This window comes from Bos grunniens, chromosome 19, assembly GCF_055505025.1.
Source record: "Bos grunniens cultivar Pamir isolate PY7600 chromosome 19, Bosgru_T2T1.0, whole genome shotgun sequence".
Classification (NCBI taxonomy): Eukaryota; Metazoa; Chordata; class Mammalia; order Artiodactyla; family Bovidae; genus Bos; species Bos grunniens.
Genome location: NC_141183.1, coordinates 40,020,186 through 40,122,023, shown reverse-complemented (window position 1 = coordinate 40,122,023; position 101,838 = coordinate 40,020,186). Strand labels below are relative to the sequence as shown.

General features: G+C 41.3%; 1 protein-coding gene and 1 long non-coding RNA gene across 9 annotated transcripts; one reads left to right on the top strand and one right to left on the bottom strand.

The window, feature by feature from the left end:
- Positions 1-724: 724 nt before the first annotated feature.
- METTL16 (methyltransferase 16, RNA N6-adenosine) lies at positions 725-69,970 on the bottom strand. Of its 8 annotated transcripts, none has more exons than XR_015148086.1 (11): positions 69,837-69,970; positions 63,944-64,071; positions 48,986-49,185; positions 42,379-42,519; positions 39,860-39,975; positions 36,559-36,701; positions 18,369-18,438; positions 17,556-17,645; positions 8,621-8,794; positions 7,029-8,504; positions 725-4,165 (listed from the first exon to the last, which is right to left on the bottom strand). XR_015148086.1 is itself a non-coding variant. In XM_086359738.1 (11 exons), exons 5-11 carry the CDS (start codon positions 42,437-42,439, stop codon positions 7,881-7,883), a joined length of 1,278 nt encoding a protein of 425 aa, XP_086215864.1. In that variant the 5' UTR covers positions 42,440-42,519; positions 48,986-49,185; positions 56,093-56,214; positions 63,944-64,071; positions 69,837-69,970; the 3' UTR covers positions 6,861-7,880. The 8 variants fall into 8 exon arrangements, 7 of the variants coding, with proteins under 7 accessions (XP_086215864.1, XP_086215863.1, XP_086215865.1 ...); XM_086359738.1 differs by lacking the exon at positions 725-4,165 and adding an exon at positions 56,093-56,214 and having other exon boundaries at positions 6,861-8,504; XM_086359737.1 differs by lacking the exon at positions 725-4,165 and having other exon boundaries at positions 6,861-8,504.
- An 8,430-nt stretch (positions 69,971-78,400) lies between these two features.
- On the top strand, positions 78,401-94,359 carry LOC147352326 (uncharacterized). Its single transcript, XR_015148076.1, has 3 exons — positions 78,401-78,785; positions 91,529-91,618; positions 93,076-94,359. It is a non-coding gene; the product is annotated as an uncharacterized LOC147352326 (long non-coding RNA).
- Positions 94,360-101,838: the final 7,479 nt, after the last annotated feature.

Below are 101,838 nucleotides of genomic sequence, written 5' to 3'. Positions count from 1 at the left end.
CAAAATGTCAAAGGAGCCAAAATAAAATATAGGCAAACGTTTTTTGGCTCCAAGGATGGTGAAAGAGATTATCTACCCATAAAGGCAAAGAGAATTGAAAGGAACAGTTTGACACAGTTGATTATATATATAAACTTTTCTAAAAGCTCCTTGACTGTAAAAACAAAACCACCATAAACAAAAGGAAAAGGTAAATGACAAAATGGAGGAAGATGCTGGCAAGCTGTGCCACTGGGATGTCAGCAACAAAATGAACACTTGGGTAGAGAAGAGAACACAGGACGTGACTTAAAATTCGTAAAACAAAAACTATAGGAACATAAATATATACACAAAGATGTTTGGCCTTGCAAATACCATAATAAAACTAAAACAATGAAAATATTCTTGCCGATCACTTGATAAAGGATTTTTAAAATCCACACACCAAATGTGTGGCAAAGACAAGAAATGGTAAAGGAGAACAGTGTTTTCAGTGAGCAAATTGGTAATATACGGAAAAGCCATTAAAAGCACATTATCTCTTCTGCTTCAGTAATTCTTACACAAATTTATCCTAAAGCAGGAAGAAAACACACAAACATTTCTGTACAAAGATATTCACTAAAGCATTATGTACAAAAGTGAAAACCAGAAAATCTCGATTTCCAATAAGGAACAACTGGTTTCATGAAGTGCCGCTCACAAAAACGCATGTGAAGAAAACAGGATATAAACCAAAATATTACTGGTGCTTGTCTTCGGGCAGTGCAACCTCTGGTAACTTTTATTTTCACAAGTTTTATGACACACAGGTTAATTTTATAACCAGAAAAAATTTATCACAACATATTGCTGAATGAAAACATTTATAGAACAGTAACACAGACCATTGATTCCACATTTGCTGCTTAAATATATATATATGTATATAAAAATACTAACAAAATGTAAAACAACTCCATTTGAGTAGTGGAATTGTAAACTTTTATTCCTTCTTTTATAAATATCTTCTAATGAAAACATCACTTTTGTAAAATGAAATTATGTTAAAGGGGGAAAGTTCTGGCGTGCTTGACCAGGAAGAGCCTCACCCGAGTCTTGATCTCAACTAACTTGACCTGGGGCGCTGGGTCTACTTCCCATCCTAGTTTTCCTTCCTGTTTCTTTACTCCTCTCCCCAACCCTCCCCAACCCACTTTTCCTGCTGCTTAATTCTGAAATCCCCCAGAAACGGTTCAGGCTACCCTTACAGTCCAGGTGAGAGACGCAGAAGGGCGCTAAGGTGGTGGCACCAGGGATGGAGGAAGAGGCTGGGCTGGAATTGGGAGGATCTTTCTCAGGTGGAAGATTTTTAGACCCTAGCGGTGAAGGAGAGGGAGGAGCAGAGATTTCTATTCTGGACAGCCGGCTGGATGTGGTGGAGAGTACAGGAGACGCAGGTGCAAATCAGTTGAGTTAGCACAGCCATGGTCCTGGGGGTCATGTCCGACAGGAGGTGAGGCATGTGGAAGGTTAAAGTTCAGGAAAGGCCTAGATTTGTGTGTGAAGAATGCAGGAGTGACCAGTATAAAGTCATGGAGTGGATAAGGTTGGCCACGAGTAAGAGAAAAGCACAAACCAGGCCCATGGCTACTAGAATCTTCGGGATTCTCCCTGTTAAGAGGTGAGAACTCTTTAAAGAGGTGGGGAGGCAGCAACCAGACTTCAGTGGCTGAAATAAACGAGTTAGGAGAGTGGGAGGCAGCAAATATTTAGGTAAGTTCTACCACCTGGTGGTAGAAGAGGCCACAAACTGATGGTCGACCAGGTTTCTGTAAAATACTGAATTCGTTGTGAAGATTTACCATCAAGTAAACTTGTCATAAACCTGGATTTCCAGCTTTCCTCAAGAAATAAGAAGATCCGGCATCACGGGGCAGCGACTTCTGCACAGCAGTAACCAGCAGGCATGGAACACAAGTTACTTGATAGCAGCAGTGCTCCACCAGTGCGAGTGGGAGCTCCAGCCCTTCTTGTCTGGCCCCTGGGGTAGAAGATGAGGAAATACTTCCCTTTGTGAATGAAAGTGTCCATTAATAAAACAGAGGCCAGCATTTGCTCCAGAAGCCCCACATCTGCCCCCCTGAAGGCAAATCCTGGGACAAAGAGACTTCAATTAGGGATCCTGACCAGACTGGGAATGCCCACTTCCCAGCAAGAGACATGGAGCCACTGGCATCACACACGTAGCGGGGCAGGTTACCCACTGTCCCAGGCTCAGCGGTGCTCGCAGGGCAGCTTCCCCTGGGGGCAGGCTGGCTGTTGGAGCCGGCCAAGGCTCCCCCAGCTGGGAATTTCCTGGCTCCGTTTCCTCCACTCTCAGCCACACTCCTTGAACTCCCACCAGATGGCAGGCAGCCTTTCCTCTTCTCGATTCACACAGTCCGTTCCCTTACCTGGGGAAGACGACTTGCTATTTTATGGCTGTTACCCTTCTGCAGCAAGATCTAAAGTCTATCAGTTTTGCTTTCCGTAAGTGAAATATTTGACGTTGCCTAAAAAAAAATCCTTCTTCCCCTTATTATACAATTATGCATTGTCAAAGAGTCATTACCTAATTATCAGTTATTTTACATTGATTCCAATCCAGTGTGTGCTTGCACTAGACTGTGGTTTCACTATCGACTTAATTATCTGTACTACTGCCAAATCCAAAATTCTATAAAGATTTGGTAGTGTAAGTTAAGAACTAATTATAAGCAATTTCATTTTATTAAAGCTTGCTCCTTGATCAAAGGCTGGAAAATAATATGACCTTCAAATGCTCAATGGCAGAGTTGGTTAAGACTTAATTTTCTCTTCCCCGTGTCGTATCGTCGAAGCTTCCTTCCCTAGAGATGGGTCCATGGAGCCCAGGAGTCCGTTTCCATCCTAGTGTAGCACTTGTGACGAATCGAGATTGATATGAAATCCCTGTCTCCTATCTCTGGACCTGAGGTCAAGTCCCTGTAAACAACCTTAGGGCAAGTCATTTAAGGCATTTCTGAGCTGCCACTTCTTTACGAAAGCACACAGGGACTCCACGCCTCTTTGCGGGGTTAAGCCAGACAACTGACATAGAGGACTGATAGTCAGTATTGGTTCCGTTTATCCTCCCACTACACAGAAGTCTGGATTTCTGCTCTCAGTCAGAGTGGCAGCCTATACTTGCACTGACACATTTGAGGTCTTGGCTTTTTCACCTGAGTCTCTTGAAAGAAGATATTCTGAGCAGAAAGTGAAAACTCAAGAGAGACTAAGAAGCAATGAGCCTACCCCTCGTTTATGGACTCTTCCAAGGGGCTTTAGTATTCCTCTCACTTGACTGCTATTTTATGACTCTTGGAATTGAGGATCCAGCACCTTTTGTATGACGAAGTCAAGCCTCAGTGAGAATGACTGACCCTGTAAGTGGAACTGGAATGTACTCGGGTCTGATGAATTGTGAAGTCTGTGACCTTCACTGTTTTCCACGCCCCTGCACCTTCTGGCCCACTCCGCCTGATCTCAGTTCCCTGGCTTCTAGTCAGCACCTGAGACCCCTTGCTTCCCTGAAGAGAGCCTGGAGTCCCCAGTGGTTCTGCCAGGCTGAGAGAGGGGAGGAGAAAAGGCTGCACCTCAGAGAGCATTCAGAGGTGCAAGGCCTTCAGTCACAACATGGTCCCCTGGAGTAAAAGCAAACCCTCCAAAAGGCAGCATTAGCCGTTCCAAAAGGGAGCATTAGCCGTTCCAACCAGCAATTAAAAAAAATAAACTGCTGTTTTAGTCATTTGGGTGAGTCATACAGAGGATCTGAATGTCTTTGCAGAGCAGAGCAGGAACCCTCTGGTATGTGTGTGAGGTCCCACTGCTCGCAGGGTGAGCCCCCCAGGCTTCCTTAATACGGTGCTGGCACAAGCACCAAGAGGTTTGCACCCGGAAGCATGAGAAGGTTCAAGACCATCAACACCCTGCTCCAGGAGGCAGAGGCCAATCCATCCTCACTAGTAAGCGTCCTCTGGGTTTTTATTGGGCTTAATGCCCATTCAGCAAACTGATTCTCCTGAGTGCCAACTTTTCCAAGAGATGTGGCTGTGAAAGTGTTGCACCTTTGAGACTTCCCTTCTGCAGATGACTCCTTAGGAATGCTGAAAGCAGCTTCTTTCTTTAGGCTCTATTATTCTTCCTGCGACACAAATAGTAGTTTTGGAAAACTTACTATGTAAAATCATGAAATGTCCCCTTCTAGCACCCCATTAACTAGAGACCAATAAAAAGTTGATCCAAAGGACTAACACAGCCTGGGTCTATTTTAGAGTAGTAAGACAGGTGGAAAGAAAAAAAATCTTTAAATCATCTGGGACCATAAAGAAACATAAAAAGGTTGAAAACTTATGCCCAGACCACAGGGTGGTGAGTTTTCCCTTCTTTCTTTCATCTCTCTAAGTTTTTTAACGTGAAAACGTACTTGCTTACATAAAAATATTTATCTGAGTAGTGACTGGCTATTTCAAGAAAATACCAAGGACACAATTTTATCCACGCCCACCGTGAAGCTGATTAAAAAAAAGCCACATACGCCCTCGTGTGGCCGCAGCAGAAAACACCTGGATTTAAGTAAGAAGGAGGGGCTTCTTTTAGGAGGCCTAGAATTTTCTAAAGGCCTTTGCATCTTTTCCACCCCTTGCAATTTTACTACACGTCAGAGCTTAGAAGCAGGTGTAATCATATGGTAAGCTTTGACAGGTTTCATGTTTTTAAAAATACATACTAAAATTTTAAGTATATATCATCCACACACTCCCTTAAGACTAGCTGAAACTCCACCACAGAGATACAGACCCTGTGAGAACAAGCAGTATGCTCTGGTGTGTGAATAGCTGGGCAAGGATGTGGGGTGAAGGAACCCACTGCTGGAAGCAAAGCAGATTCCAAAGAACAAAAGCAGCTTATTCCCCTCCTTGGAAAACAAGTCCTGCTTCTGTTCCCACTTTCGTTATCAAGAGATCAGACGCCCAGGCCAGGGACCAGAACAGAATTTAAGATACCACCACAAAGACTGAATTTCATACTAATCCATCAACATGAACTTGACCTCCAGACACTTAGGCAGTTATCACTCAACATTATGACACACAGGTCAGTAATCTATTTCTTAAAAAAAAAAAAAAAAATTTCATCTTCCCCTTTTATCAGAGGTATAGGCTACCCCATATCACACAATTATCAAGTATATGTGTAAGTGAAAGGATTTTTAAATGTCTTTTAAAAATGTTTCAATGTTCTCTCATTAGATGGAAATAAACTATTCTTCTCAGAGAAGGAACTGAAGACACACCAATGCAAAAACTGTACTCACAGTTCCAGCAGTGGAAGGCTCTCTAGCCATATGCTTCTTAAACTCTAAGAGCATCAGCTTAAACTATAAAGCATCTTCCACTGCACCAAGCCTCAAACCTGGGGCACCAAACACACACAGACGTAAGACAGCTCTTTTGTGCTTCCAGGCCCACAGAGGATTCCCTGGGAATCTCTAAGTACTAGACTTAACAAAGGCTAATACTGTGGCTGAAATACATTGTGAACAAGTGAGGAGGACCAATAATACACTCCTGTGACAGCGCGGAGGAAAAAAGCATAGTGAATATGCAGAATGAACACAACCAAAGTTGAACCCACACACTCACACCCCCCATCTATAGAGACAGATTAGTGACTAGAAGGAAACACTGAAATACCAACAGGGGCTATGCTCCCGGAGGCTGAGGCGAGGGGTGACTGAAGCTGTTTCCTCCTTTGATCTTTCCAAATCCTTAATGAGCATGTCCTACTCCTTTACAGTGAAACAAACATGCCAACAGTGACGGCTTTATTGAGTGAAGAGTCGTTACCTAACTCACGTATCCTAAAATTTGATCAAGACAGAAACTAGGTTTGGGTCCAGCATATGACTCCAATGTTATGAGAGGTGAGGAGAGGATGGTGGGGGTGGATGGAGGAGATGACTGGATCACCGGAAATCCGAGGCCCTGTGCTGAATCTTGGACTCTGTGGGACCCTGGGCATTAAGTTTCCTTTTCCTGTCAAAGGCTAACCAGCATAGCGGTTCCTAATCCCCAGTGAGTTAGTAGCTCCTCTCTCTAACTTGGGGACCCTTCTCTCCAGAAAAAAACCCAAACATGTCCACAGAGCCTTTGGAAATAACCCAGGAAGCTCTGGGTTCTCCAGAGGTCCATGGACCAGCTTAGAACACTGGTTGGTTCGTATGTTCTTTTCGGCAGCTCTGTCTCCACTGCCACGGAGAGGTATGATATGGTCCTATTTCCATTTCCAGTATCTTTGCTGAAGGACTCGTCTAGCTGCTGCCAAAGTATGCCAAGGTCATCAGTTTTATGCCCCAACCAACAGCCACCTTTCAAAAGTGTGGCTTAACTACAGTCTTCTTTGCAGGCAATGGCACTGTACTCAAAATTTTCAGGATAAATAGAACCCTCAGCTGCTGGTATAAAATCAAGCAGTAAAAGCCAAGCACAGCAGAGGGTAACCGAGACACCAAGAGGACAAAAAAGAGACGCCGTTCCCAGAGGTATTCCTGCTGAGCCCTGACAGCACAATTAGGAAACATGTTTTAAGAACAGTTACCCTGGCCTCAGAATTCTCCAATGGCAACAGGTAAACACAGAAGGGATTACAAACGAACTCCTGTGCCAAAACCATCTTTGATTAGCAATAACTTATCTGCCAATAGATGAGGCTTTCTTAAGCAACTTACTATATGTAAATATATCTTGCTCCATTTCTCATTTCCATCACCCATCACTTATCCATTCAAAGCCAAGAGAGTATCTTCCCCAACCCCAGGATTCAAACAGGACTGACAGTTTTCAATTCTGAATACTCTTATATTAGCTCCACTTCAAACGTCGAAACAAATTTAAAAAAAAATCCACACCAGTCAAACTGCTACAAAACAGTTCTTTAAACAGGTTGGAGGCACGGGTATGGCTTCATTCTGCTGCATCGCAGTTGTATCTGGCAGTTTTGCTTACCTAATTCTGTTTCTGAAACAAGCAACATCCAAAACAGACAAGAGTCAGGAATGTGCCGATTGTCTTCAACGTTTCCAGGCGCTCCCTGATCAGGCCTTCTTCCTGGCATTACTGAGCTTTCTCTCCCTGACTCTCAAAAGGCTAGTTCCTTTCTCAGGACTGACACAGGGGTCATCAATCGTATGTACCCAAAGTTTTTAGTCTTGCAAGTGACTGTAGAAGAGGGTATAGAGCTATCCGCCCTGGTATACCACCTCCATGGGGTGGAGGGGCAGGCGGGCAGGGTTGAGAAAGTCACCCCTTCTCAGAAGCAACCAAGGCTGACACAGAAGGCAGGATGCACTGTTGAGTTCTGACCAGGATCAGACTGCAAAAATAATCCTTTTGGCCTCAGGAAACCAGTCTGAGGCCAAGGCGATCAGCTTAGTGAAGTAGTCAAAGTCACTCAGTCATGTCCGACTCTTGCGACTCCATGGACTTCAGCCCACAAGGTTCCTCTGTCCATGGGATTCTCCAGGCAAGAATACTGGAGTGGGTTGCCATTTCCTTCTCCAAAGGTGATCAGCTTAAGTCAGGTTTAAATCCCTTATGAGTTTACCGATGGCATTTTGTTGATGCTGATCACCACAATTCTTTCTCTGAACTACCATACTACAATGCCCTGTAATTCTTTTTTTTTTTTTTTAAAGGAGGCAGGTGTTTAAAAATTGACTCATTTGTTGGTTTTTTAAGACAATTCCACATAATGTTACTAGTGGGCTAATGATGGAATTCAGCTTGCCACCCATCCCAGGCCACTCTTCAAAGCAAGCTGCTTTATAGAACTTTCCCAACTGTGCGAGAATTTTGGAGTTAACTAGCAACAAGCCTGAAAATTTGGTTACGTATATAAGTACAAAGCTGGTTCATCAAATCCCTGTTCTGGCCCTCAACCCAGTGCATTTCAACTAAGGCGTCATCTACCTCCTTCTTAACGTTTATCAGACACTTGAATAAGTAACGTCCAGCCACTCCTTGGAGATGGTTCCCTTTTTCAGACGCTGGGCTGCTGAAGGGCTCAGGAGCCTCGTGGTCCTGGGCTCCATTACTAGAGCCTTTACAACCTTCCAGAACCTCCATGTCCCCCTTTTCCTCACTCCTTTCATCCTCCGTGGGTTCTGGGTTTTCCTCCTGGGAAAGCGAGTCCTGGCTGGGGCCATGGCCTCCCACAGTGGCAGACTCGCCTTCCGGTGGAGCAGGGCCCCCCAGGGCACTCTCCTGGGGGCCCTGGGCAACATCCTGGCTACTGCCGGACTCCCTCGGGGGAGGTTTTTTCTCTTCCAGGGCTTCGATCACGTCCTTGGGCGCTAGGGGCACCTCTCTCAGTTGTCTCACTCGGTCTCTTTTCTTCCTCCTCAAGTGAATCCAGGAGTTTTCTATGGCCGTTAGGAAAAGGCTGATTTCCTCCTTTCCACAGGGAACTCGTTTATGCTGGACCTGTTTGGAGGAAAAACAATTTTATAGGTCACTTTTCTCCTCTGAAAACTCCTTTTAAAAAAAGAGAAAAAAGATTATTTGTAAGTACTTCTTCAATGTGCTTATCAACCAGGTACCTTTAGATCAGTGAGGATTTTTTCAATCCATGTTGTCACAACCACGATGCCTTCCACTGTCTCAGGGCCCAGAGATGATGCTTTGAGGGCTAGTTCTTTCATCACAGGCCCCAGGACTACGAACGTAATGGGCTTCCTTGGCTTCTCTAGTTTTCTTCGCTTACTGGGTGGTGACTGAAAGAACAAGAGGGCATGGGAGAATAGGCGAAGGTCATCCAAATAATCAAATCTCATGCGTTATAATAAATTCAGCTGGGGGAATCTCCATGACTGCAGAGCCCTAAAAAAGAACAAAGGCCTTGGCATGTTTATTTTTAATACTTAAAACAACTATGCCAAATGGGTTTACCATCTCCCCATTTTATAGACAGGAAAAACTAAGATACAGAGCAGCAATGGAATCTGCTTGAGGTCACATGGTTAGTATTTGTAAAATTAGGATTTGAATCCCAAACCCAGGTACTTTCTGCCTGTGTTCTATCAGTATATAACTCCTTCATCTACCTGCTATGCCCAAAACAGGCCTGTGCAACTATTTCTTTCAAGGCAACTCAAGGACCCCAAGGGGACTCACTGTGTTCCTTTCTATTAAAAAAATAAAAAATGCATGGCTTAAAATCACCACCACGGAGCCCAAGTTGATATGTGCTGAGACTTGTTGAAAGAGAGCAGCTGGTGAGTGGCAGTTTGTGAGATCACATGCTGGGAACGACCAGGGCACCAGGATTAAATGGGCGGAAGAGGACGCTGAATCCAGGCATGTCAAGGCCAAGCCAGTGCCCACCTATGCACTGCCTCTTGGCTGGGGAGAGGGGACAGTGGCACCCACAGGAACAGTGGATTTGAAAGCTGATTCCAGTAACTCAAGACTGTCCTCTTTCTTTAAATTTCAAGCTTGGAAAGTGAATTACACTCTTACCACTAGAGGGACTCAAGTTCCATTTTAAAAACCAACTGACACTGCTGTATTTAAAGCTTATTTCTTTCAAGTAAAAGGTTGCCTTTTTTTTTTTTTTTTCAGTTAGACTCTTAGCTAAGATCAGATAAATTATGGATACTTTAAGAGACTGACTTGTAGACAAATTTTATCAAAATTTGAAAAAGAATTTAAGCTAATTCTAAAGTTAGGATCAAAATGAGAAGGATTATAAGAAAGGCTCAAAAAGAGACAATACCCAGTCAGCTCTGAAGATCTTTTCCTAAAAAGAAGCATTTGATAATTGTGTGGCTGTGAACTCCGACTGTGCCTGGAAACAGCAACAGAGCATATAAGTACACACACAGTGAGGTCCAGTTACTGGGTGAGGCCTTGTAGGAACTAGCTAGCAACTCCCTACCCCCACATACACAAGAAAATAGCCAGTTTATTCTATGCTAGAACACTTTTAGATGGTATTTCCTAGAAACAATCAACATTTTCTCTTTATACCAGATATTAACTAATAAAAAAGGGAAGTTAAAGAACAGAAAACAAGCTTAGAAGAAAAGGACCAAAAACAAAGGGTGTGTGTATGAGTAAGAAGCCTGCTCTTGAGAAGCGAGCGGCAGACCAAGCCCTGAAGTCTGAACCCGCTCAATTAATGTTTCAGGCAAGATGAGACAGATTCATATGGGCACCAAGACAGCAGCATTGTTATTACTCAATCGCCAACATAAGAAACACAATTTCTCCAGGTACTGAGGGCCTAAACTTTGCACTGAGGAGCTTGATATATGATTATTAAGCTGGGGGTGAAAAAAGATGGTGGTATGCAAGAGGAGGATGGGAGACAAGAATCAAATTATTTTTTCCACTTCCTGACATCCAAAGCTGTTACCATGGAAAGGTCACCGTCGCAGGGCCATCCCCGACAGCACACCAAAGGTCATCTACAAGTATGGCTGGAAGGATAGCACCTCATCCCTCTTTGGACAGAGGTGGGAATCATTTGTGCTCACAAATTCCAACCAGCAACGTGAAGATATTGCTGCGTCTGTCATTTCCTGCAATATTCTCCTCCAAAAGTAAGAATGGGCTTTTCTAGAACTTAAAGGAGAGAAATGCACCCTCATCAAACTTAACAAGAGCTCTCTCAAGGACCCACTTTCAGAAACAGCAAAACAGACAGCTTGCTGCCTTGTTACACCAGAACAAAAATGAAAACTTCTCCGTCTCATATATGGCTCCTTTACCTTGCATCCTGGCTCCAATGTACCATATATAACGGTCAATCAACAAATCTGGTATTTCTGAAGACCTTTAGTGAGTTCTTTTCACTCTCTCACACACACATTCTCAGGAGTTAGTTTTACTCTTGGCCATGTCACACAGCTTAGCGATCTTAGTCCCCGATCCAGGAACTGAACCTGCACCTTCGGCAGTGAAAGCGCAGATTCCTAACTGCTGGACCACCAGAGGATTCCCTAGTTTTATTACAGAAACTGGGTAAGCACTCAAGAGACAGATAATTTATACTTTAGAAACTCTAAAAGCTTTTAAATGATTAAAGATTAACTTAAGTCTGGCTTATAGCAATCATTCCTCATCCTTTCTTGCTCATACTGAAAATTCTCAGTAGGCAGGACCAGAGTAAAATACAGGAGCAGGTCCTAATAAATTAATAGTTAAATTCAACCCCACAGGTTCAACAGCAGGTTATTTTATACCCTGTCACAACACTAGTAAATAGAAGCTGTTTTTCCCCAACTGAGATTATCTTAATTTGCTAAATCTCAAACCACAAATATTTTCAATGAAGAGTGCTATACTCAAACTGTCACAGTTTAGAAGACAAAGTAACAATTTAACATTTTAAAGCATAATTTTAAAAAATCAATAATGGTTAATTTAGTTTAATGTAAAAAACTAGAAGGTGAATTTACAACTGATTTTGGGTTCGAAGATGAACTACTATATCACCCAGCTGAAATTACAATGTGAAAGTTTGGTGGGGAGTTGTAAATTCTGCAGAGAACACAGGCTTTGTATCTTTTACACTGTAAGGATTCAATGAATAATCATCAATATGGGAGGAGCTCCAAGTGTTACCACACTGAAACCATGAATTGGACAAAAACAGTTCTTACATTTTAAAAATATGCTTTACCTAACAGAGCTGTCTTTTTTCCTCTTTTAAAGTATTTATTTGGCTGCACACGTCTTAGTTGTCACATGCGATTCTTAGTTACACATGTGGGATCCAGTTCCCTGACCAGGGCTCAAACCCAGGCCCTGTGCACTGGGAGAGTGGAGTCTTAAGAGCTGTCTTTAAACTGCTTAAATCTTCACTCTTCCTTTAATTTCTAGACCTCAGTGGTGCAACCAGTCAGAAGACTTTCCAATCAGGTGTAACCTGATACAAATCTGTATAGCATTCGCATTCTGCTGAAGCTCTGCTGCTAACTACGGCTAAAGTAGAACACAGATCTACCTCATATCTGCAGGACAAGAAGAGGGTCATTCACTAAGATCTGCTGGCATGAAGCCACAGCCTCCTTAATAAAACAGAGCAGCTTCCAGGATGGTCTTGAGGGGAAAGGCGTGCTCCTGCCCACCACATGCGGGTCTTCCCTGCTCTGCTCTGAATGGCTACCGCTCCAGATCCTCCAGGAACAAGCCGAGTGTCTGTGAGCTGTTATTCAGCACAGGCTACTATTTATGGAAAAATAAAGCCAAGGGGCCAACACTGACACCTGGCTGGAATACACACAAGAAGTGCGCTGGGATGGACAGTCAGATCATCTTGCCTTTTTCATACATGTATCAGCTCTGATGCCATGAAGTGGACTAAGTATTTTGCTCTCTAAAAGTGTGGCTTCTTTATTAACAGCCAGTGGCATTTCTATTGTTATCTAATCTGACTGGTTGCTGTTTTTAAAATGTCCTGTAATCATTCCTAGATATATGGAAAAACAATACAAAGTAAAAAAAAAAGGGGGAAAAAGTTTATGTAGAATGCTACTACCTATCTAAGAAAGTAGGTGGCTATAACTGTGTATTTTCTTATATTAAAACAACCAACCCCACTAAAAACAATGGGAGGATAAATTAGAAAATCGTTTAAATAGTAACCCAAGGAGAACAGGAATTGATTGGGGTGAAAGAGACAAGAGAATGAAGCTAGACTTCTAATAGTATCCTTTTTGAGATTTGATTTTGAAACCACGTATGAGTATCTTTTACAATTACCAAACAAAACTAAATAGCACATACAAAAAAGGCAATCCCTAAAAACACAAAGTAAAATGAAACACCTTTTGTAAATAAATATGAAAATAGTTATAGATGAAATAATACACTCTAAGATTTGCTTTAGAATCATCAGGGCGGCTCAACATCACTGGGACATCAGACAGAGGTGGTGAGAGGGAACGGTGGGGAATGATAACACAATACATTTTACTGAGCACCTACTATATGTATCAGGCACTGTGTTATATACATTTAATTCTCAAAACCTGAAGTGGTGGGTACTATCAGTAACCCCCAGCTTACAGATGAAGAAACAAAAACTTAGAGAAGGAACCTGCTCAACCTAGACAGTTTCTATACACTCGGCAATAGTTTTAGGGTAATCCACCATGCCACTGTTAAACAAAATAACAGAACAAACTATGTCAGAAGTAAGTTCATGCAGAATACAAATGACTGAAAGAGATAAATCCAGGGGCGTCCCTGGTGGTCCAGCAGCTAAGGCTCTGTGCTGCCAATGCAGGGGGCCACGGTTCGATCACTGGTCGGGGAACTAGATCCCACACGCAGCAACTAAGAGCCTGAAAGCTGCAACTAAAGATCCTGCATACCGCAATTAAGACCAGCACAGACAAATAAATATATATAAAGATAGGTCCAGAGAGATTTCTATAGGCTGCATGGTTAAGAAGGAATTGGTTAAGAAGGCTTTATGCAGAAGTTAGAATTGAGCTGGGCTGCAGTGAAGGGAAGTCCACAGAAAGGATCAGACAGAGAAAGGGCTGTGACCAAAGGCTGTAATGACAGTCAGCAATGACCCTGGCATCATAAGAAGACTGTGTAACTTCTAATGCCGTAGAAGGCAGCACAATCAGGAAAACAGGGAGTGATTAGGATGGAAGGGAAGTCAAAAACAGATTTGGGAGGAACAAGGAGCCACTGAGGAGCCATCCTTTCTTTGAAAGGCGAGCTCAGGATGAACCCAGGTGACCGTTACATGAAAGGTGGCTGCTGAGTAGGTAATACCTGGTTAGAATGGAACCAAGGGCAGTCCTTGGGCAGCACAGTGACTTAGAGCTTAGGCTGTGAAATCAGACTAAGCAAGGCTTCAACCTGATTTTTTAGAGTCTCCAATTTCGTCATCTAAAAAGTGGGGATAATACCACCCACTTGATTATTGTCAGGTTTGAATAAAATAACATAATGTGTGTGAAGCATTCACATCGCAACAAAGACTATCTCTGGTGCTTGAAATCTACTATACCGATTAACATTATGCTTGCAATGCTGTTCCTTAGTAGAAGTTCTACATCATATTCCTTTTAACACTCAACAAATACTCTATGCACCAACTATGAGTCAGACATTGACAATTCCTCCTCCATGAAGTCCTCCCAGACTGAACTATTTTCTTTTCTGAATGGCCTAATTCTCCACCATTCTGGTTCCTACCATTCATTTCAGTACTCACTCATATGAACTTTCGTATCCATACTTCTCTTTCGTAAAGCTAATCATTGTAAGCGATAGGAAATGCTATCTTATTTCTTTGGTATTATCACAATGAATGTCACAGTAAGAAAAGTAACAAGAGAAGGAACCTTAACTTTGGTTTTGCTAAATAGCTCAGATCCCTAACCATCACATCTGTTTTAGAGCATAATTTATAGTCTGGTATAGTACTGGTTTTCAAACCATGTCCTTCCTCCCCCTGCCCTTTGCCACACTGAGCAGCTTATGGGATCTTAGTTCCCCAACAGGGGACTGAACCGGCACCCTTAGCAGTGAAAACACAGAGTCCTAAACATTGGACTGCCAGAGAATCCCCTCTAACCATGTCTTAACAGGAGAATCCTCTCAATAAATAAAATCAACACATAATACTGACAAAAGCAGACCAGAGATCTGCTGATGAGATCTCTAAAATGAGAGAGAGCCCTGAAGTACCACCCTGATACCTGTCTCCAAGTGTCATCCCCTGAGTACCTACACGGAATCCCTCCTCTATCTGGAATTAGTTTGAGTACATGTGGACTAGGAAGTGGAACACTGTCAGAAGAACCCCATTCTGACACTAACAAGGCTACCTAATTAATTTGACCCCTTCCCTCCATCTGTTCTCCAGAAAGCCCTCTAGTTATGACTCCCTGGACAAGAAAGACCCAGGCTCAGAGGAAATGTGTTGAACAGAGGGGGCTCATTTTTTAAAACCAGAGTTCCTGGGCAATGCTCAGACCAAGAGTACATACCATTTATTAGAGTCACATTATTTCCCCTTTTTCTTTTAACAAGTGTCAAACACCTGAAAGCAAAGCAAAGCTAAAATAATGCCTTGAGCAATGCGAGAAGTTCGGACAAAGAGGCATTCTAAGCGGCTTGTTAAAATTCTGTAAGGAACAGTCCTTATGATATGCTTCCTTATATTTGTCATCAGTCGGAAATGAAGAGACACAATTTTATCAACACTAGGACTCGTCTTTTGGCTGTTAAAATAAATCCAGACAAGAGGAATGGGCTTAGTGTGGGCACTTGAATCAGCAGCAAATTAGAATTTTTCAGCATTCAGCACCAACAGAAGCAAGCCAGTAGGCCTGAGATAAGTGAAAACAGAAGTTGCCATAGTAACTTGCACATTTACCCTAAAAAGGCGGGAATGGGGGTGGGGCGGGGAAGTAGGTCAATGTTTCTGCTTAACCAGCTCCAGTCCTTGGCTTCCTCTCCTCACCTAAAGCAGCATGCTCCTCCCTCCCCGCCATAGCCCGCAGGAGCAAGAAGAGAGAATGAGGTGACCACTTCAAAAAGCAGGGAGTAGGGAGAGGTCCAAGTAGCGAGAAGGAGAACCAAGAGGGCAGCCCACTGAAGCCCTCCCGAGTGCCCTGGGACCCCTGGGAAAGCAGCTGCTGATCGAGGGCACCAGTGCTAAGAAACTGTTGCTGGGTTACCACAAATCAGAAATTGCCGTTTTCCCTGTAGCAGTTTAAGTGCACCTAATGGAACACTTGGGGATGCATTATTAACAGCTTTGGGTTGGGGGCAGTGGTGTGGAGGGATGAGTACTCTGGCGTGGCAGAAGCCTGGGGCCCTTAAGCAAGAGGCAGTCTTTCATGGCTAAAGCTATGAACAGGCCTCAAGGATGACCTAAAAGACAGGGAGGGAGGGAGGAAGGCTTAGCTGATTCCCTTTCAAAGTAAGCTGGTTTTACTACCACAGAAACACAGTGCTCTTTGATACTCTGATCTGAAATAGCTGTTAATCCAAGAGGGCAAGGGTGTCGCTGGTCCCTGAGATGGCCTGGAGGGTGCCAGAGCTCATTATCAGCTCTTCTGCCTGTGGTGCCAACAAGTGCGGAAAGCAGGTTCAACAGAAAGCACTCGGAAACAGGTGCAGCTCCATTTTCCTGCAGCTGTTAGCGTCTGCATAGGGATAAGCTGAGGCATTACTAACAATTTTAACCATTTGTTGGGAAAACCCTGGTATTCTTATTTAGAGGATGACAGAAAGGATAATCCCTCAGGGAGGTCAAAAAAAGCACAACCATCTTTGGTAATCAGTGAGTATTTCAAACACTAACCTCTGGACACCCTACTGCATGGCACAGAGGCAAGTCTGGGCTTCCATCACACAGGCCATTCAGACTTGAATGGGACAACTTATTTCAATCCAGCAGCACACCTAGCTGCAGAGTACAGGAAAGGAAGGCTCAGTTTCAAATCTGAGCTCATGTATTCAGAAACACCTGCAAACGGTCCCCTCATACTTCCGCACATCTCTACTCCTCTGCCCTACAGGAGAAGGAAAGAGGCTCACAGTTACAGCAACACTTAAGAGAGACTCTGGAGACAAAGCGTGGCCAAGACCTTGGGAGAGGAGCACCCAGGACAAGCCTATGGTGTAGACAGGGGACTGGAGACGGTGAACAAGCCCAGGTATGAGGCCTCCATAAATACTGTGGGCAGGGGCAGCTCAAGCTGAGCAACGAGTGCATGAACGGTAAGGCAGACCGCTCCAGGCAACCAGAAGTCAATCCTTCTTGCAGGGGAAAAGTGAGAACAAACAGACGCTATTCTGTTACCACCTCTTACGTAGCCTAGAAAAATTATTCCGGCTAACCAGTTCAAAAACATTTTTCTTTTGCATATAGCAGCAACCACAGAGGACAATGAGAATTTTGTGGATCATAAAATTACAGAAGAATGTTCACGGTCAAGCACATGCAAAGGAGACAAAATAGGATAATGAACTATATCACCCAGCTTCAAAACTCATCAATATTCCAGTGCTCATCTGAAAGTCAAGACAGGACCCTTTACTCGAATGATCTCTTGAGTTTTACACATCAAAAGCCCGCAATCCCAAATGGCAATTTCTACATCCACAGGAACCCTAGGAGACAGCTACTCTAGGAAAACAGCAGTGATAAAAGAAAACAGACTTCAATTTCAATTCTTCAGGAATGTCCAACAGAAAAATCATACCCACAAGGTGTTTGTATTTGAATTTTTTAATTGCTAAAAGATGCATTTCCAACTCATTTACATTTGCTGATTCAGAATCACTGAGTTGCACAGATTCAGAGAGAAAGGTTTTATGGTCACCACAGACAGCCTTCCAGGACTGTGCCTGGTTCACAACCTCTCCATTGTGATGTAAGCATTTGGGGCAAACTTCAGGGAAACAAGACAGTACAGATTTAGTTGATTTGTGACCTAGTAAAACCCACCATGTACTGGGTTTCAGCAAAGCTAAAGGAAGGTCTCAACTTACTGGTACTGTTACGTCATCATAAAAACTCCAAGCCAAAGCCCATCTCATTGTCCGACCCTGGCAGAACTCAGTATAGGTGACTTTAGGAACCTGAAACCAAAAAACAGCATCGAATCATTCTGTTAGTTCTACTAATATGTTTCTGGCTGCTGCCTCATTTTAAATTATAGGTTGGTCTTTCTTTTTATCAGTTAACAAACACTACCATCCAAAAACAGCTATGCCCAGCTGCCTAATAACCAGTGACTCAATCGTTGTTGTTCAGTCGCCCAGTCGCGTCCGACTCTTTGCGACCCCATGGACTGCAGCACACCAGGCCCCTCTGTCCCTCACCATCTCCTGGAGTTTGCCCAAGTTCATGTTCACTGCATCAGTGATGCCGTCCAGCCATCTCAACAAAGTTGTAGGCTTTCTTCCTCCCATGAAACATGAGAGACGATTTATAGTTCCAGCTTCGAGGTTAGATATATGAAACACTCAAAACGCAGCCCTTCAGAGAACTACTGGTAAAACGATTCAAACGTTCTTTTGTTTTCTTTTTTTAGGAAAGAGAGCCTGCAAAGCCTGGCTAGACATAGCTATGTAGTCTCCATTTTAGGCCTTAAAAAAAAAAAAAAAAAAAAGGCCTTATTTTAATGATTTGCAAAAAGCCCCTATTAGCCCCAAAATTACATCATTAAAAAAACTAAACAAGCAATGGGCAAGCAAAAATAAACAAAAAACACATTCAGGGTTTTTTGGTATACACGAAAATTCTATACTTCAAGTACCATCAAAAGTGGTCACACTGGAATAGTAATGACAAAGCCTTACCCCTTGTATGCGAAGTTCTTCCTTCAGAGGAGCCAGGCTGCATTTCTTTCCCAGCATACAGCTATACCATCTGGGGGGAAAAAAAAAAGCAGCCAAGTCAAACACTGTTTATGTGGTTACATTTTTAAACCAAGCATTATTCAAGCCAACAAGATGAGAAGAATAGCAAACAAATACTGAGTCAAGTTACAAGTGACAAAAACAAGAATTGTATATACTTTGGCCACCTCATGCAAAGAGTTGACTCATTGGAAAAGACTGATGCTGGGAGGGATTGGGGGCAAGAGAAGGGGATGACAGAGGATGAGATGGCTGGATGGCATCACTGACTCGATGGACGTGAGTCTGAGTGAACTCCGGGAGTTGGTGATGGACAGGGAGGCCTGGCGTGCTGTGATTCATGGGGTCGCAAAGAGTTGGACACGACTGAGCGACTGATCTGATCTGATATAATGTATTTAGACGGAGAATAAATCTAGAGAAGGAAAACATGCCCATAGCAACTTAAACAAAAGTCACTTAGTTTCTCCAATTATTTCAGTGCTTTATGTATGTAGAAGGAGAGAGGGGTATCACTTATAATGCCCAGAATGAAGGCCATTCAGCTCTGGGACAGAAATTAGTTAATAAATAACAAAAACAAGGATACACACCCCCTTACAACATATTAAGACAAACTGTAAAATCTAGCATGACCTGTACTTTGAGATATGCACTCACCTGCAAATAACTTAAGAATACATACTGCACTAAAGTTTCAACAGAACATGAAATCAGTTTTCTCTATAGCAAATACAAACCCAAGAGAGGGAGTATGAAGATGAAGCGAACTGGTTAAACATAAAAGGACAGATTTTATCTCTTCTGATTATTCTAAAAAGTTTGCAAAGTATAAAATTTATACGGAATTTCTGCTTCAGGCTATGACAGATTAATTAGTAAGAAAATTGCCAAAAGGAAACTGGACAAAATATATGAAACAATTTTTCAAAACTGGACAACTGCAGTGAAGACCTATCATCTCAGAGAGAAAAACAAGGTGAGCCCCACAACTGCCAGAGCTTACTGCCTGGAGGGAAGTTCCAAGCTGCAATGCAGGGAAAGGAAACTAAAATAGAACCCCAAAATCCTGCTGAATTGTTGAGGCAGACTGGAGCTCAGAGAGGCTGAGGCAGTAAGAATTTGAAGAGCAAAAAAGAAGAGAAGAAGGAGCTGCACAGGGAGAGAATTCTGGACGTCTGCAGAGGAGTTCCCTGGAATATTTTGCAGAATAACGATCTGTGTGTGGGAGTGGAGGCTGGGGAAAGAATTCTCAGAAAACAGTAAGCTGCAACAACTGGATTCCAGACAGCGAGGACTTCAGTTTTGTGGTTAGACAGCTAGTTTGTGGTTCTACTATCTACAGCAGAAAGCCCTTGTTAAAAAAAGCGGCAAGTAGCAGAATCCTGAAAAGGATGCTGCTTTTAAGGGGGCGAGAGGCTGTTCTGTATCTGCACTAATAAAGCTTACAAAAACAAGACCTGAAAAAGGACCCAACTGGTCACAAGTAATCTAAGTAAGCAATAAAACAAAGTCCAAAACTCATTAAAGGACTACAAAGAAACAGAGCACCCCCACACATCAGATACACAATGTCCAGCATTTAGTCAAAAACTACCAGATATTAAAGAAGCAGGAAAATGACTCATAATCAGGATTTAAAAATCAATCATTAGAAACAGACGAAGAAATAAGATGATGATGGAATTAGTAGATGAGGACATCAAAACAGCTATTTAGAAATATGTCCCATAACAAAACATAGACATGATGAGGCAAAGAGGGAAGGTATAAAAACTAACCAAATGGAACTATAAGACATGAAAATTACAATATCTCAAATAAAAAATTCACTGGATTGGATTAACAGCATATTAGATTCTGCAAAAGAAAAGATGTATGAACCTGAAGACACAGCAAAAAAAAAAAAAAAAAAATCTGAAATAAAACACAGAGAGGGAGAAAAAGAAAAGTTGAAAAAAATAACACAGCACCAGTGACCAATGGGACAGTATCAAACTGTACACATAATTTGAGTTTCAGAAAAGAGACAAAAGGGGGACAAAAAGTATTTGAAAAAAAAGATCAAAATTTTTCCCAAACGGATAAAAACTATAAACATATATAAGTTCAATGAACTTCCCACATTAGAAACATAAAATAAAACCATATTATATATTTAAAATACATAACCAACAAGGACCCACCGTATAGCACAAAGACCTTTGCTCAATACTCTGTAACAACCTAAATGGGAAAAGAATTTAAAAAGAATTGATATCTATAATGGAATCTCTTTGCTGCACACATGAAACTAACACAACACTGTTAATCAACTATAAAATATAAAATAAAAATTAAACCAAACCAAACCATACTAAGGCACTTCATAATCAAAGTACCAAAAATCAGAGACAAAAAGGAAATCTTAAAATCAGGGGGTGGGTAGAGACTTTTTGTTCAAAAGAAGAAAGATAAACATAAACATTTAATATCAACCTCTCATCAGAAATAATGCAAACCAGAAGACAACAGAACAACAACTTTAAAGGACAGAAAGGAGAACTCCCTGGTGGTCCAGTGGTTAGGACTCCATGCTCTCACTGCCAAGGGCCCAAGGTTCAATCCTTGGTTGGGGAACTAAGATCCCATAAGCCATGTAAGAAGCAGTAAGTCACCACTTTGTCTAAACAAGAGCTGAACAAACTCTTCTTAAATCCATAACAGAAGTACTCATAGGGCCTCTAAAATTGGAGACAGGCAGACAAATACAAAGAAGCAACAACTTACTAAAGCAGAAACCCACCAGCAAACATCTCCACGGGAACCACCAGTGCTGAGGTAGAGAAACCTGCACTGAAACTGACAACTTGCCAGAGACTCAGCATTGACGAGTCTGAGAAATAAAAACTCCAGGGGTGCCCACTCATCAGCGACGCCATGCTTTTATATATATTATCTGGGAACTTGATCAGGTTCTTACAGTGAGTAAAAGGAAAAATTCCCTTACGCTTCTGGCTGGGGGAGAGGAAAAGGAACCATTTTGAATTAGACTAGGGCATCCTGTTCTTAAAAAAGTCTGCCCCCAGGAGAAACCAATTAGCCAGAGCCTGACCTCTTGGGGTTTTATCAGAGCCTGACTGACCCAGAGGAGGGATATCATCCAACTCCAGCATACTCTAGGCATCCTTTCCCACCAAAGCAGGGGAAAAAACTGAGAAGCATGTGTGTAGATCACAACCCAGAGGGATGGGATCACTGAAGGGCTAAAACCTACTCAGGGGACTATAGAATGCTTCCCCTCCTCCACACCTTACCATGGCATTACTAAAGACCTGTAAGAGCAGTTCCTTTGACCAAGTACATCATGTCTTCCTATTTTAATTATAAGACACACTAAAAGGCAAAAAGAAAAAAAAAAACCCAACAGTCTGACAGGCAGAGAAACCATCAGAACCAGACATGACAAGGATATTGGGTGTTATCAAACTAGGAATATAATAACAATGATTAAGATGCTAAGGGCCCTAATGGCTAAAGTAGACAGCATGCAAGAACAGATGCGTAATGTAAGCAGAGAGAAGGAGATTCTAAGAACCAAAGAAAAATGAAAAAGATCAAAAACGCTATAATGGAAAGGAACAACGCCTTTGATGGGCTGATTAGTAGATTAGAGACAGCTGAGGAAAGACTTTAGTCTGGGGATACCTCAATAGAAACTGCCAAAAGTGAAAAACAGAGAGAGAAAAAAAACCAACCACCAGAATATAATATTCAGGAACTGTGGGACAACTACAAAAGATGTAAAATCTGTGTAATGGAAATCTAGAAGGAAAAGAAAGAAAAAAGAACAGAAGAAATATCTGAAACAATAATGACTGAGAATTTCCCCAAATTAATTCAGTTAGATACTGAACCACAGATCCAGAAAGCTAACAGAACACTGAGCAGAAAAAAATATTCAGAAACTGCACCTAGGTGTATGACTTTTAATAAAATCAAAGATTAAAAAAAATCCTCAAAGAAGTCAGAAAAAGATACACCCTACCTATAAATAAGAATTACATCCAACTTGTGTTAAGAAACTATGCAAGCAAGAAGAGAGAGAAGTGAAATACTTGTTTCAGACACAGCTGACTTCAGAGCAAGACAAGTTATCAAGAATAAAGAGGGGCATTATTCTAAGCTAAAATGGGGACAGTTCTCCAAGAAGACATAACAATCCTTAATGTGTTTGTACTTAACAGAGCATCAAGCTACATGAGGCAAAAACTGATAGAGCTGCAAGAAGAAACAGATGAACCTTCTTTTAGAGATGGAAATTTCAATAACCCTCTATCAGAACGCACAGATCTGGCTGGCAAAAATAAGACAAGACATAGCTGAACTCAACAACACCATCAATCAATTGGATATAACTGACATACATAAACTATTCATCTTCTCAAGATCACACAGAATATTCACCAAGATAGACTGCTCTGAGCCATAAAATACATTTTAACAAAGTTTAAAGGAATAAAAATCATACAACATCTGCTCTTAGTCCACAAGGGAATTAAACTTGAACTCAGTAACAGAAAGAGAGCTAGAAAATCCCCAAGTACTTGGAGATTAAATAATACATTTATATATAACACATGGGTCAAAGAAGCTATCTCAAGAGAAATTAAACAGCATTTTGAACTAAATGAAAACAAAAATACAATTTGTTAAAGTTTGTGTAGTGAAAGCAGTGCTTACAGGGAAATTTATAGCACTGAATGAATACATTAGAAAAGAAAAATCTAAAATCAATCATCTAAGCTTCTACCTCAGGAAGCTAAAAGAGTAAATTAAATCTAAAGCAAACAGAAGAAATAATAAAAATTGAAATCAGGAAATCGATAGAGAAAAATCAATTATGTCAAAAGTTGGTCCTTTAAAAAGATCAATAAATTCAATAAGCCTCTAGCCAGGCTAAGGAGAAAGGAAAAAATAAAAAGAGAGGACACAGATTCCTAATATCAGAAATAAAAAGGTGCAAAGATAATCTTTTCAACAAGTGGTGCTGGAATTGGACATCATATGCAAAAAAACCCCCAAAACCCAAAACTATACACAAACCTTGTATCATTTACAAAAATTAACTCAAAATGGATCACAGACCTAAATGTAAAACATAAAACCTAGAAGATAATATAAGAGAAAATCTAGATGACCTTGGATTTGGCAGTAACAATGATTTAGATACCACACCAAAGGGAGGATCCGTGAAAGAAATAATTGACAATCTGGATGTCATTAAACTTTGTGAAAGATATGTCAAGAGTGTGAAAAGACAAGTCACAGACTGGGAGAAAATACAGAACACCTATCTGTTATCTGAAATATACAAAGAACACTTATAAATCAACAATATGAAAACAACCAATCTGATTTTAAAATGAGCCAAAGACCCTAACAAGATACCAATCAAAGAAGAAATACAGATGATAAACAGGCATTTGAAAAGACGCTCCATATCATATGTCATCAAGGAAGCAGAAACTAATGAGATACCCCTGCACACCTATCAGAATGGCAAAAATCCAGAACACGGACAACACCAAATGCTGGTGAGTGTGCAGGGCAACAGAAACTCTCATTCTGTCAGTTCAAAGACAAAAAAGGTCAAGCCACTTTGGGAGTCTTCCAAATATACTCTTACCATGTGATCCAGCAATCGTGCTCCTTGGCATTTATTCAAAGAAGCTGAAAACTTATGTCCACACAAAGATATGCACACTGATGTCTATAGCAGCTTTGTTCATAACTGTCAAAACTTGGAAGCAATCAAGATGCCCTTCAGCAGGTGAATGGATAAATAAACTGTGGTATGTTCAGACAATGTAATATTATTCAGCACTAAAAAGAAATGAGCTGTTAAGCCATGAAAAGACATGGAGAATTCAAAAGCAGAGACATTACTTTGCCAACAAAGGTCCGTCTAGTCAAGGCTATGGTTTTTCCTGTGGTCATGTATGGATGTGAGAGTTGGACTGTGAAGAAGGCTGAGCGCCGAAGAATTGATGCTTTTGACCTGTGGTGTTGGAGAAGACTCTTGAGAGTCCCTTGGACTACAAGGAGATCCAACCAGTCCATTCTGAAGGAGATCAGCCCTGGGATTTCTTTGGAAGGAATGATGCTAAAGCTGAAACTCCAGTACTTTGGCCACCTCATGCAAAGAGTTGACTCATTGGAAAAGACTCTGATGCTGGGAGGGATTGGGGGCAGGAGGAGAAGGGGACGACAGAAGATGAGATGGCTGGATGGCATCACTGACTCGATGGACATGAGTCTGAGAGAACTCCAGGAGTTGGTGATGGAGAGGGAGGCCTGGCGTGCTGTGATTCATGGGGTCGCAAAGAGTCCGACACGACTGAGCAAATGATCTGATCTGATCTGAAGTTAAAGAAGACAACCAGAAAATGCTACATAGTGTACGATTCCAACTATATGGCATTCTGGAAAAGGCAAAACTATAGAGATGGTAAAAGATCAGTAGTTGGGAAGGATGGGTGAACAGGTAGAGCACAGAGGATTTTTTAAGGCAGTAGAAATATTATGTATATTATAATGATGAATATACATGTGTCCAAACTCACAGAATATACAACACCCAGGATAAATCCGAATGTAAACAATGGACTCTGGGTGGTAACGAAGTGTCGGAGTAGGCTCATCAATTTTAACAAATGTCCCACTCTGGTGAGGGATACTGATTGTGGGGGAGGTATATGGGAACTCTCTGTAATTTCCCCTCAATTTTGTTGTTCCTTAAACTACTCTAAGAAATAATCTATGTACACCCGAAATTAACACATTGTAAATCAACTTGAATCCATAAAAAAAAAAATATATATATATATATATATATATAAAGTCTAACACAAAAGAGAGGGACAGGAATGACCAACAAGCACATGCAAAGATGCCTAGCATCACTGGTCATCAGGAAAATGCAACTTAAAACTAGAACAAGGTATCACTATAAAACCAATAGAATGCATACATTTTAAAGAAATGGCAACATCAAACGGAGTCCTGCTGGAACTCTCATACATGGCTGGTGAGAATGGGAAACAACACAGCCACTTGAGAACAGCCTGGCAACCTGACTCAGGAATCTAATCCCAGGTATTTACTCAAGATAGAGGAAAACTTAAGTCCATGCAGACTTGTTTGCAAATGTTTATAGTGGTGTTATCCATACTAGCCAAAACCTGAAAAGGGTCCAAATGTCCATCAATTGGTGAGTGGATTAACCAATTCTGGTAGATTCACACAATGGCATACTAAGCAATACAAAGGGAGACACTACGGATACAATACATGTTACATGAAAGCCTGTTTTGCATTGGGTCATTTACAGTAATGAGGAAACAGCCTCAGAAAAACAGTTTATTGTACTAACAAATCCTACAAGCAGAAATCGCCATGCAGGGTCACATGAGGAAGACACCAGGGTGGTCAGGAAGCAGACGACAGAGTGAGGGGAGTGCTTACGCCACGGTCGCTAGTGGGGTTTCCTCAGGACGGGCAAGGCAAGGCATGGGGTACAGTTTAGGATCAACTAGTGTGAATAACCGCCAAGGGCTCTGGGCTGTGAAGGGGTCCCCAGGCACCTAGCATCCGGCCCTGGGATGATCAGGCAAAGGAAGATGGCTTCCTGGGCTGAGGGGGCAGATAGAGTAGGGATCTATCTGCCTTGCAGATCCAAGGCTCACTCAGGCTGGGTCCTTTTCTGTATCTAAGAATTGGTGAGCCCAGGGAGGGGCAATCTCCCCTAGCGAGGGCAGTCAAAACCTAATAATACATAGAAAATTTTAAATATTTACAATACAAAGCAAGACACAAAAATCCAATTATTTAAAAGTCTAGAACAGGCAAAACTACTGTGGTAGAAAAACCAATGATCACTAGAGGTTGGGTAGGGTAGGAAGAGACTGCAAAGGCCACTAGGGAACTTTTTTATGGTGATGGAAATGTTTTATATCTTAACTGTGGTGGTGGTGATATATACATTTGTCAAGATGCATCAAATCATACACTTGAATTGGAGAAAGTAACCATATGCAAGTTATACCTCAATAAAGCTTATTTAAATATACAAACTTAAATATGATCTAGCTTGTATCTTTAGACATTAAGACTAGTAAACAATGCAGTAATGCTCTGCATATTTCTTGCTTTATAACACAGCTTAGTTACATTGCTGCTGCTGCTAAGTCGCTTCAGTCGTGTCCGACTCTGTGCGACCCCACAGACGGCAGCCCACCAGGCTCCCCCGTCCCTGGGATTCTCCAGGCAAGAACACCGGAGTGGGTTGCCATTTCCTTCTCCAATGCATGAAAGTGAAAAGTGAAAGTGAAGTCGCTCAGTCGTGTCCGACCCTCAGCGACCCCATGGACTGCAGCCCACCAGGCTCCTCCGTCCATGGGATTTTCCAGGCAAGAGTACTGGAGTGGGGTGCCACTGGCTTCTCCATTAGTTACACTAGCAATACATAATCTGTATCCTCCTTTTTTCACCAAGCATCATAATTACTCCTGTGTCATTTGAAGTTCATCCAACTGCACATTATTTTTAGAGAAATTTCAGACTAAGGGGATACACATTCAACATTTACTTGTTTATATGCAAAGCAGCTACTGCTGCTGCTAAGTCGCTTCAGTCGTGTCCGACTCTGTGCAACCCCATAGACAGCAGCCCACCAGGCTCTCCCGTCCCTGGGATTCTCCAGGCAAGAACACTGGAGTGGGTTGCCATTTCCTTCTCCAATACATGAAAGTGAGAAGTGAAAGTGAAGTCGCTTAGTCGTGTCCGACTCTTCACGACCCCATGGACTGCAGCCTACCAGGCTCCTCTGTCCATGGGATTTTCCAGGCAAGAGTACTGGAGTGGGTTGCCACTGCCTTCTCTGAAAGTAGCTACTATGAAAGTGAATTTTATAGTCACTAAAACTCAAGTGGATTTAAGAGCCTCTAAAATCACATGCCAGGTTAAAACTATAAATTGTCTTTTTTTTTTTTTATAAGTTGAAAATGGTTGAAGATTGGCAATTTCATATGGTTCACATTACATTAAGTAATATGAATGAAAATCTTAATTATAGAAGCATGACAAATACTATTATACTGCTTTATACATTTATACATTATACATTTATACATTAACCAGTACTTTATTTGTTTTTATTGTTTATGGGTTCAAGAACAGATAACAATCCTTATTTTTTTATCATCAATCCTTTTCCAGATTTGAAAACACAAATAAATAGTTGTTCTACCTAAACTACTTTAAACAAACCTGGGTAAATTTACTTAGAGCCTAATCTATTTCATTTGGCAGCTTTACAAGGTTTGGAAGAAAAAAAATATGGTCCCTTTAAGAAGACAGTATATAAATGGAGAAATCATTAAGCAGGAATTAAAAGCCTTTGGTAAGTTAGGAGTAAGATGGAGAAATTAAAAGCAATTCGTGCTCACACAGTAACAGTTGATTCACACCTTTCCTTTAAAATTAGCATTCCTGAACAGATTAAAAAATTTTTTTCATTGAATATAGTTGATTTACAATGTCTTAATTTCTGCTGTACAGCAAAGTGACTCAGTTATATACATATATACATTCTTTTTTATACCATTTTCATTGTGGTTTATCCCAGGATATTGAATATAGTTTCCTGTGCTATGTAGTGGTATTTTGTCATTTATCCGCTTTGTAACTGTTGGTATCTACTATCCCGAAACTCCGACTCCATCCCTCCTCCACCCGCCTCCCCCGTGACAACCACCATCCTGTTCTCTGTCTGTCGTCTGTTTCTGTTTGTAAACACGCTCACCTGTGCCGTATTTTAGATTTCACATGCAAGTGACAGCATACGGGATTTGTTTTTCTGACTGACTTACTTCACTTAGTTGAAGTACTCTCTAGTTGCATCCATGTCCTTGAGACATGAGATGAGAATCACCAGAAGCCAAGAAAAGTTCAACAACAGAGACAAAAGAAAGATGTTACAAACCTCCTCAGCTGATGAAAGGAAGCAAATATTTAGACAATTAAGGCTCAAAGAACTTCCCTGGGGGCTAAGATGGTAAAGAATCTGCCTGCCAATGCAGGAGACATAGGAGATGCAGGTTCGATCCCTGGGTTGGGAAGATCCCTGGAGAAGGGAATGGGAACCCATTCTAGTATTCTTCCCTGGAGAATTCGATAGACAGAGGAACCCAGCAGGCTATAATCTTGGGGGTCGCAAAGAGTCAGACATGGCTGAGCAACTAACACACTTGAAAAGGCTTGTAATATGTCATTGGTACTTAATATAGGCTTGGCAGAGTTTATATTTCTTTTAACCCTTACTGTAACATAAATGGGGTTCTCAAGGCAAGAATACTGAAGTGGTTTGCCATTCCCTTCTCCAGTGGACCATGCTTTGTCAGAACTCTCTACTATGAATACACTATGAATACAAGAATACACAGAACTATACAAAAAAGATCATAATGACCCACCCAGGTAACCACAATGGTGTGATCACTCACCTAGAACCAGACATCCTGGAATGTGAAGTCAAGTGGGCCTTAGAGAGCATCACTACGAACAAAGCTACTGGAGCTGATGGAATTCCAGTTGAGCTATTTCAAATCCTAAAAGATGATGCTGTGAAAGTGCTGCACGCAATATGCCAACAAATTTGGAAAACTCAGCAGTGGCCACAGGACTGGAAAAGGTCAGTTTTCATCCTAATCCCAAAGGAAGGCAATGCTAAAGAATGCTCAAACTACCGCAAAACTGTACTCATCTTATGCACTACCAAAGTAATGCTCAAAATTCTCCAAGCCAGGCTTCAACAAAATGTGAACTGAGAATTTCCAGATGTTCAAGCTGGATTTAGAAAAGGCAAAGGAACCAGAGATCAAATTGCCAATATCCGTTGAATCATAGAAAAAGCAAGAGAGTTCCAGAAAAAAAAACCTACTTCTGCTTTATTGACTACACCAAAGCTTTTGACTGTGTGGATCACAACAAACTATGGAAAATTCTGAAAGAGATGGGAATACCAGAGCACCTGACCTGCCTCTGAGAAATCCATATGCAGGTCAAGAAGCAACAGTTAGAACTAGATATGGAACAATGGACTGGTTCCAAATCAGGAAAGGAGTACATCAAGGCTGTATATTGCCACCCTGCTTATTTAACTTACATGCAGAGTACATCATGAGAAATGCTGGGCTGGAAGAAGCACAAGCTGGAATCAAGACTGCTGGGAGAAACAGCAATAACCTCAGATATACAGATGACACCACCCTTATAGCAGAAAGTGAAGAGGAACTAAAAAGCCTCTTGATGAAAGTGAAAGTGGAGAGTGAAAAAGTTGGCTTAAAGCTCAACATTCAGAAAATGAAGATCATGGCATCTGGTCCCATCACTTCATGGCAAATAGATGGGGAAACAGTGGAAACAGTGTCAGACTTTATTTTGGGGGCCTCCAAAATCACTGCAGATGGTGATTGCAGCCATGAAATTAAAAGACGCTTACTCCTTGGAAGGAAAGTTATGACCAACCTAGACAGCATATTAAAAAGCAGAGACATTACTTTGCCAACAAAGGTCCATCTAGTCAAGGCTATGGTTTTTCCAGTGGTCATGTATGGATGTAAGAGTTGGACTATAAGGAAAGCTGAGCACCGAAGAACTGATGCTTTTGAACTGTGGTGTGGGAGAAGACTCTTGAGAGTCCCTTGGACGGCAAGGAGAGCCAACCAGTCCATTCTAAAGGAGATCAGTCCTGGGTGTTCTTTGGAAGGACTGATGCTAAAGCTGAAACTCCAATACTTTGGCCACCTCATGCAAAGAGCTGACTCATTGGAAAAGACCCTGATGCTGGGAGGGATTGGGGGCAGGAGGAGAAGGGGACAACAGAGGATGAGATGGCTGGATGGCATTACCGACTTGATGGACATGAGTTTGAGTAAACTCTGGGAGTCGGTGATGGACAGGAAGGCCTGGAGTGCTGTGATTCATGGGGTCGCAGAGTCGGACACAACTGAGCAAATGAACTGAACAGATACGGAGATGACACCACCCTTATGGCAGAAAGCGAAGAACTGAAGAGCCTCTTGATGAAAGTGAAAGAGGAGAGTAAAAAAGTTGGCTTAAAACTCAACACTCAAAAAACAAAGATCATGGCATGTGGTCCTATCAGTAAATGGCAAATACATGGGGAAACAACAGAAACAGTGACAGATTTTATTTTCTTGGCTCCAAAGTCAATGCAGATGGTGACTGCAGCCATGAAATTAAAAGATCCTTGCTCCTTGGAAGAAAAGCTATGACAAACCTAGACAGCATATTAAAAAGCAGAGACATTACTTTGCCAACAAAGGTCCATCTAGTCAAAGCTATGGTTTTTTCAGTAGCCATGTATGGATGTGAGAGTTGGACTATAAAGAAAGCTGAGCGCCGAAGAACTGATGTTTTTGAACTGTGGTGTTGGAGAAGACTTCTTGAGAGTCCCTTGGACTGGAAGGAGATCAAACCAGTCAATCTTGAAGGCAATCAATTCTGAATATTCATTGGAAGGACTGATGCTAAAGCTGAAACTCCAATACTCTGGCCACCTGATGCAAAGAACTGACCCATTAGAAAACACCTTGATGCTGGGAAAGATTAAAGGCAGGAGGAAAAGAGGACAAGAGAGAATGAGATGGTTGGATGGCATCACTGACTCAATGAACATGAGTTTGAGCAAACTCCGGGAGTTGGCAATAGACAGGGAAGCCTGGCATGATGCAGTCAATGGAGTTACAAAGAGTCAGACACGACTGAGTGAACTGAACTGAACTGAACTGTAACCTAAATACTGTATCATGAATCTTTTTGTTTTTCCTTTCAGGCTGCATGGTGTGGCATGAAGAACATCCCCAACCAGGGATCAAACCTGCACCCCCTGCAGTGAGTGGAAGCATGATGTCTTAACCACTGGCCTGCCAGGAAGTCCCTTAGCTTCACTTAAAAAACAAAAAATTATTTATTTGGCTGTGTCAAGTCTTAGTTGCAACACACAGGATCTTTAGTTGTGGCATGCAAACTCTTCCTAAGCTTCACTTTTAAAAAAAATGTCTGCCCATTAGATCCTAACTACTCTCAACAGGCATCTTGTGACAACTAATCAAAATTTAAGTAGAAAAAAAAAAAAGGACGATCTAGCTACCCAAGAGACTTTGAACCCATTACACTATTTTAATGATGAAAGTAGCACTCCACTCATTACAGCATTTAGTAATTATTTTGGGACAGCAGGTTTCAAGAAAAATTATTTTGAAATTATTTCAAACGTACAGGAACTGCAAGATTAGCACAAATAATTCTAGCATACTGTTCATCCCGATTCACTGCACTTTCCCCCACTTGCTTGCTCTGTGTTTTTTCTAAACCATTTGAGGGTTAGCTACAGACATTATCATGCCCCTAACCTTAAATATTTTGGCATGTACATTTTAAAAACAAGGGCATTCTCTCTTATAACCACAGAACAATGATCAAATTGCAAAAACTTAACACTCATACAGTACTATTATCTGGAATATGGTCCACACTCAAATTTCACCAATTATCCCAATAACATCCTTCATGTCAATTTTCTCCCCTGATGTAAGATCCAATCTAGGATCATGCATTTCATTTACGTGTCAAGTCTCTTTAGTCTCTTTCAATCTGGAACAGTTCTGCAGTCTTTTTTTTTTTTTTAACTTTCATGACCTTAATATTTTTGAAAAATTGTCTTACAAAATCTGTCAAGTTTGGTATGTCTGAAATTTCCTTAGTCAGATTCAGGTTAAACATTTGGGGCCGGAAGAACACAGAGATGCTGTGTGTCCTTCGAGGCAACTTGTATCACGAGGTGTTCATCTGGTCAAGGTGGTACCCCGCAATCTCTCCACTATAAAGTTACTATATATTTCTTTGTAATTGAGAAATGCTTTGTGATTAGGGAAGTACTTTGAAACTATGAAAAATACCTTCTCTACAAATTCTCCATTGTTGACTCCTCCACGAATCAATTACTATAATGACTGCAAAATGGTGATTTCTCTAACTTGATTATTCTTTCTACATTAGTTGGCATTCTAATGTAATAAAGAGCTTCCCCTTTATCCCTTATGTACTTCATTTGTTTACCTTATTCAATGTGTTACAATCCATTATCATCATTATTCACCCTAACCTTGCACTATACTGTCCCATATGTTGCTTGAGCTGTCTCCATGTTCTTTTAACATTTAATACCATAAAAGGTATTATCCCAACTTACAGATAAGGAAAATGAAGTGGCTTACCCTTTTATAAAGGCAAGTGTGTAGAAAGTTTGCAGTAGAACCAAACAGTCTATCAGTTGGAAAATTAACTAAAAGCTCAGTTATGAAATTTACAGTTGTTCCTTGCAACTACCACTTATAGCACCTTGTAACCACACTGCTGCTGCTGCTAAGTTGCTTCAGTCGTGTCCAACTCTGTGCGACCCCAGAGATGGAAGCCCACCAGGCTCCCCCGTCCCTGGGATTCTCCAGGCAAGAACACTGGAGTGGGTTGCCATCTCCTTCTCCAATGCATGAAAGTGAAGTCGCTCAGTCGTGTCCAACTCTTAGCGACCCCATGGACTACAGACTACCAGGCTCCTCCATCCATGGGATTTTCCAGGCAAGAGTGCTGGAGTGGGGTGCCATTGCCTTCTCCATGTAACTACACTAGCATCCAGTTTTTAAAACCAGAAAAGGAGGCTGGCTCCACGTTAGAATAAAGTAACAAAGTACTTTTAATGTTTTTGTTTAATATAGCAGACCACAGCAGTTAAATCTGCTGGATCGCTAAAAAGGACAAGAGTTAAAATTACCCTATTTACTATTCATTATTATTATTTACTACTATTATTATAATTACATCAAATATATACTTATTTAATTATATGACTACCCTATAAGGCATGATGTAGCTATCATTATTTCACTTTATCAATGAGAAAACAACTTTTAAAAATCAAAGAACCACATTTCAAAAGGCCCAGATTGTTAAATTTATTACCCAGCACCTGGTGATGATCACCAGATATGTGGATTTTACCCACATCCACGAAGTCCCCACCATCTGGCAGGGGGCAGCAGATGGAAAGGAAAAAGCAAAAATGGGGAGTTAAACCAGCATTAAGTTGGAACTTCGTAACTCTGGTTCCTGGAAAAATCAGAGAATCACTGTCATAAAGGGTGTCAGCTACAGTCAGTAGTAAGAGTGGAACCCAGGCCACGAGGTGTTTGATAAAGAAGTCTGCTGATTTATTTAGGTTAGGTGAGTGAGTCTCTAAAAAGGAAAATGCTATTAAGTAAGCTCAAGTCGCAGGCACAAAGAATGAAAGGTAAAGATGACAAGCACTTGTAAATCTTCATCAATGATAAAAAGGCTGTCTAATAATGACAATATGTCAATTATATCTCAACAGTAAAGAAAAGGCTGTGCACTTAGAAGTCTAACTGCAGGCTGGGCTATAGCGGCTGCGTGGGGTGGTGGAAAGAGGATGAGAGCAGAATTAGAAGATCTAGGGCCCAGATTTCTAACCTGTACAACTAAGAGGCTGGATAACCTTCTCTCCCAAGGGCCTCCCAACTGCAAAATTCCTTCAGATACAAAATTGCAGTTGCTGCCGAGCGTGGCTCAAGTGAGGCACCTGGAGAGCCACCACTGGAGGCCAGTCCAACAAGTACAACTTATTTCACTCCGCAATGTTACACATTTGGCTTAATTTCTGCACTTCTTTCGGAACAAGAAGAGGGTTAAGAAGATGGTGGAGTTTAAATACTTATTTTTAACCTCTCATTTTTTCATAGCTTCAAAATATGCAGTTTCCACAGCATTTTAAAATTTGAGAGTTTCATAGTGGTATAAACTTTATGTCAACAATAAAAATATGCAAGAGGGCATGAACTGATACATTTCTTCCTTTTATCTTCCCTCTCAACCTGCCTGAGTCCTAACAGAGCAGACAAGACTGCTGAACCCTTTCTTTAAGTGGATTGTAACTGGTAACTTTTCCCACATATGACACCAACCTTGAAATGGTCGACTCTTTAGAAACATAATTTGTTGTTTTCAGTCCATCAGTCATGTCTGACTCTTTGCAACCCCATGGACTGCAGCATGCCAGGCTTCCCTGTCCTTCACCATCTCCCGAAGCTTGCTCAAACTCATGTCCACTGAGTTGGTGATGCTATCTAATCATCTGGCACCAGCAATTTACTCTTCGCAGCAAACATTCACCTTTCATTCAGTCTGAGGGCAGCCACAGAGCCAGGTACAGGCAGACTTGGAATATATTGACCAATTTCTCTCCCTTAGAATGGTATTCCTTTACAACATACTTTTTGTAGTTCAAATGGAACTTCGGGAATAATAGAAATTTACCGATTAAAAGGCTCCTGAAAATGACCTTCCCCATCTTCCTGGGTGGCTCCAGTTCCCTCAAAAGCTGATGGACACTTAAGTGGCCACATGGCCCTGTTTGCCTACTGTCATGAGTCTCAGTGCTGTTACTTTCTTCACGTTTAATTTACTTACTCACACTCTTCTTAATACTCAGTATAATTTAAGTCTCTTTCTTCCTCACACTCTAAAGTATCGTTAAAGAAATCGATTAAGGTAAAAATATATTAACCTTTGGCTTTAATATTGTGTCAGTTTTCTGAGAGGCAGATCATCCAATAATCCAGTTGTCTTCCATGTTTAAATAAAATCACATTTAACAAATCAGGGTATGTGTTGATTTTGGAATTGGCCTTCTACTAAAATAAACAACTTTGAATGCCTGTAAGTCCAAAAGAAAAAAAAAAGGTTTCCCTAGGAATTCTAGTTCTGAGTATTCACTCAGAATTCAAAGTCAGGTCTTAAGAAATACTTGCACATTCATGTTCCTAGCAACATTATCCACGACAGCCAAAACATGGAAGTAACCCAAGTGTGCATCAACAGATAAATGGATAAACAAAATGCAGTATATACATACAAAGGAATATTAATATTATCCAGCCCTAAAAAGGAAGGAAATTCTGAAACCTGCTATAAGATGGATGCATATCGATGACATACTGCTAAGTAAAAGATGCCAGTCATAAATCATATATGATTCCACTTATATGAGGTACCTAGAACAGTCAAATTCAAAGAGACAGAAAGAAAAGAAGTGGTTGCCAGGGGAACCACTATGGGAAGAGAGAGAATAGGGAGTAGTTGTTAACAGGTACAGAACTTTCTTCGTTTTTTAGTTTTACAAAAAGAAAAGAGTTCTGGAGGTTAGCAGCACAACAATATGAATGTACTTAATGCTACTGAACTGTACACTTAAAAAATGGTTACGAAGGCAAATTTTACATTATGTGTATTTTACCACAATTTCAAAAAATTCTTTGTGTCACAAAGCTAAATCCCAGGGCTGAAAGTCCTTTCAGTTTGAACCAGCACATTATCCATCATTTCAACAACACTTGGCAGGGCGAGAAGTCAAGCAAGACAAATAGCTCTCTCTGAGTACCTTACATTGCTTAATGACAGGTGTATTGTCCAAAATCATTAGCTTTTAAAAAGGAGCAGCCTTAACTCTCCTCTGGAACTGGTTAGGGATCTCAGTTTCCCTTGATTAAGTTCCTGACAGCTCAATGTCCTCACATCTGTCACTGTTTGGGAGACTGATTCCAAGAACATAAATTGCTTTGAGGACTGGGCAACAAATTTATTCCGGTTCACAGGACAGAGCTGAACCCATCTGTTTTCTAATCAAAAGCCATATTTGAATCAGTTTTGCTCCACCACGGGACCACACTAATGGGAGCAGTACAATCATATGGTATTTTCCTCCTTTCCATCCATGTAGTACACATGATTATGGGAAACACAAATCAATTAGAGGCATGACAGCACCCTCAGAAACAGGGTCTCTGCAGACTGTAGGACCTTCAACCAATTCCATTTTTATCTGTTAATTCTTCGGACCACGGTGATTGATTTCCTCTAAGTGATTTCATTTCCTCTAAGTGACATGGTTTCTTTCTGAATTACACACGGGAAAATATTCTTACCAACTTACCTTAATCTTTTTTTAAGCTGTAAACTGTCATGGATGATCCTTTTAACAAACTCTAATTCACCTCCTTCTGCCATGATCTCTGTGATTCCTCCTGTATTTACAGAACTGGGTGGGGGTCTTCGAGGATTTCGAGAATTTACTCCCTGAACAACAACAACAAAAACTCTGATGAAAAATTTTTATACCTTAAGACCAGGTCTCTGTAACCTAGTTCTAAGTAAGAATGCTTCGACATAATTTCAATTTCCAAGTACCATGCTAGACTTAGGATTTAAAAATCATATAACCACGGCATTTGAAACAACTACATTCGTGTAAATATTCCTTCCCTAAAGGGTTTGATTAAACATACTAACATTTTTTATGTACCAATTCTGTCACTTTTTCTTTACATTTTCTGTCTTGGTATTATATACTGAAAATATTCCGCCCAAAGACTATAATAACATTGAATTTTGTTTTCTTCTAGTATGGTTTCACTTTTAAATTTTAAATATTTAATCCACTCCTACCTCACATCATATTTTTTAAAAAATCCAAGTAGAAAGCAGCTTTAAATATAAATAGCTAAAACAATAAAACTTAGAAGAAAACATAGGAGTAAATATGATTCTTAGCTATGACACCAAAAGCATAAGCAACAACAAAAACCAGATAAAGTGGTAAAAGTAAAAAAAAAAAAGCAAAAACTTCCAAGCTGCAAAGGACATTGCCAAGAAAGTACAAAGACAACCCACAGAATGGGAGAGAATATTTGCAAATAACATACCTAATAAGGGGCTTCCCTGATAGCTCACTTGGTAAAGAATCCGCCTGCAATGCAGGAGACCCTGGTTCAATTCCTGGGTCAGGAAGATCTGCTGAAGAAGGTATAGGCTACCAACTCCAGTATTCTTGGGCTTCCCTTGTGGCTCAGGTGGTAAAGAATCTGCCTGCAATGTGGGAGACCTGGATTCGATCCCTGGGTTGGGATGATTCCCTGGAGAAGGGAAAGGCTATACCCACTCCAAGAGACTTGCATACAGAATAAAGAATTCTTAAAACAGTCAGAAGAAAAACAGCCCAGTTCAACCGGGCAAAGGATCTGAACAGGCCTTTATCCAAAGAAGATACATAAATGATCAAAAAGTACATGAAAAGATGTTCAACATCATTAGCCATTAGGGATATGCACACTCAAACCACAATGAGCTACCACTCCATTCCTCCTAGGACAGCTGTAACCAAGAAGATAATAAGTGTTGACAAAGATGTGGACAAACTGGAAGTCCCACACACTAGTTATAATAAAAAATGGTGCAGCCACTGTGGAAAACATTCTGGCAGTTCTTCAAACAATTAAACACACAGTTACCAGATGACCTAGTAATTCCGCTCCTAGGTATATACCTAAGAGAAGTGAAAACATGTTCCTGCAAACACTTGTACAAGAATACTTGCAGCAGCTTTGTTCATAATAGCCAAAAAGTGCCTAAAACCCAAATGTCCGTTGATGAACAAATGGATTGATAAAAGGGGTATTTCCATACAATGGAGTATTTACTCGGCAATAGAAAGAAACTAATACACAGTACGATATGGGTGAACCCTGAAAACATACTATGTTCAGCGAAAGAAGTTAGCCACAAAAGACCACAGATTTTATAATTCCATTTTAGTGAAATGTTCAAAATAGCCAACTCCAGAAACAGAAAGTAGACTAGGACTAAGGGGGCTGCAAGGAAACCAAAAGTAACTGTTAATGGATGTGGAGCTTTTTTTGGGGGGGGGATGATGAAAATGTTCCAAAATTAATTGCATAATGGTTGCACAATTCTGTGAATATACTGCTGCTGCTGCTAAGTCACTTCAGTCATGTCTGACTCTGTGCGACCTCAGAGACGGCAGCCCACCAGGCTCCCCCATCCCTGGGATTCTCCAGGCAAGAACACTGAGTGGGTTGCCATTTCCTTCTCCAATGCATGAAAGTGAAAGTGAAGTCGCTCAGTCGTGTCCGACTCTTAGCAACCCCATGGACTGCAGCCTACCAGGCTCCTCCGTCCATAGGATTTTCCAGGCAAGAGTACTGGAGTGGGGTGCCACTGCCTTCTCCAGTGAATATACTAAAAATAATAAAATTCTACCCTTTAAATAGGTGAACTGATGGCATGAAAATTACATTTCAGTAAAGCTGATGTAAAAAGAGATTTAATTCTGGTGCCAGTAATAGTCTATTTCTTCATCTGGAAGCTCGTTCTACAAGAACATTCACTTTGGAAAATCCAGCTTACACTTATGGCCTGTGTATTTTTACATGTATATAGAATATCTCAATATTTTTCTTAAAAATGTACTCTAGTGACTATTTTAGTTCTTAAATCTATCTGCATCAAGAGCCAAAATTTAATTTCCTAAATCCTGCTTTACTTCATGCTCCAATCTAGAATGTCTTATTGCTAATAAATTTCTGTCCAGCTTACCCCCAACTCAAATTTGATCCATGTGGAATTTATTTTGTTATGAGGTATGTAAATGGTATTTTAGAGCATCTGAGTGATTCTAAAAATAATTTATTCTCTCAAAGTTTTAAGCATACACACCACCCCTTGTTTCCTCTAATATTTCTATTAGCTTTTCTTTAGATGAGGAAAAATTAGGTTAAATCAATAATATTTTATTGATTTTCAACAGCTTAGTTATTTTCAGCCAATGTATGAGCTGTTTTAAGCCAATATATGAGCTGTTTTTAGCCATTTTCATGAGCAAATATATTTTATTTCATAAAATCAATATACTCATTTCAAGTTGGAACACTAAATCAGCCATTTGTTTACTATCAAATGATAGCTGGCTGTAAAAGCAGTGATCTTTCCTTAGGTCAAAAAGCCCAATGCAGGAGTAGACTGTAACCTAAGTTGGTCCAATCAGAAGAAATCCAAATGTTCAACGGTTTGAGAAAGAAAAGAGCTCCCTTCTCACCCTCTCCTCCTCCCCATATATTACTCTGCCACAAGTAAACCAACTTGAGAACAGAACCAACCAAGGGTCAGATCAGAGCCAAAGGGAACTTGAAAAGTCTCAGCCTTGATACTATGATGAACTCCTTGATCAACCTGTTCCTGAAGTTCATGCTATTGCTGGACTTCTCAGATACATAAGCCAATAAACCTTTCTGGAAAGTCAATCTGAATTAGATTTTCCGGTGCTTGATACCAGAAGCATCCTAACTGATACAGCTTCCAAAAGAAATGTTGCTCTTATCTTTGCAAACAAGGAAAACTTAGATAAATATTCAACTACTTTAAAGGAGAAGGTATTTTACCTTGGCTTCCAACTGATTGGCAAAAAAGGGAGGGTTGCACATGCAAAAGTCATAGATTATCTCAGATTCTTCTTTAAGAGCATCCATCAGGAGTGTCTTCTGTGGTACTTTAACCACTAGGGGAAAAAAAAGAGAGACTTAACTACTATTAATACTGTGACAGTTTTCAAATATATCCACAAATTCTTCGACACTAGTCCCTTCAAGAGGTGGTGTTTGATTTCCCGCTCCTTGAATGCAACTTCACTCAATGACTTGCTTTTATTGAGAAGAATATGATAAAAGTAAAAGGGTATCACTTCTGAGGCTAGGTCATAAGAAGCAATATGGCTTCCTCTTTGCCCTATCACTTAAACAACTTGCTCTATGAGAAGCCAGCTGACATGCTCCAAGGATGCTTAAGTAGCCCTGAGGAGAGATTCACATGGCAGTGAAATAAAGCTTCCTGCCTACAGCCATGAAAGTGAGCCATCTTGGAAGCAAATCTCTATCCCCAGGCTTTCAGACTACAACCTCATGAAAGACTCTGAACCAGAACCACCTGGCTGGGCCACACCCAAATTCCTGACCCACATGAATAATGAGATAATAAATGTTTACTGCCTAAACTGCCAGATTTGGGGGTAATTTGTAGTACAGGAATGGATAACTAAAAAACTCATTAATAATATATTAGGGGACTTCCTTGGTGGTCTAGTGGCTAAAACTCCACGCTCCCAATGACCATGGGCTCAGGTTCGATCTCTGGTCAGGGAACTAGATACCACATGCTGCAATGAACTGCAACTAAGAGTTCACATGCCACAACAGAAGACCCACATGCCACAAAGATGGAAGATCGGAAAAAAAAAAAAAAAAATTGAAGATCCTGTGGGCTGTAGCTAAGACCCAGTGCAGTCAAATAAATAAACATTTACTATATATATTAATATCTCCCCTTATGTTTAACACTAGTAAGAAAAGCCAGTTTCTTAGACAGCCAGTGTAAATTTGCTGCATGACTCAGGGAGCTCAAACTGGGGCTCTGTGACAAACTAGAGGGGTGGGATGGAATAGGAGGGAGGTCCAAGAGAGAGGGGACATGTGTTTACCTATGGCGGACTCATGCTGATCCAACACAATACTGTAAGGCAATTATCCTTCAAGTAAAAATAAATAACTTAAAGAAAAGCCTATTTCTTCCAAAGAGAGACATAAAGTCTCTTTAATGCCAAAAATAAAAAAAGAACTGCCTTTTATGTAGACAATAAGCACAGAAATAAAAGTAAAAGCTCTACTTGGATACACTGTTTAAGTTAGGTCACCCCATCAGTCTCTTACGGTACTTATATAACTTAAAGGGGCTTCCCCAATGGCTCAGTGGTTAAGAATCTGCCTGCAAAAAAAAAAAAAAAAAGAATCTGCCTGCAATACAGCAAACACAGGAGACAAGGGTTCGACCCCTGGGTTGGGAAGATCTCCTGAGTGAGGAAATGGCAACCCACTCCAATATTTTGGTCAGGATAATCCTATGGAGCCTGGCGGGCTATAGTTGGTGGGGTCGCAGAGTTGGAAATGACTGAGCGACTTAGCACAAAGGAGATTTAACTATTTGTAGCACAGTTCCATATACTGAAATAAAAAAGATAGTACAGTTTAATCAACAGTGGGATTTTCTTCCTTTTAAAATCTTGGTGACTAGGTTACTTCATATACAGTTGGTTCTCATTAGCAGTAAAGTCACCACAAACACTGAATTAGTGAATACTGAACCACTGACTCCTAAGAGAAATACAGGGTTAGGTAGCTTCAAGCCTCTGATTACATTTTCATCACCCAATCAATATATATCCTATTTTATGTATCTCTGTTTAAAGACACCTTATTTAATATACATTACTGACTCATCAACATTGAACTCATGGCCAACAGTACTATAATATGTCTGAAGAAAACTTATCTGACACATGTATTTTCTGTAAGGCACATCACAGCCTTCTTGTACTTAGGAACACTAGTACTCAAGTACTATGTTTAGGGGCCATTAAAAACAGCAAAATCACCAAGAAAAAGCACAGAATTGCAACAACAAAAAAAGTGGTACTAAATAGACCATGAAAAGAACACTTGTTTACAGTGTGAGAATTGAAAGGAGACAGCAGGGAAAAGAAAAAGAAAAGACAGCAGGGAACACACACACTGGGTGATTCAAATTTTTTCCCATTTTGCACATGTCTGTGAATGACCACAAAAGAGCCACAAGTATTGATTTGGGGGCTAAAAATAGCCACATGTAAGCCAACTTTAGCAAGTAGGCAAATTCACAAACACAGAATCCACAAAGTATGAGGATCGGCTGCGTTCACTCTGTTTCTGAGTTGATTCTGATAACAAAGCAGCAAACCCAATTACAACTGTACCAAATTTTTAAAAATTAACCAAAGGTTGTATGTTAAAGCAAAAGATAATGAGATGTGTTAAATTAGAAAAACAGGTTAACAAACAAAACTTGAAAGGAATATTGATTTTGCAGAGCTAACCTTTAATAAGATCAGACAAGTTATTCTGCTCCACATTCTTCTTCGCGTAGTTGAAGCACATATCATCTACTTCTGTTGCAAGGAAATACCAGCCATTTAAGGTTGTTCCAAGTAAAGGATAGATGCAGGATGCCCCAGTACCTAGTGAAATAAGAATTCAAAACATATTGCACACACCTGAGCAGAAGGTGAGAACAATCAGCAAAAACACCATTCTTCTTTTCTTAGAATTCTTATAGCCTTAACAGCTTAAAACAACAAGCTGGTACTGATTATACACACATTGCAGCTACTGGTTTCATGTATGTTAGTCTTACGTCATAATTAGTTTCACATTTCCTGGAGGAGAGAAACCTTCCTGCACTCATTGTATGCTATATGTAAAATGAAGTATGGCTGGTGATCAAGAATACAAGACTGACTAACTGAAAACTGCCAAAACAATTTACTTTATAAAAAGTCTTCATTTTAAATCTCTCATGAAACTTAATTTTCTTGAAAGAAATCCATGTAATTTGTTAAAACAGCACAGGAATATCTTACATAGATCAACGTACACATCCCATTCTACAGAAACAGGAAAAAATACAGAGAGTATAAGATTTTTATAATATTCAATCACCCAATTTCCCACATATCTATCTGTAAGTTGTTACTTGAAGGAAACCAGAAGTAAAAAGGATTTATTTCTCAGATGTGGAAGCATGGAAAAACATTTGATCCAGGTTCAAAACATCAGTCATAAACTGGTCCCACCACAGTTTCAAGGGAGACCTTCAAAGGCAAATGCTCCTGGCAAATCTCTCTCTGACAATTAGGGTTTGGTCCTAAACTTGCATGTAGAACCTCTAACCATAGATTGGACAAGCATATACTAACCACAAATAATTGCCACTCACTGATCTTGGCCAATGAGATCCTAAAGAGTATATTCAAGAGAAGAAAAGCCGGTGTTTTTCTCAGAGGCTCACAGTAGTCAGCCCACTTTCCAGGACCACATTTTGGTGCCAGTCTACCCTTAGGGAACAACTAGAAGCCAGAGAAATGCCTAACCCAGAGGAAAGCGAGGATCCCCTTACTGCTTCCTTATTAAGTACTCAGAACAGGCTAGTAAAAGACACGACAATGACTGATGGCTAGAACATTTAAGATCTTTTGACAAGTCACAGTGATGCTACATTTATTGTCATGTTTACTAACAACATCCTGGCCCTGATGCTACTGGGCAAACATCTCTGGGGGATGTGAGAAGTTGTAAGGGAAGGACTGGTAAAAGGTACTCAAGCCCCTCTCAGAATCCACAATTATGTAGACCCTGCTAGTCATTCTGGAAAGATAGTCACTCAAATAAGGAAATTAAGGAAATTTAAGTAGCACTTCCAGCTCTGTAGGAAAAAAAAACAACTCAGAGCAGATTCCAGGCCCTTGAGTCTCTACACAAAGGCTCCCTTTCTTCGTACTTCAACTTCATTTAAAAGCGAAAAGAAAAACGACATCTCCCTTCAGCTGTCCAAAGATAAGGTGCCATCAGGGTAATAAACAAAGGTGAAAGACCTGCCCTCTGCCAAAAAAATCAAGTTTCTCAATTCTTAAGACCAGAAGACTTGCATTCTACATTCTAATCCCCTCAGAAAGCTGAATGACATTTTTAAATAGGTCATGTATGGATGTGAGAGTTGGACTGTGAAGAAGGCTGAGCGCCGAAGAATTGATGCCTTTGAACTGTGGTGTTGGAGAAGACTCTTGAGAGTCCCTTGGACTGCAAGGAGATCCAACCAGTCCATTCTGAAGGAGATCAGCCCTGGGATTTCTTTGGAGGGAATGATGCTAAAGCTGAAACTCCAGTACTTTGGCCACCTTGTGCGAAGAGTTGACTCATTGGAAAAGACTCTGATGCTGGGAGGGACTGGGGACAGGAGGAGAAGGGGACAACAGAGGATGAGATGGCTGGATGGCATCACTGACTCGATGGACGTGAGTCTCAGTGAACTCCAGGAGTTGGTGAAGGACAGGGAGGCCTGGCATGCTGCAATTCATGGGGTTGGAAGAGTCGGACATGACTGAGCAACTGAACTGAACTGAATAATCCTACAATGATAAATAAAAATGGAAAGTGTATAACCATAGAATTAGAGCAAACTAATGGAGTCTGGGGGAAGAATTTATATAAAACCCTAATTAGAATGAATGTGATTTCAGTGAGAGTGCCCCTTGTGAAGAGCTAAAATCCATTAACCTCCTATATCCCCAAGTGCTATTTTAGAGGGTTTGGGGCATAATTAAAATAAATTAGTACTAAATAGGCTCTCAAGCTTTTTAAGCTTTTTATAACCCATCAGCCAATCTCCTGCGAGGAACATAAAAGAAACTTTTTTTAAACCCCATTATTTTTACCTAGTGCTTAGTTCATATCATGTGTTCAGAATTTTGAATGTCAAAAGAACGATGTATTTATCCATCAACATTCAACAAATCATTTACTGGGCACCTGCTGCTAAGTCGCTTCAGTCACGTCCGACTCTGTGCGACCCCACAGACGGCAGCCCACCAGGCTGCCCCGTCCCTGGGATTCTCCAGGCAAGAACACTGGAGTGGGTTGCCATTTCCTTTTCCAACGCATGAAAGTGAAAAGTGAAAATGAAGTCACTGTGTTGTGCCCGACTGTTAGCAACCCCATGGACTGAAGCCTACCAGCCTCCTCTGTTCATGGGATTTTCCAGGCAAGAATACTGGAGTGGGGTCCCATAGTGTGCCAAAAACTTTGCTAAGACTTTGAATGTTAAAGTATTAATAACAGATTTGGTACTTTGCAATTGGGTGGCAGAGAAAAACATTAATCAATCAGACAAGTGAATGTGGTTTTTAAAAAATTCCATGAAGGAAAATACACAGTTTTCTTAAGTTCATATTCAAGGAACGTTATCATATCTTATGCTGGAAAGTCAGAGGCTTTCTTACAAAATAAGGCTTGAGTTAACAGTTCAGTTCAGTCGCTCAGTCGTGTCTGACTCTTTGCGACCCCATGAACTGCAGCATGCCAGGTCTCTCTGTCCATCACCAACTCCTGGAGTTTACTCAAACTCATGTCCATTGAGTCAGTGATGCCATCCAACCATCTCATCCTCTGTCGTCCCCTTCTCCTGTCTTCAATCCTTCCCAGCATCAGAGTTTTTTCTAATGAGTCAGTTCTTCACATCAGGTGGCCAAAGTATTGGAGTTTCAGCTTCAGCATCAGTCCTTCCAGTGAATATTCAGGACTGATTTCCTTCAGGACTGACTGGCTGGATTGCCTTGCAGCCCAGGGGACTCTTGAGAGTCTTCTCCAACACCACAGTTCAAAAGCATCAATTCTTCAGCGCTCAGCTTTCTTTATAGTCCAACTCTCACATCCATACATTACTACTGCAAAAAACATAGCTTTGAATAGACAGATCTTTTTTGGCAAAGTAATGTCTCTCTGCTTTTTAACATGCTGCTAGGTTGGTCATAACTTTCCTTCCAAGGAGTAAGCGTCTTTTAATTTCATGGCTGCAGTCACCACCTGCAGTGATTCTGGAGCCCACTGTTTCCCCAACTATTTGCCATGAAGTGATGGGACCAGATGCCATGACCTTAGTTTTCTGAAATGTTGAGTTTTAAGCCAACTTTTTCACTCTCCTCTTTCACTTTCATCAAGAGGTTCTTTAGTTCTTCTTCCCTTTCTGCCTCAAGGGTGGTGTCATCTGCGTATCTGAGGTTATTGATATTTCTCCCGGCAATGTTGATTCCAGCTTGTGCTTCTTCCAGCCCAGCATTTCTCATGATGTACTCTGCATATAAGTTAAATAAGCAGGGTGACAATATACAACCTTGATGAACTCCTTTCCCGATTTGGGACCCGTCTGTTGTTCCATGTCTAGTTCTAACTGTTGCTTCTTAACATGCATACAGATTTCTCAGAGGCAGGTCAGGTGGTCTGGAATTCCCATCTCTTTCAGAATTTTCCACAGTTTGTTGTGATCCACACAGTCGAAGGCTTTGGCATAGTCAATAAAGCAGAAGTAGATTTTTTTCTGGAACTCTCTTGCTTTTTCTATGATCCAACGGATTTTGGCAATTTGATCTCCGGTTCCTCTGCCTTTTCTAAATCCAGCTTGAACATCTGGAAGTTCATGGTTCACGTACTGCTAAAGCATGGCTTGGAGAATTTTGAGCGTTACTTTGCTAGCGTGTGAGATAAGTGCAATTGTGCAATAGTTTGAACATTCTTTGGCATTGCCTTTCTTTGGGATTAGAATGAAAACTGACCTTTTCCAGTCCAGTGGCCACTGATGAGTTTTCCAAATTTGCTGGCATATTGAGTGCAGCACTTTCACAGCATCATCTTTTAGGATTTGAAATGGCTCAACTGGAATTCTATCACCTCCACTAGCTTTGTTCGTAGTGATGCTTCCTAAGGCCCACTTGACTTTGCATCCCAGGATGTCTGGCTCTAGGTGAATGATCACACCATTGTAATTATCTGGGTCGTGAAGATCTTTTTTGTACAGTTCTTCTGTGTATTCCTGCCACCTCTTCTTAATATCTTCTGCTTCTGTTAGGTCCATACCATTTCTGTCCTTTATTGTGTCCATCTTTGCATGAAATGTTCCCTTGGTAGCACTAATTTTCTCGAAGAGATCTCTAGTCTTTCCCATTCTATTGTTTTCCTCTATTTCTTTGCATTGATCACTGAGGTAGGCTTTCTTATCTCTCCTTGCTATTCTTTGGAACTCTGCATTCAAATGGGTATATCTTTCCTTGTCTCCTTTGCCTTTCTCTTCTCTTCTTTTTACAGCTATTTGTAAGGCCTCCTCAGACAACCATTTTGCCTTTCTGCATTTCTTTTTCTTGGGGATGGTCTTGACAAGTACAAGTATGGGGAAGAGTTCGCAAGTACAGTACAAATGAGAAATAAAGAGGTGAAGGTGCAAAAGTCCAGGCAGGGGGAACAACATGTACATAGAATCATAATGTCTGATTAGAAGAACTAAAGACAACTGTAGAAATCCCAAGAAAAAGAAAAAGAATATAAGGCAAGGGTTAGAGAGACCTAGAGGGCAAGAATCAGACAATGAAAATTGTAATAGACCTACTAAAGGTTTTGAGTGTTTATCAGAGAAGCAAGAGAAAGTCATTAAAATGGTAAACATAATAATTAGACACAGGTTTATGCACACTTTCTGGAATGGAGAGGCAACAGAGCAGATGACAACAGAGTAGTTGAGAAGCTATTTTGTAGACAGGGAGACATGATGGTGACTCGGGCTGGGATGGTGGCAACTGAGATGGAGAAAAGTAGATGATTTAAGGAATATTTAAAAAAGGAAAACTATTTTAGGGTAAAAGGTGACAGACACTGTCAGTGAGAATGGAGAGAAGCAAAAATCAAGGATGACAGGGTGGACTGTGAGGGAGCTGCTGAAACAAGGAACAAAGGAAGAGGACCTGGATTAGGAAGGGAGAGTCTGAGTTTGGTCTTGGACATTGCAAAATCTGAGATGTCTTTGATATATCCAAGTTTCCTGTATATTTTGGACCAGAGTTCAAGAAAAGTAATCTGAATTGGAGGAATAAACAATCTGTAGGTTATCTGCATGGAGGTAGAAAATAAAGTCGTAGACATGGACAAAATTGCCTAGAGGTAGAGTGCCAAATAGGAAAAGCGTTAAGACTGAGCTTCAGAAATTCTCAATATTTAATAGCCAGATACAAGAAAGGAAGCCTGAAAAGGGGAGAAGAGTGACTAAAAATGAAAAGGTAAAACCAGAGTCTGGTGTCATGGAAGCTAACGGAGGAGAGTGCATTTAAAAGAGAAAGGAGAGGTAGGTAAATGCTGCTGGAAAGGTCATGTACTATGAGCCTTGAAAATGTCAAACATTTACTATCACCTAGAAACTGTCTCCTATTAAGTATATTTAGAAATAGAGTACAGAGTTTTTAATTCTTCATTCTTTCTATAAAGAATTAATAAAGTCCAACAGATTAACAAATTTTAAACTCTATCAAAATGAAAACACTGGCTATGACTGACATACATTTATAATTGCAAAACACACCCTAGCTTCATTTCCTTCTGTTTCTCTACTTATTTCCCCAAATGAATCAAACAGGACAGTCTTCTCCACTGTAGAAGTTTACAATTAAGTGAACATCTTATAGCCTTTTTCCTTCCTTTTAATTTTGGATTAAATACTCTCTACGAATCTAAGAGATTTCTAAAAGTATTCAGGCCCACACGATCTTTTATTAAATGGCCATCACCACAACATCCCAATATGGGGACTTCTGTGCTAACACCAAATAATTCAGAGTAAAAATAGTGCCCAACAGATGCAGATGTAAACACAGTGATCTGAAAAGCTAAGAAAACAGGACTCTCTTACCCCCTTGTGCCATTTGGGGTTGACAATCCCTTCTCAGAGAGACTGACAGCAGAAAAGCCCAGGTGTACCCACAAAGAACAATGATATCTGTAGCCAGTTTCTTTTACACAATAAATACCCAGGAGTTTTCAAAGAACTTGCAAAGACTTCGCAAAATTTATGAAACTTAACACTTAGCCAAGGAAGAATTTTAAGCCATGTACCTATGTCAATTCCTCTTCGGAGGGTACTTTTGTCAGAGTTCTGATGACCGATAAGATCTTCTACCCAGTGAATATAGTTGAGTCTCAAGGGAACTGTAGGAATCAGTCTCTCCAGCGGAATATCGATAGAAAGTCCAAAATCTTCCCTTAGCAGAGTACAAGTCAGAGCTCTGACTGCTTCAGGGTCTTTAAAATTAAGACTGAAAGGTGGAGAAAAAGAAGTAAAACTGATTAGTAAGATGCGCTATGTTGCAAAAGCTCTATGGCAACCAGGCAGTACCAAACACCCATTTGAATTTCCTAGGAGATCACGCAGAAATAGTTATGCAGGAGCATTCAGGGCAGTGGCAAACACACATGGGCGTGAAACAGTCACAGTATATGAGAGGCAGCATAAATTTCCTTCAAAAATACTGCATCCTCATACATGAAGCATACAGGACCAGAGTACCTCAGTTCTAGTTCCTGCCAAGTTGTCTCCTTACTTAAGTTATGTAACTTTGGACAAGTTATTTAGCCTCTATGAGGCCATTTTCTCCACTGTAAAATGGGGATAATAATACCTACACGTAGAGCTGCTGTGATAATCTGTGAAAAGTACTAGCATAATGCCTACATGCTGGCTATTTTTACTATCACCAATTAACATGATTTGATAGTAGCATTCTTGGAAAATCATACTTAAAAGTGGAAAGAAACCAGTATAAGATGTTTAATAATGAAAACAGGTTAACATATTTAAATACAATAAATATTACAAATATTAAATTTTAAATGTGACTAATTTTAGCAGGCTTCCTGAGTAGTAATTTACATACTATAAATTTACCTATAAAGACACAATCGTTTCTTGTGTATTCACGGAGTCATGCAACCATCACCACAATCCAATCCCATCACCCTCAAGAAAACCCTGTACCCATTTGCAAGTCATTCCTCATTTCTGCCCTCAGCTCTGGGCAACCACTAATGTAACTGTCTCCAGAGATTTGCCTTTTGTGAACATTTCACACAAATGAATCAGAAACATGTGGTCTTTACACCTGGATTCTTTCACTTTGCACAATATTTGTGAGGTTTATCCATGGTGTAGCATGTATCAGTACTTCATTTCTTTTTATGGCCAAATACTCCTCCATTGTATGGACGACCACATTGCAGTTTACGTACTGGATGAATAACTACATTGGCATTTTGTTTACCCACTTACCACTTGATGGCCATTTGGACTGTTTCTATTTTTTGGCTGTCATGAACAATGCCGCTAATAAACATCCACATACAAGCCTTCACACAGATGGGTTATTATTTCTCTTGAGTAGATATGGAGGAATATGTCATATGACATATTTACATTTAACTTAAGAACTGGTGTCAATGTAACTATTTTGAGAGGCAGGAAAAGTGTTAGATGAAGAAGTAACTTTGCAGCAACAAAATGCTGGAACAAAATCAGGAGGATAAATAACTTCAAAAGTGATTGACTTTACATTAGGTGGGGATTTATGATCTTTTAAAGACAAGTTTCCATAAAACAGTGGGAGTGGAAGTTTGCTGCATAAATATATGCTAGCAGTAAAAAGTCTCATTAAAATATGTTAAGCCTATTTAACAGGATATTAATGAGGTCTACTCCTAGGCATCAGAGGTAGATATATATTAATTTTGTCAATTGTGGAGGCTGATAAAAGAGAGTTAATCCACGGGCAAGCAACCATGAACACAGTTTTGCTTCACTCAATAGCACAGCAATTGCCTCAATCAATTTTCACATTAAAAAATAAAAAAGAAGGCTAACACTGCCTTTGTATTCCTTCCTTAATGAAAAGCAGTACAAAAGCAGGTTCAACAAGACAAATTATGTAGCAAAAAAATAAATAAATCTATAAAAACTTAATTTTTAATTCTAACAAGAATATCTTATTTTACTCCTTTGAAATCAGTCAAGTGTTTAAAAAAGATGGGCCAACTCCACTTCAGCCTTTGACTGTGTGGATCACAATAAACTGTGGAAAATTCTGAAAGAGATGGGAATACCAGACCACCTGACATGCCTCTTAAGAAACCTGTATGCAGGTCAGGAAGCAATAGTTAGAACTTGACATGGAACAACAGACTGGTTCCAAATCAGGAAAGGAGTACGTCAAGGCTGTATATTGTCACCCTGTTTATTTAACTTATATGCAGAGTACATCATGAGAGATGCTGGGCTTAAAGAAGCACAAGCTGGAATCAAGATTGCCGGGAGAAATATCAATAACCTCAGATATGCAGATGACACCACCCTTGAGGCAGAAAGGGAAGAACTAAAGAGCCTCTTGATGAAAATGAAAGAGAGTGAAAAAGTTGGCTTAAAGCTCAACATTCAGAAAACTAAGGTCATGGCATCCGGCCCTGTCACTTCATGGCAAATAGATGGGGAAACAGTGGCTGACTTTATTTTTTTGGGCTCCAACTCACTGCAGATGGTGATTCCAGCCATGAAATTAAAAGACGCTTACTCCTTGGAAGGAAAGTTATGACCAACCTAGACAGCATATTAAAAAGCAGAGACGTTACTTTGCCAACAAAGGTCCGTCTAGTCAAGGCTATGGTTTTTCCAGGAGTCATATATGGATGTGAGAGTTGGACTATAAAGAAAGCTGAGCGCAGAAGAATTGATGCTTTTGAACTGTAGTGTTGGAGAAGACTCTTGAGAGTCCCTTGGACTGCAAGGAGATCCAACCAGTCCATCCTAAAGGAGATCAGTCCTGGGTGTTCATTGGAAGGACTGATGTTGAAGCTTTGGCCACCTGATGCGAAGAGCTGACTCATCTGAAAAGACCCTGATGCTGGGAAAGATTGAAGGCAGGAGGAGAAGGGGACAATAGAGGATGAGATGGTTGGATGGCATCACCAACTCAATGGACATGAGTTTGGGTAAACTCCAGGAGTTGGTGATGGACAGGGAGCCTTGGTGTGCTGCAGTTCAAGGAGTCGCAAAGAGTCGGACACAACTGAGCAACTGAACTGAACTGAACTCCACTTCCTTCAATGACGTAGTGACAACAGTCAATTTTTACACATGGAAAGAAGTTCACATCAGAGCACCATACTAAAAACATTCAAATAAGTTCACGTTCTTTATTCTACAACAGCAGCCCGATCTATCACTAATCTAGCCCAATCATTGCTAGACACACGAAAGGAATATAAACCCATTCTGATGTCTATGTCCAAGCCTGACAACCTGAAATGCAAAATTTCAGAATTTTTCTATCGAAGCAAGAATAATCTAGATACCTTATAAAATAAACGATGAAAAGTATTCTCTAAGAGCAGTACCTACTGACAGAACCACTAACGTTTCTCAATGTTATTATGCACTGGCATTTTGAATAAAATTGTGAAAATCAGGAACTGCGAACTCAAATATTTACCAGCTACTACTCAAAATGCCAATCCTTGACAAGGTATGTCCTTGTGCCAGAATGTAAATCAACACAGCGAGGAGAGTCACGTACAAAGACATGTCTGCTGAGCCACACACGAGGCACAGGCCCTCGCCTCGGTGGTCAGCAACAAACAGTTTGTGGTCGAGCAGCCAGGCCAGTGGCTACACTAGTGGCACTAAACCAATGGCACAAACCACCATCTCAAAGGGGACGGTCAACAGGCCGTTCTAGCTAATCAGTATCAAGTGGGTTTGCCAGCCCACCTTTGCCAAATCTCTAACATTTTCAAATGAAACCCGGAACCTGTATCTTTCTATGAAATTTTTGATTCTTAACATCTACATGGACAATAAATAACTGCAAGTCTCATACAATTCACAGGCTGAAAGGTGGCAATCTCTAGTGTAGAAAGTGGAATAACAGAGTTGGGTACTTGGCTACTCTGCACTTTTAAAGCAGTATAATAGTGTTTCACTCTTTTTAAATATTACTTTGCTCAACTGAGTTATATAGACCAGGTCAGAATTTTTTTTTTTTAATTTTTAATTTTTTTAGGTCAGAATTGAGAGGTTGTGATTGCTTCATTCCTTTATTTATTCAACAGATATTATATGTCAGCTATGTACTGGCCATTATGCAAAATACTGGAGATGTTGCAGTACACAAATACAATCTCTCCCTTCATGAAGCTGACAGTCTAGTAGATATTAATTCCCAGAATCATTCAAATATACCTAAAATTGTCACTGTGATGAATACTATAAAAGTATAGGTACACTGTGCTATGAAACATACATATTAAGTGGAACTGCCTTGGGAAGGTCAAAGAAGGCTTCCCTGAGGCCTAAAAGTAGAATGAAAATTTAACAAAGCAAAGAACTGAGAGAAGGGAACGTGGATGGCATTTTAGGGTCCTAAGTAAAGAGAAGAGCAAGTACAAAGATCCTGAGGCAGGACAGAACTTACGGGGCATCCCTGGTACCGAGAGACAGCCACTGTGTCTAACATGCAGAAAGCAACGTAAGCACGCATGGTTTAAAATGAGGCTGGAGAGGAAGAGAGAAGCTGGATTACAGAGGACCTTATAATTATGGTAACCATATAATTTTATCAATTAATTCAGGACTCTTCTGAAAGTGAAAGACCTATTAATCACATCAGGATAATTATAATCTATGTTAAGGAGTTAGGTCTAGTATGGAATAAAGATGGACCAAGTGGAAGCAAAGATACCAATTAGAGAGCTATTGCCGTAAAAGGCTGGACAATGGCAGCAGTGGTAAAAACAGGGAAAAGTGACAGCAATTTAGACACATTTACGAAAGAAAATTTACAAGATTTGCGGATGGACCGACACGCAAAGTGAGGGAGGGTGTGTTTACAGGTGTCTCCTGGGTTCTGGCTTGCTCAACAGGACAGACAGTACCTTTTGCTGAATCTGGTAACTCTGGCAGAGAACCATTTTTGAGGAAACATATCATATTTGAGAGCTGTGTTTGAGACACCCGAGTGCAGATATTGAGTAAACATGACCTCTAGGTATAGAACTCAGAAAACTGGTCTGCACAAACAAATGAGACCCCAGCACAGGTGACAGTGTCTAAGGAGAAAACACCAAGTGAGAGGAAAAGAGCTTCCCATTAAGTCTAGAAGAGTCCTTTAATGGCTGTATGCACAATTGTTACAGAGGAAGCTACATCAGCAAACAGAGGGCCGAAGAAGGAAAACCAGGAGAGTGTAACGCGATGCCAATGACACCAAGGGAAGAAGGTGTCCACGAAGGGTAAGAGTGTCAGCAGAGAAAACTGCTTCTCAGAAGTCAACTGAAAACTGAAACTGGATTTAGTAATGTGACACCTTTTCAAGAGCTGCTTTTGGAGTGGTGGAATTTAGAATCTACCATGAAATGTGCAAAAGATTAAGTATGGTATGAAAAAAATAGACTGGAAAAATAGATAATTCTTCAAGAAGGTGAGTTATGCAAGGGAGAGAGGGGGCAGAGTGACAGATCTGATGAAGAGGTTTCTTTATTAATTTTTTAATGGAAGACTTAAACATGTTTAAAAGTCAATGGAAAGTCACACAGGCCACATACTCTGATTTGATTTATAAGAAACATCCAAAATAGGCAAAGTTTTAGAGACAGAAAGCAGACTAGTGGTTTCTAGGGGTTGAGGAGACAGAGTAGTGGGGAATGACTGACTGCTCAATGTGTTACCGGGTTTCTTTTGGGGGTGATGAAAATGTTCTGGAATTAGAGAGTGGTGATGTTTGCACAGCCTGTGAACCTAGTAAGAACTGAATTGTACACTTTAAAATGAAGACTTTATGATTTGTGAATTATATCTCAATTTTTTTAAAACTCAAAAGGAGTTAGTTGATAAGACTTTAAGTAAAGGAATTTACTGGACTATGTAAGGTTCTTGAGATGAGGGAGGGTAGGGAAGCCAAAGTTCACATGGCAAATGTAATTGAATTAGAATATAATAACAGTTATAAAAATAATAACAGGTTGTCAAACAGAAACAAAAGCCAAATGTATGGCCTTTTTGTTGAGTTTCCACCAACTCATACCTACCCACAACTAAATTTAAGAATTTTTTTAACTTATCACACCTATGGTCAAATAAGCAATGAGACAGTAATATCATATAAAAACAAAGATTCTGGAGCAGTTGTAAATGACCTTCACTGTTAACCCTTTATTAGCCAAAGAACCAAACTCCTACTTACAAAATAGTAAGAGACTACCTTGATCAATCAAGTTGATCTTTTAAATGCGTATTCCTATTTTAGCTGACAAGCAAATGACAGGGAAGAAAAACTTAGTCATCCAAACTCTCATTTGCTCTTTTCAAGTACAGTTAAGAGTACTCCAGTTTTTCTAGCTAAGGCCAGTGACTTACCCTAAATTTGGTAAAATGTGGGGAAAAAAAAAAAAAAAAAGTCCAAGAATAAGGGAAACAGTTAAATGTAATCAAGTTTTACAGAAAACTTAGGAACAACCTGAAAGTAGTCAACAGAAATGCATCCACACAAGAGAACACTTTTCAGTCATGAAAAGCAGTAAGACTGGGCTGATCCACAGGCTTGTATGAGGAGGGTTCTTTAATGTATTAAACTAACAACAACAAAACCCCAAGTTTGGGAAAAAGCATGTGTGTACATTATAATCACATTCTTGTAAAAATAAAAATAAGACAAAAAGACCCTCTATATGGATACACACAGAAAACAATCTGGAAGGGTGAGAACCACCTCTGGATGTGGACATGCTCATATTTTTGTATTATCTGCATATACGTTACACAACATCACCAGTGTTTTGTAACTATATGGAAAATGCTCAAGTCAAGTGGGGCTTAAAAAAAAAGTCCTTTGGTTATACCTGTATCAAAATCACAGCCACAAAAATTACCATATATTAGTAAGTCAGGGCTTAGAAAGGAAAAAACAAAGTAATTTGATCTCTAGGGTGGAAGAACTTTTTTTGACCTTTTTTCTTTTATGTATGCAACATTACCACTATAAATGTAGGTAAGAAGGATATATTTCCATAATTTCCCCATTAATGTAATGGGAAATGTTTGTATAATATATAAATGTTTGTATAATAATAGTTTTGAAAATATCTTTTTCACAAAAGGAAAACAGATCCTTGGTTCCAGAGTACCTGTTTTCTGTGAAAGTGGGCCAATTCTTTCGGAGACCAAACCAGAGTATTTCCCACACTGACAGCAATCACCAAGAGATAGTTGTACAGCTTGAGCATTAATTACATGGCTTCATGAAACACTTGGAGCAAGAGAAACAGCAGTGTAATTAATATTTTCTTAGTGCCTTCAAACAGAGTTGTTGTTTATATAAACAATTCTCATTATTTAAAAAAATGTACTTACTTTGATGGGACAGAACATATAACTTATTAATAAGGAACTACATCCTAATCACCAAAAAGTATAAGACATCAAGCAAAAGCTAGTCTAATTGAAGAAAATAAACAAAAATCAATGAAGAGCTGATTCTCAGATTTTGTTAGCCACACGAGTGGTTGTTTACTTACTTCTAAGAAAATACAGACACTAATCTGAGGGTTGAAAATCTTTTTGTAGGACAGAAGTGAAGTCATCCGACTTCTCTAGTTAATTATCTAGGTCACTTTAGTACCCTGGGACATTCAAAATTCCTGAACACAGGCAAGATCTTTTTTCATTCTCATTTCTGAGAGCACAGGGAGGCACAGGGACTAAAATTAGCTCTCATGTGGAAATTAGCAATTTATTCCATCAGTCTTTGTTGTTCGCTTAACACATCCAGCTCCATAAAACAAAACAGCCTATTGTCAACAGGCTCATGCCTGGTTTCCCCATGATGACTCTTGCTCTACTATTGATGAATACAGTATCACCATTATGGATGGAGTTTAGAAAGATACATTCTGTAACCATGGTTAAAGTAACAAGCATTGTAACACTGTATAGGCTGAACCTTATGTAACAACAGAGGCTGAAGCCTCCCAACCTTACTCCAATACTGGTTTCTATTCATTAGGTCTTCACCGAGGTGCTAAAAATGGTACAGTCATAAACTATGACACAGCCCTTCAGTGCTAGGACTTTGGTTTTGAAAACAAATCAGTTAAGTGTCATACTCTGTTCAGACTCAACTGACAGGGCTCAAGTAGACTGCAGATGTTCCTATGGGGCTGGCTACTGTGGAAAAGCACAAACTGAAATCTAATTGCAATGGTCAGATATGATTACAACAAAGCAGTGACAGATGCAGGAAAGAGACAGAGAGAGACAAAGGGAGAGAGATCACACCAGCGATCCGTGATACCTTATCAAGTATACCAGGCTTAATAACAATAAGAATAAACATCCTTTACTAAGTGTCTCCAGTGTGTTAGGTCACTTTGCGCATGTCATTGCTAACCTTTATGACAAACATCCAAAGTATGCCCTTTTATCCCTCCTTTTTAGATGAGGAAATTCAGTCTCAGTAAAGCTAAGAAAATTATCTAAAACCTCACAGCTGATAATTAGCACTCTCAAGACTGGACCTTAGGATGATTCAGTCAGAAGTGCCCCTCTTTCCACACCACATCCTGATTGCCTTCAGAGAGCACTTCAGGGCTCAACAAATAAATGACACTTCAATCCATCTCAGGTCTAATGTTCTGTCTGGTATTCCTTTTCCATCACTAGCTGGATTTGTATTTTGGCCATTCTTTTTTGTGTATCTTCTTGAGCTAAGTTAAAGTAGGTAACTGTTAGTTGCTCAGTCGTGCCTGACTCTTCGCGACCCCATGGACTGCAGCCCACGAGGCTCCTGTGTCCATGAAATTTTCCAGGCAAGAATACTGGAGTGGGTTGCCATTTCCTTCTCCAGGGGATCTTCCCAACCCAGGGATCGAACCCGGGTCTCCCGTACTGTAGGCAAATTCTTTACCAACTGAGCTACAAGGGAAGCCCGTTAAAGAACATGCTACTGATGCATATAATCATAAATGACTCTTACCTAAGTAAGCAGGAAGGGGGATGACGTCCAGAAGGAGGTAGGTCATTTACCCTAAAGAGAAGGACATCTCTTCTACTTCTATCATGTGTGTGTGTAGTCACTCAGTTGTGTCCAGCACTATGTGACCTGTGGACTATAACCCGCCAGGCTCCTCTGTCCATGGAATTCTCCAGGCAAGCATACTGGAGTGGGCTGCCATTCCCTTCTCCAGGGGACATTCCCAACCCAGGGATCAAACCTGGGTTTCTGCATTGCAGGCAGACTCTTTACCATCTGAGCCACCAAATCATAGACCCCTTATGTGCTTATTGCCAACCTAAAATTGGCATAAACTCATACTCTCCCATTGTTAAAATTAAAATAAGAGAAGTTCTCCTCAAGTTTGCTTCATCTTCTTTTCATCCCCTCACAGACAAATTTGCTTCTCCTTGCAAAAACTTTTAAAATTACCTTTGCCTATCACAAAACAACCACTGTGAACACCAGGTTTATGATTTTAAGTCCTTTTCTATGCACAGCATATCTGCAGATACTTTGGTTTCAGTCTGAAACAAAATCATGTTTTATAATCTGCAATACCCATTCCCTGGGCTACGTGGTATTCCACTGTAGGGAACTGCACTGTAAGAATACACAATTTTGGAAATATAAATTATTTCCAATTTTCCTTGTTATAAACAGCTCTGGAATAAACATCTTCAAACATACATTATTTCACTTAAGTATGCTTTTAGAACTGTCAAAGCTGCAATCCTGCCAGCATTTTATCACTATGCCTATTCAACTACATTTTTGCCATTGATGAATAGTATATATTTGATCTTTGCTAATTTGGTCCATTTGTCTTTCTTCTTTTGTAAATTGCCTATTTTTATCCTTAACCTATACATTAAGGTTTTTTCCTTTTTCTTATTGTCGTCTAAGAGTGTTTCACCTTAAGGGAGCTAATTCTTTGCTATACGCTGTAAATACTTAAGACTGTATGTGTTGTCACTTTTACCGTTTCTTGATATGTAAAAGTTTTTATTTCTTAGGCAGTTGAATCCATAAAATTTCTTTTATGAATTCTATCCTTGGAGTTTACTTAGAAAGACTATTCCTATACCCAAAATTCAACAGTTCACCTATATATTTTTTCCTAGCATTTAAATAAAATAAATATACTAAAATCATGAAACCATCAGGAATTTAGTTTGCATAATACATAGGAAAGGGAATCTAATGCACTTTGCCCACAGCTGTTCCAACTGCATCTATTAAAAATCCATTACTAAAATAAATAAATAAAAATCCATTACTTAAAAAAAAAAAAAAAAGTTTCTGTCTAGTTCCACCCTTAACAACCTGAAATGCTCTTATTCTACATTATAGTCTTTACATGGTGGGGTGGTATCTTACTTAGGAGTCAGGTTCTAAGTAACCCTGTAAAGTGAAAATCCAAAATAACACTGTGACATCTCTTTAATCATTCACAGCACTGTAACGTTCACATTATGAGGAAGACACAGGAGTCAAGACTGATTAAGAATAGAAGATTCACCCTGTCCACTCTACACTCCCTCTGGGAGGTTCAGTACTGAGTAGAGTGCAGGCTGGACTCACTCTATTGAATGTGCACATGCTGTTTAGACATGAACGCCACTTTTTGCCAGACAATAGGGGCCCATTCCTATGGTAATACTTTGCTAATGTTTTAATTCCTTGAACTTCACAGTATATTAAATACCCATCTGGGAGAGTTTATACTCCTTCACCTTTCCATCATCCATTTAGAATATTTGCTTTGACCATCTTTTCTTTGAATAAAAGACATGTCATGTCATTTTCTTTCACAAAAACCTCAGGAGGATTCTGACTTGGGGAAGAAGTGACATATTAACTGTATTGAGCTCTCCCATCCAAAAATATACCATGTCCCTAGATTTACTGTCTCCCCTAGACACCTGAGAGCAATTCTGTTGCTTTATGCACACAGTCTTAACGTATTTCTTTGCCGAGTATCTGCCTATTCCTCTTTGTTACTGTGTACAGGATCTTTTATTGTAATTATATTTTCCAACTAGTATCTGGAAAGCTATCAATTTTCCTTTATTTATTTATATACGTTTAAAACATATGTATATATGTATATTTTATTCAGTAATCACTTGAAAAATTTTAGGTGATTCTCAAATGTTTCTTCAGGTAGACAATAATCAAGCCATCTGTAAAACTGCAATTCTTTTTCTTTCTAATCTTTGAACTTAATAAATAAGAGAAGCAGAAGACTGAGTTAGAGAGTTCCAACTCAGTCACTTCTAGTGTTAGAAGCTTGTGCAAGCTATTTAAAAACAATATGTGTTCATGTTTGCAGATTAAAAAGTTCAAAATATATCATTAAATCAAACCCATTGATTATCTTATTTAGGCTCTCTATCAGTAGTTCTTAACCTTTTCTGGGTCAGCTACTCTTTTAAAAGTGAAGTTCTAAATTATAGGTTAAAGATTTAAGTCCTTCATGGACAGAGGAGCCTGGTGGGCTACAGTTCATGGGGTCGCAAAGATTTGGACACGACTTAGCAACTAAACAACAACTCCAAGAAAAAGAGCACATATAAAAAGTATTTTTTGCCTAATTGTCTTTGAAGCATTCACTGATCCTCTGAAAATCCCTAGGCCATTGTTGTTTATTTCTATCTACTTGGTTCGAACTACAAAGAAAAATGTCTCTGAATTATATCAAACACTTAAGTCTTCTGAAAGTTATTCCTCTCAGAAGACAAAAGACAAACGTGTTTTCTTTTTTTAATAAATTGAGGCTTTTTGTCTTCTATTTTACTTTTCTTTAATTTGGAGGGAAGCCTCATTTCTAGCATGATTTTGCCCATCCCTTTATTTTTTATCGGCAATTTTAAGTTTTGAGCATGGTATCTATAAATGGCATATAGTTAAGATTTTAAAGAATTATTCTCATGCATTCAGCAAACATTTATTGAATGTCTACTACTTGTCAGACACCAATACCATTCAGATATGTTGTGATAACAGATTTTGTGGTCTGCTCTGAGTGATTTTTTAAAAAATATAAATCTTAAAGCCATCTTAAAAATCTAACCATTTTAAAAATCTTCCTCTGGTTCCTTAAAGTCTGAGCAATCACGTTCATTCTTATTTGCATGCTATGAAAGGCTCTTTGTGACCTGTTCTTTGTCTTCCTTTCGGTCTCACCTCCCAGTATTCCCTAAGCTGTTATCCTATATCCACTTTAGCCCCATCTAATGCAGCTCTGCAAATGTACCAGGCCTTTCACAAAATTCTGTTCTCTGTACTTGGAACTCTTCCGCCCTTCTATTCAGCCATCAGAATTCAGTTCAAAGACCAAGGCCTTCACTAATACCACCTCCAAATCACCATGGGTCCTTCTCTTCAGACTTCCGTTTTCAATTGTCTACCCAATACCCCACCTTGGATACTGCATAGACTTTTCAGATTCAATGTGCCCCCAAATGAAAATATATCATCTCCCCTAAACCAGCTCATTCTGCCTTGTTCCTTACTGCAGTAAACAGCACTATCACCTAATCTCTTGCTAAATTGAGGTCACATGGCTCATTCTTAATTTCTACCATGTCCTGCTAATCCTATTCATCAATTTCTCTCAAATTCATCCAGTGATCTATATCCCTCCTCCCTCTACCGAGTTAGGCCATCAATATATCTAATGTGGATTACTGAAACCAGTCCCTACTTACTCACTTATACTTCCAGTCTTAATTCCCCCTGCAATCCATCTTCTACAGTGCTCCTAGATTACATCTATCTAAACAATTCTGGTCCATCCTAAAGGAGATCAGTCCTGGGTGTTCATTGGAAGGACTGATGTTGAAGCTGAAACTCCAGTACTTTGACTACCTGATGTGAAAAGCTGACTTATTTGAAAAGACCCTGATGCTGGGAAAGATTGAGAGTAGGAGGAGAAGGGAACGACAGAGGATGAGGTGGTTGGATGGCATCACCGACACAATGGACATGGGTCTGGGTGGACTCTGGGAGTTGGTGATGGACAGGGAGGCCTGGCGTGCTGTGGTTCATGGGGTCACAAAGAGTAGGACACGACTGAGTGACTGAACTGAACTGAAACAATTCTGAATGCTACTGACTTGCTTTAAAACTTAAGTAGATAAGGATGGGGATGGGTAATTCTGAAGACACAAGAACTCACCGCACATGAGCCTAAGATAAATCCCAAACTCACGGCCTTATACAGCAGTGCAAGCATCGCCCTCTCAGCCTCACCTCTGGTCATGTGTCCACCACACCTCAGCAGCTTTTCCAGTCCCCCACAACTCTGTGCTCTTCACACGTGCCACTCCCTCTGCCTGTAACACTCTTCTTTCTACCTGGCTCATTCTTCAGAACACAACTAAGACCACTTTTCTGTTTCAAATTATTCTCTAAATCCCAAGGTTGGGGTCAGGTTTCCCTTCTGTGTGATTCCACTGCGTGCTCCACAGGCTCGGCCACACTGAAGGCTAACTGCTTCTTTGTCCACTTCCTCCACTAGTGCGTCAACTCCAAACATGGCCATGACCAGGTCTTTCTTGTTTACTGCAGCTTTCCCAGAACATGGCACAAAATAGTTAAAAAAAAACAACAGATATTTAATAATTAAGCACATAATAAAAAAAAAAAGCAAAAGAAAAAAAATTAAGTACAAAAATAAGTATAGAGAAGAAACAAAGAATAACAAAACTGTATTTGTTCTAAAGCTACTAGGATAAACAAACCTCCACAGACATAATTATGAAATAAAGGTTTAAGAACAATGGTAGAGGTGATCTAAACACAGAGAAACACCAACTCAGTATTTTCAGAGTGATCTCGGAAATAAGGTGCCAAAGTTGAATCTCTAGAACTCTTATTTAAATATATTTTTAATTTCCAGTTTGAAGTTTGTTTTCTAAGATGCTTAATATAGTAACATGGTAAGTAATATAAGCATTCATACATGGAGCTGTGCTCAACTTTCACTGAGTGAAATAGACAATAAAGCTTGGAAATCATAGTTCTAGGGTATCTGACTTAACCTTGTATATTGGTGGGAGGGTGGTGTCACAGATCTCTCTGAGAAACTGGTGAAAACCAAGGATTATATCCCAGAAAAATAATATAAATACATATATATGTATTATATATATATATATAAAGTTTTAGGATTTCTAGGATACCTTAGCCCCAGTTAAGTCCTGCCCTGGGGCCTCCACTCCTACAAGTCCGCCAGGAGGAAGGCTGAGGTCAGCAAAACGCCTCAAGCCTTCTGATCCCATTGTTCCTGACCTTCCCACTTCTCCCCAAATCCTGCTCTTCTTCCTCCCCACAGGTGAATCAACACATTTTCCCCAGGCAGGCTTGAAATTTCCACCCTCCTCTGTAACTCACATAGAATTTAGGATGGCAGTTAAAGATCTCCTTCTCAAGGGTGTAACACAAACATCAGTTATTCCCATACCATTATCATCATCTCTGCCATTTCCTGAAGCACCATACCTATTATTTTCTTAATTTTTAGTAATTAACTTTTAAACTTGAATTTAGTGACATCTTAAGTAATACTGAAGTGAAATCAGTTTTGAGGTCCTGGTTATTATTCTACCTCACAACAAAATAAATATACACTTAAAATAAGGACCTCAGACGCCCATCAGGTCTGAGGGCACAATCCTAAGCTTTCTGCAGTTACCCTGCTGAGTAAGCAATAATCTGGACATCAAGAGGTTTTTCTTGTTGTTGCTTTCTGGGGTTTTTTAAGTCAGAAGGAAACTTAAAAGCCTTTGGTCCAGTCTTATTTAATAGATTAAAAAGCTAAAACAGAAGTGATTTGTCCAAGGTCAGATGAGAAGTTCAAGGAAAAGTATAGAATTAGTATTCAGGTCTACTATCAGTCCAGTATACTTTCCACTACGCAGGGTCCATTCAAATTAGACTAGAATAATACTGTATCAAGAATTCTTCATCTGTTACCTACCTCACTCTTCCATTCAGATTTATCTGAACATGCTGCTTAAAATCTGGATATTTGGTTGCCAGATATGCAAAGTCAGGAGGTTTGTCCTTGTATCTATTTCTTGCATGCATTGATTTACTCAGAGCCATCTTTAAAAAGAAAAAAAAAGGGCGGGAATCAGCATATTTAGTTAAACAAAATCAACAAGAAAAGTTGTGGTTGCCAAGTCAACAGTTACAGCCAACACATCTTCGCTAATCAAGTGAGAAAGAAGCAGCTATATTTTTAAAAGTATACAACAAATAAGCACATGAAAAGATGTTCTATGTCATTAGGGAAACACAAATCAAAACCATAGTAAGCTATCAATTCATACACAATGGGATGGCTATTATTAAAAAGAGAGAGAGAGAGAATAGCAAGTACTGGCAAGCACGTGAAGAAACTGGAGCCCTCAGGCATTGCAGGTGGGAATGAACATGGTATGACCGCTGTGGAAAGGTTTGGTGGTTCTTTAAAAAATTAAACATTACCATATGATCCAGCAATTCCAATCCCATGTATAGATCCAAAGGAACTGAAAGCAGAGATTCAAATAAGTACTTGGAATGCTCACAGCCTTTCCATACTGTTCATGGGGGAAAAGCTGGCTTAAAACTCAACATTCAAAAAACGAAAATCATGGCATCCAGTCCCATCACTTCATGGCAAATAGATGGGGAAACAATGGAAACAGTGACAAACTTTATTTTCTTGGGCTCCAAAATCGCTGCAGATGGTGACTGCAGCCATGAAATTAAAAGACGCTTGCTCCTTGAAAGAAAAGCTATGACCAACCTAGACAGCATATTAAAAAGCAGAGACATTACTTTGCCAACAAAGGTTTGTATAGTCAAAGCTATGGTTTTTCCAGTAGTCATATATGGATGTGAGAGTTGGACCATAAAGAAAGCTGAGCGCCAAAGAATTGATGCTTTTGATCTGTGGTGTTGGAGAAGACCCTTGAGTGTCCCCTGGACAGCAAGGAGATCAAACCAGTCAATCCTGAAGGAAATCAGTCCTGAATATTCATTGGAAGGACTGATGAGGAAGCTGAAGCTCCAAAACTTTGGCCACCTAATGGGAAGAACTGACTCATTTGAAAAGACCCTGATGCTGGGAAAGATTTAATGAAAGGAATGACAGAGGATGAGATGGTTGGATGGTACCAATGACTCAATGGACCTGAGTTTGAGCAAGCCTCAGGAGTTGGGGAAGCCTGGTGGGCTGCAGTCCACAGGGTCACAAGGAGTTGGACATGACTGAGCAACTGAACTGAACTGACTGAATGTTCATGGCAGAGTTATTCACAATGGTTAAAAGGTGGGATGCAACTTCACATATCCACAAGCAGACAAATAATCAAAATGTGGGAAGTATATACATTGGAATATTATTCAACCCTAAAGGGATGAATTCAGACACACACTACAACATGTATGAACCTTAAAAACATTATGCTAAGGGCAATAAGCCACACACAGGAGGGCAAATACTCTATTATTACACTTATATGAAGAGCCAACAATAGGCAAATTCATACAGAGTGGAATAGAGGTTACTGGGAGTGGGAGGAGGGTGGAATGGTGAATTACTGTTTAATGGTATATGGTTTGTGTTTAGAATGATGAAAAACTCATAGAAATGGATGGTAGTAATGGTTGCACAACACTGTGAATATACTTAAAGCCACTGAATGGTACACTTAAAAAAGGTTAAAATGGTAAATTTTGTTATATGTATTTTACCACAATTTTAAAAAACGTATATGCAACATATGATGAATCTTTTTCTTTTAAACCCAGGGAAGAAAATTGAAACCCTTTAAAAGCATCAAAGTGGGACTTCCCTAGTGGTCCAGTGGCTAAGACTCCAGGCTCCCAATGCAGGGGCCCCAAGTTCAATCCCTGGTCAGGGACTAGATCCCATATGCTGCAACTAAGACCTGGTGCAGCCAAATAAATAAATAAATAATAAAAGCATCAGCGTGGCAGAAGGCAATATAATCTACCACCAAGAACACTACCGTCAGAGGTTTGAAGTCACTAGAGTTCCAAAAAACATCTTTTTCTTTTTTTAACTTCCTGATTTCAAACTCTACCAAAAAACATCTTCTATTCCAACTTCTTTTATAAATTTCAGTCTTGCCATTTCTAGGTAGCTAAAACCAATTGAAAACAAAAATTTTGTTTTCCTTGAGAATACACAGAAGAAAAAAGTTAACACATTTACAGCAAGAAATAAAAACCAGAAGAAAAGTCACCGCAGTAGTTGAGTAACTCTCTAAGCAGTTGGTAATTTTATTTAGTGTATATCTCTAGATGGTAGGTGATTTTTCTTTTCTTTATATCATTCTGCATTTTCTCCTTTTTTCATAACACACATTCATCTAAATGGTACTATGTAAGTCAGAATCCTAAGAGTCATCTGATAGTTCTCTATCCCTCTTGTATTCCAAAAATTAACAGTCATATGGATTTTACCTGCTAAATATCTCTCAGATCCATCTATTTCTCCCCAGGCTCACCGATAGCAGCCCATACAATCTGCCCATACTGCTACAGCAGCCCGTTAACTGGTCTCCATGAACCCACGCTTTTTCTCTCCATGCCTTTTTCCACCATGCAGGGATCATTTCTAAACACAAATCTCACTGTGTCCTCCTCCCATGCCCACTTGCTCAAAACTTTACTTTTAGGAGAAAAACAAAAAACATTACTTCAGCATATACACAAGACCCAGCACAGTGCAGCTTCAGCATGAGCTGAAGTCTCGCCCTTGCTCTTCTTTCTCTCCCTCCACTCTGGCAATAGGGTCTTTACACAGATTACCCCTTTTGCCTATAACGTTCTTTCCTCCCCCTCTTCACCTGATTAATTCCTACTCATCCTTACTACCACAATTCAAGCATCTCCTCTTCACGAAGGTCCTTCTTTCCTTAATTTCCCCAGGTCAGCCATAGCAGCTACTGTAAACTCTTAGGGCGTCCCTGGTGGCTCAGTGCTAAAGAACCCACTGCCAATGAAGGAAACACGGGTTGGATCCCTGGGTCGGGAGGATCCCCTAGAGACAGAAATGGCAACCCATTCCAGTATTCTTGCCTAAAAAATCACATGGATAGAGAAGCGTGAAAGCTACAATCCAAGAGGCTGCAAGAGTCGACATGACTTAGCAACTAAACAATAGAATCTCCTAGCAGTAAGCACATTTCCTTTGCAGGCTTTGTTAGAAATATAACTTTACATGGTTATAAATGTTAACACTCTCTCTCACTCAGGTTTTTGATAGCTTTTCACATTTAAGAACCATTTTCAAAAAAGAATTGTCTTCATTGCAGACAATCGAAATCATGCAGCTAACTGCCCACCAGACCACTCACTTGAAAGGCTCAAAAGCACTTCATGCACAACATGTCCAAAATGAAACCATTTCTACCCACCCCAAATAGGTCCTCCTCTAATCTTCCCTATTTTGCTGAATGACACCAAGATCTTCCTCATGGCACAAAAGCAAGAAACCTTCAGCACCTTTTCTACCTCACCTCCTCCATTTCAAACACACTATGTCCTGATTATTCTGTCTCCTAATTATATCTTGGCCCATTTTTTGGAGAAGGAAATATCTTCCTTCTCCAAAAGGATACTTCCAAAGTATCCTTTTTTTTTTTCTCCAGAATTTTTATTGTATTTCATTTTTTAAATTTCAATCATTTATTTTTTAATGGAAGGATAATTGCTTTACAGACACTCCAATATTCTTGCCTGGACAATTCCATGGACACAGGAGCCTGGGAAGCTATAGTCCATGGGGTCACAGAGTTGGACACGACTGAGCGACTAACACTTTCACTTCATTTTCATCCATTTTTCACCCTTCGCAACTCCACATCTCTAGGCCAGAGATCATAATCATCTCTTTCTTGGCTGACTACAATAGCCTCTAACTGATGTCTCTCTAACCACTCTTGCCCTAACAATCCACTTCATCCTGATGACAACATACCCCTCCTCCCACTCCAATGCAAAACTGAACATTCCTAGGTAAATCCCTTCAGCAGCTTCCTAAAGCTTTTAGGCTGATGAAACTCAAAATAATTAACAAGCCACACATAAATCTATCCCTCCAAACTCCTTTGTTGCCACTTTCTCCTCCCTGTCCGGTGTACATCACAGAACACACATGACGCTCTGAATACACATGGACAAATTAAACTACAGATACGGTAAAATCACTCCCTCCATTATTCAACCCTCTTGGTCAGAACAGATACACATCGAATCAATAAAGCCACTTCTTTGCTAGGAGCTCCCTATACAGGCAATGGGTTCTTAACTAAATCTACCCCATTCCTCAGAGTTTAACTGAGTGTCAGCCCTTACCTGGCATCAGCCTTGTCACTCTCTTCTCTCCACACTTTTCTCTTTCTGGCTCATTCTGCTGTAGCCACACAGGCTTCCTCGTCGTTTCTCTACCAAGTCTGGCACACTCCTGCCTCAGGGGTTCTGTACTTGCTGTCTGGTCTGCACGAGTTGCTCTTCCCCCAGAAATACATACATGCAAGGTACCCTCAGCTTGTTCAGGTCTTTGATCAAACCTCACTTTCTTACTGATACCTTTTCTGCTAAGTGCCAAGTTGCTTCAGTCGTGTCCAACTCTGGGCGACCCCATAGACGGCAGCCCACCAGGCTCCCCCGTCCCTGGGATTCTCCAGGCAAGAACACTGGAATGGGTTGCCATTTCCTTCTCCAATGCATGAAAGTGAAAAGTGAAAGTGAAGTCGCTCAGTCGTATCCAACTCTTAGCGACCCCATGGACTGCAGCCTACTAGGCCCCTCCGTCCATGGGATTTTCCAGGCAAGAGTACTGGAGTGGGGTGCCACTGCCTTCTCCGACCTTTTCTGAGTACCCCCATTTAAATGAGCAGCGAGTGAACCCTTTGTCTCCTTTAGTTGCTTCAGTCTTCTTCAGAGAACTTGCCCATCTGACATTCCATATATTTTACTTTTTAAAATTTGCCTTGCCAGTAAGCTTCATGAGGGAAAATACTTTGTCTATCTTTTTCACTGCGATATCCCAGAGCCTAAAGTAGGACCTGGAGAGTAGGTAAGCAATAAGTGTTTTTTGGTTGAAAGCACAATGGAACTCTTACACTGTCCAGGGCACTTAAAACACAGAACTCTCATTCTTGATAAGCAGCCCCCATCTTGAGTCTCTAAAAGGTTCAGGCCTAGGACTGAACCTTTTTCTTCCGGGTTACCCAAGTCAGTGCAGAAAGCCAAAGTGGTAGACCTTCATTTAAGTAAGCTGACGCTTCCACTTTCTTTCATCTTTCCCATCTCCATGCTTCTGTTTCCTTGGTTCCTCCCGACCCTCAATATTCCTCTTCAACTATCACTCGTTACTTAATACATAATTCTGTAAAATAAATTCTGCTCTCAGAACTTTTAATTCCTTCTGCACAGATCCCTACCACTTCTAATTTCTATTTTCTCTCGTCTCCCTTTCTCATAAATCCGACTTTTTCCACAGTTCCGCCACTGCCAGTTCTCCATCTCTTCCACTCCTTTCACGTGCTCACCTTACCCACTCATACTGTTTTCCCGCCTCAGTTTTGGATCTCTCTAAACCGCCTCCGCCTAGGGGGTCTTTCCTTCTCAGTACCAGTCTCCATTCTATTTGCCAACTCCTCCCACCCATCCCCACCACACAGACGCCCCCGCGCACGCACGCACGCACACACACACACACAATCAGGTCTCTCTCCCTAGATCCCAAAGCCAGCACCTCACAGGCCCAGAAACTGGGAATAGGGAACCTGGGTGCTACAAAGGTTAAGTGGACTCGCAACCCATATGAGTGATATTAAGTGACTCACCTCTGAAGTCAAAGTTCCTGCCAGACGACTAGTATAGTGCGGACCTCTACAACCCCAGAGTCTTAACCACCCGCTGCGCGAAGATCCTAGAAACGCAGATGTTACGCTCCCAGTGCGCCGCCATCTTGGGCCTCCATTCAGCCTCGTGATTGGACAGGTAATTATCGCGAGATCTGTAGCAGTTTCCGAAGAAAGAAGAAACTGTCGCGAGACCTGGAGTTTGCGGCTCTTTCTGTTAGAGGGAGGGGGGGCGTGCTAGCAAGTTTTTTCAGATTGTGTTAGTTTCGGGTGTACAGCATAGTGAAGCAGTTATCCATATAAATATATCCACTCTTTTTAAGATTTTTTTCGCATATAGGCCATTGCAGAGTATTGAGTAGCGGTCTCTGTGCTGTAGGTTCTTATTAGTTATCTATTGATTTTTTCTATAGTAGTGTGAGCCAGAGGTGGCAAGAATATACAGAAGAACTATACAAAAAAAAAAAAACCTTAATGACCCCAGATAACCTCAATGGTGTGATCACTCACCTAGAGCCAGACATCCTGGCATGCAAAGTCAAGTTGGCCTTAGGAAGCATCGCCACAAGCAGCTAGTGGAGGTGCTGGAATTCTTCTGTTGCTGCTAGGTTGTGTCCAGCTCTTTGTGACCCTATGGATTGCAGCACACCAGGCTTCCCTGTCCTTCACTATCTCCCTGAGTTAGCTCAAGTTCATGTCCATTGAGTCAATGATGCCATCCAGCCATCTTATCCTCTGTCATCCCCTTCTCCTCCTGCCTTCAATCTTTCTCAGAATCATGGTCTTTTCCAATGAGTTGGCACTTTGCATCAGGTGGCCAAAGTATTGGAGCTTTAGCTTCAGCATCCATCCTTCTGATGAATATTCAGGTTGAACCACAGTTCAAAGGCATCAATTCTTTGGTGTTCAACCTTTTTTATTGTCCAGGTCTCACATCTGTACATGACTACTGGGAAAACCACAGCTTTGACTATACGTACCAAATCCTAAGAGATGATGCTGTGAAAGTGCTGCACTCAATATATTATCAAATTTGGAAAAGTCAGCAGTGGCCACAAGATTGGAAAAGGTCAGTTTTCATTCTAATCCCAAATAAGGGCAATGCCAAAGAATGTTCAAACTACTGGACAGTTGCACTCATTTCACATGCTAGCAAGGTCATGCTCAAAATTCTCCAAGCTAGGTTTCAACAGTACGTGAACCAAGAACTTCCAGATGTACGAGCTGGATATAGAAAAGGCAGAGGAACCAAAGATCAAATTTCCAACACCTGTTGGATCATAGAAAAAGTAAGAGAATTCCAGAAAAAAGTCTACTTCTGCTTCATATGCTAAAGCCTTTGACTGTATGGATCACAACAAACTGTGGAAAATTCTGAAAGAGATGGGAATACCAGGCCACCTGACCTGCCTCCTGAGAAACCTGTATGCAGGTCAAGAAGCAACAGTTAGAACCAGATATGGAACAACAGACTGGTTCCAAATTGTTAAAGGAGTACATCAAGGCTGTATATTGTCACCCTGCTTATTTAACTTATATGCAGAGTATATCACAAGAGATGCTGGGCTGGATGAAGCACAAGCTGGAATCAAGATTGCAGGGAGAAATATCAATAACTTCAGATATGCAGATGACACCACCCTTACGGCAGAAAGCAAAGAGGAACTAAAGAGCCTCTTGATGAAAGTGAAAGAGGAGAGTGAAAAGGCTGGCTTAAAACTCAGCATTCAAAAAAATAGATCATGGCATCCAGTCCCATTACTTGTCCCATTACGGCAAATATATGGGGAAACAATGGAAACAATGACAGACCTTTGGACTCTCTAATCACTGCAGATGGTGACTGCAGCCGTGAAATTAAAAGACTCTTGCTCCTTGAAGGAAAAGTTATGACCAACCTGCTGACCAACCTAGACAGCATATTAAAAAGCAGAGATATTTCTTTGCCAACAAAAGTCTGTATAGTCAAGGCTATGGTTTTTCCAATAGTCATGTATGGATGTAAGAATTGGACCATAAAGTAGGTTGAACGCTTAAATAAGAATTGATACTTTTGAACTGTAGCATTGGAGAAGACTCTTGAGCATGCCTTGGACTGCAAGGAGATCAAACCAGTCAATTCCAAAGGAAATCAGTCCTGAATATTCATTCGGAGGACTAATGCTGAAGCTCCAATACTTTGGCCACCTGATGCACAGAGCTGACTCAATGGGAAAGAGCCTGATGCTGGGAAAGATTGAAAGCAGGAGAAGGAGACAACAGAGGATTAGATGGTTGGATAGTATCACTGACTCAGTGAAGCCTCATGTGCTGCAGTCCGTGGGGTTGCAAAGAGTCGGACACAGCTGAGTGACTGAACAGCAACAAAATGTGTATATGTCAATCCCAATATCCCAATTTGTTCCCCCCCTCTCTCTGCTGCTAAGTCACTTCAGTCGTGTCCAACTCTGTGCAACCCCATAGACAGCAGCCCACCAGGCTCCCCCGTCCCTGGGATTCTCCAGGTAAGAATATTGGAGTGGGTTGCCATTTCCTTCTCCAATGCATGAAAGTGAAAAGTGAAAGTGAAGTCGCTCAGTCATGTCTGACTCTTAGCGACCTCATGGACTGCAGCCCACCAGGCTCCTCCGTCCATGGGATTTTCCAGGCAAGAGTACTGGAGTCGGGTGCCATTGCCTTCTCCACAGTGACCATAAATTTGTTTTTTCCATCTGCAATGCTAATTTCTGTTGTGTACATAAATTTATGTGTACTGTATTTTTATATTCCACATTTAAGTGATATATTTTTCTTTCTCTGACTTCATTATGACAATCTCTAGATCCATCTATGTTGCTGCAAATAACATTATTTTGTTCTTTTTATGACTGAGTAATAGTCCCTTGTGTATATGTACTAAGTCTTCTTGTGTATCATTTTTAAAGCCTTCACTGAATTTGTTACAATATTGCTTCTGTTGTTTATGTTGTGGTTTTTTGGCCATGAAGCATGTGGGATCTTAGTTCCCTGATCAGGGATTAAATGCACACACTCTACATTGGAAGAAGTCTCAATCATAGAACCACCAAGGAAGTTCCCAACCTCTTCTGTATCCATTCCTCTGTTGATGGGCACAGGTTGTGTCCATGTCCTGGCTATTTTAAATAGTGCTGCAATGAACACTGGGGGTGCATGTATCTTTTCAAATTAACTTTCTCTGGATATATGCCTAGGAGTGGGATTGCTGGATCATATTGTAACTCTATTTTTAGTGGGTTTTTTTTCTTTTAGGAACTTCCATACTGTTTTCCATAGTGGCTGTACCAATTTACATTCCCACCAACAGTGTAGGAGGGTTCCCTTTTCTCCACACCCTCTCCAGCATTTATTGTTTGTAGATGTTTTGATGATGGCCATCTGATACCTCATTTAGTTTTGATTTGCATTTCTTTAATAATTAGTGGTGTTGATAATCTTTTCATGTGTGTGTGTGTGTGTTTGCCATTTGTATGTATCCTTTAGAGAAATGTCTATTTAGATCTTCTGCCCATTTTTTGACTGGGTTGTTTGGTTTTTTTTATATTGAGATGTTTGTATCTTTTGAAAATTCGTTTTACTTTTCAACTCGGCTTTACTAATTTTTACCCTTCTCTGGTAAGTAGAGTGAGCATTCGTCTCCCCATTTTACAATTGAGACAAAAAGATAAATGGCTTTCAAAAGGCATGCAGCTAGTAACAAAACTAGGGCCAAAGGCTGAGCTTCTGGACCCCTACCTAGCACCTCTTTCTTTTGAAAAAAGCATTCTTGGGCCCTAGTAATTAATGTGAAAGCTTCTGGCAAACTGTTGTATTAATAATACAATTGAGAAAAATAGTGAAGACTTCAGCTTCATGCATAACTGAATGTACCAGTTGTCACTAGAGGAGAGGTGAGGAAGTGCTTTCATTATTTGTCGTGTAACAAAACACCCCAAAACATAAACTTTTTAACACCAAAAACATTTTATATTGGGGTATAGCTGGTTAACAATGTTGTGATACTTTCAGGTGAACAGAGAAGGGACTCAGCCACACATATACATGTATCCAGTATCCCCCACACCTCCTCTCCCATCCAGGCTGGCACAGAACATTGAGCAGAGTTCCATGTGCTATACAACAGATTGTTCTTGGTTATCCACCAACAATAACCCTGGTTTTCCTGGTGGCTCAGTGCTGAAGAGTCGACCTGGCAGAGCAGGAGACATGAGTTCCATCCCTGATCCAGGAAGATCCTACATGCCAGGAAGCAAGTAGGCCTGTGCATCACAACTATTTGAGGCTGTGCTCCAGAGCCCAGGAATAGCAACGACTAAAGTCTATCTACCCTAGAGCCCGTGCTCTATAACAAGAGAAGCCACTGAAATGACACACCCATGCAAGGCAACTAGAGAATAGCCCCCACTTGCCCACAACTAGAGAAAGCCAGTGCACAGCAACGATGACCCAACACAGCCGTAAATAAATAGAATTGTTTAAAAAAAAAACAAACCACTCCAGCATTGTTTCCTGGCAGATCTCATTCATAGAGGAGCCCGGTGGACTACAGTCCACGGGGCTGCAAAAGAGTCAGACACAACTTAGCAAGTAAACAACAACAAATCGATCTTAAAGAAATTCAAATTAAAATATCATCATAAATATTTTATCTAAGGGAACTGGATTGGTCGTAAATGGAGACCAGTTAGGTAGAACATGGTAATGCAGCCATGAAAACAGTGTTCTTAGAATGTTTTAAAATGATGTGGGAAAAATGTTTATGTTCTAGTGTTAACTGTGGAGGAAAAGGGATTATCAATAGCCTGGGAAATCAACTGTGAAAAATGTGTGTATGTATATAAATAAAACTAGAAAGAAGCATAACTGAAAATAAAAACAGTGAGAGTTTAAAAAAAAAAAGTTTTAAAACAACCATGTAATTAGCTCACTATTAAATCTAGTCTGGGATTAGCCCTGCCATTTTTCTGCTGGCCTTACTGTAGGTCATAGCATCAGCTGGGGACTGGTTCAACAAGAATGATTGGGCCTCTCTCTTCCTGCAGACTTAAATTCTCTCCTTCTCCATGTGACTTTTCCACATAATCTGTCCAACACAATAGCCAGATTTCTTACATGTTGGATTGCGTGTGTACATGCTGAGTTGCTTCAGTCATGTCCAACTCTTTGCGACCCTATGGCCTATAGCCCACTATGCTCCTCTGTCCAGGGTTTCTCTAGGCAAGAATGCTGGAGTGGGTTGCCATGCCCTCCTCCAGGGGATCTTCCTGACCCAGGGATCAAACCTGTGTCTCCTGTGGCTCCTGCATTTCAGGTGGATTTTTTTTTTACCTCTGAGCCACCAAGGAAGCCCCCCATGGTGGCTTCCCAAAAAAGGCAAAAGTGGAAGCTGCAAGATAGCCTCAGGGCTGGTGCTTTCCCATATTCAATTGGTTAAAGCAAATCAAAGGGCCAGCCCAAATTCAGGAGTAGGGGACTGTGTCAGGGTATCTTCCAGTACTGGAAGGTATGGTTCACTGGGTCCCCGGGTGGAACAGAATACTACAGAAAGTTTTATGTCTTTAGTTGGTAGTGACTTTTTAATTTTAAATTATCTAGTGCTTGCTTCTGGAAAGGTAAAAACAGAAGATGGCCTTGGAGGTATGACTAGTAAAGTTGAAAGTGGATTGCTGGTGAATTTCTCTGTTAGCATCGCACAGATTGCCAGCTCCTCTGTGGGTCAAACCAGAAAGATCATAGCTCTGCAGACAGGGATTTAAATTAAATTAAAGCCTTAATTCTGCCCCCACCGCTTACTAACCCTTTGATTATGGATAATTTAAACTATTCAAGCCTTGATTTGCTCATTGTGCAAATCTCACAGGGTTGCTGTGAGAAGTAAATTAAAATATATATATAAAACATTTAGCACAGGGACTTCCCTGGAGGTCCAGTGACTGTTTATCTTCCCCCTCAACCCTTACCCCCACCACACAGCTTGGGGAGTTTTGGTTACCTCACCAGGGATGAAACCCAGGCCCCTGGCAGTTGAAGGGCAGAGTCCTAACCACAGGGTTGTCAGGGAATTCCATATATCGTTAAAAAATAAAAACCGTATTAGAGCAACAGGTCTTATGTAGGCATGTACATCAGAATCCAGGGAAAGCTTTTTTTTAAATCCACATACTTTGATCCCATTCCAGGAAATTCTAACCCAGTGTGTCTGAGGTGTGACTGACAGCAATATTCTGCACAGATATTCTTAAAAATCTCCACAGGTATGCTGTGTACCTTTGGTTGAGAATCGCCGTTTTTAGATAAACCTCTTGAGCTCCTAAATATCCTATATATAAACCTAATGTCCTGGGACTTACCTGGTGGTCTAGGGGCTAAGACTTCATGCTCCCAGTGCAAGTGGCCTGGATTTGATCCCTGGTCAGGGAACTGGATTTCACAACTAAGAGTTGGGATACCAAAACTAAAGATCCTGAGTGCTGCAACTAAGACCCAGCACAGCCAATAAATAAATATAAATATTAAAGCTAATGTCCTACCAAGTTTTGGCTCCCTGAGTGCAAGTCCTATGTCTCATTCATCAGCTCACCCTCCTCCCCAAGTACATACATAGCCCTGTAAAGGGTTGGCAAGTACACCTGCATTGAATCAAGCTTGAACTGGTATTAAATGACAACTTTGCTCTATTTTAATATCTTTACCAACATTCCACCTACTATTGACTGTAGTCACCAGTCCAGGGCCCCCTCTTTGCACCCTGCAGCCCTGAAATCTGCAGCAGGCAAAAGGAAAAGCAGGAGGAATGCCAGCCCTCCTGGCATCAGTTGCTACAAGCCTGGTGCAGGAGCTCTAGGAAGGCTGGCCTCAGAAAGCAGGCAAGGCTGGGTTCCACCTAACTTCTGGCTCTGAACCTCGTTTTTCTCACCTGTGAAATGAGAATTACAGCATTAGCCATACCTACTTCCCAAGGATAGTGTGAGGCTCAGAAGAGGGAAGAGCAATGAGTGTGCTCTGACATTGTCCACCAGCACACAACACTTAGAACAGTGTGTTAAAAAGCAGAGATATCAGTTTGCTGACAAAGGTTCACATAGTCAAAGCTGTGGTTTTTCCAGTAGTCACGTGCGGGTGTGAGAATTGGACCGTGAAGAAGGCTGAGCACCCAAGAATTGATGCTTTTGAATTGTGTTGCCGGAGAATACTCTTGAGAGTCCCTTGGACAGCAAGGAAATCAAGCTGAGGGGAGATAGACTCCAGGTTAGACATTTACAACTGGCCTCCTTTTTGCATTTCAGGAGGCATGAAGAAGTGGGCTTCAAGCTGGATACTTAACAGTTGTTAGCATTTCCTGAGACAAGAGATAGATGGGCTCCAGTTAAGGCATTTACAATTAGCCTCCTGTTTGACCTCCAAAATGGATGTAACAACAGAAACAGGGTAAATAGCCAGTGTTTGTCTCTTGTAAACACGTTAAGGTAGTAGTCATAGCAAGGACAAAGAGGGGTAAAACCCTGTTTGAGTAAAGGATTAAGGGCTCTCCACCCCTCCCTCTTTGGGGACAAGGGAGACACTATACACATGCAGAAAGATGCCCTGTAGGTAAAAAGTCAAGGGATAATGCCAGGCCATCAGGAGTCTTGCTCCTCCCAGAAGCCTTCACTTCATGATCCATCTTGGCAGAGGGGTGCATGCACACCCAGAAGAGGATCCCAGGGGAAAAGAAGCCAGCTAATTGGCCTGAAGGAAGACAAAGGCCCAGAAGAACTGACCTGTATAAATGCCTTAACAGCCTCTTTACGGTGCTCCTCCTCACTCCTCAGGGTATGGAGGGGACATCCATACCCTTTCTCTCCAGGTGTGCATCTTTGTCTTGCTTCTGTCTTAACAAACTGTTTCTCCATGTGCTCTCCCACTTGTCTGCTATGTGTCTAGAAATAAACTTTGTACCTGCATTTACAGTTTTGCCTCCATGATAAATGCATTTTTCACTGGGGACAAAGATCCAGGGGAAAATAGCTTCTAGCCTCTAACCCTGGCTAGGATTCTGGCTTTTCATCCAGGCTCAATTCAGTCGCTCAGTCGTGTCCGACTCTTGCAACCCCATGGACTGCAGCATGCCGCTTCCCTGTCCATCACCAACTCCCAGAGCTTGCTCAAACTCATGTCCATCGAGTCAGTGATGCCATCTAACCATTCCGGCTACCCAGGTTCAATTCCTGGGCAGAAAAGTAAGATCACACTTTACACCACTGCTCATTACTGCCTCGCCATTGATCAAAATGAGTCAATCCTAAAGGAAATCAACCCTGAATATTCACTGGAAGGACTATTGCTGAAGCTGAAGCTGCAATATTTTGGCCACCTGATGCGAAAAGCCCGATTCATTGGAAAAGATTCTGATGCTGGGAAAGATTGAAAGCAAAAGGAAAAGGGAGCGGCAGAAGATGAGATGGTTAGAGGGCATCACCGACTCAATGGAAACGAATTTGAGTAAACTCCAGGAAACAGTGGGGGACAGAGGAGCCCGGCCTGTTGCAGGCCATGGGGTCACAAGGAGTCAGACACGACTTTGCCACTGAACAACACCACCACACACGTAAGGGAGTGTAGTAGCTCTTAGTACTTCTGAGCCAGGGTCGCTGCCACAGTCCCTCCACCTCTGCTTCTAGAGTCCCAAGGGTGGGATATGCCTCCCAGCAAAGGCAGTTCAATCAGGCAACCATTATGTACTCAACCACCAACTGCGGAGAGGTTACCCTGTGCCAGGCACTGGAGATGTGGAAATAGACCAGGCCTGCTCTCAAGGAGCCCCGAGGTCTCTGCTGAAGCGCAGGAGAGGGACACAGTTTTGATCCTGTGTGCACTGTTTAAAACGAAATAAAAACAACTTCGAAAACAATCGCAGACCAGTGGAAGAGACAAGTGAGTAATCATAGCCTTGTGAACAGGGAGGGTTCGCGCGGAGCCCAAAGCGTGGGCTTTAAGGGAAGGGCACCGAGCTCGGTCAAAGGCGTCTCGTGGAGGCGGGGCCGGCGGATTCCAACTCCCCTTTGGTTCGCTTAACCCTCTAATCCACACCCACCCCCCGGGTTCCTTCAGGTCCCCGCTTCCTCTGGCTCCTCGTCCCCGCCCGCCCACCTCCGGGTTCCGGTACCCTTCGCCCCGCGCCCTGGCATCCCCCAATTCCCTTCCGCCTCAGCCCGGTCCTCAAGTTCCTCCAGGCCCTTAAGCCCGGTTTTCCCTGAAGGCCGCACCGCGCTGCGCCGGGCGAAGGCCTCTGGTTCTCCCCGGCCTTCGCCCACCCCCGCCGCCCCGCCCGGGACCAGAAGGCCAGCAAGGCCGCAGACCACTGCCCGCATTTCTCCGCCCCACGGCTGCGCCTTCCTTGCCGCTGGGGCGGGGCTGCGGCCGCCCGCGTCTCTGGTTCTCAGCGCATCTCTGCCGGGGGCGGGTGGCCAGGCGGGGTGGGTAGCGAGACGAACTCACTCGAGGAAGGGCCTGGGAACCTGCCGCTGAGACAGCGCCCAGAAAAGATGAGCTAATGTTGCTTTTCTCTGAAATTCTCTCCTACCTGCTTTGCTTCATTAGGCTTAATTAAACTGCTCACTCTGGCTTGGAGGGGCGTTCCCATTCGTCCGCGTTCAAGAGGCTGTCCTCTGCTAATATTAAACAGCTGATCTAAGTGTTTATTACGGCCAGGCGCTGTGTCTGGGGCTCCAAAGACGTTCTCTCTTCTTCACAAGCACCGAATGAGATGGGGACTGTGATTGCCCCATTTTAGAGAGGAGGAAGACTAAGAATTCTGCAGAAGTTGCGGCAGTAAGTTAGTGGTGGGACCAGAGCTGGAATCCCAGACTATTTGGCTCTCAGGCATCTATTTACCTCCACGATGTGCTGTCCCCACAGCACCTCTCCAGAGCTTCTGAGCAAGGGTCTTGGAGCAAAGTGGGTTTGCGGCCCTTGAGGAATGGAAGTAAAATGTGCACACTGGGTAGTTTTTGTTTTTAAGTACCTTCAACTCAAAACACATCTTTTTTTTAATTGTTTAAGGCAGTTGGAATTGGATGTTACAATTGAACGTGTCCTTATTGAGACCGAATTTACATAAAGCTATTTGACCATTTTAAAGTCTGCAGTTCAGTTATTATATTCACAGTATTGCACATCCATTACCAGAACATTTTCATCACCCCCAAGAGAAACCACATAACCCTTAAGCAGTCACTCCTCACCTCCCTCTGCCCCTAGCCCCAGGCAACCACTAATATACTTTCCATCTCTATGGATTTGCCTATTCTGGAAATTTCATATAAATGGAATCATACAATATGTGACCTTTTGTGTCCAGCATCTTTCTTTTAGGGTAATATTTTCAACATTTATCCATGTTGCAGCAGGTGTCAATACTTCATTCTGTCTTATGGCTGAATAATAATATTCCACTATACAGATATATCACTTTTCACTTTCATGCATTGGAGAAGGAAATGGCAACCCACTCCAGTATTCTTGCCTGGAGAATCCCAGGGACGGGGGAGCCTGGTGGGCTGCCGTCTATGGGGTCGCACAGAGTCGGACACGACTGTAGCGGCAGCAGCAGCATACAGATATATCACATTTTACTTACCTATTCATCAGTTGATGGACATTTGGGTTGTTTCTATGTTTTGGCTATTGTGAGTAGTACTGAACTATTCCTGCACAAGATTTTGTCTGAATACCTATTTTCAGTTCCATTAAAATGGAGATGCAATGATAAAGACATAAAGTCTCTCTTAATAATTGTATAGCATTCTACTGGAAAGATGTACTGTAATGAAACTGGGTCCCCACCAAAAGGCAGCCGTTTGCAGCTTCTCTCTACTGTAAACAGGGGTGGGATGCTCATCTGGACCACACAGATGCTACAATTTAAGTGTTCTTATCCCTGCTGCCCTGGGGTACAGTGGGAAGTAGAAGGGTCATGAGAAGATGGGATTTAACTCTTTATTTTTAAAAATATTACATATTTATTTAGTTGGGACTTCCCAGGTGGCGCTAGTGGTAAAGAATCCACCTGCCAATACAGGAGACATAAGAGACAGGGACTCCATCCCTGGTTTGGGAAGATCTCCTGGAGGAGAGCATGGCAACCCAATTCTCCAGTATTCTTGCCTGGAGAATCCCGTGGACAGAGGAGCCTGGTGGGCTACAGTCCATGGGGGTCGCAAAGAGACATTACTGAAGCGACTTAGCACAGCACAGCATTTATTTAGTTATTTATTTGGTTCCACGTGGTCTTAGTTCTGGCGTGTGGGATGGAGTTCCCTGACCTGGAGTCGAACCCGGGTTCCCTGCATTGGGAGTGTGGTGTCTTAGTCACTGAACCACCAGGGAAGTCCCTCAACTCATTTTTTCTGGAGGAGGTATTGAGAGAGTGTCTGAACTTGCCTAGAGATGACCTTGGCTTGACCTCCCTGATGGCAGTGCTTACAGCAGCGGCTCTGAAACCTCAATGTGCATATAGATCACCTGGGGAACTTGTTACAGAGCAGGTTCCTGAGCGGAACCCCAGAGAATCTGGTTCAGGAGGAGGAGGGCTCTGAGAATCTGCTTTTTTAAATACCTTTTTTTGTATTTTTTTACTTTTATTGGGGTATAAAATACCTCAGTGTTACAAATCACAGTTGATTTACAATTTTGTGTTAGTTTCAGGTGTACAGCAAAGTGAATCACTTGTACCTCTACATATGCCCACTCTCTTTTAGATTCTGAGAATCTGCATTTTTAACAAGCATCACGGCTGATTCTCATGTAGCTGGCTGGTAGACCACACCTGGAGAAATACTGACAGTGGAAGAGAAAGTGGAGGGAGGTAAATAGTGTTCACTTGAGAAACAGGAGAGGCTGTTGGGGAGCAGATAGGGAGGGAAATTAATCAGTCTTCTTCAGTTACTCCAGGGCTCCAGTGTGCTTCGTGTTAGGACAGAACTAACAAATCTATCCACTGGCCTTCCTTCTCCGAAATGATCCAGGAATTCTGATGGTCACATAGACCCTAAGACCCCCAGTCTATCTCTAACCTGTTGTTTCCTCTCTTGTGCTCAGCTAGGAGCATAGGGATACACAGAAACATCTCACCACGTTCACTGGGGCTTTAAAAGGATCATGGGCTCAGGCTGGGAAAGGTGGGAGTGCCCCATGGTCACCAGCAGAGATAACCGAGGTTAGGGATGCTGCTGGAAAGTGGGAGAACACCTCTGAGCTCAGTGAGGGGATGGAGTGCAACAGGAACTCTAATGAGTGAAACATAAATGGGTCTAACCACTCAGAAAAACAATTTGACCCAATAACTCCACTGCAGGGTATATACTCCATAGGAAGTCGCATGCTTAAACTCCAGGAAACATAAATATCCAGGATGTTCTCAGCAGAATTTCCAAAAGAACAAAGAAAAAAAAAAACTTAAAAGAATCCAAATGCCCTTGGACAAAAGAATGGACGTATTAATTGTGGCATAGTCACACAGTGGAACACTATGCATATTTCAGACGAGTGAACTGTACACAGATCAGTGTGGATGAGTCTTGGAAACATAAAAAATGAAAATAGTCATCACAGAAAAAAAGGCATTCTTGTTAAAAAATAAGCAAAACTATGCAGTTCATTGGGGATTTACTTGTGGGTAAATATAAAGGAAAGCAAAAGACTGTGGGATGGGCTTCTCTGAGGCTCCAGTGGTTAAGAACCTGCCTGCTGATGCAGAGGAAACGGGTTCGATCTTTGGTCCAAGAAGATACCACTTGCCTATATGCCCATATGACTCTATATGGGCTTCCCAGGTGGCTCTAGTGGTAAAGAACCTGCCTGCCAATACAGGAGACATAAGAGACATTGATTCGATCCCTGGGTCAGGAAGAACCCCTGGAGGAGGACATAGCAACTTATGCCAGTGCTCTTGCCTGGAGAATCCCATGGAGAGAGGAGCCTGATGGGCTACAGTCCATAGGGTTGCAAAGAGTCGAACACAACTGAAGCGACTTAGTATATATAATTCTATAACATATATTCTTTTGGCTATATCAAACATCTTGAAATTTTTAAAATGAGAGAGAAAGATGAAATCCTCTAGCCACTACTGTGTTCTCTCAAGGTTATTTAATTCTTGGGTCCCCCCCATCTCTCCTCCGACAGGCACTGTAGACCAGAAAGCAAGATGTCAGGCCTAAAGAGACCTAAGGAACGTTGCTCAAACCCACTTCCATCTCAGCATTCAGAGACCAGGGCAAGCCCCTGTTCTGCCCCTTCCCAGTCTGTTTCTCATAGACTGTGTCTATCACTAAGTAATGGCTTTTTTTTTTAGACTTGGTCAGGCTGACGCCATGCTTAGCATTTTTTCTCTGCTGACAGCAGGACTATCCTTGGGACATTGTTCTTCTAAACAAGCAAGCCAGCCTACCACCTACTTTTCTTATCTGAATGCATCCCTAGAAATCACTCTGTTGAATCTGCCGGTTTCACATCTGTCTGCTTCTCCAGGCTTCCTTTTGCGTCTTTGATGAGGCACTTTCTCTCTTTCCTTCTTCCCTGCTTGTGAGCTCAGCACATCTGGAACTCTCCAAGGCCTTGATTGTTCGCCTTCTGCCACGTTTCCTAATTCAAACACCACCCATCCGTCAGAAGAGCGCAGAGCTCCTGAGATGAGGTTTTGCCTTGACCAAAGCAGTTGAATAGGTTAGGTGGGTTTCACAGATCCTATTGGTTTGCCTGTAAGATAGAGTTGTTTTTTTTTTTTTTCAACTGCATAGCATGTGGGATCTTAGTTCCCTGACTAGGGATTGAACCCTGCCCCCTGCGTGGGAAGTGTGAAATTCTAACCACTGGACCATGAGGGAAGTCCCCAAAGATTTCCTTCTTTCTTCTTTTTTTTTAAATTCTTTATTTGACTGTACTAGGTCTTAGTTTCAGGGCTTCCCAGATGGCACTAGTGGTAAAGAACCTGCCTTCCCATGCAGGAGACATAGGAGGTACAGGTTCGATCCCTGGGTCAGGATGATCCCCTGGAGGAGTGCGTGGCAATCCATACAAGGATTCTTGCCTGGAGAATCTCAGGCAAAGACAAGCCTGGCGGGCTATGGTCCATAGGGTCGTATAGAGTCAGACACGACTGAAGCAACTTAGCAACAGCAGCAAGCCTTAATTGCAACAAAAGGATCTTTTAGTCATAGCATGGGAATTCTTTCTTGCAGCATGTGGGATCTAATCCCCTTCCCTGGGATCGAACCCATGTCCCCCTGCACTGGGAGCTCAGAGTCTTAGCTGTCGAACTAGGGAAGTCCAAGAGAGTCTTGTCTTTGGGGATGCTGATAATGTGTGAGAACCATTAAAAGATGGAAAGGATGTTAAAGTTCATCTAGTTTCACCCACTTGTCTTCAATGGAAAAACTAAGCTGAAGATGAGGAGGAGACCTGGATGGACTGGGGACATTTGACTGGCAGGTGCCTAGAACCCAGGCCTCGTACCTCTCCATTACCTTGCCTCCCTGATACTTGCTGAGACACAGAGGTGTGACAGGAGGAACCTACGGCCAGTTGCCTAGCCCTGCCCCAGCTCCATCCAAGGTCCAGGTGTTCAACCTTAGAAGATGTTGCTTTCCAAACTACTGACATTATCTGGGGGCGGGAAGAGCTTGCCTCAGCTGTCAGCTGGTCCATTGCGCAACTTGGCAAGTTGAGGCCTGAGACTTCCCTTCCCACACCAGGCTCAGCTGTAGGACAGGTCAGGTTGTAGGGAACAACAAAAGAGGTGGGGACTTCCCTGGTGGTCCAGTGGTTAAGACTCCACGCTCACAGTGCAGAGGGCCTGGGTTCAATCTCTGGTCCAGGAACTAGATCCCACATGTTGCAACTAAGAGTCTGCAGACCACAACTAAGATGAGTTACAGCCAAAAAAAAAAAAAAAATGTAAACACTACCCCTACCTTTCCCTCAGATCCTACTCCCCACTCCCTGTAGGCGTTGTGGTACATTGAGGGTAAAAGAGACCTGAGGAGTGGAAACAGGAGTGGGGAAAGCAAGCTCTCTGTGTGAGCTAAAGGGGGCAGGTCTAGTCCTCCTCCTCACCCCTAAATGGGTCTTCTATTTGGGGGAGGAAATTTGAGGACAAGGTAGAAAGGAAGAAGAAGCTTTTGGCCTGGTCCTGCTTTCAGTCCATGAGCTAAGAATTTATCTTCAAAATGGAGAAAGGTAAGACATTCTCCATTTCCAAATGGAGGACGTGAGACAGAGAGCTGAGTTGGTCTGTGAGGCTGCCAGCGTGGACTCTAATGGAGGCAGTGGAAACTGGACTTGATGCAAAGATGTCTGGGGTCCCAGTTTGACCCCCTGACTCATGAGGCAGCTAACATGGAGGCTGGGATTGTGCACAGCCTCTCCAAGCTCTGGACTCACGCAGGCTGCCATACTTCAGCCCCAGTCTGAAACAGAGGCCCTATTCAGGAATTCCAGCAAAGGCACTCAGCAATCCAACTAGAGATTGTTTTTTCTCTTCTATTTTTTTTTTATTCAGCTGTCATACATGACTATAGCACAAAAAGGAGTTCTTTTTTCGTTTAAAATTACACTATACACAGCAAGTCTGGGCTAGATCTTCCAATCTGAAGATCTAGAAAAGGTATTAACCTTTTCTGTGCTGTTCCTGTCTACAGTGCACAGAAGTCCTGTAATTGAAGCCATGCTTTTCAGTCACTAGAGGAGTCTTTGTAGCTGCCAAAGACTTCAGCTCCCAAATTCAATTGTATTAGAACTGGAGCTCAGTTTTGGGGAAGTCTCCCATTCCCATAGATTATGTACAGTTTGGTGGTGGTGGTTTAGTTGCTAAGTCGTATCTGACTCTTGCAACCCCATGGACTGTAACTCGTCAGGCTTCTCTGTCCACGGGATTTCCCAGGCGAGAATACTGGAGTGGGTTGCCATTTTCTTCTCCAGGAGATCTTCCCAATCCAGGGATCGAATCCGCCTCTCCTGTGTTGCAAGCAGATTGTTTAATGCTGAGCTATCAGGGAAGCCCAAGTACAGTTTGGGGAAGGCTTTTGTTGGGGTGGGGGTGGGGGGCCACCAGGTTCTCAGGCATTGATCATCACAGGTTGAAGTGGCTCTGTCAACTGTTTCTATTCCAACCTGGCGACCTGGGACTTCCCTGGATGCAGTGAGCGGCCGCAACCTCCCCGAGGACCCAGCCTTCCTGCTCTCAGTCTCACAGCTCTTTGCTTCTTTCCTTCCACCAGCCTGAGGGGAAATACTGATGTACGATTATTAAAATATTTTTTAAAGACTTATGATAGAGTAACGTATGGGTTTTCTCAAAAACACATGAAGTACTTAGATCTAATGGCAGATCTAATAATTTCATACTTTTGAGGTAGTGATAGATATAAACAATATTTCAACATATTGCAATAATCATCAAAAGATCTGAAAATAGCTCATTTCTCTGGTAATGAAGGCAATTTGTTGCCTACACTTATAATTGAAGGAAATGCTATTTTTCAGATACAGGTTAGTGAAAATAAAAAATGTAATTTTTTTCCCATCCAAGTTCAAGGGTCCCAAGTCATAAGAAACCTTGATCAGAAGAAATTCATCTCTTCTCAATCCTCATTTCCGCTGCCAAAATCTTGGCTCTCTGTGCACCAATGCCAAATAGAAATGTGGAGACAGAGTTATGGAGGAAAAGGAAAGACGTGGCTTTATTACTTTGCCAGGCAAAGGGGGAACACAGTAGGCTAGAGCCTCAAGAACTGTGACCCCCTCCCTGGTGAGTAGGGAAAGGTTATAGAGTCAGGCAGGCATATGTGCAGTAACAGTTATATTCTGCAAAATTTTAAAAGATGGGGTTGCTAACAAGATTAAGATGTGTTCAGGGCCTTAGGAAAGACCCTGATGCTTGGAAAAATTGAGGGCAGGAGCAGGAGGGGGTGACAGAGGATGAGATGGTTGGATGGCATCGCTGACTAAAAGGACATGAGGTTGAGCAAGCTCCGGGAGATAGTGAAGACAGGGAAGCCTGGCGTGCTGCAGTCCATGGGGTTGCAAAGAGTCAGGCATGACAACAACAGCAAAGGGCCTTAGGTGGTCTAGTCTCCTAATCTTGATGAACCCTGGGGTTTCCCTGGTAGCTCAGCTTGTAGAGAATCGACCTGCAATGCAGGAGACCCTGGTTTCATTCCTGGGTTGGGAAGATCTACTGGAGAAGGGATAGGCTACCCATTTCAGTATTCTTGGGTTTCCCTGGTGGCTCAGCTGCTAACGAATCTGCCTGCAAAGTGGGAGACCTGGGTTCAATCCCTGGATTAGGAAGATCCCCTGGAGAAGGGAGTGGCTACCCACTCCAGTATTCTGGCCTGGAGAATTCCATGGACTGTATAGTCCATGCGGTTGCAAAGAGTAGGACACAACTGAGCGACTTTCACTTCCTTTTCTGGTCCTGTAGTCTTGCTGCAGATAGTTCCATTGCTTTTCCTTCTTTAATTAGCAACTGTTCTGCCCTTTGGAACTGAGAGAAGGTCATGGAGGCTGTAGTCTTGCCTATGAGAAATGGGGGACGAAAAGACTTCCATGACCAGGAGTCCCACAGGGCCCTGCTTGGCATCATTTCTTCAGAAGAAGTCACAAACTCTCCCTGAGACTAAGTAGCACAAGTCCTGTTATCTACTTGATTGAAGGAGAAAGTACATACACCGGTTAATATCTTAACAAAAATGTTCCATCTTTACTTTCATCAAGGTTTATTTACTCCTAGTTTACACACACTTCCTGGTGGCTCAGACGGTAAAAAAGTCCGCCTGCAATGCGGGATACCTGGGATCAATCCCTGGGTTGGGAAGATCCCCTGGAGGAGGGCATGACAACCCACTCCAGTATTCTTGCCTAGAGAATTCCTATGGACAGAGGAACCTGGCGGTCTCCATGCAGTCCATGGGGGTCATAAAGAGTCGGACACGACTGAGTGACTAAGCACACACACACCACACGGCAGTTTTCACACAATCCTAATGTACCTGAGAGTCTCATTTTTTAACTCATGGAAAAAAGAGGAGTACATTTCAAAACGGGGAATGTTGCTATTAAGAAAACACATTTGTAATACCCAAGGTGTTTGCAAACAGCCTGAAATCAGAAAATTGGAAAGATTTAGTTAGTGTAGAAGCAAATAACTATATGTATTTTGATTTCTCTGAGCTAACAATATCTAATATTCATCACTATGACCCTATATGCTGAAGAAAAAGCTAAAGAATATATATTTGTTCATCTGTACTTCGGAAAGAAGGGATAAAGTATATTTGGCATAATGTCCAAGCAAGATGGTTTTTTAAAAATGTTACAAATAAAATAAAGTAGCATCTTAAAAAAAAAAAAAAAAGATACCCTCAGCAAGTTTTTTGTTGTTACTGTTAGCATATGCATGGTGAAACCCTCCTCCTTTTTACTGAAAAATCAGTCAACTCTCACCAATACTTACTTTCTGGGTGTTTTGTTTTTATTGTTGTTTTTAATAGTAACCATCATAATGATAGTAAGATAGTATCTCCTGGTGCTCTTGATTTGCATTTCCCTGACTGAGCAACTTCACTTTCACTTTTCACTTTCATGCATTGGAGAAGGAAATGGCAACCCACTCCAGTGTTCTTGCCTGGAGAATCCCAGGGACGCGGGAGCCTGGTGGGCTGCCGTCTATGGGGTCGCACAGAGTTGGACACCACTGAAGCGACTTAGCAGCAGCAGCAGCATACCAGAGAAGGCAATGGCACCCCACTCCAGTACTCTTGCCTGGAAAATCCCATGGATGGAGGAGCCTGGTAGGCTGCAGTCCATGGAGTCGCTGAGGGTTGGACACAACTGAGTGACTTCACTTTCACTTTTCACTTTCACACATTGTAGAAGGAAATGGCAACCCACTCCAGTGTTCTTGCCTGGAGAATCCCAGGGACGGGGGAGCCTGGTGGGCTGCCGTCTATGGGGTCGCACAGAGTTGGACACGACTGAAGCGACTTAGCAGCAACGGTTACAATGTTGAGTGTATTTTCATGAGCTTGTTGGTCATTTGTATATTTTATTCAGAAAAATGCCTACTCAAGTCCTTTGCCCATTTTTTAATTGGGTTGTTTGGGGTTTTTTGTTGTTGCTGAGTGGTATATCTTTTGGGATTATTTTATATCCATCTTTTCTGCATCCTGATATTTAGGGTGTGCCTACTATAAGAAGCATATGCTTCCTTGTTAATCCATTTGAGAATCTTTTTCTTTTAATTGCAGTGTTTAGTCTAATTGTGATTGTTATTGTAATTGTTATCCATTGTTCAGACTCTTTGCAACTCCATGAACTGCAGCAGGCCAGGCTTCCCTGTTCTTCACTATCTCCCGGAGCTTGCTCAAACTCCTGTCCATTGAGTCGATGATGCCATCCACCATTTCATCCTCTGCTTTCCCCTTCTGCTCCTGCCCTCAAGTTTCCCCAACATCAGGGTCTTTTCTAATGAGTCAGGTGACCAAAGTATTGGAACTTCAGCTTCAGCATCAGTCCTTCCAATGAATACTCAGGGTTGATTTCCTTTAGGATCGACTGGTTTGATCTTGCTGTCCAAGGGACTCTCATGAGTCTTCTCCAGCACCGCAGTTCAAAAGCATCAAATGCTGCTCTACAAATTACCCAAAACTTAACAGCTTAAAGAACAATAAACATTTATTGTCTTACACAGTTTCTGTAGGTTATTAATTTGGCAGGAGCTTAGCTGGGTGGTCCCAATAAAGGAAGTCTCAGGGTTATTTCATGACGTCGAACATTCAAAGGATAACATGTGGGAAGCTGATCCAAACTTAGAAAGGGGTATAACAATTGGCCAAGTCATAGAAAATGAGCCTCTTTGTATCACAAACTATATGAGAAGGCAAGCACTGATAATCTTTTACAAAGAAATAAAACATCTTAATTTTCAATGTTTCTAGTGTTTTAAATTAGTGTACTGAGTAAATGTTAACTTTCCTTGTATTTTTTTCATTTTCCTAAATAGTTATAATGGGCTTCCCTGCTAGCTCAGATGGTAAAGAATCTGTCTGCAGTGCAGGAGACCAGGGTTTGATCCTTGGGTCAGGAGGATCCCCTGGAGAAAGACATGGAAACCCACTCCAGTATTCTTGCCAGGAGAATCCTGTGGACAGAAGAGCCTGATGGGCTACAGTCTATGGGGTTGCAAAGAGTTGGACACGACTGAGCAACTAACACATACAAACAGTTATAAATGACAGTAGAGTTTTTAATGTTTTAATCAAACGAATTAAAGGTCACAGAACAATGATACTTTTTCTCACTGACTATTAAGATTGCTATGCATGATTTCAGCTTTCACAGTCATTTTATGGTCCTACTTTGCCATGCAAAGCAGAGATTGTCTGTATATATTTATTACCGGGATTTGGACTTACATAATCTTGGGAGCTGGTTAAGCAATTTCTGGAAGGCTTTTGTCTTCACGTCTGATGCTGGAGCTTGAAGTCCACAGAGCAGGCAATTGGAAGGGGAAAATGGTTGTCATGTGGAGGAGAGCAAGACTAAGCTAGAACTTACAACATGAGCTGGAGCCCACAAGGACCTCTGAAGTCCATGTTGGTTCTTATTGCCTCAAATGTTGATGGTGTGGGCATTCTGCAGAAGCCAGGGCTCTTTGCACAGAACCAAATGCACACACCTGGCCCAGGAGTCAGAGAAGCTCAAGGAAGAGTAAGGGGAAGGTGAAACAGTTACACACATGGCTTCTGCCTCTTGCTGATAAGGTGAGGCAGCAGGTAACCAGCAACATGTGTCAGCTACAAAATGGCTGCTGCTTCACTTCCACCCTCCAAATCTACTACAAGAAACTCCTGGTGGCCCATGCTAACTGGAAACATACCAGAAAGGGAATTCTGGGAAATGCAATTCAGCCCAGCAAAGTTAATACATTTCAAAGCCATTGTACTTACTGTATAGCTTAATGGTTATGGACTCGGGCCCTAGAATCAGACTTTTCAGGTTTGAATCACACGCAGTTCCTTTATTTCAAGCTGTGTGTTCACAAGTAAGTTACTTAGTTTTTCTATGCTTAGTTTCTTTGACTACAAAATGAAGATACAGTAGTAGTACTTATAAAATTTGTGTGAAGTTTAAATGAGGTAGTATAGAGACACTCTTGATACAGTATCAGTAAGACTTGGCCCATTGGAACAGTTCAATAAATATCAGGGTGTTTTTTTTTTTCTGATCTTAGGCAAATTATTTATTTATTTATTTACGATTGTTCCCCTCAAAATACAAGATCTTAGTTCCCCAACCAGGGATTGAACCTGTGACCCCTGCAGTGGAAGGGCAGAGTTTTAACCACTGGACTGCCAGGGAAGTCCCTTGGGAAAATTATTTACTCTTTCAGAGTTTCAGTGTTTTTCGTCTGTAAAGTAGGGAACTTCCTTGGCCTATTTTAAGACTTCTATTGAGAATCAAATGAAATAACCAGGAGGGAGGGGATATGTGGATACCTATGGCTGATTCACGTTGATGTTTGTCAGACATCAACACAATATTGTAAAGCAATTATCCTTCAGTTGGACATTAAAAAAAATACTACATTAAAATATATATTGTTTAAATATGAACAGAGGTGACGGTGATGACAAGCACCTTTCTTAGCTCCTTCCGGCCTGAGGACTGATACCTACCCCAGGGATGAGTCTAAAGCAAGCTGTTTGGTGAGTATTCATTAGAAAAGTGGTTCTCCAAGTGTGCCATTTTAATGTAAGATGTTACTAATAGGAGACGTTAGGCGGGAAGGGGGTGGCATAAGAAACTCCGTGCTATCTTTGCAGTTTTTCTGTAAATCCAAAACTATTCAAAGTTTTACAAAAAAATAACAACTCAAAAAATAAATGGAAATAAAACTTAAAAGACGAAAATGGTTTTCAAACTTTAGCAGGTATTAGAATCGCCTGCAGGGCTTGTTGGAATATACCTTATGGGGCCCTACTCCTTGAGCTCTGATTCAGTAGGTCTGGGATGGGGCCAGAGAAATTGTGCTTTTAATCATCAGAGCTGAGAGTGCTAATCTGTGGATCACACTCTGAGAACCACTGACATAAAACTGAGACTATATGAATTTTCCTGTATTTCTCATGAACACAGACTTGCATTCATCATGACCCATCATTTCTTGGCTCATTCTGGCTATGACATCAGCCAACATTTACTTCCCAGGCAAGAAGAAGGAGACAACTCATGACCTATTCAGTCACTCAGCAGAACAGTTAAATGAGGCCTGGAAAATCCTTTTTATCTTCCCCCTCTTTTCTCCAATCTCTTTAAGCCTCCAGGCTGTAGATCAAGCCATGCTTAAAAAAATACACACATATATGTATTTAGATATATAAGTTTCACTGTAAGAAGAAGGTGCTGATGGAAGAGAATTAAGAAAAAGTAGAAAGAAGAAAAAAAATTACCAACTGCTTTCCCATCCAAAGACAGCCACTTAATATTTAATTTTTGTACATTTACTTCTTGAATTTCATTTCAACTATATTTTATGAGGTTTATCTCTTTTTTATTTTAATTTTTCTTAATATACATATTTTATTAAAGTACAGTTGACTTACAAATTTCAGGTGCACAGCAAGGGTGGTTCAGTTATGCATATACACATATATTATTTTTAAAATTATTTTCCATTATAGGTTATTATGAGATAGTAACTATAGTTTCCTGTGCTATAAAGTTTTTCTTTTAAACATAGTTGTGATCAAAAAAGACATATATTTTTATATTCTGCTTTGTCACTTATTATATCATAAACATTTTGTATTATTATACAGTATTTATACACTTGTATAATAATACAAACATTAAATGATTGCACAACAATGAAATTGTTCCCCTTTTTTCAAATACTCCAGATTTTGCAATTTTTCACTATTGTAAAAAGTAAAAGGAGGTTCGAATTTCACAATTGCATGAACTCGTGCAGAAAAATACAACTTCCATTATTTTCCTATAACTGAACTAAATTTCTTTCTTAAAGAAAGTTCTCTTGCAGGAAGTTCTAGAGAACCCCAGTTCTCTAGAACAAAAACATAATCAATAATCATAATCATTTCTAGGTAAACCCAGTCATAACCAGAATCTTTCTACTCTATCTTGTTCTTCACCTCTGCTGCAGAAGGAATTATGCAAATATCACGAAGGAGTAAACGAAGAGGGGCCAACCTCTCCTTGATCTCCATCTGCTTTGTCCCACGGTGGTCTCCTATTCCAGTATAACAGGTGAGCCCTCCCTGTCTCACTCATAGAAAGGGGGCAGTGGTGGTGCTGTGCCTGTGGGAGTTGGGAAGGGTCCCCCTAGTATCCTGACAACCTGTTTATGTGTAACCACATCTTATCTGTCCATGTGACTTCTCCTAACCCAGCCAGGGGTCCCCACCACCCACCCCTGCCAGGAGTAGGCTGTAGAAGCTGGGAGAATCTGTTTCCAGTCCTAAGCCTAGACACCCAAAGGTATCATTTCAACTCCATGGTGTCTGCACCATAACAGAGGGAGATTTGCCTAATAAGTCTCCTTTGTTGCCTGCCTAAACCTTGCCTCAAACAATAAAAGAGGTTTACTGAACTTCAGGTGGGGTCAGACACAGTTCCTGCTGTTCTGTTTCCTCTTCAAATTCTCTGCCTGCCTTTCCTCTCTAAATAGGTCTTATTTTCTCTAATGTGGAGGTGGGGAAGATTGTTTTTCACTGTAGTTTTGACATGTCTCTTCCTTCATCTTTTGGTTTTATACTCAAGTTTAAAAGCCAGCTCCCCACCCCACACTGTGCGGCTTGCGGGATCTCAGTTCCCAGACCAGGGATTGAACCTGGGCCCACAGCAGTGAAAGCAGTGAGTTCTAACCACTGGATCACCAGGGGATCCCCAAGAGCCAATATTTTATGGACTCTTTTTTTTTCTAGGTGTCCTGGAGGGGCAGAGGGAAGTGAGGATGAAAAAAAAAATGGCGGGATGGTGATGTTGAACTAAAAGGGATTTTGGGGAAGGGAAAGAACACAGCAGTTATGCTCTTAAACTATCATCCTGCCTCATGATAATGCTGCTGGGACAGCACCATGGCACCTTTGACAGACAGGGTGGAGGAAGTGTGAATGAAGGCCTGAGGTCATTAAGGAAGACAAGGGGAGGTTCTGGAGAATGAGGGTGGAGAGAAAGATATAAACATGTGGTCCACCCTTGGAACAATGGCGGTACCATCCAGGAAACTATGAGTAATTGCCTGCCCCTCCTCCCTCAGTGAGTAAAGACTGGGAGAAGTCTTTGACACACTGAAGGTTGCCCTTTCCAACCCACAGGGCCAATGATGATTGCCCAAAACAACTAGTTTATTCAGACAGTCCCTGCTCCTCACAATCTGTCATTCACTCAGCAATCAAGCAATCTACATAAACCCTTTATGTGTATATGATTTAGATGTTTTGTTTTTTGCTTTTTTGGTTTTTGTTTATTTGTTTTTTTATTTCCTTTAAATATTGTCCCAGAAGCGAAATTACTGGGTCAAAGGATAAACCTTGTGTAATTCCGATGTTAAATAATTCGATGTCTTAATACAAAAAGTGTAAAACTGTTAACTCAAAGGGGATCAAGCATCAGACCCCGGCGGTAAAGAATAAATTGGTACAATCTTTCTGCAGGGAAATTTGTCAACATGTCAATATATGTACCACAGTTTGACCTAGCACTCCACTTTTGGGAATTTATCTGAAAGAAATAATTAGATATACAGGATGTATGTGCCAGGAGGTTCAAAGAAGCATATGTATAATAGTTAAAAGTAAACATGGTTTAACTATCTAATGATAAAGGATTGTTAATAAAAAAAAAGTACATCCGTATGATCAAACATCATGCAGTCATTAAAAACAAGAATCAGTACTGACTGAGAATAAAAATATATTCAAGATATAGTGCACAGTGAAAAAAGGTTAGAAGAAAAATCTTACATAGTATCATCCCTTTTAAATGTATATTGTGTTGTTGTTGTGTAGTTCCTCAGTCGTGTCCGACTCTTTTGCAACGCCATGGACTGTAGCCCACCAGGCTCCTCTGTCCATGGGATATTCCAGGCAAGAATACTGGAGTGGGTTGCCATTGCCTTCTCCAGGGGATCTTGCTGACCCTGGGATCGAACACACGTCTCCTGCATTGCAGGAGCCACCAGGGAAGCTCCTCACATTTCGTGCTGCTGCTGCTAAGTCACTTCTGTCGTGTCCGACTCTGTGCGACCCCATGGACGGCGGCCCACCAGGCTCCCCCATCCCTGGGATTTTCCAGGCAAGAGTACTGGAGTGGGGTGCCATTGTGTAGATGCATAAAATAAAAGACCAGAAGGAAACACACCAACATATTAGTAGTGGTTATCACTAGAGGGCAAAATTATTTTCTTTTCTTGGTTATTCTTTTCCATATTTTTTACCTTAAATTACATTACTTTTAAAATCAAGGGAAATAAACACTGAAAGGTAGCATACATAATTAGGCCACTTGGAATGTTATTTTATACATTTTAATTTACTATTCACATAATGATCTATCTGCACTGCAATCTATCTGCACTAATTTCTTGGGCTTCATATATTGTTTTTTTGTCCATGTCCCATGGCATGTGGATCTTAGTTCCCTGACCAGGGATAGAACCTGTACCCAATGCATTGGAAGTGCAGAGTCTTAACCACTGGACTGCCAGGGAAATCCCCTGGACTTCATACTTTTTTTCGTTTCATTCAACTCAAGCCCTGCTCTTCCTCGGGCTTTAAGTCCGGAATCCCCCATTCTTGTTCCCCTTCTCTGGTTGCCTCTGCCTCCTCCCACAGGCCCCTGTTCTGTCCCCACCAGGCTTCCTTACTCCATGTTCTTTTCAGAAGTGGTGTATCTCACCCACATGATATCTCACTTAAGTGGTTCAGCCTGGAAAATCTCCAAGGACAGTTGACCTTGACTGACCTTCACTGCAGCCAGACTTGGAGGTCACAGTCCTCTGCATTGTGGGGCCCTGGCGTAAACGAGGGTGCCAGCCAAAGTGGCACTTCTGGGGCACTTAATAGGTCAACCAAAGTTCCCTGTCAAGTAATCACCTGGGCTGGGCCATTAATGGATCCTGATAAGTTGCTGAGAAGGCCTGGTCTTCAACCCTTGGACTCTAGTCATGGGAGAACTCAGCAGAACTCAAAGTCCTGCTCACTTAGCTGGCCAGCCCTACCCTTAAATCTGAACATTGGGACTGGGGCGGGGACAGACAGCAGGGAAGCTTCCCACAAGCTCAGGGGGCCATGAAACCTCTTCCCCCAGCTGAGGGCATTCACTTTCCCTTCTGATTTACTTCACAGTGAAATGTTAGGGCTGATATCTTCTTGGTGACTATAGATTGTGGGCTCATATACGGCCACGGAGTTAGAAAGGCCATTAGATACCACCTGCTCCAAGCCTCTCCTTCTGCAGCACAGAGAAGCCAAACCACGTGCCCAGAGCTACTCAGTTTATGATGCCGCAGGTAGCAAAGCCCAGGGTTCCTGACTCCTAACTCAGAACTCTTGCTTCACTGTGATACTGCTCGTCTTATTTGCAAATGGGGTATTTCTAAAGAACTCTGTTGTGCTTTGTGATCTTACCCTCAAATCAACACTGACTCAGAATGAGACTGTAAACCATCAAAACTAGAAAATAAATGAGTACTATCTAGTCATTTTATGTTTTTAAACTTTTAATTTTATATTGGAGTATAGCAGATTAACAATGTTGTGAGTTTCAAGTAGACAGCAAAGGGACTCAGCCATACATATATGTGTGGCCATTCTCCCCCAGACTCCTTGCCCATTCAGGCTGCCACATAACACTGAGCAGAGTTCCCTGTGCTATACAGCAGGATCTTGTTTGTTATCCATTTAAAACGTAGCAGTGCTATACCTATGACTGATTCATGTTGATGTACAGCAGAAACTAACACAATATTGTAAAGCAATTACCTTCCAATTAAAAATAAATAAAAAGAAAAGAAATAAAAATAAATAAATTAAAAAAACAACATAGCGATGTGTACGTTTTGATCCCAAACTGTCTCTTCCCCAAGAGAGATTACTCAGGATCCCTTGGCTGTGCAGGTCTGGAGCCAGACCCCTGGTGTCATTCACAACTGTTTCCACTACAGACTGCCCAGGCCTCAGCCAAACAGGACTGGACCCCACAGAAAGCAGACTTGTGTCTCCAGGCACACATAGTCAACAGCAACTTCTTAAACAGATTACTCTTCTCTACTTCTTTTCCCTCCTTCCTTTAGTTTGATGTCCTTGTCTTTAATTCTAGTAAAGATAAATGACCCAGCTTGTGCGGATAGTCGTGCTAAGGAATGTAGATCCCAACCTAGGAAGAAAGAAGTAAGAGCAAATAAGAAGTAAAGCTAGGATAAATGTGTGTTGGGGAGGAAAATTAGGCTGAATCTGAAGGGTTTATGGGGACGATATTTTTCAACTATTATTTCTTTTTCATTTTTTGCCACACTGAGTGGCGTGTGGGATCTTAATTCCCAAACCAGGGATCAAACCTGTGTCCCCTGTATTGACAGCTTGATTGGAGTCTTAACCAGTGGACCACCACAGAAGTCCCCCTTTCAAATATTACTGAGATTGTGATCTAATGCTTCATTTAATTAAAGACAGAATGTTTGAAATCAAGATTCTTTTCTTTGTAGATAGTTTGAAACTCTGAAAGATATGTGTGAATGATTTGCTCATCTGTATCACCAAGGACAGACAATTGCTAAATCATAGCACAGAAAATAAAGAGTCAGTATTCTGCCTCCAGGTGCTAGGCTGGTACATGTCTCCATAATCCAATGTAAATAACTGTCTTTTCTTTTTCTGATATCTCCAGGGATATAATATCACATCCTGTGAAGGAGGATTACAAATATTCTCTGAAGGATTACATGCTGAGTAAGAGCAGGAGATGGAATACTCTAATTGCCCAGGGATAGTTCATGTACCTCTTTTGGGACTGAGGTCTGAGATCAGCCTCACCCAGCCATGGATTGAAAGTGAGAGAGGTGATCCTCCAAAGGAAAATTGGGGGAAGTAGACAGCAGGGCAGGCAAAAATAGCTCTTCCCATAACAGAGACATTGATAAGTCTCTAGAGGTGATCATGTGTTAGATAGGGTTGATGGACTCTTCAGCATTTACTCCAGTGGTCCTTCCTCTGTTGCAGAGGCTGAAAAACTAGAGCTGCATTTACTTCCCAGATTGTATGCAGCAAGGATTCTGGGTACAAATTATGCCCTGCCACTTAGATACATTTCTATGAGATTTGAAAAGCGGAAGTGATGCAGAAGTCATGCCATGTTCTTCTTGCTTTGGACTGTTTGCTTCTGGCAAACAAAGCCATGAGATGCCAACATCCAGTCTCCAGGTTCAAAGATGTTGAGAGGAAATTGTGGGGGCAACAATGGCAGAATTCCACGTTCCAGTGTCCAGGTTGGTTGGGGTGAGTAGCAACAGCCTTGTGGTCTCAGCTTTCTGATACTTGGATTCTAGCTAGAAAAGTATGTCCTAAGACTCACCCTTCTAAAGGAAGACAGAGGGACTGACTCCCCCTGAGCCTATTCCATGTGCCCATCCAAGGATTTGGTTATTGCTAATTTTTGTACTGAATCCATTCTATTTAAACACTGGAGGGGACTTCCCTGAAAGTCCAGTGTTTAAGACCACTTTCCAATGCAGGGGTTGTGGGTTCAATCCCTGGTCAGGAAGCTAAGATCCCATATCTCATAGCCAAACAAACAAAAACAAAATGTAAAACAGAAGCAATATTGTAACAAATTCAATGAAAGTCTTTAAAAATGGTCTGCTTCAAACTTTGCACCCAGCACTGCAGTAAATATCAGAAATTGAATAGCAATAATGGCTTTTGAAAATGGTGCAATGCACAAATAAATGCTTTTCCTTATTAGAATAAATAAAGTAGTTGCTTAAAATCGTCCATATATATATATATATATGTATATATGTATATGTACATATATGAAGTGAAGTGAAAGTCACTCAGTTGTGTCCAACTCTTTTCAACCTCATGGACTATATAGTCCATGAGATTCTCCAGGCCAGAATACTGGAGTGGGTAATCTTTCTCTTCTCCAGTGGATTTTCCCAACCCAGGGATTGAACCCAGGTCTCCTGAATTGCAGGCGGATTCTTTACCAGCTGAGACACAAGGAAAGCCCAAGAATACTGGAGTGGGTAGCCTATCCCTTTTCCAGCGGATCTTCTTGACCCAGGAATTGAACTGGGGTCTCTTGCGTTACAGGTGGATTCTTTACCAACTGAGCTATCAAGGAAGCGCTGGAAGTGATTGTGTTTGCTCACCTGATCCCTGACTGATACGGCTGTGTGGCTTAAAGAAGCACCTGTATGGTTGGATTCTGATATGACCTCTTGCCTTCTTGAGAATTACTGATGTAAAAGAATAATGACATGGTTCAGGATACACTAAGAGATAAAAGGAAATTACAAAAGTTACCAATACTGTAGTCTGATTTTCTGCTCTCCTTCCTTAATGTGCTTGAGTCTATAACCCAGATGTCTGCCTCAAGAGATTGCCTCTATTTTCAGCCTTCAAGAGTCATGCTTTCCTGATTATCCAAATAGAATGACTCCAGCCTCTATTCCATGTCCTCTAGTGACCATCCTCAAAAAAAAACTCCTATGATTTTTCAAGGGGCTCCTTAGTCTTTTGGACAACTTGCAAAATTCTGTATCTTCACCTTGTTTTCACCCCCAATTTTGTTCCTTGCTCAACCACCTCATTCCTTCATTTCTCCAAAAGCACTGCTTCGCCAACCTCAAACTGTGTGCAGCAGATTTTTACTAAAGATGTGAGGCTTAGAATCACTCTACAGTCTGGGTGATAGCTCCAAATTCAACATTACACATCAGTGCGTTCTCCCTTCTTAATACACTTCTTGATCCCTATGTGTTCGCCACCTCCCCCAGGGCCGCACACTAGCCTACCATGTGCCTTTGTGCGAATAAGGGGAAGATACCTGCTTTGAGAGGAGCTGATGTAAAACATGCCCCAAAAGAACATGTGGGCAACTGGAGATTTGTGCTCCATCTTAACTGGGCAATTGCTACTCCATTCCAGCCGATTGCAGCATTGCAGGAACTCCAGCCAGGGTTGCTAGGCATTACAAAAAAAAAAGCCAGAAACCTAGATTTTTATTTAGAAATCCTCAACTTCATTTGTTAGGAACTAACAGGCAAATCAAGGTATTTATTAAGTACTTACTATATGGCTTTTAAACATGAATTTTAAAAAATATATTTATTTTTATTTATTTATTTGGCTGAGCCAGGTCTTAGTTGCAGCAGGCAGGATTTTTAGTTGTAGCACGTGGGATCTAGTTCCCTGACCAGGGATCGAACCCAGGCCCCCTGCACTGGGAGCAGGGAACCCCAGCCATTGGATCACAAGGGAAGTCCCCTAATTACTTTATAGGTATTAATTATTTTGTCTTTATAACAGCCTATTAGGTAGTTACTATCATTATCTCCACTTTACAGATGAGGAAACTGAGATGCAGAGGTTAAGTTGCTCAAAGTCATATGGATAATAAATGGCAGAACACGATTTGGCTCTAGAGACCACCCTCTTAAACTATCATGCTTTTCTGCTATGAACTAAATCTGGCCCATATATTGCAAGTTTTTGCTCTTTGTTTAGAGACCAGTGCTGTCCTATAGTTTTCTGTGATGATGGAAACATCCTTCTCTGTGCTGACCAATAGGGTAGCCACTAGCCACGTGTATCTGTTGAGGACTTGAAACACAGCAAATGCAACTGAGGAACTGAATTTTTAACTTTGTTAAATTTCAGTAGCCTCTTGTGACCAGTGCCTACTGTGTTGGATGATGTGGCTCTAGACTCTTTTCTTCTTTCAAACTCTGTCTCAGTTTGTTCCATGCCTTAATTTTTTAACATTTAATTTTACAGTCCTTAATTGCTACCATTTTATTGCTCGCTTTGTTTTTTTTTTCAAAAATACTTTCTCCCTTTTCTTAACCATACTCTGGTGGGGCAGGAGGAGGTACCATTTTTTTATATTTGTAGATTCATGGGGTCCAACAAGCTATTTTCCTCTATGGAAGAATTATCGCTCAGATAGGAATCAAGCTACTCTCCTAGGGGTAGAAATGCAACAATCATGGCCTTTATTTTCTAAACAGCACTTTCCCTCTTTGATATATTGAGAAATAAGGAAAGATTGTGAAGATATACACCAAAATGTTAATGGTTATGTTTAAGTAGAAGAATATATTATCTTTCTTTCTTGGGCCTTTAAAAAACTTCTCCAGTGAACTAGTAAGCCTTTTGAAATCATTTAAAAATAGCTATAAAACAATTCTCTTCAGAGTTCAGCAAAGGAAAGCCTCAGGAAGGGAGCCTCAGAGGGGCCCAGAGGGCAACTAGTGTGGGGAGGGGGAGGGGCTGCAGGCTGGAGGGAAGGGGGCAGGGGGTCAGGGAATGGAATTTAGAGTCATAATAATCAAGACGTGAGGTATGGCTTTAACCAAAATTGGCTTAAAAAAAAACACTGAGGAGGGAGAAGAAGAGGTGAAAGAAGAGTTAAATCCTCTTCCCACTCCAGGATTCTTGCCTGGAGAATTCCATCGACAGAGGAGCCTGGCGGGCTACAGTCCACGGGCTCACAGAGTCTGACGAGCACACCAGAAGAAACAGGTGAAAATGGGTTACAAGGGTTGGATCTGAGGAGCTAGACTTGAGAGGAGAATCTGGGAGCAGAGAACTGCTGCTTCACCTTTAGGCCTTTTTCTTTTATTTGACTTTTTAGCTTTTGAGTTCTGGACATATGTTATCAAATATAAAAATTTTAATAG

Coding starts and splice junctions, on each gene's coding strand:
- METTL16 (XM_086359737.1), bottom strand. CDS start 64,071: ATGGCTCTGAGTAAATCAATGCATGCAAGAAATAGATACAAGGACAAA. Junction 49,186..63,943: donor AATCTGAATGGAAGAGTGAG/GTAGGTAACAGA, acceptor TCCACCTTTCAG/TCTTAATTTTAAAGACCCTG. Junction 8,795..17,555: donor ATGATGACGTAACAGTACCA/GTAAGTTGAGAC, acceptor TTGTTCTTTCAG/TCACCACCCAGTAAGCGAAG.